Source organism: Brachyistius frenatus, unplaced genomic scaffold (assembly GCF_029030835.1).
Source record: "Brachyistius frenatus isolate BFR_SWC_R1_liver_20210118 unplaced genomic scaffold, ASM2903083v1 Contig_51, whole genome shotgun sequence".
Classification (NCBI taxonomy): domain Eukaryota; kingdom Metazoa; phylum Chordata; class Actinopteri; family Embiotocidae; genus Brachyistius; species Brachyistius frenatus.
Window position 1 is genome coordinate 596,751 of NW_027210650.1, and position 122,789 is coordinate 719,539.

The 122,789-nt window shown below is 44.3% G+C and overlaps 12 protein-coding genes and 1 pseudogene across 26 annotated transcripts; 8 read left to right on the forward strand and 5 right to left on the reverse strand.

Annotated features, from left to right (window-relative positions):
* Positions 1–2,064: 2,064 nt before the first annotated feature.
* stx4 (syntaxin 4) lies at positions 2,065–7,004 on the forward strand. The gene is made up of 10 exons (XM_069704548.1): positions 2,065–2,260; positions 2,616–2,720; positions 3,285–3,384; positions 3,467–3,541; positions 3,628–3,701; positions 3,817–3,925; positions 4,032–4,105; positions 4,475–4,612; positions 4,702–4,812; positions 5,578–7,004. Exons 1-10 carry the CDS (start codon positions 2,231–2,233, stop codon positions 5,653–5,655), a joined length of 894 nt encoding a protein of 297 aa, XP_069560649.1. The 5' UTR covers positions 2,065–2,230; the 3' UTR covers positions 5,656–7,004.
* Positions 7,005–7,717: 713 nt separating this feature from the next.
* Positions 7,718–38,049, reverse strand: srcap (Snf2-related CREBBP activator protein). Of its 4 annotated transcripts, none has more exons than XM_069704545.1 (34): positions 37,847–38,049; positions 36,184–36,260; positions 32,649–35,797; positions 31,161–31,415; positions 29,814–29,999; positions 29,534–29,674; positions 29,066–29,255; positions 27,874–28,043; positions 27,435–27,528; positions 27,220–27,309; positions 26,769–26,942; positions 26,431–26,657; positions 26,159–26,336; positions 25,860–25,996; positions 24,445–24,614; positions 22,557–22,886; positions 22,069–22,255; positions 21,801–21,970; positions 21,168–21,319; positions 20,830–21,045; positions 19,880–20,044; positions 18,910–19,020; positions 18,453–18,785; positions 18,111–18,292; positions 17,505–17,818; positions 17,215–17,417; positions 16,180–16,349; positions 15,879–16,075; positions 15,318–15,432; positions 14,712–14,837; positions 14,301–14,477; positions 14,123–14,206; positions 13,210–13,788; positions 7,718–13,167 (listed from the first exon to the last, which is right to left on the reverse strand). In XM_069704545.1, exons 3-34 carry the CDS (start codon positions 35,556–35,558, stop codon positions 9,091–9,093), a joined length of 12,810 nt encoding a protein of 4,269 aa, XP_069560646.1. In that variant the 5' UTR covers positions 35,559–35,797; positions 36,184–36,260; positions 37,847–38,049; the 3' UTR covers positions 7,718–9,090. The 4 variants fall into 4 exon arrangements, with proteins under 4 accessions (XP_069560646.1, XP_069560647.1, XP_069560648.1 ...); XM_069704546.1 differs by having other exon boundaries at positions 7,718–13,083; positions 13,168–13,788; XM_069704547.1 differs by having other exon boundaries at positions 7,718–13,788; positions 18,726–18,785.
* An 879-nt stretch (positions 38,050–38,928) lies between these two features.
* Positions 38,929–54,292, reverse strand: fbrs (fibrosin). Of its 5 annotated transcripts, none has more exons than XM_069704550.1 (18): positions 52,463–54,292; positions 50,110–50,283; positions 49,780–49,806; positions 49,653–49,682; positions 49,322–49,370; positions 47,997–48,357; positions 47,654–47,895; positions 47,071–47,315; positions 46,909–46,953; positions 46,644–46,742; positions 46,247–46,315; positions 45,986–46,024; positions 45,456–45,527; positions 45,184–45,337; positions 44,713–44,793; positions 44,013–44,096; positions 42,530–42,746; positions 38,929–42,005 (listed from the first exon to the last, which is right to left on the reverse strand). In XM_069704550.1, exons 1-18 carry the CDS (start codon positions 52,763–52,765, stop codon positions 40,427–40,429), a joined length of 3,870 nt encoding a protein of 1,289 aa, XP_069560651.1. In that variant the 5' UTR covers positions 52,766–54,292; the 3' UTR covers positions 38,929–40,426. The 5 variants fall into 5 exon arrangements, with proteins under 5 accessions (XP_069560651.1, XP_069560650.1, XP_069560653.1 ...); XM_069704549.1 differs by having other exon boundaries at positions 46,247–46,330; XM_069704552.1 differs by lacking the exon at positions 45,986–46,024.
* A 1,426-nt stretch (positions 54,293–55,718) lies between these two features.
* mrm1 (mitochondrial rRNA methyltransferase 1 homolog (S. cerevisiae)) lies at positions 55,719–57,473 on the reverse strand. Its single transcript, XM_069704554.1, has one exon. The coding sequence runs from the start codon at positions 57,273–57,275 to the stop codon at positions 56,094–56,096; it is 1,182 nt and encodes a 393-aa protein (XP_069560655.1). The 5' UTR covers positions 57,276–57,473; the 3' UTR covers positions 55,719–56,093.
* Positions 57,474–57,833: 360 nt separating this feature from the next.
* On the forward strand, positions 57,834–61,127 carry chmp2a (charged multivesicular body protein 2A). The gene is made up of 6 exons (XM_069704566.1): positions 57,834–57,968; positions 58,735–58,902; positions 59,056–59,235; positions 59,325–59,455; positions 59,939–60,000; positions 60,205–61,127. The coding sequence occupies exons 2-6, from the start codon at positions 58,735–58,737 to the stop codon at positions 60,324–60,326; spliced, it is 663 nt and encodes a 220-aa protein (XP_069560667.1). The 5' UTR covers positions 57,834–57,968; the 3' UTR covers positions 60,327–61,127.
* Positions 61,128–61,771: 644 nt separating this feature from the next.
* Positions 61,772–67,083, reverse strand: msl1b (MSL complex subunit 1b). 4 transcript variants are annotated; one of them, XM_069704562.1, is made up of 9 exons: positions 66,985–67,083; positions 65,769–66,334; positions 65,450–65,649; positions 64,937–65,298; positions 64,763–64,827; positions 64,586–64,653; positions 64,064–64,188; positions 63,897–63,969; positions 61,772–63,416 (listed from the first exon to the last, which is right to left on the reverse strand). In XM_069704562.1, exons 2-9 carry the CDS (start codon positions 66,189–66,191, stop codon positions 63,326–63,328), a joined length of 1,407 nt encoding a protein of 468 aa, XP_069560663.1. In that variant the 5' UTR covers positions 66,192–66,334; positions 66,985–67,083; the 3' UTR covers positions 61,772–63,325. The 4 variants fall into 4 exon arrangements, with proteins under 4 accessions (XP_069560663.1, XP_069560661.1, XP_069560662.1 ...); XM_069704560.1 differs by having other exon boundaries at positions 65,769–66,433; positions 66,985–67,059; XM_069704561.1 differs by lacking the exon at positions 66,985–67,083 and having other exon boundaries at positions 64,979–65,298; positions 65,769–66,749.
* On the forward strand, positions 66,878–74,386 carry snf8 (SNF8 subunit of ESCRT-II). Of its 3 annotated transcripts, none has more exons than XM_069704565.1 (9): positions 66,878–66,895; positions 68,353–68,410; positions 68,584–68,634; positions 68,870–69,008; positions 69,119–69,223; positions 69,431–69,503; positions 69,755–69,896; positions 70,280–70,354; positions 71,100–71,360. In XM_069704565.1, the coding sequence occupies exons 2-9, from the start codon at positions 68,357–68,359 to the stop codon at positions 71,235–71,237; spliced, it is 777 nt and encodes a 258-aa protein (XP_069560666.1). In that variant the 5' UTR covers positions 66,878–66,895; positions 68,353–68,356; the 3' UTR covers positions 71,238–71,360. The 3 variants fall into 3 exon arrangements, with proteins under 3 accessions (XP_069560666.1, XP_069560664.1, XP_069560665.1); XM_069704563.1 differs by lacking the exon at positions 66,878–66,895 and adding an exon at positions 74,351–74,386 and having other exon boundaries at positions 68,103–68,410; positions 71,100–71,281; XM_069704564.1 differs by lacking the exon at positions 66,878–66,895 and adding an exon at positions 68,103–68,253.
* On the reverse strand, positions 72,477–79,167 carry calcoco2 (calcium binding and coiled-coil domain 2). 3 transcript variants are annotated; one of them, XM_069704557.1, is made up of 15 exons: positions 79,065–79,167; positions 78,415–78,601; positions 78,207–78,309; positions 77,586–77,746; positions 76,542–76,655; positions 76,335–76,460; positions 76,164–76,253; positions 75,985–76,082; positions 75,570–75,639; positions 75,240–75,407; positions 74,915–75,145; positions 74,548–74,664; positions 74,335–74,470; positions 73,710–73,753; positions 72,477–73,033 (listed from the first exon to the last, which is right to left on the reverse strand). In XM_069704557.1, exons 1-15 carry the CDS (start codon positions 79,157–79,159, stop codon positions 72,872–72,874), a joined length of 1,902 nt encoding a protein of 633 aa, XP_069560658.1. In that variant the 5' UTR covers positions 79,160–79,167; the 3' UTR covers positions 72,477–72,871. The 3 variants fall into 3 exon arrangements, with proteins under 3 accessions (XP_069560658.1, XP_069560657.1, XP_069560659.1); XM_069704556.1 differs by having other exon boundaries at positions 73,707–73,753; XM_069704558.1 differs by having other exon boundaries at positions 73,707–73,753; positions 79,061–79,079.
* A 2,741-nt stretch (positions 79,168–81,908) lies between these two features.
* Positions 81,909–91,636, forward strand: ttll6 (tubulin tyrosine ligase-like family, member 6). The gene is made up of 17 exons (XM_069704687.1): positions 81,909–82,091; positions 84,203–84,268; positions 84,358–84,449; positions 84,694–84,732; positions 85,315–85,433; positions 85,796–85,926; positions 86,027–86,183; positions 86,270–86,413; positions 86,599–86,684; positions 86,768–86,993; positions 87,205–87,383; positions 87,568–87,756; positions 88,099–88,252; positions 88,588–88,869; positions 89,006–89,143; positions 89,999–90,155; positions 90,713–91,636. The coding sequence occupies exons 2-17, from the start codon at positions 84,204–84,206 to the stop codon at positions 90,967–90,969; spliced, it is 2,415 nt and encodes an 804-aa protein (XP_069560788.1). The 5' UTR covers positions 81,909–82,091; position 84,203; the 3' UTR covers positions 90,970–91,636.
* A 4,524-nt stretch (positions 91,637–96,160) lies between these two features.
* On the forward strand, positions 96,161–97,858 carry hoxb6b (homeobox B6b). The gene is made up of 2 exons (XM_069704690.1): positions 96,161–96,611; positions 97,578–97,858. The coding sequence occupies exons 1-2, from the start codon at positions 96,161–96,163 to the stop codon at positions 97,856–97,858; spliced, it is 732 nt and encodes a 243-aa protein (XP_069560791.1).
* A 1,342-nt stretch (positions 97,859–99,200) lies between these two features.
* Positions 99,201–100,527, forward strand: hoxb5b (homeobox B5b). The gene is made up of 3 exons (XM_069704688.1): positions 99,201–99,665; positions 99,704–99,821; positions 100,280–100,527. The coding sequence occupies exons 1-3, from the start codon at positions 99,201–99,203 to the stop codon at positions 100,525–100,527; spliced, it is 831 nt and encodes a 276-aa protein (XP_069560789.1).
* A 9,597-nt stretch (positions 100,528–110,124) lies between these two features.
* On the forward strand, positions 110,125–112,132 carry LOC138624462 (homeobox protein Hox-B3a-like; annotated as a pseudogene).
* A 1,392-nt stretch (positions 112,133–113,524) lies between these two features.
* Positions 113,525–118,181, forward strand: hoxb1b (homeobox B1b). The gene is made up of 6 exons (XM_069704452.1): positions 113,525–114,083; positions 114,331–114,656; positions 116,217–116,367; positions 117,624–117,646; positions 117,983–118,001; positions 118,120–118,181. Exons 1-6 carry the CDS (start codon positions 113,525–113,527, stop codon positions 118,179–118,181), a joined length of 1,140 nt encoding a protein of 379 aa, XP_069560553.1.
* The last annotated feature ends 4,608 nt before the right edge of the window (positions 118,182–122,789 follow it).

The following is a 122,789-nucleotide window of genomic DNA, read 5'->3' on the forward strand; positions in this document are numbered from 1 at the left end:
TTGTACATGTTGTTTATAAATCAACTACTTCTGAAAGACTTTTTGCGATACTAAAGTAGAGCAGGTACACGTGTATCCCAAAGGATTACTTTAAATACCATTGTCACTAAAGGAGTCAGAGAAAAAACACCTACAGTCAAATTGGGAAAAACTAAATTTAACAGTTTGCTATGAAATAAAATTACCAAGAAATTTAACAACGCAGGTGCTCGTGTCGAACAAGCCGCTGCACAGGAGAGATTTAATGTTGGTTAGCAGAGATTTATGAGCTGCAATAAACCCGTGACGTCACAGAACCCAAGGTGGGCATTCACAAAAAGAAAAATAAATTGTAGATCTGTTCAGATGATTCAGATCTGCTCCAGAATAATATCGTTTCTTCCCTGGTCCTCTCTACACCGTTCCACCAAGTTTCATGAAAATCAGCCGTAATTTTTTATTTTATTTTTATGTTTTTATTTCAAGCACTGATAAATGCCAAAATAAGGAGAAAGTAGTTGAAATTTTAACTTCTAGCCAAATGGTGGTCAAGACACATAATAATGACATAACTGAGCAATTTCCCTTGTTCCAATTTAACTGTTGGAGGAGGGAAAGCTGTCTGAAAACACATTTTATGCTGTCATGTAAACTTTAAAGATGTACTGGAACTCTAAAACCGCACAGAAATATGTTTACATAACAGTTAAATAAATAAAAACATAAAAAAATATCAACTTATATTGTCCATCAATAATAATAATTGTATAATGTTAACATAAATACATTTAAAATAAAAAATAATTGTAAAAAAAAAAAAAAAGGTGAAACGACGCCTCTGTAATAAAACTAGACACAAACTGGACAGTCTGGAAAAGGTGGTGGAGAGGAGGACGCTGATCAAACTATTGTCCATCTTGGATAATCCTGTCCACCCTCTCAACCACCTGCTGCAGGGACAGAGGAGGACTTTCTCTAACAGATTCCTCCAGCTCCGCTGTCACAAGGACAGATACAGGAGATCATTCCTGATACAGGAGATACAGGAGATCATTCCTGATACAGGAGATCATTCCTGATACAGGAGATCATTCCTGATGTCATTCCAGATACAGGAGATCATTCCAGATACAGGAGATCATTCCTGATACAGGAGATCATTCCTGATACAGGAGATCATTCCAGATACAGGAGATCATTCCTGATACAAGAGATCATTCCTGATACAGGAGATCATTCCTGATACAGGAGATCATTCCTGATACAGGAGATCATTCCAGATACAGGAGATCATTCCTGATACAGGAGATCATTCCAGATACAGGAGATCATTCCAGATACAGGAGATCATTCCAGATACAGGAGATCATTCCAGATACAGGAGATCATTCCTGATACAGGAGATCATTCCAGATACAGGAGATCATTCCAGATACAGGAGATCATTCCAGATACAGGAGATCATTCCTGATACAGGAGATCATTCCAGATACAGGAGATCATTCCTGATACAGGAGATCATTCCAGATACAGGAGATCATTCCTGATACAGGAGATCATTCCAGATACAGGAGATCATTCCTGATACAGGAGATCATTCCTGCCCACTGCCATAAGACTTTACAATAACTCACCTCTGGCAAAATCCATCACAGTACAATAACACTGTTGACTGTGTTTCTTGGTTGCTTGTATATTATATGTATATTATATATATAGATATATACTGTACCGTATGTATATATATATATATATATGTTGACTGTGTTTATTGGTTGTATATAATATATATAGATATTTAATGTACTGTATATATACTGTATGTACTGTGCATTTTATATTTTATATTTATATTTTATATTTTTATTGTTTTTCTATTATATTATTCTATTCTATTATTATTTTATTCTATTGTTTCTATTATTGCTCCTGTATGTATGCTGCTGTGGCGAAAAAATTTCCCCTCGGGGATTAATAAAGTATATACCTACCTACCTACCTGTAATACCACTTGTTGTCACGAGGGGCGCCAATGAGTCTCAGTTGAACGTGTCAGCCGCAGCAGCAGCAGCAGCAGCAGAAGAAGAGGCGCTGCTGTCGTTTCCTCGCTGAATGACAGCAGAGCGAAGTTTACAGGTTTTCACGGTTCGGCTTTGACTTGCCAGACTTCCGGCGTGGAGCCGCAGCGTTTCTGACTTCAGACTTTGCGCTTCGCTCTGAAAAAAGAAAAGAGAGAAAGAAAGAAAGAAAGATGCGGGACCGAACTCAAGAATTAGGAAACGTGAGTTTGAAAAGTTGACGGCTGAACGTTAGCCGCAGCGAGCTAACCTGCTAATGTGCCCAAGTTCGTTCCCGTTGAGTCGAGAAACGGCGTCTGACCTCCGGAGTCCGCTGGCAGCTCCGACCGGCAGCGGACATCCAGAAGAAGTCGATCAAATCAGCGTGTTTAAAGCTGCTTCGTGCCGTGAGAGCTAACTTTGAGCAGCGGTGTATTTTCCAGCTTCCGTTGAGGAGAGCAGGCCGGGCTGCAGGGCAGGGCTGCAGGACTCCTCCAACACAGCTCTGATTTCCTGTCTGTTTGTTTGTTTGTTTGTTTGTTCTTATGTGATGTTGTTTTTGATGAACCCGGCTTGCAGAACGCGGAGGCTTCAGATGAGGACGAGGAGCACAAAGCTCTGGTGATCAAACCTGGGACCTCCACAGCCAAAGAGGAGAAGGAGAATGACGCTTTCTTCAAAAAGGTGCATCAAATTGATCAGTCATCCTCCTCTAAGACGTTTATTTTAGGGCCAAAAGTAGCTTTGCAAACCATCCCAGGTGTGGACAGAGGACAGGGGACAGAGGTCAGGGGACAGAGGACATTTCTCAGGCTTCAAATCTGCTCTCTCAATGTGTTTTGTCAACATTTCACTTTCAGTTTCCGTCCAGCTGAGCTGCTCTGATGAAATCTCGCTGACATGTAAACTTTTTTTAAAGCTTCCAGCTTCTCCCAGAGTCAACATGTGCTCGTCTTTCTTAGTCCCATGTCATAATCCTTTTTTTTTGGATTATTAGGTTAAATAAAAGAAGTAATTTCTGTTCAGATTAGTGAAGTTAAAACTTCCCTTTTGGTTGCTGGTGTTGAACTGATGTCGTGGTTCACGGTGACCTTCATCTGCAAGGCCAGTTTATTTTCTGGAGAACATTTCAAAGCATTTCAAAGCGCTTCACGTCAAAACATCAGGGTTGTTCTGTTCAGAAAATGTCAAAAAACCTGTTGCAGCCTTTGAATCCTAAAACTTGAATGTTTTTTTTATCCTCTTCAGGTGCAAGAAATCCACGAGGGGATGCAGAGCCTGAAGGAGATCGTGTCGGAGCTGGAGAACAAGCAGAAGACGGTGCTGGGCGTGGCGCTGCCGGAGGACAGTACGTACGCTCGCTCGGCTTTACCGGTCAGTCGTACAGTAATAAACTCGAGTAGCTGATTGCTCATCTTCCTCCCATTCAGGTATGAAGAAAGACCTCCAAACCCTCCGAGAGGAGATCAAAACGTTGGTGACTCAGATCCAGAGGAAGCTGAAGAGTGGGTGTCTCTCAGCTGCTTTTTTTTTGTTGTTGATTTATTTTTCAAGTCACCTGAATTATAATAATGAATAACTTCATCCGCAGGTATTGAACCCAAGAAGAAGGAGGAGGAGGATGGAAAATATATTCCCATAATTGTTCGGATGCAGCGCACTCAGGTAGGTCCCCTTTTGATGTTTTTAAAGATTTTTAACTTCTAACATTTTATTTTTTTTGGAGTTTCTGAACTTCAGGTGTTCTAATATTTTGTTTTTTAAACGTGTCTCCGTGCAGCACAGCATCCTGTCCAAGGAGTTTGTGGAGCTGATGGGCCACTGCCACACCATCCAGTCGCAGTACAGAGAGCGCAACGTGGAGCGGATACAGAGGCAGCTGAAAATCAGTGAGAGGATTTTTTTATTTTTTATTTGATTTATCGGAGGAGATCCCAACAGTTTAGCGTCTTTCCTGCAACATTTCTCAAAAGCACTGATCTCCTCTGACTGCAGCCTGCACCAACGTGACGGAAGAAGATCTGGAGGCGATGCTGGATAGCGGCCAGACGGATGTTTTCACCCAGAACGTGAGTAAATTCGACGCGAACCGAAGGGAAAGGAGACGTGACTTCCTGCACGCCTCGGTGCTGGAAACCACAACGCTCAATATATCCGCTGCAGAAGAACATCTGCAGGTGTTTCTTCAAAGAGCATTTAGTCACTTTTTTTAAAAAGGTTTGAAGATGATGACAGATTTGCTCTGTTGTCGCCTCTCTGGCTGCTCAAACCGGACCAGAAGTTTGGTAAGAAAACGAGCCCGTAGACTAAACGTCTGTCGTCTCTCAGTAGTTGAAATGTAGTTAAAGAGTGCTGCTGGTGTTCGTGCAGCTTTTTAATAGATTTAAAACCCTGAAAACTCCCACGACTCACCTCCCCATGAATCTGCGGTCGTCCAGATCCTGATCGACGCCAAAGCCACGAAGCAGGCCCTGAACGAGATCGAGTCGCGGCACGACGAGATCATGAAGCTGGAGCGGAGCATCCGAGACCTGCACGACATGTTCCAGTACCTCGCCATGGAGGTGGAGGCTCAGGTGCGCCGCCGCCATCATCCACGCTCCTTTTATTTCGGGGCCCGGTTTGGTTTCCCGACGGAGCGTCTGACTTTCTTTCTGTCCTTCAGGGGGAGATGGTGGATCGGATCGAAAACAACATCAAGCAGTCTTCGGACTACGTGGAGAAAGCGAAGGACAACACGGAGAAGGCCGTCACGTATCATAAGAAAGCGCGCAAGGTACGTTGTGAAGAGGAGCGTTTAACTTACTGGAAAAACCTTCAGTGGACCCGTTCAACATCCGTCTCACGTTACATCATCTAGACCCTAATTACCCAATTAAATTGTTAAATTGGATTTGGACAGATTACACACAGATCAGCTGTAACATGAAGTACAACATCCCAGCAATAAATCATCATAAGGTTCTTTAGTCTGAGTGAAAGAGGTGTTGATTTCAAAACATTAGGAACAGGGATGCAAACATCATTTTCTTTGTTCTAAATCAGTTTAAAAAGCTGTTCAAGCAGCAGAAGAACGGGAACATGTAAAACCTCGGTAGGGCCAAAATATTAGGAACAACTTTCACTTTGTGTAAACCCATAAATCAGTCTCCAAAATGACAATTAAAATAAATCAGCATCTCTCTGTCTCTCTTTAACAGCTGAGCATTAAGAGGACTTCTCACTGGGCTGATTTCTGCCTCCAAAGCTAAATCCTAAAACATTTAAACTTTTTGTGCCGTTTCCTCGATGAAAAACAAAGTGTGTGTAAAGGTCTCAAAATGTCAAAAAATAAAAAAAATTAAAAAAAAAGGGAGCCGGTAAACACTCGCTGATCTCAGTCAAGTCCGACTTGTGCTGCACTGCAAAGTCTGTAAATGTTGACACTGGAAACGGGCCAAGCAGAACCCATTCTGCACCGGTAGAGACCGACGAGTTTCACTTGATTCTTTATGCACTAATTTTTTTTTTTTTTTAACCTTTTGTTCCTCTCCCTCTGCAGAAAAAAGTCTGGATTGCGATCTGTGTGGCCATCCTCATCCTCATCCTCGTCATCACGCTGGCCACCACCTTCAGCTAGTCGGTGCCGGGCAGCGAGAGGCCCGAAGCACTTAGTGGATCCGTGTAAATACGTCAGCCCCAAAGGAAGAACGGGTGAACTTAGTCAGCGGATTTTTGTCTATATATATTTTTTTTTTTATCTCGTGTCCCTCTCTAACCCACCTCGTCCACATAACGGGCCCCTTTGTGTGTTGTGGTGTTTCTCGTAGGAGATGTGCTCTCTGTTGTTTCAACTCAACAATCTCTCCTGCGGTTTCTCTTCCGCTCGAGGCAGCGCTGCAGTTTTTCTAATTTTTTTTTTGTCACTTTCTTCTTCTGCTAAAACGAACACCAGGATGACTTGTGAACTGTTAGGTCAGACGCTCCTTCCCCTCCTCCCCGTAAACGAAACAAAAAAGAGGAAATAAGTGACCTTGAGAGCGGCACATGACAGTATTGAACCCCCACACTGGCGCTGATCATTCTGTACTCAGGAAAACTGTGTTGGAGACGTAAAGAACAATTTGTTTTATAGAGTAGGGCTTTTCTTTTAGAGTAAAATAGACTAATATAATTGTACATAACCTCTATTGCTGGTGATTAAGATTTATGCAAATGATTTTTAAAACTTGAAACTTGTTTCAAACTGCCTACATGTAAGTGTAAATACAGATTTTTGTTTTTGTTTATTGGTGAAATAACGAGCCCCCTTTTTGAGTCTTTTTTTTAATTACTTTTTTCTCCAAAGGTCTCAGCACTGCAACAGGCCCAAGGTCCTTTCTTTTATTTTCTTTGTCCTACCAGTTTGTATTTATGATTTGAACATTGTGGAAGCTGCTACAAGAGAAGTTCTGCAACAACACATGATGAAATCTTTTTTTTTTTTCTCAAGTTTTCGAAACTTGTGCCTTCTCCTTCACATCAGGCTGAGAATGTGATGTTGTGCACTAACATTGTCAAGAAGGGATGGAGTGAGTTTGTATTGTTTGTGTGTGTCTGAAGTCACATCTGTAACGTTCCCGCGGGGCGCCCAGAGTCTTCGGCCGACGCCGCGACTCGTTTTTCTTCACTCGTTTGTCACGTCGTTGCGAAGCCTCCATCGGGATGTGTGGAGGAGTCCTGCAGCGGTCGACGCGTCAACCAACCAGGAATCACATTTACCACGAATATGACAAACGTGTGAAGAAAAATGAACCAGAACTGTGGAAGGAAGTCCGGTTCAAGTCTCCTTGATGAAGCAGGAAAAGGCTGCTTTAAAAAAAAAAAAAATCAAAGGCTGACAGGACAGCGCGGTGATTTTACTACTGTGTAACATTATGGCTGATGAATTTTGCATCACTCATTTATTTTAATATAGTTTTTAAAATAAAATACTTCCATGGTCTATGATTATTGTGTTTGTCTTTTGTGTCTAAAGCTGAAACCAGACTTTAAAAACAAAATATTCAGAGACCCAGGGTTTAAAAAGTGAAGCCAATAAAAGTGTAATACCACTGAGGACCACTAGGGGGCGGCTCCTACAGACTCCCATTGACAAAGCATCAACTTCTCATGAAATCTCAGTAAATGTTTTCCATAAATCATGATGGTGTCATCAGATAAATTCCTTCCTGATCAGTGTTCAGCCATGTTTGAGGACTTACCCGGTTTGATTGACAGGCCTCTGGTGCAGTCAGGTTACCAGTAGAGGTGGGCGGGGCGTCGTCAGCCTTTCCAGCTCCTCCAAATATGGTCAAAAAACATCACAGCAGGTCGCTGCCGATTTGGCTGAAGCACAAATAATTTTTGCATCCACCGAAGCAATTCAAAGTGACATAAAAAAAAAAAAATGTTAACTAATTTTTGGTCTTTTTATTCAACTGTAATTGTCTTAAATTTTCAAGTAAAACAATGTGGAATTACAAGGGATCAAAGGAATGCAACAAATAAAGAGACAAATCAAAAAGTGAGACATCAAAAAGTAAGACCATCACCATAAACCTACCCCCCCCAAAAAAAAAAAAAAAATCCCACCTCGACCCCCCCCCCCACCCAACCAAGTATCACCTGTGATCCAAACAGCTTCAACGAGTCCAAAAGGAAATCGACAATTTACAGTCATCTGGAACTGCACCAGTCATTTTATTCACGTTTTGTCCAAAGTATGTTTTTTTTTTTTTTTTTTTTTCCACATGAACGAAGAGCAATGACGTGATGGTGACAAAACAAGTCAGGTGAAAAATAAAACATTAATTTAGTATCATGGGGTACTTTTTCTTCATGTCTCGCAGAGGGAGGAGGGGGGGAGGAGGGGGCTGGATTTTTTTTTTTTTAAATGTATTTTTATTTGTTGTTTGTTTGTTTGTCTTTTCTTTTTCTTTCCTTCTTTTTTCCCAACACCCCTGCTTCAGGTGCTTCACAAGGCAATCTGAGGTTCAAAAACCATGTTTGGCCGGAGAGGCACTCTTAATTTCACGAACATTTAATCGCCCTTTCAGAATAAATACATGACAGAGTGGACCGCGACGCCTTCGGGAAGATTCGGAGACAAAAGACTTTGTTGACGTCTTGGAGATCATTTTCAGTTAATACATCTTTTGAACTGTAGAAATACATCGTCAGGTACCAGGAACCAATTAATCGACTCAAGTTGATGTACAAACGTGTCACTACACCACAATGTACTGAAAAAACACAAACAAATCTTGAGGGCCACGTCATCGGATGTGCAAAATGAGAAAACACAAGGCTGGATCTGAGATGAGTCCGATGAACAGAAACCGACATGAACGTGAAATGAAAGAGGGTTGGGTGGAGGGTGGGGTGGGGGGGGCCAAGCAAAGACAAGCTCCAGCATAGTGCAGCAGAGATCATCACATTGACAGATCTGTTCTCTTCCTGATACCCTGGAAGAAATAATAAAATATGCATAACTTATCGACTGACTACAAAGAAACCAGTCAGGACAAATTCTCAAAAACCAAACCGTCTAAACCCTCCGACGTACAATACAACTGGTCACCAGAAAGGTTTAAATGTCACAGATGACGTCTCGTGTTCGCGCCGAATAATCCCGTCCCGACACCGAGGCTCTGAGTGTTCCAGTCTTTAATGATTACAGTACATAATGTGAACTAACAACTTGCCTTTATTAGCCTCTTTGCACCCCTCCAGGTCCCCCTAGTGGTGAATTCATCCACTGCACCACCTCTCTCGTCTGTTCACGGACGCACCGCCACGGCGCCACTTATTTATAATTTTTTTTTTTACTGTCAGTCCGGCGTCCCTGAGCCTTCCCCCGGCTGTCAACAGCTCCAGTTAGAAAGGGAGAGGGCCCGAGAGGCAGGGAGGTCCCCGGCTTGCGCAGCACTCGGCTCCCTCGCTGTCCTCGGAGTGCAGACAAAGCAGGAGGTCGTGGCATGTTCTCGTCTTCGTACTCGGCGACGCTCTCGCTGCTGTGTTTTTTTTTTTCTCTCCTTTCCCTTTAGCACTCCGATCATGTCTTGTTGTGTCGTTGCTGACTGGAGGAGGAGGAGCAGGAGGAGGAGCGGGTGCTCGCGGCCGGCGACCGGGACTGAAGCGCCGCGAGCGCCGCGACGCTGCGCAGCACCCTGTCCGGCGTCCCCTCCGTCCCCGAACTGCTGGTCACCTCCTGCGAGAGCCTCAGGGACCTCCTGCTGTCCCTCCGGCTCTCCCACTGCTGGCCGTGCCTCTCTTTTTTGTCCCTGCTCTCCGAGCTGCGGTCCCTCTCGCGCTCGCTGCCGGAGGAGGCGGCCCGGGACCGCGAGCCTCTGCGCTCCGTGTTCTGGGAGCTGATGCTGCGAGTGCGCTGGCTGCTGTTGCTGCTGCTGCGGCTTCGGCTGCTGCGTCCGCCGCAGTCGCCCTCGCCGTCGCTGCTCATGCTGCTGCAGGCGCTGTGGCCCCGCGACGAAGACTGCGTCTCCCCCTCGCCTTCCTTCCCGCTCGACGACTTCCTGCCGCCCCGCTCCTTCTCCTCCGGTCTGCACCTCTTGTACTCCCCCTCTAGAGGAGGAACCAGGGAGCCGGGGCACTGTCTGGTGGAGCGGGCCGCGGAGCGGCTCGTCTGATTGGGCGTTGGAGGTTTGCTGCCTCCGCTTTTGTTATTAGTAAGAGTGATGGAGTTGCTCTGAGGGGACGCTGGTACATTTTTACTTTTAGGCTTTTGGTTCTTGTCGGAAGAGGAGGCGGTGGGAGTCCCGCAGGATTTGGCCGCCGAGTCTTTCCGAGTGGTGTGGCCGGGCGTGTCCACCCTGCCTTTCATTGCTAGAAGCTTGGCGGCTGCGTTGAGTGCCGAGCACCTTTTCCCCAGAACTTCGGGCTCGGGAGGCAGCGGGGGCAACGGGGGCAACGAGGGCAACGGGGGCAACGGGGGCAACGAAGGCAACGAGGGCAACGGGGGCAACGAGGGCGCACTGTTGGTCTGAGCTTTACTGTCCTGTGGAGGCTGAGGTCCTGCAGACTTCCTGGTCATCCGAACGGAAGACGTATCGCTGCCCGACTCTCCTCCGGTGGACGTGTTGGCGTTGTTCGACGCGTTTCTGTCCGAGCCGCGTCCAGGTTTCGATGCTTTCCTGTCCTTGCTGCTCGTTTCCGTCTCCTCGTCCTGCAGCCTGCGCTTGCTGGAGCGAGTCAGCCGGTGCTCCTTCCTGCTCTGGCTGCTGTCGGAGTCAGACGAGGAGGACGGAGACCTGGAGCGCCTCCTTCGAGAGGTGAGCTCCTTCTCGCCACCTTCCTCCTCCTTCCCCTCGTCCTCCCTCTCCTCCTTCCCCGTCTCCGAGGTGACGTCCACTCGCCTCCTCTTGGAGGGATGTCTGTTCTCGTAAGTCCTCTTGTGGTGAGCGTGGCGAGTGAGGGTCGATGTGGAGCACCCCGACGACGGCGATGAGGAGCGCGTCGACTCCTGGCTGCTCTGGCGACTGAGGGACCTTTTCTGGTTGGGAAATTTCTGATCTTCAGGAGTTTCCTCCTCCGCCTGCTGCTGCTGAGCTTCTTCTCTCGGCGGGGTGGCTGCGGTCTTTGTTTCTTCTCCATCTCCCGACTCTTTGGTCTCAGGGGAACTGTCCACCCTTTTTATTTCAGTCTCGCACTTGTCCTGCTTTTTGTCGTCCTCCTCCTTGCTCGCGTGTGCGTCGGCCTCCACAGCGTCTACTTCCATTTTCTCCGCCGGCTCCGAAGGCTGCCTCTCGGATGAAGCACCGGATGCGGTTACCGTGGCGTCCGCCTGAGCTGGTGCGGACACCTCTGCGGAGACACGTGTGGATGCAGCGTTTTGTGTGACGGACTCGGGAGGAGCCGTGGATGCTGCTGACATGGAGGCGGTTGCCGTGGTGATGGATATCTGGGTCGTCGCAGTGTTCGTGGTGGCGACGGTCTTTTCTGGGGGTGATGTGGTTGTGGTGACTGTCGGTGGAGCCGGTGTGGAAGTTGTTCCTGCAGGTGGGGTCTCGCCAGTGTTTTCTGCAGGTGTTTGTAGTTTGGAAGGAGGTGCAGCTACGGGTGTTGGAGGTGGTGACGTAGCTGAAGCGGTCTTTGCCTCAGCAGGTGTGGCAGCACTGGTCGATGTTGGAGGAGAGGGGATCGGACTCGGTGCAGCAGCGTGTGTCGCTGTGGTTTCCTGTTTCTCTGTTGTTTTGGTAGCCATCACATTAGTCCTCGCTTTAACTGGAGCGGGTGGAGCTGTATTTACTGCAGGTGGTGCGACCGTTGTTCCCGGTGGTGCTGCAGCAGTCTCGTCAGACACGGTCGGACTCGAGTTCACGATGCTGGTTTGCGTTGTTTTTACTGGAGGTGTCGTCGGGTTGGATTTGCTGGCTTCGACTGGTTTTACTGGAGTTGTCGTAGCTGTAGGTGTATCCGACGAGGTCGGTGTTGGTGAGGCTGTAGCTGGGATGGATGAGGTTGCCATGACATTCTGGGTGGCGGGTGAGGTTACAGTAGATGAGGTCTGCACTGAGTCCTTTACAGGAGTAGTTGTGGTTGTTGTGAGGGATTTCACTGTAGTGGCTGCTTTTGTTACTGTGGTAGTTGCTGGGGCAGGGTCTGTTGAGGGTGGAGCTGCTTCGACGGCCGTGCCGGATGACACAGAGGGTGGAGGAGGAAGAGGAGGAGGCGGAGTAACGGTGGCAACTGTGTTGGTTTTGGCAGATTCGGGTCTGGCAGTGGAGACTGAAGAGTTTGGCTCTGCAGCAGTTTCAGAAATTTTGGAAAGCAAAGGTGCTGGTTTCACGCACGGAGGAGGTGAAGGGGCGGAGCTGGCAGGTGGGGGCGTGGCAGTGACAGGGACAGTGGCACATGTGGACACAGAGACAGAGGATGCAAAAGTAACCTGGGTTTCCGATGCAGTGTCTGTATTTGGAGTGGAACCACAGGCTTGGGTGGAGGCAGCTACAGGCGGGGGGGAGGTCGGCTGGGGGGCAGCCGGTGCCTGGACTGAAGCAGAGACTGGTGTGGAAGCTGCTTCTGTGTTCGTCGGGGCCGAAGCCGCCGTTTTAGTGTTTGTTTCCTCAGCTTTGCTCGGCTGGGAGGTCTGACTCGTGTTGGAAACCGGCGTCTCCAACTGAGCTGTCGGCTCCGCGCTCGCGTCAGTTTTTGATGGATCGGAGTTCTGTCCTTCACCCTCCGGCGTGGTGGTGGAGTCTTTGCGGGGACGACCCCTCTTACGTTTGGGGGACACCGGGGGGTTTCCTTCCTCGCTGGGCGAGGTGGGCTGCGGCGACGGGGTCGCCGTGTTGTCGGACTCGGGCAGTCTCGGGGGAGTTTTCGGGGGCCGGCCCCGCTTTCTTTTCAAAGGCGTTACGAGAGAATTCACGCTGGACTCCGAAGAGAACGAAGCGGCGTCCTTGCCTGGTGTCGTGTCTGTTTTCTTGGACTGGTTCCCTCCTCTTCCTCGACCCAGATGCTGCTGCTGCTCTCCCAGCTGAGCAGCCATGCGGGATTCGGTCTCAAGCCGGCGTCGTACGGGAAGGTTTCTGAGCACGGGCATGTCAGGAGAGAGATGGGGAGGGGAATACGGAGGATAAGCTCTGACAGGCGGGGGGAGCACAGACGGACTCGGGGTGGAGTCCTGGTCCTGATGCGATTTGGTAACTTTAGTCTTGTTGTCAGGGCACGCTGATGTGTTGTCTTTGTTTGCGTCGTCAACGAATACAGCAGTGTTCTCCTCCACTGCCACCTCCTCTGAAGAACCTCCACATCCGGTGCCGCTTCCTCGCCGCCTCCTCCTCCTCGGCTCCTTCTCCTCCACCACCGTCACTAGCCTCCCGGGAAGCTTCCTCAACACTTTGGCTGAGGGGGAGTCTTCAACGAGGCCCCGCAGGACTTCACCGTCCGCCGACTGCCGCTTGCGAGGTGACCGGGAGCTGGTGGAGGGAGGAGACATGGTGCTGTCTTTACCGTCGTCCTCTTTTGTCTGACGGTCCGGCGGGCAGCTGGATCCTAACAATGACTCAGACACCTTGCTCTCCTTTTCCTTCTCCTTTTCCTTTTCCTTCTCCCCATCCTTCTCCTTCTCCCCATCCTTCTCCTTCTCCCCATCCTTCTCCTTCTCCCCAACCTTCTCCTTCTCCCCAACCTTCTCCTTCTCCTTCTCCCCAACCTTCTCCTTCTCCCCAACCTTCTCTCCCTCCTTCTCCTCTCGTACTGCTTTCGAGTTCCCGCTGTCAGTCTCTCCAGCACACTGCTGTTTCCCCCCGGAGGGAGAGCTGGTGGGAGAGGAAGGCACTGGACCGGGCAGGGAGCGGTTCGGTTGAGTCCTGGTCTTCATGGTCTGGTGATCTCTGGCGGGAGACGACGCTTTAGAAGATTTGGAGGAGTCCTGAAGCCGGGCTGAGGAGGAGGTTTTGTCTGAGCGGGACGGGGTGGTAGACACAGAACCAGTGTCTTTGGCGGCTCCTCGTCCTCTCAGACCGAAGCGGAGTCTTTCAGGCACTTCTCTCGGGGTCGTGGACTCGGGCTCAGCCTCGGGCGAAGCCCCACGGAGCCGGCCGCTGGTCCTCGTGGAGGTGACCATCTTGTCCTTGGGTTTACGGCCACGGCGGGCCGGAGCCGGCTGCGCGGGCTCAGCAGAGGCCGGTGTCGACAAAAAGTCGTCGTCGTCGTCGTCGGATGAAGCGTGGAGCTTGAGGCCCTCCTCCTTGGCCTGGTCCAGGCCCTTCCTGGCAGCCTCCACCTGCTCCTAAACACACGGAAGAGGAACCAGGTTTTACAGACACTTCACAGAACTTAAAACATTTTGCCACTTAAACATCTTCAGTACAACAAGAGCAAAACTAGAAGTAGGTTAATATGCTAATGACACATTTAAACCTGCATGGAACTTTGTAATACGTCATTGGTTTCCCGTCCCACAAGACATCATATTGCTTTCTCAATCTCAATTCTCAAAACCTGATAAAGACATCCACTAGTTGCAGTCTTGTGGTCCTTTTTTTACTCATTATTTGATTTAGAAAGCTGATTTGATGAGATAATTCTTATTTCAAATAAAACAATGAGAGGTGTGTTCTTACCTCCGCCTGCTTCAACTCCTCTTTGCAAACATCCTCTAATGAGGCTTCGAGGAAGTTCATGGCGTAGCGTTCGATGGGAGTGAGCTGAAGACAAGAAGAACATGAGTGATGTTGAGTTATTATTGTTATGCTATTATACAGATAAATAGATAAATTACAGAACAGCGTTTTTACTCACCTGCTCCACCAGAGCAGCTATTTCCTGCTCGGCCTTGGACAGCTCCTCCACCTCCTCCTGCTCGCCTCCGTCATCCAGCGGTATGTTCTCATTGAACTCCGCCAGCTCGGCCACCTGCTCCGCTTTGGCCTGAGAGGCCGCTACGATGTCCTCCTCATCCTCAGCTCGACACAGAGCCTGCGGGAATCAGGAGGATCGTTTCAACATAAAAAAAAATACAGCAATTTTTATGAGTCACTACTTTGAAGGAGACGGAGGGCAGATTTAAACCAGCTACTGTTTTTGGTGGTCATGTCTTGGAACCTTTTAATCCCACCTCTTATGTATGCTATCAAAGTATTTACCAAGGACACCATTCATTTTATTTCTACTTAAAAGTAGGCATTAAGTACAACACTAAATGAGTCTAACTTGTTCCAGGATGGTGGTGCTCTGTTTGTTAACGGATTCCTCCTCCTCCACTTGAGGCACCGACAGCTCCACCGCCACCTCTCTCTTCTCCCCTTCGTTCATATCAAACAGCTCTCGGATGGTTTGCTGAGGAACAAAGTGAAAACCAGACACCTTTAGCAAAGAAACAAAAACGGTTCTGTGTGCATGCGTGATGAAAAAAAAAAAAAAAAAAGCAAATGAGAGGCACTTGAACTCCTTAATGTCATTGTCACCGCGATGTACTCAAAAGGACCGACGCATCCATTAGAAAATGTTTTCACACTTCAAAAAGCACAAGCAGCATTCATAATAAAAAAAAAAAAAAAGAAGAAGAGAAAAAGGTAGATCTAAGGAAATGTAATTAAAGAGGGACGAGGGGGTTGGCCTGTGTCTGTGCAGTGAGAAAACATTTCTTCATGTGGTGCCAGTGATTGCAGTCAATTATGGCTCTCAGTCATCAAGCGCTCACCCACATGTTTGTGTCTGGAGAAGCCCGATGATTCAACAGCAACAAGCCAGTTATGAGAGGCAGCCAGAAAAACTCGAGAAGCTGAAGAGCATTTATTCTATAAAACAACAAGATACCTGTTTGAAGAAGGCAGTGGTGAAGTTTCCTCCTTCGATGGCCATATCTCCCAGCATCCTCTTCTGATTGGCTTTCTTCAAAATGTTCTCCTCCACTGTTCGCTCACTGATCAGCCTGAAGATCAACAAAAAATAAAAGACATGTTGAATTTACAGTTCCTCCAGGTGTTCTAATCATTTTGAGCAATAAATACCAAACTTTCTCCGTTTCTAGATTATCAAATGAGAAGATTTGTAGTTTTTGAAGTAAATGGAACATTTTACAGATAGTTTTAAATTGGATTTTGAGTTTTTCCTAGAAGTGGAGTGGATACTGGACTGTTTGGCAGATTTCATTTGAGCGTAAACAGATTTAAAATCATCTATCGGCATTGATTTTGTTAATCAACTGCAATGGAAAACAAATAAGCCAACTACTAAGAAACAGCAGGGCCTGAAAATGCTAAATTCATCCATACTGCAGAAACTCATTTAGACTGAAGGCCGGCTGTTGAGACACTACAGTGACTTCAATCTGACAAATTGCCCCTCTAAGTTACTTAAAGGGGAGAAAAGCGTCACCTGTAGATGTGGACGTCTCGGGTCTGGCCGATGCGGTGGCAGCGGTCCTGAGCCTGGGCGTCCATGGTGGGGTTCCAGTCGCTGTCGTAGAACACGACGGTGTCGGCGCCGGTCAGATTCACGCCGACGCCTCCGCTGCGAGTCGACAGAATGAAGCAGAAGATGCGTCGGTCTGCGTTGAAGCGCTCCATGAGGGACTGACGGGGAGAGTAAAGATGAGCGTCAGAACTTTTCTTTCCTGTATTCTGCCGTCATTTCTTTTTAATATAACGTTTTGTTTGTAAATCTGCTCGGCGCTCACCTGTCTCTGTTCCACGCGGGTGCTTCCGTCCAGACGGAGGTAGATGTGTCCGTGGTAGTTGAGGAACTGCTCCAGCACATCTAACATGCGCGTCATCTGGGTGAAGATCAGCACCCTGTGGCCTCCGGTCTTCAGCTTTCTCAGCAAAGTGTGGAGAGTCTGAAGCTTGCCTGCACACACACACATACAGGAGTACGAATCATTCATGAGGTGGAGAAGAACCTGGAGGAGCATGATGGAAAAAAAAGTTAGAAAAGTTATCAAGAGCATTTTTTAGCTACTATTGAGCGAAAGGTGAAAGCAGCCTTTTCCAAATGCATTATATTATGTTTTAGATTTAAAAATTGTAATGTATTTTTCTCATCAGAATTAACATTTTTCTATTCAAAGCTGCACAAAGAGAAATCAACTGAACAAAACAAGGCTGAAGGCACTTTAAAGGGTGATTGTGAGTCTGCTGTTGATGTGTAGACAAACAGTGAAACCTGTACTGACAGCTGCTGGTCTCGTCAACCAGGGATGAAAGAGCTCATCCATGATAGATGATGGACATCGTTCTTCTACAAAAACCTGCCAGTTTCAGTTTTGTAGTCAGCTTAGGTCAGCATTTCTTTGAGGTCTTGTCTACCTCCAGTCGAGAAGCGTGTTGTCGTACAATAACAAACAAAATCTGCGAGTTATCACGCAACATAGGCTGATTTTGCAGGCCCGGGGTGTCGCAGCCACTTATAATACTGCAGGTTTTTTTCTTCTCAAAGAGAGGAAGACACATAAAATCAAGCTCAGTTTCTGGCAGCTCACACGAGGTTTGTGCACGACATGACAAAGAGATACAGTACAAAACTTTTGCAGATTTCTGAGGAGCTGCTGGATAATAATCCGGAATAAAATATGTGAATGCAGGAGTTGTAATCATCAGATGTCCAGAAAGAAGACTCAAAGGTTTTTGTTGAATGTGTAAGTGAACAGCTGTTTGCTCTACAGGCCTGGTGTTGCAGGTTTTGTTTTCCTCGTTTTGTAGAACGATGAACTCACCGCAGTCGTACTGTATGAGCCTGAGGTCGGGGAACTGGGTCCTCATGTTGCACTGGATGCGGTGGAGGCTGCGAGTGAGCGGAGCGACTTGTGTCGCTAACAAGGAGGAGAAGATGGTCTGCTTGTGGCTCAGCGATGGAGGAGGATGGCAGCAGTGCATGGAGATCGGAGGAGCCTCCACTGGGGGAATCCCAAATGTAAACCTACAGGAACAGAGAGCGAGCTCATGAGACTTTCAGCCCCCTGAATTAAAGCTCTTGTAATACAAGAGAACTAATCAATGGCCCGACCTGTCTATGACGTCGTTGAGCAGCTGCAGCCGCTCCTCGATGCTGGAGATGGCCTCTCTCACAGCACGACTCTGAAACCAGTAGTCATACTTGTTCTGATGCTGTGCGAACAGACAGCTGCTGAGACCAGAGCGCCTCCACTCGCCCTCGGACTTTAGGGCGGCCGGTGACGGACGAGAACCGGGCAGAAAAGTCAGGAAGTCCAGGACCTCGTGGCCGTACGCGGGCTTTGCCCCGCAGTGTCGCTCGTTGACTTGAATGATGAAGTCCAGCCGGCTGTCACGCTGCTGCTTGTGGCTCTCTGCCAGCCACGACTGTTGAAGTAGAGGGACATAAACAAAACAGGAGAAGAGATGGAATACAGTTGACGATTAATTTTCATACAAAATAATGGCAATTTAATCGTCTTTTTTAGTCGATTTTATACCACGATTATAGTGTAAATCTAATAAGTTTATTAATACCCTTTACGGAGAGGAATGTTTGCAATTTAGCAACTAAATCCATGATGTTAATGTCAATAGATGCTCATCAAGGGTTAAGAAGAAGTTAAGCACCTCCAGCTGGTGGCGCTAATTCTCCACTCAGGAGGAACAAAGTGCTTACCATGTAGAAAGGAGAGCGAGGAGGTGGGCGGGGAACCCTCCTGGGTGGAGGGTGGGCTTTGGCAGCCAGACTGGGCCTCAACTTTGTGCTGACTGGTGTTTGACTGCTGCTGCCGCCACTAACGTCCCGAGCTGTCGCTGAGGACTTGGAGGCGGAGGACGAGGGGGTCACCTGAGCTGGAGCTGCAGAGAGGAAGGAAAGCACGGCGTGTTGTAAGAAACATGATTCTGTGGTACAAACAGCCATGGATCTGGTTCATGTCTGGACTGGCATCAAAATACTTCCCTGTGATAGCCTAAGCTTCTACACAGCACACATCACGAAAATATCTCACTATCTCACCTGGCTGCTCTGTGCTGGTGGGAGGAGGCTGCACTACTTTGAGGACAGGACGAGGGGGTTGGGGCTGGTTCAGGGAGGAACTAGGGTTTCTGGGAGGAGCTATGGTGTAGTGGGCGGTGGCGGGACCAGGGGTGCGCTGGGCGATTTGCAGTGGGGCGGTGTTCCTGACAGGGGTTGTGTTGGTGTGGGGGTGCAGGGAGGGGGATGCCGGAGGAGGGGCAACACGGGGGGAAGGGGCCACGGCCAGGGTGGGCACAGGCCCGCCCTCCTTGCCTGATGACTGACGCACAACGATCTTCACGACTCCGGGGCTGCTCACCATGGACGAGGGCACTGGAAGTAAAGACGGAGGACAGAAGGCAATCAGAGGACAAGCTTTCAACATTAGTAAACACTCCATCTGAGCTGTTTCTGTGTCTGTCCAGAGGCTGAACATGAAGAAGATGGAGGCAGATACCTTGAGGTGAGCCTGCAGGATGTGTGTTGGCGGCGCTCTGGACGGCCACGTGGGCCGGCTGGCTGATGAGGTGATGCTGCACCCCGCTGGACACCAGGTGCATCACGTTACCTGCAGAGTGAGAGTGAGTCAGACTCTCCCTTTCCCAAATTCTCCAGCAACCACATGATCAAACATAATCATTTGCAAAGACTTCAATTATTCCCTCATTAACAGATTAGATCTAAATAAACACACAGCAGCATAATTATAGGAAAAGAAATAATCCAGATTTGTTTGCATCATGCTGTGATAATTACTGTGTTCCAATTGAAGGATTGAGATCATTTCACAGCGCTTATTTTTCATATTTCTCAAACAAGCCACAACAACATCATTGCTTTCACTGTAAATGTCGTTAATTATAATGCGGTCCGGCTGCTTTGGTATTTTTGAGGTTCTGCAAAAACCTGGAGGCAAATATTAACTACAATCTGCACTTTGGCTTCAAAGAACATCCATAAATCAAGTCTCGACCCAATTTAAACTAACATCACTGTTCATACAGATAAATACATAACTACATTTCCCCAGTAAAAGTGTTTGCTTTGTGTGGTTAACTTTAATTTTGGTGTTCCTGTGTGTCAGAGAGTGTAAACACAGTGCAACCTTATTAGATGGTTTAAATAAAACCAAAATTGGGATATACATTTATCTAACCATCAAATGTTATAGAATCATTTCAATTTAAAGTGTAAAATCATCATGCAACATGGTAAACAAATAAATAAACAAATTAAAACATCAATGCTAAAGAAATGTAGCAGCCTCATCCTGCAGCAGCATAACTAAGGGGCGGTTCAGAGTCACCCGAGCCAGATTTATCAAAAGAGAAAGATAGACATATTGTTTTCAGATGGATAATTTAAAAAACAACGCTCCCGTCTTTGATTTTTTTTTTTTCCCCTCACAGTAAGCGAGTAGCACCAACCTTGTACTTGACGAGGGGAAGCTGCAGGGACTTGGTGGATCTGGGCTCCAGACAGAGTCAGCTTGTTGCCTTGCAGCTGGAAGGTGACGGGTTTACTGCCCTGACACGACGACACCGGTCGCCCCGCCAACGAGGCCAGCTGGGCAATGCTCACGACCTCACCGGCTACGAAAGGACAAGAGAAGACAAGACGTGGGTTACGAACAATATCACACTCAGTTTAATACAAACTCTGTCATTATATGTTTGAGTTGATCGTTTGTTGATGTCATCCATGTCTTAATAATCCGGAGATTTTTGTGCATAAAGTGTGAGAAGCAACTGTTTGCAGGAGTGTCGTTCTCCTCTTTCTGTCGTCTCATTTCATCATAATTTAAATTTTACTGAACACAAAAGCACAGAACTCCCCTTTGATGACGCAAAAAGCTGTCGTGTCTCCGTTTTTAAATGTTTCAGAAATCATGTTTTGCCTGTACTTTTGGCACGGTGGACAGGTCTAAATATATTACCCATGAGCCTCTGCTGCCGTTGCTACAAATGCCAGAGGAGTAAAATGTGAAAAATGAGGAGGAATAAATTTAAGATGCCACAGTCACAAAATTTAAAAGTTAAGTGATTTAAGCAGCAAATTATTTTCAATGTTTTGTTGGTTTCCAGCAGATTTGCACCTGTCACCTTGAATATTTGATGTACGCATGCCCGTACTTTTAACTTTTAAATCAAACAACCACATGTTTTGTGAAGCTGTTGTTGGATTAGTGAGTTTCATGGCAATCAAAGATGCAGAACTGCCCAAACTTTGTCATCTAACTTGTTCTATAGTAGAAATGAATGACATTCTTTTTCAACTCACTTCACAATCCTGCTGACTAACAAAATAAATAAAAGTTACCAACGTATTTAAGGAGATAACACTTCACTCTGCGTTCCTCAGAAAATAATGTACTTACAAGGCAACCTAGCCTGCATATCGGGGCTGAGCAGAACCCTCTGGGGCATGACGCTGCCCGGGTTTGGACTCGGGTGTGCCGGGATGCCGGCCGTGCAGGGAGCAGCGGGAGCCCGGACGGTCAGCACCGGCTTGGGAGCGTTGGATCTCACTGCAGTTTGAGCGGTCGGATGCAAACCCGGGCGTGGAGGCGGTGCCGTTGTCACCGAACACACCACTGAAATAAAAATGAAATGCATGCAGAGAAATGTGGGAATAATTAATGATTTGTAATTTCAGATCATATAATTTGAAGTATTTCTGCTCCCTGAGATCATGTTTTGGTTCCCTCCGACTTGCCTTGCTGAACTACGGGGGCAGGTGCAAGAGCGGAGGTGACCTCGGTGATTGTAGGAGGTTTGGGGGTCTGAGCTGCAGGAGGAACGGAGCAGGTTGGTTTGTTCATCAGCAGCACCGGTCGGTTATCACCTTTAGGAGGCGGCTGGAACATCCTAAAACAGACACATATGAAAGGTCAAACATTGCATGTTTAATATACTTATTTCATAAAACAAAGCATGTGGTTTCATCACCCTCTGATATGCACTAATTCCAGTTAAGCTTTTTCCAAATGGCTCCTTTCATGTTTAGGAACTGAAACAAAGGTTTTACCTCAGGGTTGATAATCTTTCTGCATTTTTTCCAGTACGACCTGGTTCACACTGCCCTCAGCTGTATTGGCAGATTGTAATTTTCATTGATTATGGGCAGTGTTGGAGCTGAACAACAACTTAACATTCACACAGAAGGAGAAAGTGTACACTGCAGTGTTTTGTCTTTTTCTTCCACAATGACAAAGAGTCCTAACTGGTGGTCGGCTCTCACTGTCTGACGTATTGACTTGTTAATCGAGCCGATGACAGACGCAGCAGTGTGTAACTGAGATTTTACTGACTGTGAAATCTGTGAGGTGTGCAGAGCTGCAGTGCGTACCTGTTGACCTTCATGCGGACCGGTCTGGGTCTCGGCGGAGGTTCTGGGGACTCCACGATCTCCTGGATTAATCGCCGGCTGACTTTGTGGCGCGGCAGGAAGACATCTGCCTGGTAACGGGACACGCGGCTTTCCAAGCCGACGAGGTCGAACATGGAAAGGTCGCAGCGCTGAGAGAGCAAAAACAAAACAAAACATGTTTCTCAGTACACGAGAATGAAATTGCTCTTTCGGCGTTTATTTTCTGAGCGTTTCTTTGAACACTCACCTTCATAGGGGAGACGTCCAGCGCGTCCTGCACCAGGGAGGCTGTGTGGAAAACAATGGGCTGCGTGATGAAGGGGGACTGGATGGGTCGAGGGTCGAACAGGTTGGGGTGGTTGCACACTTTGCGGAGCTGCATGAGGATGTTGATCACAGACATGAAGTGACCGCTGGCCAGCGTTTCCCTGGTCCTGTAAATCAGAGAAAAGCCAAGTGGATGATGTCAACAAGACAAGGAAATATTAATAATAATATTTGTGTGGGAAAAGAAATAAGATCGGGGTAAAAATAAAGCACGTGACTGCAGAAAATTGGGACTTGGAATAAAATACAAATGAGAACAAATGGAATTTCGTTTTTTATTCCTATCCATAAATTTGAATAAACTTTCCTAAACCAAACAACAAAGAAGAGCAAAAATTCCCTTTACACAATCAACCCCTGAGAATCGTTTAAATAATCAACACCTGTATTCTTCCTTTGATAACTTACGAGGCCTGCGCCATGAAGTCGTCGTAGAGGAACCGCTGTCTCTTGGAGAGGCGGCAGCGCACCACGTGCTCGTATTTCTTGGGCATCTGCTTCTCCACGTCGGCCTTGATCCTCCGCAGCAGGAACGGCCGGAGCACCTTGTGCAGCCTCTTCACCAGGCCCTCGTTGTACTCCTGGCTGCCCTCGATCATCCCCGTCAGCGGGTTGGAGAACCACTCTTTGAACTCGCGGTGTGACTGAAAGACGTGGGGCATGAGGAAGTGCATGAGGGACCAAAGCTCCATCAGGCTGTTCTGGAGGGGCGTTCCCGTCAGCAGCAGGCGCCGGTGGCTGTGATTGGTGGAGGAAGTTAGAGGGGAGGTTGAGATGAATAAGCCAGAGTTCATACTGTTAAGATTTCAGATTGATGAGGAAAGGAAAAGGAGCTCAGATAAATACGAATTTCAAAAGTGCTGCTGAAGACTCATTAAACGAGCTTTAATCAATTTTTGGCCGCAACAAGCTGTAAAGAAAACATTGATAGATTGCCACCTTATAAAGTTTATAGGGATATTTACACATTCTGCAAACAAACATTTATCTGGTGTCTTGTTTCTGTCCACCTGATTGAGTCACATATTTACTGTTGGTCTCCCATAACGCCTGAGGGAAATATCTCGGGTATGACACGCATGAGGTACGAAAGCTACCAAAATCAGGAAGTGTACCGCTGTTGAGGCTTTAACATCAACATTACTCTGCTTTCTGCCACAGATATTAAAAGACTTTCCTCTGCACCACCTGTCTCCTCGAAAATCTGCAAGAGGTTTGAAGGCAGGCGAGTGCATTCAGCGCCCTACGTGCACCCAGAACCAAACCAGTACAGGTTTGGGATGGGACATGATTTTCGAGTAGTCGAAAATCGACTAGTAAATGCGACTATTACAGACACCTGTTTGTAATGCGTTACTCCTGCCAGAAGGTGGCGATAATGCACCTAAAAGCTGTTTGCCAGCTTCTGAATATTCTACAAATAATCGAACAGTTCCAGGCCAATTCCGAAGTGATTTTGCTTGAAAATGGCCATCGCTCATACAGATTAATCGAACCTCGAGTGGAATCGCCCTCAGAGAATATCAATAACTGAAAGATTGTACCTAATACAGCTAATAAAAAATAATAAAAAAGTGAGCATCTCCTCGTGTACAAGCCACAGTGAGAAATCACCACCAGCTGGACCAGGCCACGGGCCAAATGATGACAAGTCGGTCTAATTACAGCCATTTTGGTAACAACAAATCGTTTCAGATGTGAAGATTAGCCTCATATTTACACACCACTGTGGCCCGAAGATAAATAAACAGTTTAGTGCGTTTATTGGGGATGCATTCAAAGTCAGACTGAGAGTGAATGACAGCATGTCTTCTGCAGCTGGATGACTTTTTGTGACAAGCAGCAGCCTGCAGATAAAACAGCGGTGTCCTTGAACATGTGCTTGGAAGCGTTTACAGAGACACGAGCCAAACCTGCTCGATACTTCCTGGTTTTGCTCATGACACCTTTTCAGGTTTTTACACCTACGAGCCTGATTTTCTAAAGGATTTAGGATTTTTATCTCTCTATGCTACGACGTGCATCAAATCTGTGCATTTTGTATATGAAAAACAAAAAAAGCTGCGTGCAGTACCAACATCTCAAAGGATCTTTATACCAGCATGTCTGCTCTGAATATAACAACTCTCTCGTTCAAAGTGCCGGGACAAAGAACAACAAGCATGTCTTCTGCGATGGTTATGGACAGCTCATGCAAGGCTCTCATATCTAAGCCTTAAATGACAACCTTAAGACATGAGACTGGGAACAATATTACTCGTTTAGCTCAATACAGTTTGCACCGGCTCCAGCTGACCTGTTGAAGTTCAGCAGGCTCTGCCAGCGCTGGGACTTGAAGTTCTTGATGTTTTGCGCCTCGTCGAGGATCAAATACCGCCAGGACTTGCGTCTGAAGGCCTGGTGATCCTGCAGCACCAGCTTGTAGGAGGTGATGCACACGTGGAAAGCATTCGGCTTCGTCCAGCCCTGAGAAAGGAAAAACAGTGAGGTTCTCATTTTCTTCAGTTTCTTTTCTTTCTTTTTTTTTGGAAATCAACTGTTACAATATGTCACATAAATTCGTTAAAAATCAGCCGTTGCTCTCTGGACGTTTGTTTTATTTTGCCAATGACAACGCACATTAATTAACATCAGTGTAAATGAGTCTGTGTTAGACAAACAGCTAGTTATCAGCTGCTGTCTCTTGGCCAGATGTTAAATTAGCCATTAAAACAATAATAAAACAATAGCATGAGAGGACAATGCAAAGCACTGATAAAAGACACAACTAAACGGACAATTAACGCAGGTAGTTAAAGCGTGACATGAAGCACCATTACATTAGAGATTGCAGAAGTGAAGCCAGAAGGAACACAATGTGACAAACACGGCGGCCGAGCAAATGAGAGCAGACGAGGCAAACGTGCTGCGACGGCGACCCCGTTCAGACACGACATCATCATTCGTTCTGTGTTAACTGATCACAAGTGGACAGCTCTGAGGAGTCTGTTCACACGTGGCATTATCATGCGTCTCAAGGGACCACTTGTGATCAGATCTCACTACGAATGAACAGGTACGTCATGTACACGGCAAGAGTCGAAGCAACAGGCGTTTAAGAAAATGGAACATCTGCAGCCTCATTATAATGCACCTTCTGTTAAACATTTACGATGTTTTGTAAACTGTCTAAACACTTGAGTTTTTAAATTCACAACGTGAACCATCAGACTCACTTCAAATTGAGATTATAGAAATGAGAGGGTCGGGCTCTGCGCTGGATAAATGAACTGTGCGAAGGGGCGGGGCTTTGTGGGTCTGATATGTGTCAGAAACTATAGAAAAAAAAAAAAAAAAACAGAGGACGCTGCGTTGAAACAAGCGTCAGGTAGACAGCCTGTGTTTTTATTCAGTAAACAGCTGCTTTACAGCCACCAGGGCAGTTTTCAGGGAATCTCTCCTACTTCGTGTACAGTTCAGTACACGTTTGCCTTCACACTACTAAAACGAGGCCATACGTGTTCCAGACAACCTCAAAATGTGGTCTGAGACGTGGTCCTAAGCTAAGTTAAGCCGTGATCGGATCACCCAGGATGCATGTAAAAGCCAGGTGTGCCCAGGCTGTGTATGACGGCAGGTCTGGCTGCTTTTTTAACACAGGTTTTAGTTTACATGCAAAAAGGACAATGAGCCAAATGCAGAAAAACCCTCCGGAACCAACAAACTCTTTACCTGTCTCTTTAGCTTTCTCTCCTTCTGGCTACCAAAGTAGGTGAGGATTTTAAACCCGGGACACCAGCGCTTCAGCTCCATCTCCCAGTTTAACATCACACTGGTGGGAACGATGATGAGGTGAGGGCCCCAGTTACCTAAACAACACACATATTGAGAAGTTATCAGCACTTGAACAGAAAAGGGATGTTTAACCGATGTATAAAATGTGAGTAACACTCCACAAACCATCACAATGAGCTGTAACGGCAGTGAAGTGCTGCATTTAGGTCTAAAGGCATAAAGAGCAAGTGTGATACCTTTCTCGCAGGCCAGATGAGCCAGCAGAGCGATAGTCTGGATGGTTTTGCCCAAACCCATCTCATCAGCCAGAATGCCATTCAGCTTTTTCTCATACATGGTGACCAACCAGTCAAGTCCGATGTGCTGGTATTCTCGTAACGTGCCGTGAAGCAGGAATGGGATGGGGGTCTTGACCTTTTGTTGGGAGAAAAGGTGAGAAAATTATAGTCCAGGCCTGCACAGGTTTTAGAAATGGCTTAAAATGAGGTTGTTAATCTTTATGACGGACCTTTGTGGTGGCCAAAGTGTAGCCTTTAGGCTGCAGGCTCTCTGCAGTAGCAGCGATATGGCTGATCTCTTTCTTTGGCCGCGAGCTGGAGGAAGGCGGGCTGTTGTCTCCCTCCTTCAGCAAAACCTCCATCCCCTCATCTCCACACCCGTCATCATCCTCTTCCTCCTCACTCTCCTCTTCCTCCTTTTCACTCTCCTCTTCTTCTGCGCTGTCTCCTGCTGAATCTGAAGATGAGACACGCAACGGTTTAATAAAGAAATTCAAGCTGCAAAACAGTGTTGAAAGAGTTTCCACAGTGGGAGCAGATTAACAATTCACATGAGATTATTTAATACCAGAGGAAGAAGTGTTGCTTTCCACATCACTCTCATCTTCTTCGGTCTCCACCTCCTCATCCCCAGACACCTCCGAGTCGGAGCTCGCTTTGGAGCCAGAAGCAGAAATGGCCTCGAAGTCTGAGGAGTACGCTCCTTTGTACTTCTCTAGCAGCTCCTCCATGCTCATATCGCCTGGAAGGGGAGCAGAAGACATCAGGCTTATTGCTGCTGCTGCTTTTATACAGAGCAGTGCTTGAAATGAATGAAAACCTCATGTAAATGTAAACAATACACGACTGCATTCAAAAGATGATTCAATAAATGTCGTGTGAAGCTTTTTAAGCCGATTCCTCTTTACAAATCGTCAGTAATTAAAGAAGCCCTTCAACTATTGAGGAACAACTTAGCAACATAAGCAACATTACTCTTTCTATTAGATGCATGAAAATGGAATACAAATAGCACCTACCCTCTTTGGCCAAGTCATCAAGCTCCTCTGCGTGATTTACATTTCCTTCTACCTTCTCCTGAGCCGCTATGGTGTCCTCCTCATCCTCAGCTGAAAAAAAAACCAGGGAGAAAGAACATAAATCATTGACATTAAACTAAGCAGGAAAAGGTTTTATTTCAGGCAATTCAGAGATAATATTGGTGGAGTGTTTTAGAGTGCACCAAAAGTCTTACCATCCTCTTCATTGGCAGTGAATTCCCCATCTTCCTCTTCCTCCTCTGCCGATGAAGAGCTTTCATCGGAGCATTCTTCATCCGAGACAGAGTCCTACGTATGAGAGATTACATTAAATGCAAACATTTGAGGTCAGAATCAAAAACAGACATATTGCAGTGTAATAAATGCTTTAAATTGACTGCCATTTACTCAGTTATGATTGTCCCATATTGTGAGATGTAATGAGGCATGAAAGGAAATACAGCTGAACAAATCCCAAGATAAATGTCATTATCTAAACAAATGATTTTGAAGAGGAAAATGGAGGTAAAAGTACGCTTAAAATCAGTCGGTGTGTAGAACACAAATCTAAAATGGCCGGTTTAAGTAGGAGATAGTTTCAAAGTTGACTTTTGTTGTGAAATGTTGGCGGTGCAGTCGGGTCTGAGGAGGTACCTGTGGCAGTTTGAGGTTGTTGAGGAGTTGGTCCAGGGGCAGCATGCCCTCCTCCTTCAGCAGCTCGATCTCCCTCCGACGGCTCTCGGCATCGTTGCCTTCCTGCTGCTCCTCCACCTCTATGGTCTCCTCATCATCCTCCTCTTCACACGGAGGCTCAAAGTCTCTGTCTGCATGAAGACGAGAAGTTTTAGTACAGAAAAAGACTGATAGCTATGGCTAAAAACACAATGAAATAAAAGTCTGACTTAATTAATCCTACACCTGCGAACAAATGCTTGAATGAGACATAATACTGATGTGATGATGTTAGTTTTGGTCGTTGCAGTCATGACAACTACGACATGTAGAAATGTAAGTCTTTCAAAATAAAAGTGAATCAGCAGAAATTCTGTTGCCTTCAAAATAAAAGCTTTTTTCCTTTTTTTTTTTTTTTTATTTAAACACAGATCTATGACCTGCTACAAAAGGCTCTCCGACGCAAAAGTAGGACCAATCAGTGGAGAACCATTGGTCTAGTTTATGTCTCATATTCAGATTAATATGAACTGAACTGCAAGCTTTCAGCTGCGTGTTTTAAAACCCCATTTTTTCAGTTTTAATAACAGGACTTTCTTGACGGCTAAGCAGACCATGTTTACACTTCAGCACCACAAAACCATGTCAAGTAATAAAATGACGTTGGGACGAGACTACTGATGTAAAGAAGAGAATCACTGCTAAGTGCGCTTAAACTTAATTTAATTGTTCACTGCCTCACTTTAGGAGTGAACCGTCACCGGTAACACGGGCAGCACACCGGTCTGACAGGTCTGACAAGTCTCGAGCCTGACACTTGCCAAGCAGCACCAGGTGCAGAAACCTGGAAGCTAAAACGCGATTCACTGCTCTGACACATGTTGGACTTCTCGTCATCGTAAATGAGAAGCCAGAGAACATTTGGAGTCAGGTAGTCGGAGGGGGAGATTTTCCACAGAAACACGAGAAGATTCTCTGAAAGATGCAGCGACCTTGACAGTGAAGGTCTTTGTTTCCGTGGAACATTGTACGTCTCCAAGAAGATTCAGTCATTGGTGTGTAGCTATGACAACGCACCCGTCTTCACCAATGAATCAGCTCCGAGAAACATCTCGGCTCTGTAACACGGCGACAGCGAGCGCTATTTATAAAGAAGCAGGAGGAAACTTCTCACCGTCCTCGTCAACAGCAGGAGGCAGAGATTTTTGTGGACTCGGGACGGGTTCGGTGGGCCTGCTGGGTGCCAGCGACTTGCTGAGGAGGTCCGAGTACTTCTCTGTCTGGCCGACGATGAAGTCCAGCTGGAGGTCCAAAGCCTTCTTCCGCTTCTCCTCCAGTCTGGACTGCTGCTTGTACTGCACCACCTTCACACACAAAAAGAAGACAAAACCACCACACTGAGCACTGGCCGAGTTGTACTTCATAATGTAAATAAAAAAACTAAAAACGTTGACAATACACACACGTCAGCAGTTGATAATGTCACTTGTTAAATTGGTATACATGTATTTCATTGTCTGAAAAGTGGATGTCGTTTTTGTTACAACACTAATCAAAACAGAAACGATGATTTTTCCAGACTCCGCAGATCAACACTGAAGCAGAATGTTTTGTTTGCTCGGTTTCGGGGATTCGTCTGTACCTTCTCCACGCTGCTCCAGAAAGCCCGCACCTCCTTTGCAATTGAGGAAGCAACTCTCCTGATTTTAGCGTGCTCGTCTCTTTTGGCTTTTTCCTCCTTCTGCCTCAGCTCCTCGTGGTGTCGCATCACCATTCGTACCACCTGGTAAACACACCATCGGAAGTACAGTCAAAATATAATGTAGCTAAAGAAAAATGTCAGCAGGTTAAAATGAAGGCCTTGATCTGTTTATCCAGCTAAAAGCTTCAGACTGTCTAAGTGAACTGTAAAAGCCTCCTACCTTTCTGGCCACCCCTCTCTTCCACCGCCGCTCCTGAGAGAAGTCGGCAGAGAGCCACTGCATCTCCTCACACAGGTAGTCCCATTGAACTTTGGGTCGGGGCGGCTCCGGCAGGCGGGTCAGACGCTTCGTTGACCAGAAGCCCTCCCGCTTCAGTGCCTGGGTTCGATGCTCGATGTCTGCTTCCTGCAGGTCACGGTGGACAAACCGGTCAGTAAAATAAAAAGGACTCTGTCAAACATTGATTTTTTTTTGTGTGTGTGTGAACATCACTCTCAAGCACGGCTGTTACTTTGTGGTTCAATTCCTTTAGAATCGTCTTTGAAGGATGAAAGTGGAGTTTTTTGGTGAATACTTTGTACGTCGTTTCAAGCTGACTGACATACTGCAGCAAACTTCACGAACGAAAGTAATGTTTAATTTTAGTCGACTTACACCTATGCTACATTTTGGATGACGATATCTGTCCACAGGTGCTCATTTGTGTTGCAGAAAGGCTGGTTTTTTACCATTATCACATTTTCATTTCATCGTTTTCATACAAGTAGGCCACTGAAAAATACTTCCAAATGAATAAACTTATTATTATTTGTTTTTATCAGACAGCCACACACCTTGCTCCGCTAAGCTCGGTTCTGTTTCATAACTACATGTCACTCCTCTCGGGAGGTGAGACTCCCACCCCCATCATGCAGGTTAATAGTACGAGTGGCAGCGGTGAGTGTCTTTAACACATAACCGCAACAACTTCACAGCAGAGCTCAACGTAGTTCTTCAGCATCATTCAGCAATCGAGCAAAGTCAAAGATTAAAGTCAAAGAGAAATCAGGGAAGCCTTTAAAACTGCCGGTTTATTTGTTTTTAAGCCAAGGTCTGATCTCTATCAAGGTTCAGATCTGAAATTTGAATTTGTTCTGATTATTGATTACCTTACATACTAAGGTGACCTATTCAAAGCATCAGGCATGTCGTTTCTTGACAAATCAATTAGCTGTTTGGTCTTTAAATGTCAGAAAAAAGGTGAAAAATGAGAGAATTTTAGATTAGAGATCAGATGTGAGCAAACTACAGTAATATGTTAGTTCATACTGAATATCTGAAGGCAAACTGTCATGCTGTCAACTGACATAAAATTATAACTCTTATTTTGCTGGATTCGTTTGTTCTCAAAATTATTAATAAAATATTTTGTTGAATTGTCAAGAATACCAGAAACATTGTGGTATTCTTTCAGGGCCAGAACTCAACATGTCTGACGGTCTAAACATCGATTCTCAGCTCAAGCAGCTCCACTTCGGTCAAATAAAAAATAAAAAAGGCTGAAACAGTGTCTTGGGTTGAACTCACATGCTTGGCCAGCTCCGCCATGTCCGTGTGCCGCTCCCCGCGGGGCCGCTGAGAGGAGCTCTGATCCGGTGGGGAGAAGGAGCTGTAGCTGGAGCCGGGAGACACGAACTTGCCGTGAGGCCCCCGGAGAGGCGAGGACTTCTCCCGTCGCGGCGTGGACCAATCGGTGGTGGCTGAGGGACCCTGGTACGAGGAGGTGGAGGGGGAGACGGGGGAAGAGTTCACGGTGACTCCATCCGCTATCCACTGCTGAACCTGGAAGTTTAGGAAGAAGGATGAAGAGGAAATTTCTTCTTTTTTTTTTTTTTTTTTTTTAAATAAACCCATGAAGGCAAAAGCATGATATTAACTAGGATTAAAGCCACATGCATGTGTTGGGTTTGAGAAAGAGGCAGATGAAGAGTTATAAACTGGACATCAGTCAGTCACTCATGAAACAGCCAACGGTTAATTGAATGCTTCGTTGTGTTAAAATCCTGCAGTGACAGAGAGGAGCTGATGAAGCTGAAGTGAGCCTGTCAGGACCAGTGCACCTTTCTGTCTGTGCTGCTCTGCCCATGCTGGAAAACACACATAGCTTAGCATGCAGTCCAACTTAAAAGAAATGAATCCCTACATAATAAAATAAAAATTTAAAATAAAAAAACACCGGCCACTCGCAGAATGACGATAGTCGTGGTGCGTTTGTGAGCAGCTGGGAAGCAGGAAAGTTTTAATTAGAAAGTGCACCCGAACACCTGTCGAACCCGGGACATCCAGCTCGGGAAAGTGGGAGATTTTTGGGAATTCTGAGAAGTAGATTTGAGGTCGCTTAATGTGGCGAAAGAAAAAAACGTACACGCTTCGAAAACAAGGTAAAATACTTGTTTATTGGCCGTGTTCATCAAAACGTGTAGAAATGTCAGGTACGACAAGTACTGCCATCCTTTGCTCCTTTTCGTTCCTGTGTTGTGGGACGTTCCCAAATGGAAACTTTCCAAATTCCCAGCTGCCTGAACCCAGGATAAAAGCATACCGGCATACCTGATCCTGGTGTGATAGCTAACACGGCTATTAATACGTCCTTTCAGGTCCAGTGTTGATTTAAAAGATCTCAAAATGCCTTCATCAACTGCACAACTACAAATACAACCTGTGACCTTACAACGGCTTTAGTGTGCCGATCGAAATATATCTTTCAGAGAAGAAATGATGAGCTTCGACTAAAACACTAAGATGCACCAGAAAATCCCGAATAAACTCCGTTTTTCCTCGTCTTAAATCACAAAGTGTTCGGACACAGATTTGACATTTCAGCTGTGTCCTTGTTTAGTGGAGTCTGACACAATTACCTCGACATTCAAGGACCAACTCTTTAGTACTACGAGGCTCAATGCTTCACTTGTCATGATGTAGAAACTCATTTTCAAATCTCCTTTTATTCACACTCCTCCTTTTCAGTCTTTAATAAAATGGATTTAATAAACAGATTTCTTTAAATGATGATACCTTGTGTGATGAGCAGGGCGTGGTCATCTCGCCCTCCGCTTTGTCGGCGTCCGGCTCTTCGTCGCTGCCCTCCTCTGGACTGCTCACCTGCCCCGAGGTGGCCTCCTGGACCTCGCTCTCCTCCTGCTCCATTTCCTCGCTCTCCTCCTCCGCGTAGAGGGAGTCGGGTTGGCTGACGGGGTCGTTTGAACTCGTGGACGCCCTCCCCCCCGACGCTGCGCGGGGCGTAGCGGGTGGGGTGACATCGGTAGGTGCGACGACGACGTCTCGAGACTCGGGGTCGGCTTCGTTCGTGGGAGTTTTGGTTACAGTTAAGGCCTCAGATTTGCTTGTTGGAGTTGCGGGGGTGACGGACGCGGTCCGGTCGGGTTGCGGAGCGACGTTCCCGCTCGCTGCGGCCCGCTGTAGTCGGACAGGAGCTGCCGCCGCTGACGTTTCGTTGCCGGAGCGCTGCGTCTGATCTGTCTGACTGTTAAGAGCCACGGACGCACACAAAGAGTCTGCGGCTGCCGAGAGAGTTCGGGGAAGGCACTCCTCGGACACCGTGCCAGGCCAAGAGCTGTGAGCATTGGCCAGCTTGCCGGCAGCACGCTGTTGCTTGGACACCTGTGCCAAAAGGGAGGGTGGGTGTTTCAGGAGAGCAGTTTCTCCCGGTTTAAGAAGGAGCAGCTTTGGATTTACAACACCAGAGGGGAGAGCGATGCAGACGGCCTCTGGTTTGGTTTCTGAGGACACACAAACATTCTGGGTACTCTGAGATGGAGTCTCTGTCAAAGCGGGAGTTTTTTTGGTCCCTTCGTGAGAAGAAACACAGACCTCAGGCTTTGTGGCACTTACAACAGTGACTCCTGGGGTCTGATTTAGGGAGGGCCGGTTTTCTATATGAGAAACGTGTACTGAAACAGCAACGGTGGACCGCGACCCCGCGCCTTCCTCAGTAACAGTAACCACTGGTGGTGGGAGAGATAACGACCCAGCTGTTGCTTCTGCTTCCTGTTTCGAAGGAATCGTTTGAGCAACAGCAGAATCATTCACCTGCGTTTGGTCTGAAACTTCTGCACAGACCTGTGAACAGTGCGTCCCAGTCGGTGCACCGGTGTCCGCCTTGTTAATGGCGAATGACTCGGATGTAACTGCAGCTACTAAACAAACGTCACTCGAGTGTGCCACTTCAACAGCTTGGCCAGCATCTAACACCAAACGCTGTCCGACGGCAGCCACTCTTGTGTTTTGTATGGACAAACTATGGGAATTATTGTTCGAGCAGGCCTGATTCACATCACTCGACGAAGGCAAGGGCTGCTGGGAAATAATGATGGTGCCGCTTTCATTAACTGTGCGAATAGATGTTTCCAGGTCCTCTTTGACGGTGTACTCGTCGGAGTTCTCGATCAACGCGTTGAATAAGTTCACCTCGTATCCCGGGGAGTGAGGCATCTGCACGCTGCTACTGGCGCAGACCGTTTCCTCGGCGACCTCCTCCACCAGGCCACAAAACTCGTACACTTCCACGGGCTGCGAGTCCAACTCCACGTCCGCCTGAACGCTTTCCTCGTACAGCTTTGGTTCCTCGGCAGGGAGTTCGGAGCCGAGCTCGTTGACGACGGCGGCCTCGCAGACGCTGCCGTCCTCTCGTTGCAGGAGGTAACTCTGATTCAGGTGCATGTTGGACCAGTCCCCGCTGATATGAGCCTCCTCCCTGACGACCACGATCTCCCGGGCGTCGGCGGAGTGGACGAGCTCGGCGATCAGCGACGTCTCCGGCGCGGGGGCTTGATCGGGGGTGTGAGGCGTCTCCGCTTTGACGACCTCCTCCGCCTGCAGCGAGACGACTACGCCCGTGTCGAACAGAGGGGACCCAGCAGAGGGCTTCGAGGAACTCTCCTGCGAGGAAGAGCACTCTGGCAGCATTGTGGAGTCAGATGAGGAGCCGGTGGTCGTGTCAGTTTGTTCCTGCCCCTCCACCTGCTCTCCTTCGTGGGGATCGCAGCTCTCCTTGTTGCTGCTGGACACCGAGCTTCCTTGTCCGGGGCAAGAGGGTAATCCAGGATGTGTTTCTCCTGCCTTCGGGCTCTCAAGTATTTCCGCTGAATGAGGTTGTGTGTCGACGAGCGTTTTAACGCGCTCAAAGGTCTCAACTGATTCCAAAGAATTCTCTTTCTGTATTTCTCTGGCATCGTTTGAGACCTCCTTGATAATTTTCGGTTGTGTTTCCGACAGGTCAGTTTGTTTAATCTCCCTGTTATGAGCTGCAGGTGGCGGGAGCGCAGACGATTTAGAGTCCTGGTCACCTCCTGCTTGCTCCGCAGCACCTGACGGAGGAATATGGCTGCTTTGATTTGCGTGGACAAGCTGATCCCCGTCGCACTGCTCCACAGCCACGTGCTCTGCGGCGTCTTGGACTTTAATACCAACACTTGATTGTGGGACAGAGGGAGATGAGGCTGTGAAACAGATTTGAGATTGGGGTAGTGGTAGAATATTTCCACCCGTGTGCTCTTTTCCACCCAGTTCGATATTTGTTCCAGTCTCTGGTTTATATTCCGAGGCGACGGACTGTTCCTCCTTTGTCCCCGCGACAACCACGTCTCCAGCACCTTCTCTCTGTGGCTGAATCTGGTTTGTCTGACTATTTGAGTGGCTTTCCTCTTTACCAGTTTGTGACCCGTATTGCAGCTCTTGCACTGTGCTGTCAATCTGTGAGGCGACAGGAGGACAAAGGGGAGCTGGAAGCCTTTGCATCTCAGCAGAGGAACTACAGTCCTCGGTGAGGGATGTCGGCGAGGATCTCGCAACTCCGACAGCTTCGGCAACACTCTCCTCAGCGAGGACTTCTTCTGAGACGATGTCCTTAGACTCGCTGCTGATGGGGAGAGTGTCACACAAGGCGGTTGGAGGGGCGTTCTCCATGCCAGGGAATGCTGAGTCGTTGCTCTCCGGCAATGGCACAGTGGACGGTTTGGTGAACGGAGGGACCGGGCGGGGGGCAGCTGCGACCGGCTGCTGGGCATGCCGAGGTGACTCCCCAGCCACATTGTGTGCAGCCTCGGGGTTGCCACCCAGCACATCCACAGCCGGAGAGGCGTGCTGCCGCACCGCCTCCTCCCCAGAGCTTCCTCCCTCTGTGCTGCCCCGGCTACACACTGCACCTGGAGGGGATACAGGTTGTTAGCAAGGTGTCTGGATGAAGTGGGTGATTTGCTCAAAGTTTAAAAATAAAATAAAAACAAAGACAGGAAAAAAAAAAATAGCTCAGCTCAAATAAAAAAGGAGGAAAGCTACAGAGTTGATATGGTATTGTGTTTTTTGTTTTATTAAAATAGAGGACATTGTATTTCCCTCGCCTACCAGCTGTCCAACTCCTGAGCTTACAAAAGACTCATGAGAATATGTGTTTTGTTTTGCTTTTAAAAGAAAATTGTCAACTAAATGCCAAAGGACAAAAGAAACTGCAGGAGCAAGTCATAACCAAATGTTGGATATAATAGAACAGTCAGATCTGATAAGGTGTGAGCACACAACAACAACTTCTCACCTGTCTGTGGTGTGAGACGCAGATCTTCTGTGCTTTCTACTTCCAGGATGCTGAAATTAAGGTCCCCTCCACATATTCTGAGGAAGCGAAGAGACAGAAACGGATTGTAACTTTATCATAGAAATTAAATGTGCAATTACACAATTAAACACACTAATGAAGCGCGCGCTACCGGTCTTGCCACACTGCACAGCAACTACGAGGATAATAAGTTATGCAGTGTGTTTTGCGAGCACACACACACACACACACACACACAAAAAACCCGATATGTTAGATATTCAATTAGTAAACAAAAATACCCACAATGTGTGGGACGCTGAGTAACATGTCACGTCACGAGAGCAGCAGCAAACACCCGGGTAGCCAGGCTAGCCAGCTGCTGCTAAGACCGTAGCCGGTGTGTGCGGCTGTGTTTGAGTGGGTTATCTTGCAGCAGCAATCAAAGAAAAGAAAAGACTCCTCGGAGCAGCACTGAACGAGCAGCCAGCTCCGAGTTGCATTTGCTGCAGTCGCCCACAGGAAGATGTTAGGGATCCTGCAGCACGCGCTCTCAAGCTAAAAGCCGGTGACCGAGCGCGCGGGCCCTCCAGTCATTCAATGTATGAGCTCGTAAAAAAAAAAAAAATGCATCGTGGCTCGTTGTCGCCACATGGATTTAAATTTGATTTTCTACCTTCCGGAATCATTTCTTTATTCAGCTGTGTGTGTGTGTGTGTGTGTGTGTGTGTGCACTGGCTGCGTGGATAAATGTGGAACATGAATCGACTTTCCATTTCTATCCGAGAGTGGCGATGATAACCACAAGGCTGGAAACCGTGGTACTCATAAAAATAAAATACATTTTTATTTTTTTTAAAAAGCCACCCGATTAAAAGAGGTTAACGCTGCCGGTTCGGCTGCTGTGGTTAGCCCGCTAGCTCCGGTTAGCTCGTACAATAACACCGGGGAAAGCCTGCCGCTAACGAGCCGAGCTGGAAGAGTTGGTCGGGTGCGTTTCATTTGATGCGCAGGCGCCCCATCCCACCCGCAGTTATGTAATGCTCCGGCTTCAAAGAAGCTCCGCTTCATGCCGAGACATTTGATAAGTTACTTCACGGGGAGACCAAAAAAAAAAAAAAACACACATCTGAAAAGTCGCATTAAAACCCGCTTCTGCATGCACGACAGTGGGGGGACAATCACTCGTGACGTCATGGCGTGGGGTCAAATCTCTCTCAAACCGAAAAATAAATTAGTAAATATTATTCCGTTTCGAGCTCCAATAACGAATACTTTTTACATAAATATGCAAAACAGCAAAAAAAAACTATTGTTATAAAGTTCCATATAAATTTTGCAATGATTATACGGGGGGCTCGGGGGGACCCGCACCGTCCAACGGCTGGCTCTTTAAAAGCGACAGTACGGAAATGAGGCTTCGACGGTGGTTTATTTGACCGTTTCGGTTGTAATTTGTTCCGTGCTACGGCTTTGCGTTTCGGCGTCCTATCTTTGTTCAGTGTGGCATCAGCAGAAGTCCTCAAGTCTGCTGAAAATACGCTACCGAGTGAAATGCAGTCCGATTGCGTCCTTTCGTCAGTCCGAGCCCCCCCTCGAGTCCCCCATTACTTCCTCCTTGCCCCCCTCCCTCTCAAGGCCGCCATCTTAAGTTCCCACCTACCTGAAATTTCCGACCAATTTTCTTTTACTAAATTCTCGTTGAAGGAGTCGTCATCCGCGTAAAATCGCACTCAATCCGTGATGCCAGTAATCCAAACTGTCTCCCGGTACCCAACGAGGTACCACTAGGTCTGTGGGAAGAAGTTAAAATACGGAGCGGGAGAGACTGGGTTTCGGCACAGAATGTAGCGGTCGCGGGGAGGAGACTTTACGCAGCGAAATGGTGGAGGTCCGCTGCTGCTGACAATGTACAGAACACAGGAAGTCTCGCGAGATGTTGTCAAGCGCGCCACTTGAAAATTTTGACATTTCTGATAGTTTTGCACGTTATTTACCGGCGTTGTTTAACGAGTACTACTAATCAGAAATATTTTACTTAGTCGACAGACGTTTGCTTGATAACATATTATAATGCGATTGGTTTACTCAGGGTTTTTCAAACGGCAAAAATTGTTAATGTGATCATGTCTTCCAAAACAAAAAAATGTTTGTGGTATTTTCGTTTCATCCTTGAGTGGTCAACAAAAAATAATTGTGCGACCAGTTATGCTTATTATACACATGTTTCTGGTAAATTTATGGTGAAAGAAAACTGATATTTGAGGCATGTTTGATAGGTGAGACTTCCTTGTTACTGATAAGCTGTCTATTTAAATGTAGGATTAATTATTTCCCTTTTGGTCTGGATCACATATTATAATAATCACAGGGGAATTTCAGGTGTCTGTCAGATTGTGTGTGAAGAAAGTAGCCGAGTTGAAATATGAAGTATAAAATGTTATTTAATGATAAGGCATTAACAATTAACTGGAAAAAAATATATATTTTCAACAAAACTGAAAAAAAGATCCCTGATACAGCTTCCATAAATGTGAATTGGTACTGGTTTTCTTCCAATAAACTGAATATTGAAATCCAAATATGTGAAACTGTGCTCTGGGGAATTGTGTTTTGTTATTTTCAGATAATTTACAGACCAAACTATGTATGGATTGAGAATAAAATAATCTTATCAACCTCTAATAAACTATTTATTTTTTACAAAAATTTGAAGATTCAGAACAAAAGACCCACACAACAGAGTAAACAACAATTCATTTAATAATTAATCTTTGTGGTCTCTAGGGGAGGGGTTTGAAAGGTATAAAATGGTCATATTAAAATAATCGACCCAGTCTTTTCCCTCTCAGGATACCCACTGTCTAGTTGTCTTTAGACACAAGTCCTTATATTTTTTTTTTTCAGTTCTTCAGCAGATGTCCCGCTTATCCATGTATATAACTTACTTTTGTTGATGAAACAACTCGACAGTTCAATGTACAAGGCTCCCATAGTCCCGAATGGATATAACACACAACCAATGACACACAGGCAAACCTCCCTCAGCATAATAGTCATAAGATGAGATCATTGAAGAGGCCAGAGGTTGCAAATGGATACAGCTTCATGTTCACGATTCATGAGCGTTCGCTGTGAAGCAAGCCTTTTGCTTTGTCTTTTGCATGATTTGAAACATATTACTACCTGGGGAGAGAGAGTACTGGTTGATACCCGAAACAATGACAAATAACATAACAGTGAATATATTTATTATTATAGAAGATAATTAATGTTAAGAATAATAATTACAAAGGCAATTTCTCTAGACTACTATAATCTGGTCCTGCTCATATAGTCAAGAGGAGACTGGGAAACAGTTACAGGAAGCTCTAAAATACTGTGTTCACTCACACAGTGTAGCACAGTTCATTTCGCCATTCATCCTTTGAAAACAAAAAACAAGCCAAAAAGAGGTTGAATCTCATTATGAGTGAAGCTCAAGGGTTTGGAGTTAGATTTTTGGGTAAAGCAGGAAACTGAGGTACGATGCTTCATGATCTGAATTAAATGGTGTCGTCTGTAATCTGTCTTTTCACAATGGGAAAAAAAAAAAGGGACACAAAAACAGAACAGAGAGCACCACTTTACCACTGTGTTTCTAGAAACCCTCATCCACAACACCTAAGCAGGGTTGATATAAGGACAGCAGGGCTTTATAATATCCCATAAGTTAACCAAGCTGAGGATGAATCCCCCCACCCTTCCCCCCCGGACGAGTCTTCGAGGAGTACGTCCCTCTGGAAGTCGTTTCCAATCCGCCCGGAAAAAAAGGCTTGCTAAAAAAGCGTGGATCATAATTCACCTGACAAATGGAAAAAAAAAAAAAAAAAAAAAAAAAAAAAAAAAAGCTCTCCTCTGCCTCTTCTTACAGCTTTCAAAACTGAGCGCTGTAGTTACCAACAGCCAGTATAAAATAAAAAATACACCAAGGATGCACAGAAACCATGTACCTTTAAATTGCACTGATAGAACCATTGGGCATATTCCAAGTCTTGCATTTGTCTCCCAACCGCCACCTCCAGCCAGTCACCGTCACCCTTTCTTGGAGCGGTGAGTGGGGGGAAGGGGGGGGGGGTGCACTGGTTTGGGTGTGTAACTGGAAGGGCAGGGTTTAGTAGTCTGCAAGAGGAAAAGGGGGCAGGTTGAGAGCAGCACAGTGATCCTGACATTTCCCTTAAACTCCACCAGTGTTGTCCCTGTACTATCTGGACTCTCCGTCTTTGTGGGCGCTGTACAGTGCCAGGTCACCTGGCCCGAGTCTAGAACCGCGGGGGGGCGTGGACGACCGGTTAGCCATGGACGGAATGAGTGGAGGCGGCGCCCCCATTGCCAGAGCTCCCACCAGGCCTGCAGGGGTCTTTGCCAGGATGCCATTGGGCACGTGGTGATGGGTGAGATGGCCGAGGCGGGAGTAGAGGCCGGCGTGGTGCTGGGCTCCGGGAGGGAGGGAGTGGGAGAGAAGGCCAGGGTGGAGCTGCTCCAGGTGAGCGGCAGTAGCAGCATGGGAGGGGCTTGAGAGGTGGGCGCCAGGAGGGAGGTGTGGGTGCATCCCAAAGTAGCGAGCCCGCTCAAAGTCTTCCCTCAGGATCTGGGCACGCTGCTCCTCGTCCATCAGCCCACCTCCTGGGGGTCCGAGATGATGGGGCCGGTCGAAGTGATGGGCCACCAGGGTGTACTCCGGGCGAACACCAGAGGAGGCATTCGAGGTAGAAGTCGGAGGGTGGTGAGGGTTGGCTGCCGCCGCCGCTGCAGCTACAGCCGCAGCCCTTTCTGCCTCGAGAAGGCGCTGGTGCTGGAGCAGCCGGGCCAGGTGGGGATCGGTTCGCAGAGCGAGGTGAGGGTCTGACCGAAGTGCCAAAGCCTCCCTGCGATGCTGATGTTGATGTTGCGCTGCAAGCTCCCTCCAGGGGTCCCAGGTGAAGCTGTGCGGACCTTGCGGTGGTCCTGGATGTGGACCGTGGTGGAAGCGCTCTCCCCCCGGACCCACTACAAACCCACCGCCTCCTGTGCTCCCCAGAAATGCTTCAATGGCCCTCGAGCGGTCCAGCAGGGAGAGGTGTTGGTGGGAAGAAGGGTTCGGAGTAGGCGGTGGGAGGGGAACACCGGGAGTGGGAGTCAGTGATAAAGAGGAAGAGGAAGGTGTGCCAGAGCTGTGGTGGTGTGGGTGGCTGTTGGGGCGGTCGAAGGTGTGGCTGGGTGCCGGGGGAGGATGGGTGATGGGGATGTGCTCCGGCTCCTCTTTCCGCTCCTCTTTCACTTTAACTGGCGGGAGGAGCAGAGGCGGTTTGGAGACGGGCGTCGTGGTCCGGTCAGACTTCTTGGCCTGAGACAAAGAAGTAACAGAGGTGGACGCTGCGGAGGAAGCGGGGTGGTTACCGTCTCTTTGGGAGTGTGAGGGTTCGCTGTGGTGGCCGTGTGCTGTCGGGCCCAGTGGGCGGGGGTAAAGGTCCATGGGAGACGGGGCCGAGCGGTTGGAGGGCGGGGGAGTAGTGAGGACAGAAGATGAGGAAGACCGCGGCCTGTCTCTGTCTGCTACTAAAGACGAAGAAACAAGAGGAGGCCCCCTCGAAGACACTGTCGACATTAGCCTCTTGTCCCCGTCTCGGTCTCGCTCGCGGTCTCTACTTAAGCTGCGCGTCAGGTCCTCGATCGGCCCTCCGCCCCCACCCAGGCTGCTGCTGTGGCCGTTGATGTGGGAGACCGGGGTGCTACTGCGGGCCTTGAAGGAGGGGGCGACTGGAGACATTCTCACAGGTTGTCGGCCATACAGCATATTGTCTCTGCAAAACATAATAGTCACGACAATTACATCACGCAAATACGCCGGTATTATAAAACACCCCTTGTCCAAAGTTCAGGCTGAGACACTGAAAGCAGCTTGAACATTTTTAATCTACACAGTCAAGTTAATTTTAATATTAAAGCAGGAGCCCTAAAATAGTAGTGCTTAAAACCACTCTTTCACGCACAGTATCTCCGGTAATAGCGCTCATTTCATTGCACTATAATATGGAAAGTTATCAGTGCTGATTACTTGACGTATATATACGTCAAAAAATTAATTTTGTTTCGTTATAAAATATTTTTAGATTTTAAATACAACCAGACTTTAGATTTTAGTAGATATATTAGAGGAAATGTCTGTTTTGTGTTTAGTAAAATATATCTTTTATTGTGGAATAAAATGTGAAATCTGAAATCCCATTATATTAGTACGTTATTGTAGTCATTAAATCGGGGTAAAAAACTAAATCTATTTGTTTCCATTTTAAAAGTCAGTTTTAAAGTCAGTCGAGTGTCATACCTGTCCTTTTCATCCTTGATGTGGGGGATGTCTCTCCTCTCTCCGTCCTTCCCTCGATCCCTCTCGTCCCTCTTGTCTGCCCCTTTAGCCCAGCTGGGGCCTGGGGGGAACCCGGATGGCCCACCGTGTAGACGGTTCCACGGGTCGTGATGGTTGGGGGTGGACAAGCCCCCAACCACACCGGCAGGTGAGTCTTTAGGGCCAAACACAGAGCTTGCTGCAGTCGAAAGAGACAAAAAAAACATATAGTGGTCAATGAGTAGAAGGAATACATGTTTTCACCTTTAACTTTTAAATTAATTATATTAAAAAACAGTTAATGCCGTCTTGTGGAAATAAAAATCACAGACTTTACATCAGGTTTGGTTGTTAGCATCTAATATTATCCTGAGCAGCATGATTATCAAGTAACAGTTCAAATTAGTGTACAAACACACGCAAGTGAAAAGTCAATTTCTTAATTCTTAACTTGTTCTTCAACAGCATGTACAAAGGTTGGTGTAGTTGTTAAAAAAAATTAAATTAAATAAAAAAAAAAAAAAAGGTTTAATCTGTGAAACCTATATTTGGACTGCTTCCAGGCATCATAGCAACTCAAATTAATGCATCCAACCTGGTACATCAATGAAAAAAGCCCAGCACAGCCAATCACAGCTTGTCTCAGAGCTGAGCTGTAGCACACAGGGAGCGGAGTACAGCGCAGACAGGTGAAGTGAAGCTAATTTTACTCTAACTGACAACAACGACGCTTGTTATGTTATTGTAACGACAACAATATAATTTATTTAAGGACATACGTCGACCACAAATATCAAACTAACAGGTACGGGACGGGTAGAGCGAGGGGAGATCGTCCACTGGATAATCGATGGCGGACGTTGTCGTTCTTTCAGATGTATAAAAAAAATATATGCTAAAATGAGTCACAGAATATACTCGGGTTATTGTTATCATCCCCGGAAACACTGGTTCCCCAGACAGTATTTTCCTTGCCAAGTCACAGAAACGAGACACCTCCCTGATAATTGAATCTATGTTTGTCATCGGTACAAAACAGCCAGGGTGAAGATTTACACCCGACTTGACTGAATCAAACTGATGAAGCCTTTTTTTTTTTTTTTTTTTCTTTCTTTAGCTTTGACTGCAGATTTTGTCCTCCTTTAAAGTGGAGTCATGTTTGGAAGGGATCAGTTCATGGTCAGTGTGGAGAAGAGGGGTTACTACTGTAACCAATGAGGGCGACGAAACAAACACAAGCGCTCACTGATTTAAGTGAGGGCAGTTTAGCCGGGATGCTGATGCAGAGAGCCGAGACCAAAAATGCAATCTGGCTCCCCCCTCACCCTCACCGAAGCAGCCACGTGTTGCTTTAACACTTCCAGTCTCAACGCCCATGTATGCTCAACATATGAGGACAGAATTACAGAACAGAACCAATCCTGTAAGCTTTGTGCTTCAGGAGCAGAGATACTGTCAGACTGACCCAGTGTCGGGCTGCCGAGCCCTCCGAAGGCACCAGAACCCAGAGCTCCCAGCGGGGTGAAGGGTGGGGATCGGCCATACGGATCTAAAACACAGACAAACATCAGGAGCACTGCGTGGATACACGCTTTCATGGCGTTACATAGTGCTGCTGGAGCGCACTGCGAAACTTTATTTGAAGTTCTCTCGATCCGGTTGAAACTGATTTACATTTTTAAAAGTATTCGAAAGGTCTAAACATCTCTAAAGTGTATGTCATTCAAGAGAGTCCATAAAAACAAGTCGAATGGTCAAAGTTCATGTTCAAATTTAAGGTGTATTTATTGAGTCACGATGCCAACTCAAAAGGCTCATTTTGATCCGCTACTGTTTGCCCCGTTAAAAAAAAAAAATCATTTTTTTTGCATTACACAATAACTCAAACACTATCAAATTAAAAGCCCTCTAGCATTTTAGTAAGAAGAAACCCATCATTTCTTAATAAGGCTATTATTGTGAAATACTGGCTCGACCTGTTTAGGGACTATAAATCTGACAATCACTCTGTAGATAAGTGATCAGAACAACCAAATAGCAGGAATATATTGGTAACTTCAATAAATGAAAGCAATGTTTAACTAATCTTATGTAAACTTGCCACCGCGAGTAAGAACATCACGCAACAAATATCACCCCGCCACTCGGTTTTGAACGCCTCTTACCCAAGTGTGCGTTCGGTGCCAGGAAGGAGGAGTGTGGCGCCGACGGAGAGATGAAAGGAGCTGAGGACGGATTGACTGCACCTGAGGGAGAGAAGTAGTAAAACAAAACAAAAAGTGTCATGAGTAATCCAATCAAGCGCGTCAAGCTACTCGCACACAGACCGACTCAGACAGCAATGAAACAAGAGCTGTCGAGCCTCGAGGGAGAGAGGACGGAATAAATGAAAAGACCAACAATGATCAACGGCAACTGATGAGTTCTTTGAAGACATCAATCACAAATATGAAAGCAGCGATATAATACTTTGACACAAAAGGAAATAAATAGCACTCACAACTATCTTATTTGTCATGTAGTATATCAGAAATGATCACAAACAAAAATAAACATTTTTAATTTCTCATACATAAATAAATAAATAAAATTCAGCCAGCTTTTCTGAAAGGAGACAAAGATGTTTAGGCGTGCACCTGCAGCTGAGAACAGACTGGGAGGTCTGGTCAGGTCGTGAGTGGGAGGCAGAGGTCCTCCCATGGGCCCCAGCTGGCCCAGTCCCCCGGATCCAGGAAAACGGGCCATTAGCTCATTACGGAAGTCCAGCTTGTGAGGATCAGCCTGCATCATCTAAAAAAAATGGGAAGGGACAGTCAACGTGGAGCCTAAAGGGGTCAAAACAGTTCCTATTTGAACATTCCTGTCTATCTACTTTCATCATGAATAGATTTCAGTAAGAAACACTTACCTTTACTTTTTTCTGATGGTTCAGAATCATCCAGGCCACATATACATGCATAGCACACCATTTTCCATGTTTCTGAACGGCACAAAAAATTCAGAATATTTTACTGTGTTATTCCATAAATCTTGCATGTACAGCTTTAAAGCCTTTGCACACAGAGTCAGATCTTCTTCCTGTAGTTCAGAAATATCTCATCTAGGCTCTACAAAAGATTAAGGTAGGGGGGGGGTTGCAGCTGGATATGGCTACTTGCTAGAGGCTCAGTGTACGTTTGAAAATATATAAGAAAAAAAAAAGCCAGTAAAAAATATGTATAAGAAGGGATGCAAGAAAAGAACAACCACGTATATTATACACAGGGTAATTTCTGGGTCTGAGATATCTAACGGTGTGCAAGGGCAGAGGATAGACCAGTAGCAGTCAAGATTACAAGTGAGATTAGTGCAAAGAGTGAGTGAAGCAGTGAGGCAGTAGAACAGGCTGAAGGTTTTAAGGAGCCAAGGGGATTCAGAAACATCTGTTTTTTTGCTTACATTACTGATTTTCAACGATGTCCCAAATGGATCAGTTAGCTACAAGAAGAACAGAAGTGTGAAACCACTTTCAATCAACACGGCTCACTCTTCATCAGGAGTAGTTTGTTTTGCACCCTTTACTGCACTGACTCCGCCTATGTTGCAGCACATCCTAGCCTAAACTGGCTATGCATCGTCAGCTATAGTTATATGGAAACAGAATAATGAAAGATGCAAACTTTAGGATGACACGTTTTGAAGCGAGCGCACCGTTCTTACCCTGGGGTCTTTGGGCTGCAGGTGGTGAGGCACAACCCCGAGTCGTGCTGTTAAATCAGGACCCGTTCCCTGAGGGACAAGAGGCTGTCACACACAGCACAACACAACACATGAGCCACAACCTACTGATCTGCAGGCCTGTAGCTGGCATTATTCTTTTCTGTTTCAGCGCCCATTTCTCATGTTTTTACTCTGGATAGAGATTCTGAAACCAGCTTCACAAAGGCAGATTGACTGCGAGTGCTTGTGACATTCTAATCGCTATCAAACATGGTTCCCATTTTCACGAGGAAAAAAGACATTGCACCAGGTAATACGAGACATCCTTCAGACAAAATGAAATCTAATGGGCGCCCAGGAATGAGAAACACAAAGACACAAGGAGAGTTTTTCTCACCTTTGGCTGAAATGCTCCTTGCAAGGAGCTGAAAGGCCCGGTGGGAGGAATCACAGGCTGAATGCTCGGCACTGAGGGCGGCGGGTATTGTGGGAAGAACTGACACACACACACACACACACACACACACACACACACACACACACACACAAGTTAACAGCCAGTAAACAGCTGAACAGGTTGATTAAATCACTTTAAATCTAGTGAATTTTTGAAAACCTAATATCTACTCTCAGACTTGTTGTTTCAACAGTAAGTTACTCACAGGGTGTCGGTACAGCCCGTCCATTTTGCCTGGATACTTATCAAACTGCAAGACAAAAAACAGTGGGTGGGTTAAAACATCTTAAAAACCTCAACATACTCCACATTCCAGCCACACTGGAATTTGTGGAAAAGTATGACCCAGATGTTCAGAGGATCTCACCAGAGGCGGTGCGGTGGCTGTGGGGTGCAGGAAGGGCGTGAAGTGTTGGTGCGTGTGCGTGTGTTGGTGCTGGTGGTTGTGCTGATGGAACTGGAAGGCCAGCGGCGGGATGCTCGGCTGGTTCTGTGATGTCCGGCCCGACGAGCCCGGTGTGGAGCCTGACGCCGAGGGGCCGCCGGGAGTGGAGCGGCCCGCTGTTGCTGCGTTGTTTTCGGCCCCGGGGACGCTGCGTCTGCCCTCGCGCTCTGAGGAAATCAAGAAGACGGGAGTATTAAGTTTTGAGCCGGGAATTCTTGATCGGAGGTGGAGGGTGTCGGAAATTAAGGACAGAAATAAAATGAATGAAAGTAAAACACGGTTTGTATCAAATTCATGACACAAATATGCAGCTTCTGCTTTATTTATCAACACAAACCTGCTGTGCTTATGTGATTAGATTTTAGATCATCAATATAGAACTTCCTCAAAACATCAGACAGCCCCCGGAGGAAGTCTGGGTCTGGTTTATTTTTGTCACGTGAGTCATTGTGTTCCCATGAACGACTGTAACAGCAGTGAAGTGCAGCGTTTCTGTCGACCGTACCTGCTGCTGCTGCTGCTGAGTGCCCGGGACCTTGTAGCAGCGGTGGAACTGGAGGCAGGCCGGGTGAGGACGTGAACAGGGCCCCGGCGCTGGCTCGGGACGGGGGTCGGAGGGGCCCTGAGGATCCTAAGCTCCTTGAGTAAGGCAGGGACACACTGGTGGAGGGAGTCGGGGGCCGCATGGAGGACGAGGAAGACGCAACAGATGAAGCAGAGGGTGGAGGTTTGACTGGGGTGCTGCTCCTGAGAGGAAAGGAAGAAAAAGAAAAAAAGTAGAACATTAAAAACCACGCACGAGACTCAAGTTCAAGTTCAACTTTCAATACGATGACCCGATGACCGACCTGTTGTTGATGTTGTTGTAGATGGAGTGGGATCGTCCAGCCAGAGTGAGGAAGGGCATGGGTTTGGAGAGTGGCGGGCTCCCGTTGTGGCGACTGCTGTTGCCGTTCATGGGGCTGGGCCGCGGCACCGCGCCTGAGGCCGTGACCGGGGAGTGAGATGGCAGGCAAGCGAAGGGGGCAGAAGAGGTAGAAGAAGAAACAGAATCCGGGAAGTGCAGCTCCAGGCTTTTCTCCTGACTTCGCTCCAGGCCGGACACTCGCGGGGTCACCATCAACCGCGAGACGCCGCCGCAACGGGCCGGCAGGGGTGGGCAGCTTTTGCCCACGGATGTGCCCATGTTTGAGGGGGCGGGATCCACAACTGAGGGGGTGGGGCAACAACAGTTAGCGTTTTGACTTTTACTGCACATCATAGGATGACAGGAGTGATACAGAGCTAAGGGTGAAAGACACCTTAGCTTGACATAAACCTGACGACATTTAGACCCAATGCAAAATTAAAGATGAATGTCGGGGCCAACAGTCACTTCATTAAGCGGACTGTATCAGCCAGATGTGACAGACGTACCTTAAATACTGTTTCTTTAAATCAATGCTATTACAAAGTTCAGTGTTTCCACAACATTCATTATTCCTTTTTATTGCACACCAAACTCTGGCCTGTTACCTCATATTAAAATATTCCCTTTGGAGTTTCCAACAGTAAGATACAATTTTTAATCTTTCAAGCTCCCTGCTACAAAAATTCCTAATCGTATCATTAATTAATCAATTAATGTTTAATTAAACAGACTTGGACACGCAGCAGAAAATGGATGGAAAGATTTAGTTTTTGCTTTAAAATAACACACAAAATGATGTGCGAATTGTAAGACACTTTAAAGAAACTAAAATCAGAGACCTTTACAAGACCTGCAGAAACGCTGTACCAGAAACTGGGCCGACCTGTGAAGACCTTTCATGTGACAGTGCGATAAAAGATTATATTTTTGTCCTTGTTTTTTTCCATCATATTTTTATCTGAAGCACAGAAACCCAATTCAGCCTGATTACCAAACAATTTAATTCCATTTAATGACCTTCCCTGTGTGCTGCATTCTTTTGTATCTGAACAGCAGCAGAGGACTGATTTAAACCAGCGCCACGACATCCCTTTGAATCCAAATGTAATGATAAAAGAATGAAAACAATCCTGGCTATTTAACCAATTTTTCTGTTAAGATCTAAATATAGCCTGGCAGCGCCGTATGACTGACACATCGTCTCGAGAATGTGAAGCAGCAGAACAAAACAAAACAAAAAATCATGTCATAAATTTCTCAAACCTTTACTAGTGCTGACTGTGAACACCGGATCCATGTCGTTGTCGGACGCCTGCATGGGTAAACAAAAGAAGGATTTTATTAGTGATACTCTGTTTTCAACAAAGGTCAAAACAAAAAATTCCTTACACCACATCAAAAGTGAAAATGTGAATCTGTTGTTGGAGCAGTGACTTATTAAAATTCTGAAAAGAAAATATGTTGTGTTGTCTGCTGTTTTTACTCCACATAATGACAACAAAGTTTGTGCAGAAACTATGACGATCGGTGTCGCAGCGTCTTCGTTACCTAATAAGAATAAATATTTATGAGATGACAAGTAAACAGTACACACCTTGTCTCCTGTATCACTCTCAGTGTCACACTGAAAGAAAATAGGGGAGAAAACATTCAGGTTTACATCTATTAGAATATTTATTTATATACATGAGCGTTACTACAATATTAGAAAAGAAACTTACAATATAGCCGGTTTCCAAAGGGTGACCCTAGAAAAAAATAATACATAATATTAGCTCCAGTGGCTTTCAGTTGAATTTCATAATTTACTGCGATTAAAAATGAGCCGTTTTGCTTGGTTGTAAAGATTCATCCTAAATGGCAGGCGTGAGTGTGAACAAGTTTTACTGGTTTATCTTCAATAGCAGGATCTAGAGCTCATTGGCACGACACAAATGACAACACAGTTATTTGATTCAGAATCAGCTCAACATCTAAGATGACAAGCTGAAGATAGAGATTCAACTAGAACATTAGAGCCCAAGCAGAGTCTCCATAACCTCCGTGTTCACCTCTATCTTCCGTCTCTTATTTCTGCTCTTCCAACAGCTGCTGGAGTAGCTGTGCGGGGGTCCTTCCTCCGGCTCCGACAGCGGCCCTCCGCCGTTCTCCTCCGGCCCTCTCTTCCCCTTGTTCCTCCTCCCCAGCATGTCAGTGCGCTGACTGGGCTTCAAAGAACAGTCCATCTGATAAGGAGGGGAATGAATTTTTTTTTTTAGTAAAATCTGTGTTTAAATGTCTACAAATAAGCACGAATACAAATGCCTGAGACCAATGGCAAGCCGCGTACTAATAAATGTCCTGACAGACCTCATTTATGTAGTTTTTTACTGAGTGATTGCAAAAATAGAAAGAATGATGTAATGCAATACAGCTTGCATGAAGCTATTACTTCAGCTGTTTGCGTGTAGACTCAATTATACGGTGTGTTTTCAGTGTAATTTGTGGCGGTGTTGTATCTGACCTCAAACTTTCAAAAGGGGTTTCTAATATTGTGTTCATTTATCAACAAAAATAAAATATGTCAAACAAAAAAATAAAATACTCTAGAGTTTAATTAACACATCTCAGACAGAAATCCACAATAGGTACTGAGATTCTCATCTTTCTGACTATTTATCTTCCCCACTTATTTCCCCCGGGGGGGTCAGAAGACAAATCTGAGGAGTAGTGAGATGATTAACACACTATCACACAAATTCATTATTGTTTTTGCTTTTCTCCAGTGACGTATTGTAAAGTGTTATATCTTGAGGCACTCGAAATTATTGCAATCAAATAAAAAAAAATTTTTTTTAAATGTCATCAAATTGCTAATAGCTCAGTCTCTGCTGAGGGGGTAAAAGCTAAAATGGTTGGTAATAGTTTGAAGAAAGTACTTCTTCAAAGCCTAGAAAAAGATGTTGTGGGGAAAAATCGTGAGTTCAGGGGATTGTTTGTATTTAGTGAAAAGATTCCCAATCAATAAAACAAGAGCAATGTAATAGTATCTGGAATTTTTCTGATGCCGTTACTACACGCTCCCCAATTACTTTTAAACCAAAACTTGTTTTAAATCCAGTTAGTTAAATGCTTAAAAATCTATAATTATTGCGCTATATCTGTTGTAGAAAAGATTTTAAATAAAAAAAATTTTTTTAAAAGCAATAGGTGCAGGTATATCAACACAAACGCAGGTCGTAACTCGTCCGTCCAACTGGTGAATGTGCTCATGTTTTATCTTTTGTCAGAGTAACTGCAGGCAGTTAGTTTCTCAAATACAGTCGAGCAGGAAATGAAAAACTTAAGGAACTTGATGCGCTCCACCAGTGGACGATGGGAGATTTCAGTTTGCTTTTTTTCAATCCTGAAATGGACTGGGTCATTTGACTGTAAAATCATGGTACTCGGGAGAGCAGTGGACCTGTACACGTGTGTGTGTGTGTGTGTGTGTGTGTGTGTGTAAATGGGCAGTTTTACGACATAACCTATTGACAAATAATTTGGTTTCCCATCCTGATGCGGACGTCCCAAGCGAAAGACATCACATCCATCCTGAACAGATTATTTTGTATTTAAGAGATGATTTCTCTGCAGCAGATTGCTGCCTCGCACCTCATGCGTGTCATCATGGGAGTCATTTTATACAAATATGAAAGTATGATGTATAAAGGAGCTCTAAATACACAGTGGGAACTCCCCTGATTTTAGACTTTAATTTCCTGCCCCGTCTCGATGGGCAGACAACTGACCCGAGTTATTAATAAAAACAAAAGTATGAGGTGAAGAGCCCTAATCCAAGTACTTTGACAACACCAGCACAGCTGCTAGGTAATACTCATTTAAACTAATTTATTTCTTCTCATGGATTCCTTTTTTTTTAAAATTTATTTATTTATTTTTTAAAAAAGCTATTCAGGAGCCCATCAGCACCTCTCGGAATTATAACATGAATAATTGAGGCCTCTCCAGAACCCATCAGAGGATGCCTTGGGGTTTGGGGTCGGCCTGAGTGGTTTGTTTTTCTCCCAGCAAGGAATGGCACCAGAGTTGAGGAGTTCAATGTGCAGCCTTTCACACCTCTGGCTGGGGGTGGTGGTGGTGGGGGGGCATGGTTTGACGTGATGGAGAGGGGTGAAGAGGACAAGGATTATAACAGTCATCTGGGTTTCAATCCCCACTGCTCTCTACACTCCACGATCAATTTAAATAAATTAAAAGGAAAGGGTTGAGCCAACTGCCTGCCACGCGATATTAAACAGTGATCAATCACTGGGCTTAATAACTAACGTGGGAATTAGATGCAATTTGATGACTGACAGCTGATGGAGGGTGTAAAAAAATGAAATAAATAACTAAATAACACGCCACATCCAAGATATTTACCTCAAGTGCTTCCAGGCTGATGAAGCTGGCGATAGAGAAGCCATCGATGATCTCCTCCTCGCAGGACACCGACTCTCTCTTCCTCCGACGCGGAGGCCTGTGTCTCCCAAAACCGGGCCGGCATTGTCTCCCACCGGGACCCAGGACACTGTTCGTCCCACAAGCCTCCCGATCGGAGCCCGAGGACAGGGATGTGGCCCGCTCCTCGGCCAGGTCCACTCTCCTCCGCCGCCGCTCCCTGTCGCGCTGTGAACGGGATCGTCGGCTCTGCCTGAATCCAGTGCTCCGGCTCGGGCCCTCCATGATCAATCGCCACCTCCTTTTGTAACTCCAGTGAGGACCAAAAGGCACTTTATTCAAGTCCCCCGGTCCGGCGGAAGGGCACCGAACCGCAAATAAACCACCACCACCACGCAGGCCCTGGCGAGGGAACCCCCCCCCTGTTAAAATGGCGTTAATGGAACCAGTGGCGATTATTTACCGTCCTCCGACAACAGTCTGCTGGCGTCAGCGCCTTTCTTTCGGCGAAATTTTAGAGTCATTTCAAATTAATTCTGAACACAAACTCGGATCCACATGGAGTTTTTAAAACATCCGGGACGCGAATGTCAGGACGCCGCCGGCTGCGTCTGGTAGCGGGCTAGCATGAGCTAGCTGCCGAGCCGTCCAGCCGATCACCACAGAAGTTATAACGCATGTAAACAACAAAAAAACAACCAAAAAAAACAACACAGGACACGTCCAGTTGTGTAACAGAACAAAGCGAGTCAACACCCGCCCGCGGGGCAGATTACTGGATTAAAATCACGCCAACCGTTGACACGACTCGAGACAATAAACTGTCAAATTATGTCCTTAATTTCTGCACACGATGACAATTTATAGAGAAAAAAGGGGAGAAAAGAGAGCTTAGTTAGCGAGGCCGGGAACACCCGACGTTTCTCCGGGCATGTCAACCATCTCACGGAAATGTTGACAGCTGCTGTCAAATTGACGCCCGATCCGAGGAGTTATAAAATAAATCAAAATAAAGAGTTTGATCCGTTTGAACCGCAGCGAGCCGACGGAGGTGTTGACCGACGAGCTCCCCGGCTAGCGCGGCTAGCGCGACGCGATTTACAGTCAAGACGTTCAAAAACACGAGAATAAAACTATATTCTGGAAACGTGCCCGGGAAAGGACCGACGAGCCGGGCAGCGGGCCGTGGAGCTGACGGAGACCCCCGCGGCCGACAGACCGACCTCCCCCCCCGGCCGAAGCGTTTAATGGCCGAAAGAAACGGTTCGATTCACATCAAAAGAAAGACGTAACGTTAGCATCGGGCTAGCTAGCGTCCACCGAGCCAGCTGTTCGCCTCAAACAATCATTTCTGATTTATTTTATTTTTTTAAAGGAAGCAGGAAGAATACAGAAGCTCTTTTTTTTAAACTATGAATCCGCCCGTAGAGTGATAATATCTCGCTTCTTCACACAACTCCGCTCATCATGAAAGAAGAAGGGAAAAAAAAAAAATCAAGGCCCCGTTTTTGAAAGCCTCGGTGTCGATTTCCATAAACGAGGGTGTCGGCCGAGCCCCCGCCGGGCTGGGCAGCTCCTTCATGCGAGCCTGTGTAATCCAATGTTTAGGAGAAGTTGGAGCCGCTCGCCGACGTTTCCGGTTCAAATGATTTCTTTTTTTTGGTTTTTTTTCTCACCGAATCCAGAGTGTGTTACGGAGAGAGGACCGGACGCGGCTCCGCTGCTGCCGGACCTCCTTTTCACAAGTTTACACTCAATCGGAAATTTATCGCGAAAATCGGGGAGACACAACCCTTGTCAGCCGTGCAAGTGCATTGTGTGCGCCAACTCTTCTTCCTCGGTCCTCGGGCTGGCTTGCACGCGAGCGCCGCTCGTGCCTACTGCCACCGTGTGGTCACGTCGGAGATGTCCAGATATCATTAAAAACAACAACAACAACAACAAATACACACAAAGACCTGTGCAGTGCAAGAAAATAAATTAACATTAAGTGTGTCTTAAGTGTCAAAAAGTATGTGGACACCCCCTTTATTTTTTCTTCTTCTCACAGTCTACGTGTCATCTGGATATTGATGGCACAATTCCTCAAATAATCACAGCAAGATTGCTTTTTTTTTCTTTTTTTTTTTCCATGTTAATTTGTATTATTAAATTTATTATATCTGGCCTGCATGTGTGCTTTTGGCTTGGGGTTATTTTCCAAGCGCAAAAGTTAAAAAAAATAGTTTTCCCACTTGAATGGGGAAAAATCCCTGCAACCAAAGGACATGTGGTTATGTGTCCACGTAACGCTGGCTATATAGTGTATACAACATGATGCATGGCGCATGCACAATGCAAACAATTTATAAATATTAAAGTCTGGTGTCTGCAGGTTAAGGCTCTTTCTGAAAGTAGTAGTAATAATAATTCCTTTATTTAGTCTCATTGGGACAAAGATGTCTGTTGCACCAGAAGAGCTGTATAGACATTTATTTTATTTTAATTTTTTTTTTTTACAGCAGACACTGACACGTCACAGCAGGAAAAAAAGCACAGGTGTATTAATAGCTGGATTCCACTTCAGGGAGGTCCTGCTGTCGTGCATGCTGGTTCATTGTCATGGCCTACTGGGGCACTAAATGGACGCGAGTTATCAGGAATGGTATTTATTCCACCTGCAACTTTTCACTGCTGTCAGAAGTCAAAAAGGTCTGCAATAAAAAAATTTTTTTTTAAAAAGGTCTGTACAGCTGCTAGGAAGAAAAATAAACACCTAGAGCAACAGAGCTAATTACAGACATTACTAGTTGGTTTCACATCCTCTATGGTGATGTAGCTCTTCACATATATTCATACTCTACATACGTGACAATCTAACCTGTTTCAAACCTTTTTTTTTTCAAAAAGTATAACCCCGATGGTGAAGTCATAAATTCTCAGAAACACTTGGCCTAAAACTGTCAAATTGTACAATATAGATCCCAAAAATCCACCTTTCATAGGCCTTTCATGGGTAATTTAAGTGAAATTGTAGGCCTCCAAATTCCCAGAAACAATACTGGACATGAGATTAGTGTCCTCAGAGGTAACCATGACGATAACATTGTGTGGTTATAAACACTCAAATCTGATATGATGATTCAAGTCTGACTTCATTAAAAATAGTAAAGGTCCAGTTATTCGGTTATCTTTATTTAACACAATATATCTGGCAGAAACTGCTCATTTGAAAGGACAAAGCTTGAGATACTCTATTTTTTTTTCTTGCTGCCAACAAATTTTAGACTTCTTTGATCCACTCGGCACTGACCCACCGGTTCCTACTGAAGACTTAAATCTTTGTTCTCATTAACAGCTGATCCCTGTAATTCTAACCAAATGTTATTGAAACAGGATGGGGACCATTTTTAGCTGCGGATTAATACACATTTAGTGCTCTATGGAGTATTTCTGGCAGCAGGAAAGTGTGTGTGGGATTAGAGCCAATGAATACAGTGTGTGTTTGATGGTAATGAATATTAATATCATTGAAGCCACTTCTGAGGATTTATTTACATCAACATGTGTTTCAGTTGATCATACGTGGCTACGTTTTCTTGTGTCTTTGGTCCAGCAGACATTATGGTGGTCATCATCTGGCCGACTTCCTGGAGGACAGTAGGGAGTATAGCAGGATGCCCGTCGCCACGGAGACGTTGAGAGACTCGATGCCGGGGAACAACTCCCCGCCGGCTGGGATGGTGAGCAGCATCTTGCACAGAGAGAGCAGCCCCGGGGACAGTCCCTCCCCCTCGCCGCCCATCAGCAACAACGTGGGTTTGGTCATTTTGAAGTCCGAACACCGGATGACGGGAATCTGGGACCCCTCTGCTTCGGCTCCCACCGTGCCGACCGCCTGCCAGCCCTGCGCTACCTTCGCCTTCAACACGTCCTCGAGGTTTTCGTACCCGTACACCCCGATCACCTCCATGACGCCCGAGCTGGCCTTGCTGACCACCGGAGACAGCGGACAGCTGTGGCGGAGGCTGCTGACGACTCTGTCCACGCCGAGGAAATAAGCCGAGCGCAGGATGGCGCCAAGGTTCATCGGGTCCTGGATTCTGTCTAGGACGAGCCACAGAGGGGCACCGCCGTCTCCTCTGTTGGGTGCAGACTTGTCGGTGAGGTAGGTCAGAGGACTGGCATGCAGACACACTCCTTGATGCACTCCCCCAGAAGACATCTTGTCCAGCTCCTTCTTGCTGATCCGCTGGACCTGTACTCCTCGCCGATGCGCCTCCTCACACACCTTCAACACGGAAACCCTGTGAGAGGCCTGGCCATCTTTTACAAACAGTTTACGGGACTTCCGTCGGCCTTGAGTGAGAGCCAAGAGACACGGGGCAACGCCAAAAATAACCTCAGACTTCTCTCCTTTGGAGTCCAGCCTTGAATTCTGTCTCCCCAGGCTCTCCCTCTCTGCAGGGTAATCCTCCAGACTCAGTTTCCTGAGTTCAGACGAGACTCTGGAGTCGTCTCCCCTCCTCTGATTCCACTTCTGCATCGGTGGGATCTCATTTTTCAAGGGTTTACGCTCACCATCCGGCCATCCTCCAGATCCAGCAGTCTTGTGTTGGACACTGGAGCTGTTTGACCCTCTGAGGCGTCTCCTCACTGCAGGCTTGAGGCTGCTGTCCTCTGAGTTCAGGAGAGTAGCTGTGAAATGGTAGGAAGCAACCTGAGATCCCACTCTTGAGACTGACACAGCTGTGCGCAATCTTCTACCCAACACATGCAGCAACTTGTGCTGATGCGCAACATTGGATACCCACATATTAAAATATGTCCAGAGGCACAAAGTCTGTCCCTGAGAAACTTGTCTCAGCAGCCTGAGAAGTCTGTTATTACGTAAAATTAATACATATGTCCTCAGAGTTCATTCACAATAAAGGTTAGTTATGTCCTACTTGCTGTAAGTTTTACCTTTGTTCTATCATCTTCCGTCACAGACATGTTTGTGGCCTTCACGCACATGTGCGACCCTGCTGCAAACAAGCAACCAATGTCATGACCGGATACCGAGACCATTTACCTACAAAATAAAATCACAAACCACTTAATCGTTGTCAAATTGAAGATGATTTAGTTTAAACATTGTAAAAGCAGGCCCATAATTTATACCAGAAGTATACAGTTTGCAATCGTGTGATTATATCAGAGAACTTTTTCAACCACTCAGTAATACAAAGTCACAGATTTAGTCACGATGGTTTTATTTTGAAAGTTCTTTTTACCGGGTGTTTTCTTTCCTGTGTTATTGGAGAACTCGATGCGTGTGACGCAACGCTAAAACTCAACGTCTCCTTCGGGCGTGCGTGTTTACGTCATTTCCCGGAAGTGAATCTCTCCCAACGCGGAAGCGTCGGAAAGAAAACAAATAATCGTTTAAATTTGTGTCGAACAGAAGTCGGAGAAGACGCCTGAAAAGCCTGGATCACCGCCTTGTTCCCGACGAGCCTGGTTCACGGTGAGAGGAACGGACTGTTCGTGGCTGCTGGTTCAAGTCTGAGTCGTCGTGGAAGATGTGCAGATGTTTTGAGAGGAGCTGAACGCGGCTGAAATAAGACTTCAGGCCTCTGGTCACATAACTAACCTAACCTAACCATAACTAACCTAACCTAACCTAACCATAACTAACTGCTGAGTAATAAAGTCCAAGCAACGGGGATGATTGACAGCAGCATCTGCAGGTTTTTACGTGTGAAAACTGTCACTGTTATAAACTTTTGAGGGGAAGGTGTCATTAGTGTGGTGGACAGAAAAGTTAAAAATATAAAATTCACTTCATCGACAGGATCCACAACTATTTAGAAGTTTAACTGATCAAATTAGTAATTTTTTTTTTAATAAATCAATGAAAGTTGGAAATGCAACACATTCTCAGGATTTTCTGCTTTTTTTTTTTTGTTATGGAAACGTAATTATTTTAATTCACGTTCAACTTGTTGATTATTGTTTTGATTGATTACAATACAGTTAAAAAAAAACACAGAGTTTACAGTCAGGTGCGTATGTGACATCTAAAGAATATCAGCTGATGAGTTGATGTACAAAACACACAAATACTGGATTTATTACAACGGCTCATAGAAAATGGAAAAAGAAAAAAAACAAACGTCCAGGGCCCAACTCAGGGTTTCATATTATATCCGACCCGAAAGCTTCAGTGATGATAATGATAATAATAATTTACTGTATCTGACATTGAGCTTTTTCTTTTTTCTTTCAACCAGATGGATTTCCTGTTTGGGAGGAGGAAGACTCCGGAGGAGATGCTGAGGCAGAACCAGCGGGCGCTCACCCGAGCCATGAGAGAACTGGACCGAGAGCGGATGAAACTGGAGCAGCAGGAGAAGAAGATCATCGCCGACATCAAGAAAATGGCCAAACAGGGACAAATGGTGAGAGACGGGAAAGCGAGGCGGACAGACAGATTGAACAGTCTGATTGCAGCCGGCAAATAGATTAAAACAATTAAAATAGTGCTCGTCAGGAGAGATTCTCTCGTTGAAGAAGAACAAGGCCGTGACGTGTTTGATTTTCGATCTCCGCAGGACGCCGTCAAGATCATGGCGAAGGATTTGGTCCGCACGCGACGCTACGTGAAGAAGTTCATCATGATGAAGGCCAACATCCAGGCGGTCAGTCTGAAGATCCAGACGCTCAAGTCCAACAACAGCATGGCGCAGGCCATGAAGGGCGTCACCAAGGCGATGGCCACCATGAACAGACAGGTCGGTCACCGAAAACACACGGCGGGATGGAAACAAACGATACGCCCGCTCCCGCTGACGCGTTTCCTTCCCTTCCTTCCTCCTCACAGCTGAAACTGCCTCAGATTCAGAAGATCATGATGGAGTTTGAGCGACAGAGCGAAATCATGGACATGAAGGAGGAGATGATGAACGACGCCATCGACGACGCCATGGGCGACGAGGACGACGAGGACGAGAGGTGAGGAACAAAAAACACTTTTACTTCAGAGCAAAACTTGTCTCTTCACATATGTTGACAACACGCCTGATCAAATGTTTTTGTTTTTTTAATACTCATCGTTAAATGGAAACAATCATAAAATCTTTGTTCCCCAATCTTCATTACTTTTGATTATAATATTTGCATACTTTAACTTAACGAAGGGTTTGAATGCAAGAACTTGCCATGGAGTATTTTTTACAGTGTGTATTAGTACTTTTACTGAAGTAAAGGAAGAACTGTGTTTAAGTTCCACAAATTATACTAAATTGCAGCTTTGATTTTTTTTTTTTTTTCCGGACTCCTTCCTTCATCATCCACGATTGTGACGCAAGAAATCCAACAGATGTTTAGTATTCGCTCTGACTTGCTCGTGTGTGTGTGTGTGTGTGTGTGTGTGTGTGTGTGTGTGTGTGTGTGTGTGTGTGTGTGTGTGTGTGTGTGTGTGTGTTTCTCGTGCAGCGACGCCATCGTGTCCCAGGTGCTGGACGAGCTCGGTCTCAATCTGTCCGACGAACTGTCGAGTAAGAAAAACTTTCCTCTTGTCTCCTGTGGATGTTTCTGTGTCACAGTTAGAAAAAAAAAAAAAACCTACCGCAGAAGACGTCGAATCTTCCAACTGCACCGTACTTATATTACGTATAAGTTTGTAATCCTGTATTTATGAATGAACTTTCATCCATCGTGCAGTGACAATAAAAGAATTCGTATTTCCGTGTTCGTTCCAGATCTGCCGAGCACCGGAGGGAGCCTGTCGGTGGCCGGCGGGAAGAAGGCGGACCCTCAGGCCGCCCTGGCCGACGCCGACGCCGACCTGGAGGAGCGTCTGAACCAGCTGCGGAGAGACTGAACGCGCCGTCACCGTGGCGACGGTGTTAATACAGATACAAAACATATTCCAATCTCTGTGTCTTTTTGAAGGTGTAAAGTGGCAGAGAGCGCCGGCTGTCTCTGGCACGCGGGCTGAGCTCTAAAAAGGTGTATAGCTTTTTTGTTTGAGGTGTTTTCATCTTAATGCGTGTATTATGTGTTTTATCAAGAAGAAAAACGAAAACGAAATCCTTCACAGATCGAGCAAATTCTTCTCATTTAAGACTTTGCCAAATGACATAAACTGTCCCGGTAAGGAACATTTATCTCTCAGTCTGTGTAAATAACCGCACGAGGATGAAGCATCACGTTTTAATCAACACTAATTACTAATTAATTGTTTAAAGGAACCCACAGGTGATATTTACAGGAGGAGAATTTTTTTTTATGGCTGACGTGTAGACATGTCAGCGCTTTTTGTACATCAGGCTGGTTTTGGTTGGTGTTCTTATCATCATCATAAAGATATGCAGTTTTAGCCCCTGATATTTTCATTATGTTTATTAGCGGGAGCGGTCGAGCTGAAGATGGTGTACAAAAAGTTTATAATGTCTAAATTCACTAACGGGATTCAGGGTTAGTTTACGATTATTATTTGACCAAGAAAAGGTTTGTTCAGCTGACCCTCCGCCGGCCGACAGGCTCTCCTGCCCGGCGACCGTTCATCACTGGAGTTCCTGAGATCAGCAGCAATTTTTTCACCAAAATATTAACAAGGAGTCGGTGGTGTGTTTTTTTGTTTTTCTTTAATCAATAAACATTTTTTCCAGATTGAAATAAACTGTTTGTGTGACAAGAATATTATTTTAACATTAGAAAAGTTAGTTTTTTTGCATCACTGAGTACAAAATTCTTCATCAAAAGTGTTTGTGATTATAGTTTTAAGAAATCTACATTTTTGAACATGTTCAATCCGACCGGTCACAACTCTGATTGTGTTTCTGGAAGGTAGAAAAGGTTTGTTGTTGGCAAAAATTCTACTTATAATTTAAATCTGCATTAGTGTCACATTACTCGTTTGAAAGGTCACATGACCGGATCAGTTTACTTCCTGCTTGAGCCTCTGGAGGAAGATGTAGAAGGTAAAAAATACCTTAATTACCAGATAGAACTGTCATATTCTGTTCATATATTTTTTTAAAGGGTGAACTACTGATATAATTTCATAATTATACTCCTACATGTATACAAGACGTGGAAAATTTACAGTCACCATTAAAAAAAAACATTTCTCATTTAACCGACATAAAATCAGTAAAGGCAGTAAAAAAGTCAAGGGAGAAATATTCCTATCCTCAAAATTGAGGAAAACTTTGGGATTAAATAATTAAACTCTCAGAAATCATAATTATTTGGTATAATCCGGCATTAAGACTGTTTCCTTACTCTCACTAAACCAAAAACAAACACGAGCAGATCTCCGTATCGTAGACATATTTATTTTTATTCCAAAAGAATTTTACTTTCAAAACTGTCAATTTGTCAACATACAATCATAGAACAATATTGAATGTACTCAACACTTCCAACATTAAATAATAAAAAAATAACAGCCATGTTTTATGTACATTTGTTTCTGAAAGCTATGTACAGAGAAAAAAAACAAAATCAACTTCTGTATTTTCCGAATCTCTGCCTCCGCCTCGCTCGCCCGGCAGTCGTAGAAGTGTTGGAAGCTGCAGCAAAAGCCGTCGGCGTCGTACGTCGAGTAGGTTGAGCGAACACACAAAATCAAAACACCACGATTGTGACCGAGATTTAACTCCGAGAGGGAGAGATTAACTGGCAGCGTGTTAAAGAGCATACCGGCGAACGTCGCTAGAACTACAGCTAGAAAAAGCTTATTTATTGTCTAAAAGCGGCTCCGACGCGCAAACAGAACTTCGCCTGGTATTTTACTGGATGTAAAGCGCTTTTGTTAAAAGTCTGGAAACACGAGATCAAAGCTGTACTTATTATCAGATGGCCCGTTGAGGAAGCTTGAACACGGCAGCCAAACGTCATGCGTTCAAGAACAATACTTTGAAGTTTTATTTGTCGCCCGATGAGCAGAGATTATTCTCCATTCTGGGGTGAAGCCATGCTACCATCTTTTTTTTTTTTTTTCTTTTCTTTTTTAAACAGCTGAATAAGAGTCCATGCAACTCACTTTAATTAAAAAAGAAAAAAAAGAAGAAAGGAACCAAACAGGGAACAGATCAACGCCCGTCTAATTTCCTTTTGTTTTTGAGAAGCAAACGACTAAATTTTCCTCGACATCGGATTGGCTCAAGAATTATTTTGTTTTTTTTGAATATATGGAATCATGCTGGCTCAAAACTCCTAATATCACACTTAACATTGATAAAATCGTATTGAAGTTATGTGCGAACGACAATATAGGTAACACACAGCATGATAGTCGGATTTTTTTCCCTTCCTCCCACTTAAGGAGGGAGGACAAGTGCGGTGAAACGAACCCCCGAGCATAAAAAGATGCATCTGTTTTGTTCGTGATGAAGAGTTCGAGCTCTATATTCAGGCAAAAATGGCGACAAATATCCCCCCGCCCCCCGACGTGTGTGCTGCGCTCAAGATTACAGCCCCCCCCCCCCTCCTCGGTTTGTCTTGTCGAACGACGATGCATAAAAAGTGACAAGAAACTTCTGGATGGTGCAGCAGCTCCGACAACATGTTACAGAACATGCATATAACTCTTGGTACATGTGTGATCAACGGCAGCTGCTGACATGGGAGGGAGGGGTGTGTGTGTGTGGGGGGGGGGTGCAGCCGTCTCCTCTGCAGGAGATCAGCTGCTCTGAGGGGGACGCGTTGAGGCCGGAGAGACTGAAAGCAACAGCAGTTATACACAGCGACTTGTGACACCCCCACCCCACCACCACCACCACCACCACCCAAACACCCCCCTCTCTCTCTCTCTAGACAAGACGGATGTGGCGTTTTTTCTTATCCGACTGTGGAGCAGCGTCTCTCCGCCGTTCACTTCCGACAGGTCCGGTGAGGCGTGTGTTTCTTGGGCACCTCGATGCGGCATCGGCTCCGTTCGTCCAGCCAGGGCAGCTCGAAGTTCCTGGAAACAGAGAGAGAGAGAGGGGAAAAAAAAAAAGGCATTAAAATGAGACTCTTATGTTAATTTATCACCAGTCGGCGTATCACAAACCTCAACAACAAATCTCCCTGACAGCTCCGCACCACTCCGATTCATTTTAAAAGGTAATTTCCTGTCTGTTATTTGCAGTCTTGACCTCCATAAGAATATCATTTAGTGATTTTCAGTATCAAACAGGTTTTTCTATGACCGCTCTGTATTTTCTTCCGCATCAAAAGGGGTCCAGGCGGACGTACGACAGGAGCTGAAGTCCAAACAGCACTTTTGCTTAATACTTAATAGAGTGTTTGGACACGTTCACAAAATATAAAATAGCACCAACATCTGATTTTATGATCAAAAAGAAAGTGGAAATCTGAATTTATACTCAATGAGAAATATAGATGTTCTTCTTGCAGTAACTTCAGTGTCCCAGCTCGCACACGATCCCTGCTAACTTACTGTTGTGTGAGTTTGGGGAGAGGCCGGCCGAACGCAACCACGGGCAGGAAGGGAGTGATCACGATAGTTTCAACTGCAAGAACATAAAACGATTTCAGTTAAAAAAAAAAATCTCTTGAATTTGAATTCAGGTTACTACTACGAGCTGCCGAACGAGGCAGACGTACCGTCTTCGGTGTCGGGGTAGAAGGACGACAGCTCTGGCTCGGTCTCCGGGACGGTTTTCTTCCTGTTCATGCGCTGCTGCAAACGCTGGAACATGCGCTGCTCCCTGATTCGCTGGATGTCCCATCTGAAAACACACAGGAGGTCAATTAAAACGTAACAGCACCTCCCTACAGAGTGAAACAGGGCCGGCGAGCCACGTGTTCACTTTAAAGCTGCGACAATGAACCCATCTTGATAATTGATTCTTTGTTTTGAGTCATTCTTAAATAAAATCTCTGATTCCAGCTTCTTGAATGTAAAAACATTTTGTTTTGTTTTTTTACACATTCTTACAAATATTATGGCCTTTAAATAGATATTTTCTGTTTAAAATTGACTGTTATATCTGGTAAAATGTCATTTTACACCTGTAAAATATCTTTAAATATGTGTAGACATCTTTAATGAAGCAAATTAGCTCTTGTGAGATCTCAAGAAGCAGGACGTGTAATAAAATCTGAAACCAGTTTTTTTTTTGGCACCTTTTCCTCCTCTTCTCATCCAACTCGAGCTTCATGTGGCGTTTCGAAAACGCTCCGTCATCCAGCGGCTTGATGGGAACACAAGTTCACACGTTTAATATGCGAGTTAAAATACTTTTAGGTATAAAGTGAGGTAACTTCAGAGGTATAATTTTCCCCACGTCAGATGCGTCTCACCTCGGGGGGGTTGAAGGAGGAGTCCTCGTCCAAGGGCTCGATATAATTTTCCCTCCAAGAAGGAACTACGCAGGGCGGGAAAAGAAGGAGGGACAGGAAGTCACTGATAGATCGCGGGTTCAGTATGCGTGGAGGATAAAGTGATTGAAAATATAGGATATAGGTTACGCTTACAAACAATCAGCATATCATGTACTACATGAGGAGTCCACTCACTGGCCACCTCTTCCTCCTTTTTTGGAGAAGTCTCCCGCAGAGGGGACAGAGGAGGTTGGTTCCAGCAACACAGATACATCTCTGTGGTCGACATGAAGGGCAGATCTTCCATCTGACAGCTCAGCTCGGGCTCCTCTTTGCACGGGAGCAAACTATCCCTCTCTGCCCCTGACCTCACGGCCATCGTTTTCTCCGGGGTCTCCTTACTGCGCAGCTCTCTTTGATTTGGAGAGCCGGGCTGCATTTCGGTCTTCTGGGGGCTGAGCTTGGCACTTTTACCCCGAGATTTCTGAGCTTTTGCATCTCCGAAGCAAGATTTCCTGTGAGCGCAAAAAGAAGAAAAAAATAAGAATGGAGGTGTATCGCTAGAAACTTGAGTTATGAACTTTGGAAGAAAAAAAAAAAAGAAGCTGAATAGAGCAGATTATATTTATGCCTTATGTGCTGTGTTTGCCGGTGTTTTTATTTGACCTTTTTTGACCTTTGCCGCCCCGACTGAAGTGGAGCGTGGTGGCCGGGTTGGCCTGTGCACTCTCCTCCATGTCCAGATCCCACATGTCCTCTTTGTCAGGGGTCCACGGCTCCAGCGGCTGGAAAAGGCGCTTGTCCCGGGGCGGGTCCTTCCTCGTGAGCTGGAGGCGACGCTCCATGCGCTCGATGCGTGCAAGCAGCTGCGAAAGAGGGAAAAACGAAAAAAAAAAAAAAAGTAATCTTAACGTGTTTTGTAGCATACCAAAAGAAAACGTTGTGTACGACAATAGTATTTGCTTAAGATATATATTTTACGTACTGTCTCCTTATCTGCTTTGAGCTCATCTATCTCCTTGTCCTTGGACTGCAGCTGCTGTTGCTGCTGCTCGATGAGGTCCAGTTGGAGGAGCAGAATCTGCCGGAGACAGTTGGCCTGCGTGTGGGGGTTGGCGGGCGTCTTCCTGATGTTCCTCCACTTGCCCTCAGACGAGAGTTCGATGGATGCGGTGCCGAGGACTCCGGGGATGACCCCCCCCTTGGCGCTGTCGTCGGCACCGGCGTCCTTCGGGTTGTTGTTCACGGCCATCTGAGGGTTATCCATGTTGTCAACTGAGAGGGGTTTACCTTTCACCGGGGTTCCCTCACCCCCCATCGGTCTGACGGGGGACAATATCCCCACAGTTTTATTGTCTCCTTGAACTGCTTCTGCAACCGTGGCAGCGAGGGCAACTTTGCTTGTCATGTAACTCCGGTCTAAGTCCTCTGACTCGCTCGGGATCTCGCCCCCTCGCACGTCTTGAACATCTGTACCGAGGTCGCAGGACTCCCTCTTGACGCTCGCAGGACGCGCGGCGGCGACCGCGTCGTCAGCGCCCTGCTTGAACCCTGTATGGGGAAACAGTGTGGACCTCAGAGTCATGGCGAACACAACCGCGTTTTCATCCTCATCCTAAACCGCAGCCACTTCAAGCGTGAACTTGGCAGCTGCAAAAACAAAGAACAATAATGACGTTTTGTCGAGTTATTGTTGTCCGTTTCAGCGCGTCTGGGAGCAAAAAGACACACATCTCCCCGCCCCTACTTTGGACAACCCGAAGACGAATAAAGTCTGCAGGATCCCGGGTCCCTTTCTGTCCCTGAAAGCGCTCGCCGGGTTTGAATATTCAAGCTAAGCGACATCAGCGCTGCTGTCCGGACACGGTGGCGCTAATTTGGGAAAGAGAGAAAAAAACAAGACAGTTTAGGAGAGGATTTGACTCGTAAAATGCGGCAGGGTGGACATTTTAGCGAGAGGGCTTCCAACAAGGACTCGGGAGTGGCTGTGTAGGACACTGGCAGCAGCCGTCTCCTCCATTTTGGGTCTCGCGAAATCATGAAAAACAATAACAGCTAGCTAGCCGGCTAACGTTAGCCGGCTCGTTGAGCCAACAGAAACGCAGCTCCGCGGTGAGTCGGGTGAAACGAGGCGTCGCGACGCTTATTGTTCGGACCTCACCTGTTTTTCAGCAGCATGCGTTTGTGTATTTTGCGCTTACCTCGACTACAATTCAAGTCCACCTGAAAGTGCCTTCATGTTCCCTCCTCAAGACTTGTTTTAAAGCGCCCACTACTGCGCATGCGTAATTTGTTGGCTGGCCATTTCTTGTTTTTTTTGGAGCGCGACACCGGAAGGGCGCCAGCAGGGGGCGCCACACGTCACCATGACGACGCGACCAAGTTGCACCGTCATTTTACTGCACTGACGGTACAATATGGTGGCGTCATTATGGAGCAGTTTCGCTTCGTCTTTATTAATTATTGACCTGTGGCAGAAAACCGACTTGGTGAATTTACACAGATGGTAATAAGACCAAAAAAAAATTAAAAAAAAAAAAAAAATCCTGCGAGAAACCTTTCCCCAATTTATCTAATAAAATGTTTAACTGCAGGGGGCGTGGTTTGGTGACGAAGCAGTGGTGACGTAGAGGGTACTTTTATTTAACCCCAAATGAATTAAAGCTGCTTCATTTAACTCCTCTACATTTGTTTAATTTGATTAACATTATTTACATCCAGCCGTTATAAATAGTGCTTTTCAGATTAGGATGATGCTCTCAAAACATACAGTACAATCATATTCTTATATATAAACTACCTATCAGTAGATCAAGTGGTTAAAATGAGCTCCAATTAGATCTCTTAATATTAAAGCACAAGTAGTGAAATCAAAATATAACAGAATAATTGAACACTCTGAAAAACAGCACTCTGCATATTGGTTTTATGTTTTTACACCCAAAAAAAATCAATCAAACAAACAAAAAATTGAATCTATAATGAAAGCAATCATTATTTGCAGCCATATAAATTACAACAGATGATAATTTTTTTGTGATAATTACCTATTTCAATTCAAGAAAGGACTGTTCCCATTTTAAACTAATTTAAAGCCTTTCAATAATAAAGAAAGAAAGGCTTTGAATTTGTCCACTCGGTTAAATAAACTGCAGTAAAGCTTGAGTCAAATATTTCAGGACCATCTTGAATTTTAACGTGGGTTTTTATAAATGTACTGGTGTACTGTCGCCGCCTGGACATCAGGGGGCGCTATAGAAAAAAAATCCCTTTTGATTTCGGTAACCGGAAATACATTTTTCCTCATTCTCAAAACGGAAGTAGATTGCTTGAACCCAAACATTTTGAGCTCCATCAGAAAATGTCACATTTCTTCCTGTAATTACTTTTAAGAGTTACAGCAGATTGCTGATGTAAAACCTGACATTACCGAAGAAGTGCGCGTCGAGGTGTAAAACGTTTGAGAACTGGTGAATGTCGGAAATTATTTTTCGTTACAGTTGTACGTCGCTGAAATAAACGCGTAGTTTATATTTTAGCGATATTTTTATTTTTGTACCAAACATCAGGAAGATGCATCGCAGAGGTGTTGGTGCCGGAGCTATCGCCAAAAAGAAGCTCGCAGAGGTGACGGAACTGTTATTGTGAATATTTGTGCTTTAAAAGTCATTAAAACATTTATTTAGGAAGGTTTTGTGTAAACTAACTGATGAATTCATACCTTTTTGTTCTATCATGTAAACACCGTGTGATTAATCTTAACCCTGTGTGATTTTTTTTTTTTTTAATTTTCCGTTTAGGCCAAATATAAAGAAAGAGGAACTGTAATGGCTGAGGACCAAATTGTCCAGGTGAGTTTCTGTCCTTCATGAAGAGCTGCATACAAGAAAATCAGCTCAAAGTGCTTCACAGCCAGATAATTACATGGTGTTTAACATAAAAACGAATATAAAGGAACATTTAAAAAATATATGCAGAAATGAGATGCGTAAGAAACCGATAAAATGCAAATAAATACTAAGCAATATGCATTTTAAAGGCATATGACTATTCACTTGAATGTTTACTGGGGTTTTTTCTTGCCAGATGTCAAAACAGTTGGAAACCTTTCAGTCCCACCTGGAGGAGTTCGCCAGCAAACACAAGCAAGAGATCCGCAAGAACCCGCAGTTCAGGGTCCAGTTTCAGGAGATGTGCGCCACCATCGGCGTCGACCCGCTCGCCTGTGAGAAGCGTTTGGAATATAATCTGTTATGCACGAACTGTTCCCTTTTTTTATTGTGTGTTTTCAAAGTGGAATAAAACTTTTAAGTTTCTTCCTTCTTTTTTCCACAGCCGGGAAAGGTTTCTGGTCCGAGATGCTCGGAGTCGGTGATTTCTACTACGAGCTTGGCGTGCAGATCATTGAAGTGTGCCTCGCCCTGAAACACAGAAATGGAGGTTTGTACTTTGGCTCTGATCTTTTGTATTTGATTGTTCAACGCTGTGCTTAGATTTCAAATGCCATCGCTAATATTTTGACAATATTTGGTGCACGTCAGCAGCAGGAAAGTGTAATAAATGAACTCATGAAACACGCAGCCTGATGTTGATATCAAGTTGTTTTTTTTAAATGGTTTGAAATCAATAAAACCGGTTTTCTTTCAGGGCTCATTACTCTGGATGAGCTCCATCAGAGAGTGCTGAAGGGCCGAGGGAAATACGCTCAGGACGTGAGCCAGTGAGTATCTCTGATCGGATACGTTGCGTTCGATGTGCAGTCAAAAAGCCCAGAATAAAACGCACCTCGATAATGTGCACGAAGTGGCGGGATGCAACGACCTTCGTGAGCAAGTATTTGAAGTCAAGTCCGTCTTCTCGACCTGAATGTGACACAACGGGCTTTAAAATTAATTATTTGAATCATTTCATCGTATCAGGTGTAAATTGTACGATTCTTCTGATGCCTATTCTGAATCTGTTGCTCCCCAGAGACGACCTGATGAGAGCCATAAAGAAGCTGAAGGTGATGGGGAACGGTTTTGGGATGATTCCTGTCGGTGGTTCTTACCTGGTGCAGTCGGTCCCCGCAGAGCTCAACATGGACCACACCGTGGTCCTCCAGCTGGCCGAGGTAACGCCGAGCTCGCGTGTTTTTACACCAAATTCAGGACGCGCGTTGTTTGTTGACTATTTTTTTTTATGTATACGTTTCCTTCTGATATCGTGAGATTCTCAGTACAGTTTGAGGTCTTTATATAACATTCGGTTGTGTAAATCTTCGTCGGTGTAAAGACATGCACTTCTTTTTATGAAAGCGATGGCATGTTTATATATAAATCATCAGTCAGCAGTCTGTCACTTTAACTTTGAAACTTAATCACCGGTCAAGTCTCCACCATGTTTTTTATGAAGACCACAGCAGAGTGATGAAACGGCACATTTGTCTGTCTGAAAAAGAGCTTTTATTCTGAAAAGAGAGTTAATGGCTGATGATGTCTGTTTGTTTGTTTGTAGAAAAAGGGATATGTTACAGTGAGTGAGATCAAGGACAGTCTGAAATGGGAGAAGGAACGAGCGGGTCACGTCCTGGTGAGTGAACATTAGCAAAAATTGTATTCAGTTATAAATTAGAAACATCTCAAATACATATGATTGCCTGCCGAAGGCATTTAAGTTACCTATTAAGTGTTTTTGCATCAGTTTGTGGGCTTTATAAACCTTTAATACTAAACTACAAGTGGTGTTGTTGCGACAGAAAAAAACTACTGCTGGTTACCGTAGTGACGAAGGTAGCTGTTACTTTAAGAAACTTTAAATATTTATCATATAATAAAAATGATAGCAAAGCAGCCCCAGAGGAGACTTGTGTTTTATCTGCACAGAAAACAACGACAAACACTTTAACAATGAAGAGAAAACTCCTCTTACTAACCTTCTCTGACAGTTTGTCATTTTTCAAGCAATAAATGCCAAATAATGTCTGATTTCAGCTTCTCAAATCAGAGAATTTTCACCTTTTTATTTGTCTTGTGTGACGATGTAATTGATGTTGTGTTTTGGACTTCTCTAAGAGTTTGTGATTGGCTGTTTTTCACTGTCTGTCACAGATTAAAAGCTTAATTGATTAATTAAAGTAGTTGCAACCATGATTTATTGTTCAATAATGCTGGGAAGTACTTAAAATGTGATATAACAACAAATAATCTTAATCCATATAGTCAGTTTTAATCATTCTTTTATATTTTTTGATGACCTTTGTGATGCAGATATTACCTTACATTCTGTTTGTGTCCTAAAAGTTCTGTATTTGTATAAAACACTCTGATGTTTCCAGGATCACCTGCTGAAAGAAGGCCTGGCCTGGTTGGACTCTCAAGCAGCTGGAGAATCTCAGTACTGGCTGCCCGCCCTCTTCTCCGAGCTCACGTCCCGCGATGTCACGCCGGAGGAGGCCAATCAGATGACGCCGTAGGAACATGGGCGGCGAGCCGTGTGACGGTGTCAAGAGACATGTTGGTAAACAAACCGGGACGTGCCGGGAAGGAGGCTCACGTGGTGAACTCGCTCTGAGATCTGTTTCTGGACACGAGGAGGAAATAACTTTCCAACCGGGACAGTTAAGATAATTAGAGAGCCACTGAGAGCAGCTCGAGTTCAGATCCCACTACAGAGGTGGAGTTGGTGGTGTCACTTTATGGGGAGGGGGTGGGAGGTTGTTAAATGTACAAAACATAAACAGTAAAAATTTCATGTATAAATATCAATCTTTGAAGAAAAAGTCTATTTCAGCTGTTTGTACGTTTTTTTTTATTGTTCAGCAGAATCATTTAAATGCAAATAAAATTGAACAAATCATTGAAATTAATTGACTGATTACATTGCGCAACATTTTACATAATTAGAAACTCGATTAAGCGCCAAAAGAAATCTGGTTACAGTAGATCAGAATTAGATTCTCTGATAAAGTGCAAAGCTGTTCTGTTAATAAATCATTATGGCTAATATATTAACTTTTTAAATTATGTCCTTTGTTTTTAATTATAAATCCATTTACTTGAAGGACAATATCACTTAAAATTTTTAACCCATTTACAACAAACGTGTTAACTTCACTGCTGACTGTTTTCCAAAGTGTCCCTTAAGTTTAATAAAATGGTTTGTTCATTAACTGATCCTATAGTTTCCAGGGGTCAAGGGTCAAGGGATGTCAGGCAATTTCATCATCTTCTGGGCCCAAATCATGGAAAATCAGGGAATTTAGTTTGCATGTTTCAATTTTAGTGGCCTTTTATCACAATGTAATATTTTCCATGTATGTAGCTGCAACGTTAGTTTTTGTCAGTGTGTATATTCGGCATCATTAGTGGTCACAGACAGAAATAAAAAATGTAGCTTATTCGGTCGCGAGCTAATTACTGTTATTGTTAGATCAATTATTTTCCTCTGCAACAAAATTAGTTATTTCAATATCGGCTCAAAGAGAAGCACGTACGGCCGGGTTTTAACAGAAATGTTGCTGTTTGTCTGTTCAGGGCAGTTTGACTTTTAGTGGGAACCCGGTTGAATGGACGTCATGTTGAAAGTCAGGACTGTTGTGAGTGACCTGAGCTAAAGAGTTGATGATTGACACCACCTGCTAAACACACACATGCAATCTGTGTGTCTGTGCTGGATTTTTGCCAGTGATTTAAAAAAACAGAAGAGTTGTTTGTTTGTTTTTTTGCTTGCTGGGACTTTGTTAAAGCCGGTTGCTGCGATAAATTCAGTTTCTTTTGTTAAATCCAAACATTTTTTTTTTTTATCTTCTGGGGTGTTGACAGAGAAACTCTGGAGCTATCGTAACAAACATAACATTTCAAAACAATCTGCTCTTTTATCGTCGCTGAGATTAAATGTCATTCGACCAAAATAAACGAGGACTGGATGTTCGCCGTGACGGCGAGCCGGTTTCAGCTCCTGTAATGGACACTTTGAAGCTTTAATCCTTCTGGAGAACAGTCAACATTGATGCAAAGTGAAGGTGTGTGTGTGTGTGTGTGAGTGAGTGAGTGAGACAGATTTGTTTTTTTTTTGTCAAGACATTCAGTTGTGAACCGCTCTCTCTGCTCACATCTCGTGGCTGTAGACGTGATCCCCGAACACCGTCTGCTCCAGGTGGTCGCAGATCATCGAGCACACCGGACACACCTGGTGGCTGAGCTCGTGCAGTTTCAGCTCACGGCGGGTGATGCCGGGGAAGCCCTCATTGCAGAGATTGCACACCAGCGACTGCAATGGCGGGAGGGTGGGATTTGAGAGATAGCATTTTATTTACAAAAGGTCTAAAGTATTTTTTTGCTAGCCTGCAGTCGCCTGAAATCTTAATTATAAAACATTTTTATATGTGATTTGAGGGGAACACCAGCTGGAAAATCAGAACTTCTTTTGTTCCCGACCTGTAATGTAGCTTATTTGATCATTTTCAAATATTCGTAACACCGTTACACCCCTGCAAACAGGTTTTTAATGCCAGATTCTGATGCTTTGTCTGCTCGTGGCAGCAGAAATGGAGATGTGACATTTTCCTTGTTTTCTGCTGCCCTGTTCTGGTGAGTCTGTAACCTCGGCATCCTTCTTCCTGTCAGTCTGTCCATTCCCCTTCTGACCTCTTTCCCTCACAGAAGTGCTCCTTGCTGTATTGTTGTTTTTTTTCCCTCTCTACAGTTTCTGAACCCCTTAAGTCACATTTCTGAACCTCTTCACCATGTCTGCATGCTTGTTGGTGATTGGCCGATTCGATTTTAGCATCCACACAAGCAGGTGTAGCTGATAAAGTGGCCGCTGACTGGAAGGATTAAAGTATAAAACACTGACAGATGACCAGCTCACAGGTGTTTTGGATTGTACTGATGTGTGTGATGAGACAGCAGAGGTTTAATTCTATAATAATCATGAGACTCACCTCCTCCTCCTCCTCCTCCTCCTCCTCCTGTGTCTCTGTCAGGCTCGCTGCAAGGAAAAGGAAAATCGGTTAGCACCAGATATTATATAGTTTATTGGTTGTTTAGTCTGAGGCTGCAGCAAAGTGTTGTTTTATCACCGATTTATCTGTTTATTATTTACAGCGTTCGACCAACAACTCAAAGTAAAATGACTGTTTTTGTCAATGGAGTCTGGTGCCTTTTGAAGACACCACAAATGGATATAAAGACTCACTTCCTTACTGGGAAAGTAAAGAATGTAAAGTGGGGAAAATATCCCAAATATAGCCTACACTTAAATTGATCTTAATTCTTTTTAATTAGCTGTGTCTTTTTAGGTAAATAAAATATATTTCCTCCTGACCCCGTCCACATTAAGACATAGTTTATTCTCCATGGCAGTGCAGCTTCTTTAAATAATACACTAACAAATACACATTTAATACCACCACACTTAAAGAAAAAAAATCTAAAGTGTTTCTTTAAAGTTAAATCTGTATAAGCAGTGCGGCAAAAACTTTTAGGGGTAAACGAAATTTGTATCCTCTCGCAGGTTGTTTTCTCTGGAAAAATAAAGTTTCCTTTGCAATTAGTCAACATGTTTCTCACCGATGCGTTCGTACAGGTGCTCGTCCTGCCCGGTCGTCTCCCGCTGCTCGTCAGGCTGCTCGTGCAGGGAGTCAGCAGAAGCCAAGTGGATGTTCGAATAAACTCTCCGCGTCCCCTCCAACTCTCCTCGGAGTCTCTGATGGAACAAACGCGGGCGAGGTGAGTAACACCGCAACACGTGCCGGGTGACGACGGGCGTTCGTGTTCACGTACCTGGTTTTCTCTCGCCAGCTCTTCCTCCTCTTTTTTCGCCAGCGTGATCAGCTGCTCATTCTCTTCGAGCTTGATGTCCTTATCAGCCATCAGTTCAACCAACTCTTTGAACTGCAGCTGAAAAACGAAAAGGAAACGAGCCGCAGGTTTTAGAAGGCAAAGCTGACGACACGCGATCTGGCCAGAAATATATGGACACCAAACATTTCAGTGTGTGTGATTACCACAGTAGCTTGATATCATCATTGCATCCCGAAGTATTTAGACTTGGCAGCAAAGAAAAACAACAACAACAACATACCAAACATGTCCACATACGTTTGGCGACATACTAAATGCAAACCGAGCTGCAGGTGCCTCAGTTCACCTCGTATTTGCTGCTTTTCTGCTGCTCCTGCTCAAACATCATGACCACGCTCTTCAGCTGCTCCCGGCTTTCTTCCAGCTCTCGCTCCAGAAACGCTCCACATCTCGTGGTCCTCCCGGACACCTCCATCTGGGCCGACAGCTTCGCCTGAGTGTCCTGCAGCTTCGCCTGAGCGTCCTGCAGCTTCGCCTGAGCGTCCTGCAGCTGCCGGACCAGAGTCTCACACTGCACCTGAAGGGAGGGGGGGGAGGGGGGGGGAGGCGTCATCGTGAAGCTGTGCTGCCTCGGTCTGAAATGCTTTTTTCTTTTTTGTAACAATCCCTACCTTTAGGTTGTCATCTGAAGAGTCCTGCAGCATCTCCTGCCGCGACAGCCGCTCCCGTAGCTGCTGGTTCTCCGTCTTCACGTTGTCCAGGCTGTGCGAGAGGCTCTGGAACCTCTGCAGCTCCGCAGCCTGCCGCTCCGTCTTCGCCTCGCTGCTCTGAAGGTCCACCTGCCGCAGGTAAAGCACGCAAACCGCTGATGTTTAATATGGCTCGTATTTGACTTTCTGAGCAGTTTGCACGCTTATGTGTATATCTGAACTCAAAGGATGAGGCTATTTTTTATAGGTTTTATAGAATAAATCAAATCGTGACACGTTAAGCAGTCTCACCTGTAGAAGCTGGATGTTGTCTCTTGTTTTCAACAGTTCCCGTTCTCCTTCTCTGAGTTTAGCATTAAGCCTACAATGCACGGATGCCAGAAAACATTATTAATTATATGCATTATTCAACATATTTCCCCCCCACAGGGAATTACGGTAATTAATTCAACAGATGTTTTCAATTTTTTTTTCACCTCGACTTGCGATTCTTTCTAATTCTCGCAGTTTTATGGCACAAAAATCACTTAAAACTCCACAAATTACATGACAACTTAATTTTTTAAAGAAAATCTGCTGCAAAATGAAGCGTTTTTGATCTAAACAATTACAACAACAACAAAAACTCAGCGAAAATCCTGGAGGCACTAAAAATATTTGAATGGTAAAAAAAGAAAATGGATAGAAAAGTTGAGGCTTGACTCACCTGTTAATCTCCTCACTCTGGACATCAACCTTCCCCCTCAACTCCTTGCACTCTTCTTTCAGCTGGTTGATCTTCTTCACAGCTCGATTGTACTTCTCCTGGAGAGATTTAACAAACGAGGATGAGCACAGGAAGTGGTCGAAGTAACGTTTAGAGCCTTTCAATGAAACCGTCTTCACCTCGTTTGGTTTCGGCGCAGCGTCTGAATTCAAGCTTTGATTTTTTTGCTGTATCTCCATCTGCTTCGTCATCTGGACCACCAGCTCCCCCTGGTAGGAAAGTCAGTTAGGTTTTTTTCACACTGATGATGCAGCGCCGAGTTTTTCAGCACACGTGAACTGAGAACAAACCTTTAAGCGGTCGTTTTCTTGCACCTGCACCTGCACGTTGCTCTGTAAGTTTTTACACTGTTCCTTGAGTTGATCCATTTCTCGGAGCAGCTGCGTCCGTTCCACCTTTCCCCGTTCACTCTGCTCCTGCACACGTCAAATTGCACCGCGTCAGCTATCAAAGTTCATTTCACTTATTGCTCTAGTGACAAAACAGGATAAACTCGCCTTCAGGCCGGCGGCTTCTTGCAGGGAGCTCTTCAAGGTTTTGTTTTCGTCTCTCATCAGATCCAGTTCTCTCTGGAGTTCAGATTTCTCTTGATCGCTCTGATCGACTTTGTCCTGAGTTCAACGGAATACATTGAGTCAATAAAAAGCTTTATTTACTTTTTATTTGCTTATCTGCTTTTTGTCAGTGGTGGAAGAAGCACAAGTTAAAGTCCTGAGTTTCTTTTTTTTTTACTTTAAATGAACATAAAGTAAAAGTATGCATCAGGCAGAACGGCCCTTTTCTGAACAATATTTGTGGTAAGACTTCACAATAAGAGTACATTAATTAGCCTTAATTAAGGATATAATAATCATTAACTAAAAGTTAATTACTTATGGTTAAATTATCATTTATTAAGGGTTTTATGTTAACAAAGTATCAATTTATGCCTTAATTAATAGTAATTAAGACCCTTAATAAATGATTCTAGACACAATAGTTAAGTGCTTAATTAAATTGTCATTAATGCTTATTACTGTAGTAATGAACACACTTAGTAAATTATTATTTAACCACGAGTTTACTGTTAGTTAAAGCTTCTTAGGGCCTTAACTAAGGTTATTTAATGTACCTTCATTGTAAAGTGTGACCATGTTTACTATAATGCCATAATAATTGGCTGGGTAGGATGTGTAGTAACATACAATAGTACATGATAATGAATTTGTTGCTTATATTATTAATCTGAATCTATAAAAAAACAAACAAAAAAAAAAACAAGGAAAACTGTGGTGGAAGTAGAACATTTTAAAATAAAATTGGATTGAAAATCCTCTCAGTCATTAAAGTCTTGAATAAATCACAGATGTTCAGATATTAACAGTATAAATATTGACATTCATAACTTATTTTTACTCTTTTTACAGTCAAGACAACTTGAATCTTGAGATGAAAATTTAAACTATACTTAAAATGCAGAAATCGGGTAAATGTACTTCCCACCACTCAGCTCTCAAATTAATCCAAATTTAACATGCTTCTTCTGTGTTGCGTTCAGGTACCTGCGTCGTAATGACCATAAGGTCATCAGCCAGGCTGCCCTCCAGGCTTTGCTCCGCCGTGTTTCTGAAGCAGAAGGGAGTGCTGGCTCCTCGCACCTGACCCGACCTGTCCACGTAGCAGAACTGGTAGAACTCGATCTCATCTTTAGGAAGGTAATAATCTGATGGCACAGAGACATTAATCACAGCTCTGCAACTTCAACATTTTCCTGGCTTTGCTGTGAAAAACATGATACTTTCACATCTTTGGAGCCTAAATTCAAACTACACAGAGGCTATATCTTGTGAGGACAGCTCATTAAAAGATATTACTTCACTGTAGGAGGGAAAGTCTGGAAAACAGCTGGTCTAAAAGGCTGCGAAGGTGTAAATATCTGGACTTTAAGCGTCTAAAAACTGTCCTCCACGTGCCAAAAATTTAATCAAGGTGACAGAAAAATAAATCTTACACTGTGGTTTTTGCATACAGGATTTAAATACATCACTCTGTGCAGATCCATTCAGATGTCAAAACAAATTTAAAAATTAAAACTGTTTACACATAAAACAGGAAGAAGAGTGTACATGACAAACATGACAAACCACTTTTCACCCTGCAGTGAAAGTGAAACTATTTCTCACCCATGAAAACAGCCTGCTTCTTCACTGACTGTTGCCCTTCCACATCAACACAAGGCTCCACCCACACAAAGGTATGATAATCCTTTGTTGTGCTCCATCCAACCTGGACATGGGAAAAAAAAAGAAGAAGTTAAAACTAAAGAGAATTCACCACTCAGAAATCAAATATATTTATATTAAAAAATAAAAATAAAAGGTTCTCCCCCACCTTAAAAATGCCCACCCAGTCCCTGGAGCTGGGCTGGAAGGCGGCAGAGAGGGTGTAGCAGACGGTGACGGGGGTTGAAGGCGGGTAGGAGTAAGGGATGTCGACGAACACCACCTGGGAGAAGGTGCTCGCGGCGGGGTCAGCTGCTGCTGCTGCCTCGGTAGGGGCCTCCATGCTGAGCTGCAGTCTGCCAAGAGGGGAGAAGACATATCAATGCTGATGATGAAACCACATTTCAGGGGTCAGACTGGGGACAACAGGTGTCCGACCGGTGTCATGACAGAAAGCAGCACCTCTGTTTTTATAGTCTTCTTTCTTCATGTTGTTGTTGTTTGTGCGCACTTAACATATTGACTTCACTCGTTTCCAGATTGAGTACGAATCCGTAATTAACTCAGTCTATTTCTCACAAGCTGAAAACACAAAATACTCTATCTTAAAAAAAAAAAATCACTTTTAAAACTTTTAAAGTTAGCAGGCTCAAGAAATGAAAACACAGTAGGAGAAAGCGAAAGTAAGAAAGCCTAACAGACCCCACCCGGAACATGACAGGTTTAGTCTAATACACAATAATGTTTTAAAGACAAAGTCTCCTTAAGACCTAAAATAATGATGAAAAGGCCTAAAAAAACCACATTAAACTTACATACCTGCTGTCAGTCGTCGCAGCACCGAGGTCCACCCTGTCCCACCCTGTCCACCGCTCAGTCACGCTCTGTGCTGCTTTCAGGTGCTCCTCGGACATATGTAACTCCAAGCACGTAAATACGACATTACGCTCGGCTGCGTAAAAAGGTATCATGTAGGCAACTGGATTTAATCATTACATTTAAACAATCTATTTTTTTTTTCCAAAGAAAGGCTTTTAAATATACATTTTAATTTCCCTGAATCAACACTCTTTGTAGTTGTTTTTTTTATTATCTACATTGCTTAAAACTATACAACTTTTTTTTTATATATATAGTGTAAGAATAAATACGAACATTTAGTGGAGCCACAGGCCTTAAATGAAAATAACAAAACTGTAGGTTAACAAGATACCAGCAAAAAAAAAAAAAAAAAAAGACTTTTAACCTTTCATTGATTAGTTCATTTTCATAATGTAGATAAATTTTGATTTCACTTTGGTCTTTCTGCGCCAAAGTAATTATGTCGCTCTATTTTCTATTTTCTATTTTCTATTTTCTATTTTCTATGAAGGCATCTTGCGCAGTTCTGTGTAAACATAACAGCTGCATCATGGGAAATGTAGTCCAACTTAAACAACGTCTTCCTTCCGCTTTCCTGCAGTGTGAGATAGAAACACAAGAGGGAGCCAAACTCTTTCACCTTGTACAACTCATCTGGGTCGGTAGTTATGGCTTCATTTACATCCCCTCTTATTTGAATGTTGTTCAGTCTAAATTCCAGTGTTATATGAATTTTATTTTATTTCTTCTTTCCAAGCAAGACATTTCCAAACAGAATTTGGGACCTTTATAATTAAACTTTAGTCTTTTTTATTTATCTCCTCGATATAAAACACCTAAACTGAACATTCGCACCTGCTGACGCATCTTTTGTCATCGCTGAGCCGACAACCAATCAGAGCCTCGGACTCTCACACCCCGGCCTGTGATTGGCTGCTCTTTAAACGGGCTCGGCAGGGACGCGCGTGTGATTCGGCCGCTCGAGTTCATTCATGTTTACATTCGCGGGTTTCAGCTCCTCTGTGCGTCCAGCCGAGACCACGACAGCAGCGGTTCACGCGGCTGCTCGGTTCGCTGTTACTCACCGGGAACAGACGGACACACGTTTTTCTAACGGTAACGTCACGTTTTCGACTCTATTTAACAGCCGTTTTTTTGTTTTTGTTTTTTAAAGTCGACCGTTGAAGTCAGTTGCTAACGGGAGTTAGCGGCAAAAAGGGCGCTCTCGCTTGGGGAGAGGACGGCATTCTGTTGCCACGGCAACGGCGAGGGACAGACAGCCGATGCGCGGTTCGTTCAGGTTGTTTTCCTCGATGTTTCATTGATTTGTTGAGAAATTGTTCGACTTAAACCTTCAAACTGTGTCGTTTATTCAGAAACACGAGGCGTTGATCAGTGAACATCTACAAAAAGATTACAAAGAGATTTAAATTAACTATAAAGAGAGTAAAAAAAAAATTTTTTTAGAAAGACGTGCAAACAGAAAACCACAGAAAAGAAACTCGAAATGAGCACAAGGAGATGCAGAACAATATCTTGAAAAGACTTTAAAAAAAGGACCACAAACACATGCAACAAGACTAGAAAGAGATGCAAACAGATCACCAAGAAACGGAATCAACCAAAAACAGGTTGAAAATTAAAACAAATAGATTCAAATGGACTTAAAAGAGACAAAATAACTGCAGAGAAACAAAGGGACTATGAAGAAGATGCAAAACGACTGCAAGGAGACATGAACCCCAGCAGGGCCATTTGTGATCATGTTTTGTTGACTTAAATCTGGAGGTCTTGCTCCTGTGTTGGCCACCAGAGACCCATCCTCTCAGTCCATCCCTAATTTATTTTTAAATGTCAGTTACCTTTCAGAGTATAACTCAGAATTTTAGTTTTAATGGCTTTGATATTACACCAAGTTGTACTTTATTTAGTACTTACTTCCTCCAAACTAAACCAACCACCCCCCCCCCCCAAAAAAAAAACAGTTCTCATTTCCTTTATTGTTGAATAAAACTCCCCATTCCCTCATTTATTATCACCCTGTAAAACGACACCATCGTCGCATCACGTCGTAATCCCCCTGCACTTCAGAGAGGCCTCCTTTCCCCCAAAACACAAACCAAACACCTGCAACCTGCAGCCATGAGTCCTCAGATCAGCTGACCGGAAGCTCAGCCGGTGATCTTTGAAAGCGTCACAACAAAGACAGGACACAGATAAGTGCGCGTGGGAGGGTGCACGATGTCAGCTGATGATTATTTAATGTCGATTGATTGATTGATTAATCAAGCAGTCTGTTCAGCGCCACCTCGGAGCCTCCGCCAGATTTTGCGCACCATCCTTTCACCTTGCTCATCACCGGGGGGGCTCGTATCGTCTGATTGATAGCTCGTTAGCTGCCATGGCAACCAGGAAACAAAAGCCACCTGTTCGCCTGCTTCCTGCCCCCCCCCCCCCCGTGCGCACGGTTTGACCGGCACTTTCCCCTTGAATTTGAACTCGGGGCCAAGAAGATGGACGTCCAGCCTGTTCTCTTCTAACACACGTGGTGCCGCCAGATTTAAATTGAACAAGTCGACGCGCTGAAAAGCCCCTTCTCCCGTTTCAGTGAGCAAATATCGGGGATTATCCTCCTCCACTTGCTCCCTGCCGAGGTCCGCTGCTCATCGTCTCTCCGCCGCGTCAGGACGGAGGGGGATCGGGTGTTTTGTCCCCGCGGTTTATAATTGGTCACCGGATCCGGTGCTCGAGCGTGTAAGTCAATATGTAACGGTACAAATCTGCTCCGGTCTCCCGCAGACTCCGGAGGCAGGCGGTGCACGGACCGGGGATGCTGCCCAGCGGTCTGTCGGCTGAAGAGTGTGACGGCATCTTAAAAGGCTCTTGAGGGGAAAAAAACAACAACAAGATTTTCCGAAGAGGTGCCGGCCGAGGCGGCATCTTCCCGACACCGCTGTCCTCACAGATGTAGGCTCAACGGCGCAGGTGAGTGACAGGTGGTTCTCGGTCCCAGTCTTGGTGAAGTGCAGTTTTTGAGAGGTGTTTCTGACTTCTTTTTTTTTTCTCCATCACATTCATATCAACAACTGGAGAATAAATACCAGATTCACTTCAACACAAACCTCCAAAACAATCGTGTTCAATCAACATTTCTCTAAAACAAAAAAAACTGCAAAACAAATTTCTTGAGAGGATTTGTTGCACTTGAACTGATCAGTTTCAGCTGCTTTTAGTAAGTGAATTACAGCTTAAAACCAAAGTGACAATTAGTTGGTGCTCAGTAGAAGATTTAGCTGATAGTGATTTTGACACTAATGTAAAAATAGAGAACATTTGTGTGCTCGTTCCTCCCAAATGTGCAAAGATTTGCTTTATTTATTATTAAGATCATTACAAATTAAATACTTTAGAGTTTTTGCACTATTATATAACTAATTTAACCTAATTTTGCCTCATGTAAATAGAAAAATGTGATGTATGCTGTATTAATTATCAGGATGTCTTTTACTAAGTAACTAAGAGAGTGTTTCGTACTGCAGGACATTAGATGATCGTTAGTGTCGAGATGTAGTCTGAAATCCCGAGTATTACGTGGTGACAATTAAAGTCTTTTATTTTATTTATTTTTACTCGAGCTGGTCATTGTTTGTTGAGCTCGGCCAACACAAAAGGTGTCGTTCATGTAACGGCTGCTGGGAGAGCCTCGTGGAGAAATCCTTCGCGGGGCTGTAACCGTATCCGGGCTGAGGTCAGCGGGGCGGCTCGGCTCAGTGTAAAGCTCACAGTTCAGGGCCAGGATTATCCAGATCATTGGATCAGAATACAGTCACCGAGCACCGCAGCCTCCCGCCGTGTACCAGGGATGTCCCTCCTTAATGCCACCGGCACCAGTGTTCTGTTCACCGTCGGTCCTCCCGGACTTCACCTGACCGCACCTTCACCTGCAAGACACCAGATAGGACGCAGAGGGCGAGCAGCTGAGACGCTGCCGCGCGACGGTTGTCGCCCACACGGGCTCAGGTCAAGAGTGCAGGCAGACGTTCACGGGAGGAGAACCAAACTCCTCATGCGTTTTAGATTTTCAGTCCCCGTGAGGAGCACCGTGTCAGCCGGTCCACCGCCACGGTCCAGACTAAAATACCTCCACAACCATTAGAGGCATTAAACTTTCATATCTGACGGAGGACGGATCCTAATAACTTTTCACCTGGTGTCATCATCATGTCTGAATTTTAGATTTCGTCCAGTCTACCTGCTGCATTCCTTTCAGCTTCACTTCTGTGTTCAATGCCCCCCCCCTCCCCCCTGTTTAAATACAGTCTTATGGTCACATATATTGTGACCGTTAGCGTAAGATGGTCTTCATTTTTGTGAACTAAACACTAAAACAACACACAAGGATGTCGGACACGCGTATAGAATCACACACCAGCTTTAGTCATCTTATTTCAGAATCTGCTCCTTCCCTGATTGAAGGGATGTTTCATCACCTCAGTGTGGTCACGTGTTAAAAATGCTTTTAGCATAGAGAGTCTGCTGTCAGGTGGGATGATGTATCGGTGATTCTACTAAAGCCATCATAAAAGAACCAATCAGCTGAGATATTTTTAGTGTATCGTTCACCTCGCTGACACACTTTTTTAAAAAATTTTTTTTATCAACATTTATAAAAAGAAATTAAAAAAAGTGTTACTCTGTTTGTGGATATTGTTCCTGCAGTGCTTGGTGTTGGGATTAATCCCCCTCCCTGCTGCCGCTGTCGTTGTGTTACCAACTATTTGTATCCGTCCTGCCACAATAACTCTTGAATGCCGGTGTGTGAGAGCGTGCTGACAGCCAGAGCACTCACCTGATGAGAGAAATGGAAACGGAAACATGATTCCGCGCGCGCACTTACAGCATGTACTTTGTTCTGTTTGATTGAATTTCAATGTGAGGCTGTGCTTTGCATCCCATTAAAAACAGAGCCATGGAAATGAGTAAATGAGTGCCGGAACAATGGAAACGGTACCATTCGTTGTTTGGTTTGTTTTGCTGTTTGCAGTTGCTTACGAGATCAGACGAGCTCATTTGTCTCCGTTTTTGTGCTCGTTCAGGATGGGTCTACCTGCGGACAGCCCAGACAGGAAGGATGATGCACGGGAATACGAGCAGCAGGGAGAGGGAGGGGAAGACGGAGGGGGAGAGGCGGGAGAGGGAGGAGAGGGGGAAGAGGGGGAGAGGGAGGAGAGGGAGGAGAGGGGGAAGAGGGAGGAGAGGGGGGCGAGAGCCCGACCCCGACGGAAGCCTGCAGCCGCACGCCGCTGCCCATCCACAACAAGAAGAGGAGGAAAAACAAGAAGAGGTACTTTGCTGCTGGAGCTCCTCCATTTGTACTTCCACAGTTATTCTCCCATCGCAGGTGTATTAACCGCTGAGCACCCCGACAGTTATGGTTCTCTTAACTCGTCCTGGAGGCTCTTAGATTTTCCGTTTTCTCACTTCTCCCCATGGCTCGGCAGAGAAAGATGAGGCATATAAAAGACATTTGTAGGACCGTGCAGCAAAGCAGATGTCTGTCCCTCTTTCTGTCTCTTCTCTTTCAGATGACTGTGGATCAACCTCACCAGCTGCAAATATGAAAGTGGTAGGTTAACCTGAATTATTCTTGCGAGAAAAAGACTGAGCAAACATTTGTATAAAATCATCTGGACAACCCCGCACACATGACTGTTGTAATTATTTTGGCCCTATTGCGGTGATAGACAAAACATGGCTTCCAGCTTTTTGGCAACAGTTTGTGTTACAACATGGTAAAGTCCCTGTAGAAATGTCACCTCTGGGGTCAATTTAAACACCCACTATGCAACCTGAAATCACGAAAAGGCCTGTAATATTACCCGCCACTGGAGGGCGGCGTGCCAGTGTCACACTGGAAAACAAAAATGCGTGAAAAAAAGACGTGGTTTAGTTTAGGGGGGAAAAAAACAACAGAGACAAACCCCACACATCACCTGAAGTGACCTTGTGTCATTTTTCTCACGCAAAGGTGGCACCAGGCACCACAAAGACACGCTGCCCTCTAGTGGCGGGTGTATTACACGCTGAGTGAGGCCGAACGTTAATAATCCGTTTGTGCCTGAATGGGAGCAAATGTCTTCTGCCGGATTCAGCGTCCAGGGGAAAGTCTGAAACGTGTAAAAGAGGTTTAACGTTTGATTTGTGTCAGTGCGGCGAGCTGCTCGTAGATACGGCCTCAGAGAGGCGGCGGAGGGCGACGACTGGACTCTGTTTTGGACCGACTTCTCCGTGTCTCTGGACCGCGTCAAGGACATGAAGCGCTACCAGGTACGAGACACAAACACCATCGCTGCCCTCCTCAGAAAAGATAGGCCGGAACTAAAGTTCAGTTTTACAAATTAAATGTCTAATTGTATTTGTGCCACAGGAAACATTTCAAGCTGTGATTTTCTCCTCAACATGCTAAATATGATTTTTTTTTTAAATACATATTTTTATAGAGATTATGAGATTTCTTTCAACTCAGGCTTTTAATTGTAATCTAACGAGGTAATTCACTTATTATTACAGCTATTGTTATAACCAACATACCTCAATCTTTTCTTTTAAGATGAGTGAGACGGAGACATCAGTATTGTGATACCTCACCTTCATGGTTACAGTCCCTGTAAACACACTTGTCTTTTCAGAAAATAAACCATTTCCCCGGGATGAGTGAGATCTGCCGCAAAGATCTGCTGGCGAGGAACATGAACCGCATGCTCAAGCTGTTCCCCAAAGACTACAACATCTTCCCCCAGACGTGGTGCCTCCCCGCAGAGTCAGTTTAAACTCTCCACTCTGATTACTATTATTTTTTTTCTTTAACTTTTTTTTTTTTCCCCAGTGAGTCTCGTGTCTCATGTGATCATGCTTTGCAGCTACAGTGACTTCCAAGCTTACACCAGGGCCAAAAAAAGCAAGACATACATCTGTAAGCCAGACACCGGTTGCCAAGGCAAAGGTATCTTCATCACCAAATCCATTAAAGACATTCCACCCGGAGAGCACATGATCTGCCAGGTTTACATCTCCAGGGTGAGGACGTGTTAAACAGCACATACAGCAGCTGCACAGAAACACACAGTTTGAGGTCTAAACGTTTTTTTTAATCACATCCGCAGCCGTTGATAATCGACGGATACAAGTTCGACCTGCGTATCTACGTGCTGGTGACGTCATGTGACCCATTCAGCATATTCATGTTCAAGGAGGGACTGGCTCGCTTCTGCACCAGGAAGTACAACGAACCGACACACGGCAACATGGTAGGAACTTCTGTGTTCTTCATAATGTCCACGATGAGAATGAACAATATATTGATTCTGATTAAAAAAAAAAAAAAAAATTTTTTTTTTTTTTTTAAAAAGTCTAACACTGGCCGACTTGCTGTTTCTATGAACATGAAGAACATGACAGTTAAACAAACCTGACCTTGTCTCTCTAACGTTAGGAGGATGTGTGCATGCATCTCACCAACTACTCCATCAACAAGAACAGCGTCAACTTTGTCCGCGATGAGGGCACCGGCAGCAAACGGTAAACCCACACTGCTGATGTGATAATGCTCTTAAAAAAAATAATAAAAAAAGCGTATTTATTATCGTTCTTTTGTCCTCCAGAAAGCTGTCCACCCTGAACAAACTCCTGGAGTCCATCGGCTGTCACACGGAGAAGATGTGGAGCGACATCGAGGACATGATCATAAAGACTCTGATCTCCGCTCACCCCATCCTCAAGCACAACTACCACACGTGCTTCCCCAACCACACCACGGGCAGCGCCTGCTTCGAGATCCTGGGCTTCGACGTGCTGCTGGACCACCGGCTCAGACCCTGGGTGCTGGAGGTGAGACACCACCACACCTCAGTCACATATCAACCACAGATATGCACATCGTTCACAGATGACAGAAATGTACTAAATCAGGTTTATGTTTCAGTTCATCATGAGGCTTAAGGAGCTCAAATGTTCATGAAGGGATCTTTGATTTTTTTTTTTTTTTTTTTTTGCCTCGGCATCTAAATCAGTCAATATGTTTGTGTGTGTTCGTGCCCAGGTGAATCACTCCCCGAGTTTTACCACCGACTCGCAGTTGGACCGCGAGGTGAAGGACGCGATGCTGTACGACACGCTGGTTCTCATCAACCTCGGCGCCTGCGACCGTCGGAAGATCACCAAAGACGAGAGACGCAGGGTGAAGGACAGGCTGCAGCAGAAATGCTCCAGAGAGGCCAGGTAGGCTGAAGATTAATCTTGTGTAGGTTTTTTTTTGTTTTCAAGGTCACACACACACACACACACACACACACACACACACACACACACACACACACACACACACACACACACACACACACACACACACACACACACACACACACTCGGCCCCGTGTTACTGTGTGTGTTTTCTCCCCTCCAGGTCGGAGGAGCTGCGTCAGTGCCAGGCCGCCACGGTGGAGCAGATGGGGAGGTACGAGGCCAAACACCTGGGAGGCTTCAGGAGGATCTATCCCAGAGAGGGAGGGGAGAAATACGACAAGTACTTCAAACACAGCAGCTCGCTCTTCCAGGAGACCGCCGCGTCCAAGGCCAGGGAGGAGTGTGCCAGGTACCCACGGCGCGCTGCCGACACACCCGGCGCAGCTCGGTGGAGAGCGGGAGCTGTTAGTGATGCACAGAGAGTAAAAACCTCCTTCTAAAGCAGAGTAGAGGAGGAAAATAAAAAGAGCAGGAGAAAGGGGATTTTAATTAGCTTAATTTTGTACATAAATGCAGATTTAGATTATAATAAACATCTTTATTTACGTGGCACCTTTTTAAAATAAAGGTACACAGACCTTCACAAAGTAAAACAATTATCAGCCATTTAAAAAAAAAAATCCTTCAAAATACCCTGAGAATGAAACATTAATAATGATACGCAAACAGCGTAACGTGTTTGTATTTACAGGCAGCAGCTGCAGGAGCTGCGTCTGAAGCAGGAGCAGAAGGAGCGGGACCTGCGGGCAGGCCGGAGGAGGGACCTGCAGGGGGAGACGGCGGGGGAGAGGTTCAAACCACGAGTATCCACACAACCGTCAGTGTCCAGCTGTGACCCGCAACGGGTGAGGCAGTCCTGAAAGATGCAGTGGCCACATGGAGCCACAAGAGGGAGACACACGGCTTCACCCCGTGACAAATGGCTCATCTTCTCACTGACCTCTTATCCATGTCCACACAGCCAGTGCAAATTAGCTGGAATAATATTCCTCCAGATGATTTTTATTTAATGCCTCTCATTTTGAATTAAAGTATCTTTTATTGTCCAGACAGGACATACAAATGCTGTAATCGAGGTTATTCGGTGACAGTAACTGCTGGTGTTGTAAATGCACGTCGGCAGATATACGGTGAGGCAATAAAAACAAATTGAATCAAATGTCTACCCGTGTCTCCGCAGCTCCCTCTGTCCAGCGTGTCGGGGGACCCGGAGGCTGCAGAGGTCCGACAGGAGGAGCAAGGGGAGGATGGGGAGTGGGAGTGGGAGGAGTGGGAGGCAGGCATGGAGGAGCAGGAGAGGGTCAGTGCTCTGCTCCAGAGGAAGAAGCTTCTGCAGGACCTGGGGGTGGTGGAGCAGATCCAGCAGCTGCTGCAGGGCCGGGCGGAGGGAGGGGAAGTCGTGCAGGACGCCTGCGTCCAGCAGCACAGTAGGCAGGCTCATCACGGGCAGCAGCTGACCAAGGTAAGACCCCACTACAGGTATCACAGCCTGCTCGTAAAACAAACCGCTCTCAGTGTTTCTAACTCGATTTCTGTTGTTGATTAAATGAGAATAATTCAGCCTCCAGTCACTGTGCTGCTCTGTTTTTATATTTCAGTTGGATTTATTGACACAGTTTTCTCAAAGGACGCAGCAGCAGCAGCAGCAACAGCAGCAGCAGCGGCAGCAGCGGCGGCAGCAGCAGCAGCAGCAGCAGCGGCAGCAGCAGCATCTCTGCTCTCAGATCTCTCATCAGGTACCTGCAGAGAAACAGGACAATGCATCTCCACTCAAAATGATCCAGTACATTCTGCCCTGATCTGCTTTAATTAAGGAAATGAGTCATTTAGGAAGCTCCGCCCCTTTAAAAAATAATTTAAAAATAATCAGTTACTTCTGCAATTTTCATAGAAAATGAAAGAAAAAAAAAGAACATTTTCTATGATTGTTTTGCAGTTTCACACTTTTAGAACTGCAAATAATTTTTTTTATTAATCTGTCAATTTATTACATGTTAAGAAATTTAGAAAAACTGTCATTTCAGATTCCATACATGTCTAAAAGACATTTAAAAAATTTTTTTTTTTTTTGCACGAGTAGCCTTAACCCTTTTGAAAAATTACTGAAATCAATTATTGTTTATCAAAATAGTTGATTTAATTTTTTTGTTTAATCAGCATTTCAATTAATTGATTTGTTTTTGCATTTCTGCTTGGAACACCTCATAGTTTTTCAAGTTCTGCACTGGATTATGAGTCAGTGAAATATTCTCCCAGGATCAAATCTCTGCCTGTTGCAGCTCCATCAGCTGAACGCTGCAGATTTGATGGCTTTAATATCTGAAAGTGAAGAAATTAAAATGCAAGTTTAAAGCTGGCTCAGAGATTCAGCAGCTGCTCGAATGTATAAACAATAAAAAATAATTGTCAGAAACGAATGAAAATGTTTCAACACTTGGTTTTTCTTTCTTTCTTTTTTTTTTTTTTTTTTTTTTTTTTTTTTTGTATAAGCTCATTGTCATTTCGGAACACTCAGGCCGTTCAGAGATAATTTGCAGTGCTGAATAATCATTATGACTCAGAATTAAAAGGAGCTCATTTCATTACTGCAGCAGCTTCACTCCCACATGACACAGCAGCGACTGCTGAGGCCCGCCGTCGACCGGAGGAGCCACAACGAGACCTCCTGCCTGCAGCTTGAGCCCGAGAGCCGCAGCAGGCCTGCAGAGACACGGAGGACCGTCAGCACCCAGCAGAGGCCCTGGCCAGGTAGACTCACCTCAGGAGGGGGACTCAGGAAAGTTAGTCTTCGGAGGGGATTGTTTTTAAACCTTAAATAATATCATATTACAAGCTCCTCACAGCTTTCGTTCAGTATTCAGCCTCTAAATGGCTCATTTGTTTAATGTTTTTATTCCTGTTTATTCTAAAAAAAATAAATATAGCAGCAGGGAAATGTGTAAATGCATTTTGAATCACAAAAATTACACTACACGGCAAAAAGGAGGGAAATGACTCTTAAAACGTATTATTTCACTTTAAAAATATAAAAAGTAGTTATTTATTGTGCTCACCATTGTATCATCCTCACCTACAACAAAAACGTACTTATTTATAGTTAAATAATTAGTCTGTACTCTCAATTTAGACCAAATCATTTTCTCATTATTGTTCTCTGTATAGTTTTAGAATAGTCTCCAGAGAGTACCAGTTTATAAAAATGTAATTAAAACCAACAGAAAACCTTCTGGACCGTCGTTCCATGTTTGTTTATGAATTTAAAGAGAGATGTCTCAGGTTTCATATGGTCTCTTCCTGTTTTGCAGCCAGCAGCTCTCTGGCTGTCAGGCCGGACAGCAGGACCAGGTCCCACACGGACGCCCGGCCCCGTCCCGGCGGCGTCCCCGTCACAAACCACGTCCCCAAAGGAGGCCTGCGCTGCTCCCACCCGCCCTGCGCCCCCGCGGCCCTGCAGAGCCTGCTGGTCATCTCCACCCGCGCCCCGCTGGTCAGGAGGCCTAGCTTCTCTCACATCCTCCGCGACTCCTCCCGCAGAGCCTCCGAGCACGGGACCGGGACGTGAGGCGCAGGACCGCCGACACCCGGAGAGTCCACATATTAAACGGTTCCTCGCACGCGCACGTGCGCACACGCACACACACACACACACACACACACACACACACACACACACACACACACACACACACACACACACAGAGCAGCAGCAGCACTCGAGGAGAAATGGAGGTATAAACTGTGAAATACGGAACCACACTGTGCCCATGATGAACGTCACGTTTTTTGTACCTGCAGTCACACGCTGAGCTCCAGCACTGCACAAACAACATGATGGCTTTTTAACTTCTTTTTTTTTTTTTTTTTCTACTGACTGTGTGCTCAGACTGAATCATTTCCTCTGAGGATGAATGATCTCAAACAAACCTCACCTCTGGTGCCAAAATAAAAACAGACAGGCCTGAAATAACACGTGTGAATCACATCTGCACATTTCCTCTGAAAAAAAAAAAGAACAAGAATCTAATGAACTCAGATTTTTTTTTTTATATTAACAGAAACGGACTCAATGAACCGAATTTAATTTAATTAACATTCAATTCAGTTATAAACCCATTAAACAGAGGGGGATTAAAAATATAAGCCTGCTGCTTCTCATCTCAAGGAAACTTGTTTTATGCAGTCAAGTATTGAAAACAACTTTATTTGCACTGATGATCAATAAAATCTCTTTTTTTTAGGTGATTTAGTTTCATTACATTGATTGAATTCTCAGATTCTTCACAATTTTTAATCATATTCCTTTATTTCTCTTTTCTAACTATTTCTTTTTTTAAGGGTATTAAAACAAATATGATTTTTTTCTTTCATATTATTACATGTTCTGCTTAGTTATGAAATAATGTTGGAGAAATGTGTGTGGTTTCATGTTAACGTTAAGAGGCCGTAAAGTTTTACAGCGTCTCTGCATCCGGTTTCTTTGTTTTGGTGGAAAACTGAAAAAAACAACAAGTACAAAACAACTCCCATTACTTTAAAATATTTGGCCAGTAGTTTAAAATCTGAATAAATTCATTATTGATATTGATTTATTTTATTTTTTTGGTATCGTGCCATAGGAAGAGAAGAGAATTAAATTACAGTATAAACGAAAAAGCTCATAAAACCAAATTTGATGAAGAGATTTGTGCGCAAACCTGCAGGCTTCTCTGAACCTCACAGGCCCACAGAGAAATATTACTTATTTATAACTTATATTAGTCTTTTATTACTTTTAATTTAGGAATGATTATTAAAACATGGGCCTAAATGGAGGAGAAGCCTGTTGTCTCTTCTGTCTGACATTTTTTAGACTTTTATTTTATGATTCCTAATTTTTATTTGTTGTTTTTCAAAGTAGCATTTAAAAAAAATAATTTAAAAAAACCCACCAGTTTGTTGGAGTTTGAGTTTCTTGGAGGGAAAACAAAAATCAAAGCGGAGGAAGAATGTTCAGGAATTTATGGTTTTATTGCGTCTATAAATGTCGGAAGACATCCGTGCGCCAACTGAAAAGACGGTTTTTAAACAAACCTGAGCGGAAACAAGAAGATGGAAGCAATAATAAAAAGGAGAATCGAGGGGGTTAATTTATCCGGAGAACCTGAACAGAAAAATACGATTTTTCAAGGTTTTTTTTTAACCTTAAAATCTCCCTCAGGACTCCATCTTTGGCCAAATTCATCCGCAGTGACTGAAGGAATTCCTCCCCAAATTTGAGACATAATAATAGTCTTTAAAGCAAAAAAATTGTATGCCTGAAATCTTATTATTTTACCAAAATGAGAGCCTTAATAGTCCGCGTTTGAGGTTTAGAGATCACACGATTTATTTTTGCTGAAAGTGGAACATATTTCTCATCAGCTTCAGGAATTTGAAGCCAAAAAAAACAAAAAACAAAACTGATTCCCAAAACCCTTAATTAACTGATAACCACATGCAGCTGTGATTAGAGAACAATAAGAATCTGTACGAACCTTTTGACAAACCTGCAGGCTGCAACAGAACCGAGCTCACCAACCGTCTTTTAACATTTCCCACATCCTCGCACTTTCCTTTTCATCCGCCGTCAAACTCCAAACATCTCAGGCTTTGGAGAAAATAAAGATGGCGATGAGAAAGCGCGTCTAAAGCACAAAAACGGCTGCTGTTTATGAAAATTTACAACTTTGCCGTGGAAGTTTACGACTCGCGCGGCTCGGGGATTGGTCGCTGGCGGTCATGTGGACAGCAGGAATGGGAACTTATTTCCCATGAGGTTATATTGCAGCTGCTGTTTTCCACCGCTCGTTCACTTAACAGTTAGTAACACAAGCCTTTTTGTTGTTGTCTGGGACTCTTTGTATATGCAACACGCGTGTGGAGGTTGATGTGCGAGGCTGGCCTGCTTCTTCTATACGTGCGTGTAATCTTTCCAAAAGTGGGGCGATGGGGAGCCAAGTCCGTGCGCGCGACGCCGTCTCTCGCCGTCGTGCGCCATGATAATGTGGCTTGTACTTGTGTGGCTGAAAATGAGGGATCTCCACACTCCTGGATGGAGGGATTACTTTCATGAAATCACTTAAACAAAGTGGGGGATTTGGTGGTGGTGGTGGTGGTGGTGGGAACGGCGTTGACAGGAAACGAGAGGGGCTCGTGCGGAGTTGGCACCCACACTGGAAATGATGGATTATCAACAAAGGTAAGGGCACCATGTTTCTAATATAGCAGATCAACTCAGCCCTGCTGGTGCAGCGGCACTGTTGTGGCTGAGCTGTCACTGCAGGCCTGCTGTTTATATTTCTGGAAATGAGAAGATCTGTCTCTAAGAAATATCCAAAAGGTGCTGCGTCTTATTATTTTTTTTTCTAGTCTTACGCTGTTTGTGCTATTCACAACCAGTTGCTGCGCCCTCTGTTTAACCCCTGAGATGCTGCAGCGCCTTAAAAAGCGCCCACAGACCAAAACATTTCACCTAAAAATGAGTGTAAATACGCGCGTGGTCCGAGTTCTAGAGGCCTGGAGAGGACTGAGGATGTTATATAATCCGGCGACTGCAGGCCAGACAGGCTTAATAATGATGATGATGGTAATGATGATGGTCATAGAGGGGCCTACGCTACTGCTTAACGAAGGTTTTTCTTAAAAAATCTGCTAAATCTCTACCACCTTTACTCTGCCTATAGGTTACATTCTTTTTAGTTATTTTTTATTATTTATTGTTGGACTTTTATTCTGAAAAACGTGCCAGATTTCGTTTATGCGCAGTGCTGTCGCCTCATTCCGCCTTTTCGCCTTTTCTTTCTTCCACATTTCTAACATTTCCTTACAAATATATCCTCTTGTAAATCCCATGTTTGATTTTAAAGAACTATGGAGTCAATATTCTCCACATTTCGCCTTTTTATTTGTTTATTTTCTGCTTGTGGCGCCTCTGCGGCGTTTTTTCTGTGTCTTGTTTGATCCGACGGTTTTATAGCGTCATAATGTGACATAAAAACATGCGACCGTGTTTGTGTCAGTGCAGAGCGATATTCACTGTTTCCAAATGTGCAGCAGCTGTCATCAGGCTGCAGGAGTTGCGGCCTGGTTGAGAGGCGCCCTTCAAGATTAAAATTCATATTTTTGTTTTAAATTAAAACCTAGAGACTTAAATGGAAATGTTTTAGAAACAAATGATCCAAAATAAAAGTCTTTGCTAGATGAACAAAGTGGATTTAATGCAAAACACCAAAAGTGAAAATAGGATTATTCTAAACGAATATGGTGCAAATATTCAACAATGTTTTTTGCGTAATTCTTTCAAAAACACTTACAAATTTGATATGCATGTTATCTTAACAATATAATACACTTATTTCATTATTTTTTATTACATTTTCTATTTAAAATTTCAACTTTGCTGAAGGTAAACGCCAATTTAATTCACTGAATTTGCCTAGTTAATAAAAAAAAACTAATGACTATGATTTATTTATAACAAATATAGATTTTAACGTTTAATTAAAAGGGATATACATTTTCCCTGTACATTTTGCATGTAATGTATTATTAACTAGTCTTTATAAATGCTTTAACTTCTACATCAGACACCAAATTTTTGGATTATTAATTATAAAAGTCAATTGATTGATCTCGTGAATGTGATATTAGCTCCTAACGTTAATTGATCTGCTTAATTATTCCTAAATAACGATTTTATTGGGACAATAGCTCATGACGCATGTGGCAGGACGGCAAATACCTGACACTTATCCCCACCTCTACCTTCATACTTACTGTTACTTACCAACTGTGAAGTCATTGTCCACTTGATCACGGTGCGTTCAGGTGATGATGATGATGATGATGGTGATGGTGATGATGATGTTCTGCGTGCAAGCGCGTGCCCTCCCTGAGTGCTGCTCTCTGCGGGTCTTCGTGGACTTCAGTCAGAGGTGGTGATCAATCAGGAGTCAGGATGAGCTCACACCTTTGAAGAGGGAAACATTTGCGTTACTGACGCATCAGCACGTGCACATTCGGAGGCTTTCTGGCAGTTGTATTGAGAAAAGAGGATTTGATTGGTGTTTGTCAGCTGTAGATTGTTTGTTGAGATGGAAGTGGAGGTTGTAGAGGACGAGGAAGACGCAGAGATGGCTGTTTGAGTTTGTGCCTAACTGGAAAATGTTTGGCATTGCTTTGTTTTTGCTTTTTGAACTGTGTGTGTGTGTGTGTGTGTGTGTGTGTGTGTGTGTGTGTGTGTGTGTGTGTGTGTGTGTGTGTGTGTGTGTGTGTGTGTGTGTGTGTGTGTGAGAGAGAGAGAGAAAAGGAGAGTTTGTGCGAGCTTGTTTTGCATTTGCATAAAACAAAATCATGTGTTTCTTCATATACAGCTTGTATGTGTAGAATGCTGCTTTAAAAAAAGGTATATAGATGTTTCTCCGAGTCGTAGCATCTCTGTGAGTGTGTGCGTGACCGTGCGTAAAGACCGACAAGCTCGAGCGCTTCATTTCGATTCACCGGGGACTCCTGCGCGCAACAAGAGCCCCCCATGGGTGCAATAGTGCAAGCACAGACGGCCGTGATTGGCCAGCGGTTGATCAGATGGTACACTTCCCCTCTGTATTCAGTGGCACCTCACAACCCCCCCTTTCAGCAAAAACCAAATCTCCGATAAAGTAATGGCAAAACCACTTGGACTATAAAAGACAACAAATCATATTCCTCCGGAGTATATACACCCCGTTGTCCACCCAATGAGTTCCTATTTTGTTAACTCAACTTTTCCCGTGTCTCTACCGGGAGGACAGGACTCTCTCCTGGGTCAGATACCGCTCTATTCCTCGGGATACACCGATCCGTTAAGACACTACTCCAACGCGGCCACATATGGAGCAGCCAACATGCAGGAGAAGGTTTACCCGGCGTCCTACTACCAGCAGACGGGCGCAGCGGCCGCGGCCATCTACGGCCGGGCCGGCGGCGCAGCGCCCTGCGACTACAACCCGGTCGGTACTTTCTACAAGGACGCGGAGGGCTCGTGCGCTTTCTCGAGCCGCGAGGACCAGCCGCTGTTCGTCACTCAGGAGCACCAGCAGCGCAAAGCGGAGTGCCCGGAGCAAACTGTCAGCATGAGCAGCAGCATCGACGACAAGTCGTCCACTCTGATCTACCCGTGGATGCAGAGGATGAACGCCTGCTCCGCCGGTGAGTACCACAGTTGCATGTTTCACTGTGTTGTTGTGACGCTGCCCGGAGGTGCAGGAGAGCATGAAGTGATTCTCACAGGCAGAGACAAGGCGACCTGTCAGTCAACTGTGGAATATTTCATCAGCTCAGCGTTTATAAACACAAATCCACATCAAATAATGAGATGATTCCATTAATTTGTGCTCGTAGAGATTACGCACGGGGATCTTCGTGCGCCTTCAGGGCTTTTGGCTACTACATCATCATCACATACATACACGACCGCACGCGCACACACAGCAGCCCACGCACGGGCTGGGCCTACATGAGCCGAGCTTCAACTTAAAGTTCTGATTCCGTGTCACATGGCCTTTTTTCAGATTTTTACAGAAACACTATGAGCAGCGATTTAAAAATGGAAACACAAAAATCGGTCTCACTGTAAATTGAAAACAAAACACGCAGAGGTTGCGCAGACTCCTTCTGACTACACACTCCTATTCTGTGTTGGAACAGTATGTGGATGCCACATTTTGTACATTTAAAGGCTACATCCTACTTTAATGACATTGTTTTAATTCTTTATAAGGTGCGTCATTGGCACGCGTAATTAAGGGATGTTATTGGGAAATGTAGTGATAGAATATGTTATTAAAAATTAATATAAGATAGTGGGAGCCACCCTGAGATGTATGCGTAACCATAGCAAGGCTGGAAAAGGAATTTTATGGGATAAAATGTTTAACGTATGTGTAGATATAACAGCAAAGTTAATTATTTTCTACTTTTTACGCACAAAGCTAAAATTTGTATGTTAAAAAACAACGAATCATCACTTTATTGTATTTTTCCAGATACACCACTTCAGATTTTGAGTGCACTTTCAGGTAGATTTTTCTTTTACACTTTAAAAAAAAATTCACTCCAGACAAACATTTAATCATTAACCGATGGGATTCCCCCTTTTTTTTTTTTTGATTGCAGGCCCGTTTGGCAGCAGTGGCCGCAGGGGCCGACAGACCTACACCCGCTACCAGACTCTGGAGCTGGAGAAGGAGTTCCACTTTAACCGCTACCTGACCAGGAGGCGGCGGATAGAGATCTCCCACGCCCTGTGCCTGACGGAGAGACAGATCAAAATCTGGTTTCAGAACCGCAGGATGAAGTGGAAAAAGGAGAACAAACTCCTGAACCCTTCAAAGACGCCCGAGGAGGAGGAGGAGGAGCAGCAGCAGCAGCAGCAGCAGGCGGAGAAGAAGAGCTAAAAGGACACTGAAACAAAGGCATGTGTGTGTGTGTGTGTGTGTGTGTGTGTGTGTGTGTGTGTGTGTGTGTGTGTGTGTGTGTGTGTGTGTGTGTGTGTGTGTGTGTGTGTGTGTGTGTGTGTGTGTGTGTGTGTGTGTTTATGTGCACACTCAAACCCCCCAAAATAAAACGATGTATTATTTCTTTGTAGATATAAAGTGCTGCAAATCCCATGTTAGAGACGTGTAGAGTGACTTTCTTTCAGCATCTGCACGGTAACTATGTCCGCATTAGGTTTAAAATCAGGTCCTCCTCTGTTTGTCCTTGTGCTCGTGTGTGTTTTTTTTAGGGGACTATGCAAAAATCCGCCAAAATGTACATAATTTTTGTGTGTTTTAGTTTTCGACGATGTTGTTACCTCATGATCGTAGGTCTACTGAGTTTTATTTTGGACCCTCGTGGCATTTAAAAGTGTTTTTTGTTGTTGTTGTTGTTGTTGTTTTCGTCCTTTTCCTGTTCCATCCTGTGGTGTAGTTGCTCTGTGATAGTCTATAGGCTTGTTGTTTACAGCTGTGCCATCAACCACTTAAATTTGTACAGATAAGGAAATGTTCCATGTTATTTATTGTTGTTCACCCGTGTTCAATGCACATCTGGATATTGTGTGCAATATTTTGTTTAGGAAATTGTACATAGAAAATAAAGGCTTTTTGATGTATATTGGAAAATCTGGTGGTGTCATTTCTGCACAAAAGAAAATTATAATTATTTCTAGTCTCAATTTAATATTATTAATAATATCACAGGCGTCTATGTTGCTTCTAAACTCACAAAAAGCCCATAAATTCACATAAACTCCGTGTAAACGTTGAAATAATCTCCGGTTTGACACTCTGCAGGATAAACTGACAACAGTGGGGCTGATAAGTCTCCGTTATGTGTTACCTGAGCCTTTTGTGGCCTACATTATCAGCGTGTTACATAAATGATGGATGACTCCGGGGGCCTGACAGGCTCGTCCCGCCGGAGCAGTACCACCTCTGTCCGCAAGATGGCGCCCTCTGCCTGCGCGGCTCTCGGGGCGCAGCGGGGAGGCACCATTGACTGGAGCCTAACGACCATTATTTCGTCATCATTTGTAACCATGGAGCATGAATTACCTCTTGAAGTCATCAGTGAGGATTTACGACTGGTCAACAAAGGCACGTGATTCCCGAACGCTCTCCCATATTTGGCCGCATACCTGGCAAAGTACAGTAGGGCTTCATTGCTTATAATTCATGATTGCATCCATAAATCGTGCAAGCACACAGGATTATAGCGACAAAGATCTACAAATCGAGGCTTTAAAAATCCAAGCAAATGAGCTCTTACTTTGTAAACTCGTTCTCAGGGCGCTATCCAAATGGCTCCGACTATCAGTTACTAAATTATGGGACTAACGGCGCTGTGAACGGCTCCTTCAGAGACCCTGGCACCATGCACTCCGGGTCTTTCGGCTACAACTACAATGGCATGGACCTAACCGTGAACCGCACCAACACCGGCAGCCACTTCGGGGCCGTGAGAGAGGATGCCCGGGGATTCGGGCCGGACGCCCGCTACAGACAGACGCCCAACTGCTCGCTCTCCTCTCCAGATCCGGTGCCGCCGTCGTGCGCCACGGCCGGCCGGGAGCAGCTGGAACTAAAAAGCCCCTCTCCTCCCTCTGACCGGAGCGCGACCTCGGGCGGCAACAGCCTCAACAAAAGCAACAGCGCCCATTTCACGGAGATAGAGGACGCCACCGTCGCCTCCGAGACCGAGGACGGTGCGCACAGCAGCGGCGTCGCCAGCTCGGCACCTCGGCGCAGCAGCAGCAGCAGCAGCAGCAGCAGCAGCAGCAGCACCAGGAACCCAACGCCACCTCCTCCACTCCCTCATCAAACGATTGCCAAACGCCACAAATATTCCCGTGGATGCGGAAACTGCACATAAGCCATGGTATATTTACACGTCTAATAATATTTTGTTTTGAAGGATGTCACGCTGCCGGTGTGTCATAAATCTGTCAGGTGTTGCATGAGTGAGCAGGCTGGTGTGGATGACTGGACCGGGGCGGTGTTTGTGAAGTCGTGGTGGGGTTGTTTTGCTCTTTGGTTGGGGTTAAACTGCAATCTGGAGAGAGTTTGGTGGATTTCATGTGAGGCCAGAGTGTGCGAGGCTTTGGCTGTGCATGGGCGCGAGCTCGAGACGAGAAAAAAAGGGGGGCAAAAACAAGAACCGCGGCTGCGTCTGTGTTGTGATGTGTCCGTGTTGGTTTGCATGCTTCCCTCCCTGCATCATGTCATGCTGTGTTACACGTAATCCTACTGGTGCAAGCCGAAACCAAGAAAAAGAAAGTCAAAGTAGTTGTTGCGCTGCAGTTGCTAATTCTTTCTGGATTTTCTGTAAAATTGTAGATATGACTGGACCTGATGGGAAAAGGGCCCGAACCGCGTACACCCGCTACCAGACGCTAGAGCTGGAGAAAGAGTTTCACTTCAATAGGTACCTAACCAGACGGCGGAGGATAGAGATAGCCCACGCCCTGTGTCTTTCCGAAAGACAGATCAAAATCTGGTTTCAGAACCGCAGGATGAAGTGGAAGAAGGACAATAAACTGAAAAGCATGAGTCTTGTAACAGGAGGCAGCGCCTTCCACAACTGAATAACTTTTTTTTGTTTTGTGTGTGTGTGCGTGTGCGTGCGTGCGTGTGCGTGTGTGTGTGTGTGTGTGTGTGTGTGTGTGTGTGTGTGGTGTGTGGGGGAGAGAGTAAAAAAAATGATAATAAAATTTAAAAAAAGAAAAAAAAAGAAATCCATGAGTACTGTAAAGCTATTGAAAGCGCAGCACCTTCCAGCATGCTATATTGTGATAGAAGAAGAAGTATTCTGTGGTCTTAAGATGCCATTTTTTAGTTTCCCTGTTGTTGTTCTATTGATACCTTAGATGTCCTTTAAAAAAACACAAAAAAAACAAAGTTAAGATGTAAATATTACTTGGGGGTATTTGTCCATGCTCTTTGCTCTCTCTTCTCTTCTCTTCTCTTCTCTCTCTCTCTTGAAGGTGTTTCAACTTGAGCTCTTTATTGTAACTTCTTGACGGTCTAACAGGAGTAAATTCAATGTACAGTTAAAAAATAAAAACAAAGAAAGATAAAAAAATAAATAAAAAAAAACCTAACTTAAAAAAACAAGTTTCCAAACCATATGCTGCTCTCCATTGAATGTAATGTATTCCGGGGCCATCCGAAGCGCTTTAGTGTAACTTTTACTGCTATTTTTGATGGTTAACTTGTGGCCAATTAAGATCCATAAACTTTCATAAACAAGCCAATGTGTAGCTCTAGGATATTTTGTGCATCTATTATTATTATTATTATTATTATTATTATTATTGTTTAGGACTAATTATGAGCAATGCAAATGTATTCAACCTGTCAATGTGATAAATTTTTAGTGCAAAGGGTTCTTCATGTGGATTATAGGCAGTGATGTGAGCTTTTTTTTTTTTTTTTTTTTTCGCCAATAAGCTTTTTGTATTTGTAAGTGAACTCATAGCGCTTGAAAATAAAAGTTTCTCTCAATTGCTTCGAGCTTGTCTCCACTGAATTATCAACGCTTGCTCTTACGCACCAAAGTTTGGAGCTTCGCCACAAACTTCTTCTAAATTAAGACTCGCTGATGATTAACCTGTGAAACTTCTCCAAATGTCACACAAAACAACACGATTTCAGCCCAGTTTTTGGGGTTTTTTTTGGTTGAGTTTTTAAGAACTTACCTGTTCTGCTCTGACCTCCCTGCAGCGAGACGCGCGTTTAGCCCCCAAAAAACATGTTGCTGATCAAAAAAAAAAAAAAAAAAATCCTTCTTAAAAAAACAACAACACAAAACAAAAAACAGAAAGAATGCCTTTACAGGGATATAGGCAAGGCTGAAGTTGGTAAAAAAATCCCTCCTTACCAAAGATTGTATAGGCCTATATTACTTACAGACTGTGAAAAGTCACGTGAGGTCCATAAAGTTGGTTTTATGGTTTTGGGGAGTAGACAATGTACTATATAATTCACAACCTTGAATGAAAGTGACGGCTTAACTGCGTGGATGGGACTGGAAAGGCTGGACTGAGGAAGGAAGTGGTGTCCAGCCATGTTTGGTTACTTTAAGATGCTGAAAAGCTTGAAGTGCTTGTTTCCTTTAAAACACTCTGGCTGCTAAATTTTTATTCTTAAATGATACTTTGAATATCAGAGGTTTTTTTAAGTGCAGATTTTTAGTCTTAAAATAAGGCTGTTTACACTTCTACAATTTAGGATCAAAGTCAGATTTTTCACAAATGTTTCCCCACTAATTATTTGTCACTTTTAATATTCTATACAACAAAATATTAAAACTTGTTATTGTTTTTTTTTTTTTTTTTTTTTTTAAATGAGTTCACAAATATTTGCTTCACATATCTTTTTTTTTTTTTTATTTTTTTTTTTAATTTTTTTTAAAGAACAGAGAGAAATCTAACTCTTTTTCCAAAACACCAAATTGTTTTTAGAGGAGAAATAAAAAATCTCTTTCAGGCTAATAAGAGGCTTTATGGAGCTGCCATGAAAACGAACTTGAGCGAGGCCCTGCAGTGATTTATCCAAATCTGTCAAGTCACCGAGCGGCCAAAGGTGAAGTCTCGGACATCTCCGAGCTGGACACACGCAGGCTTCACTGCTCCTGCATAAAGAAATCACCCCCCCCCCCCCCCCCCCCACACACACACACATTTTTTGTTTTTAAGTGCATTGTCTGCAGGCCACTAATAAAACATAATGAAATTATCTGCGAGGAATCTAAAGGTTTGCGCGAGACTTCGTGCAATATTTTCAAAGTCTTATTCTCGTTTTCAGGTAGAAAAGTTAAAAAGCAGTCGTGTGGGCTATATGGGTCCCAGACATTTTCCACATATTCATAACTATTAAGTGGCAATTTAACCAGCGTAATGAGTATTGCATATTGATAGGGGTAATCTGTACCCGGATCTCATGCATAATTCATTGCGGCGGGGATCATCGCCGGGTCAGGAGACGATAGACTGCAGCCGCAGATGCGTCAGGAGGAAGCGCGCTGCTGCCAGACTTTGCACTGTCACCGCTGAGGAGGGAAAAAAAAAAAAAGTCAGGAGAGAACAGACTCGTGTGCTTTAATTTCTCCACTAATTTTAACGTTGAGTGTAAATCACTGGCAAAAAAACAAGCCGCGTAAATGTTTGCAACAAAATTAAGATATGTGGTGCAGGAAATGCAGAAAGCTTAAAGCATCCACGACCTTTATTTTGAATTCAATATGGGTTCTATTTTTTTTTTTTTTTTTTTAAGAATAACATCTATTTCCTGCTGCAGCTTCAGTTAAAACCCAGTTAATCCAAATAATACACGGTTATATATCAGCTTTAATAGTTAATGTACACAAGAGAACTGTATTTATTTTCCATTTACAGCCATTTTAAATCATCCTACCTCTCACATTAAATCTAATGCAGTCCCATTAATTTTAATAATATTGATGAAATACATGTAACATATATGGAGAGGCTGGTTTATCGTGTCATGGATGCCCAACATCTGGCAGCCTGTGTGGGTTGAGTTCACCTCTGCTGCAGCTGGTTTGTATGTTGGAGGTGTTTGTAATGCAGCTGCTCCGCCAGCAGAGGGCGCCTCAGACCGGCCCGCCAGATGATGGATGAGGCTGTTATTTTTTTCTGCTCATCATTGGAGGCATGGAGGTTACAGAGCAGGACGGAAAAAAAGAAAGGCGAGCTTGTTTATGAGTTCTCTCTTTAGGTTTGGGCAGGTTGAGTAGGAGGACCGTAATCAGACTGAGCTGCTGTTTCTTTTCACTTTATTATTCATCTTTAATCACCAATGGAGGACATTTATGTTTCTGCTTAAAAAAAAGTCCTCTTTCTAATGTCTACACTTCTCAGATTGTTTTGTTTAAATAACTTTTTGAGCCAAAAAAGAAGTTCAATTATTCAAAATTTCATAAAATTAGAAAAAAAAAAGAGAAAAGTTACATATTATATAAATTATTGTCAAAGTGACCGCACACTTATTTTGTGACCCTCTGGATGGCCCTGACCCTTATGTTTGAAACCACTAGACAGTTGTATATGATGTATTTAAAACTTTTAATACAGTTTGATACAAATAATTTATTCCTTATAGGCTACTATGGATTTCTAGGATTTTGAAAGGCAGAATTTATACTTGTAATCGAATATTTTTTCTTTTTGGTAGTCATATTTTTACATAGTAAATAAAAGATCTGATCTAAGTTTCCAAAGTAAAACTTTATTTATACAATTTAAACTTACTAAAGGACTTACTTTCAACTAATCAACTTATCAATGGTTAATAAATCATTCATTATTGCTTTATAAATACCTTGTAAACCATGAATAATTCTGGGTTTGCAGATTGTAGAAACTTCTTTTGACTCCTTATAAAATCGGAGAGATTATTTTTAGAAAAGTGCTGCAGACGTTCTGGACACAAAATCCGTTCATGAAAAACGTATTAACATTTATATCGGCAGACTTGCTGAAACTCTTTATTAATGACTAATTAACATTCATAGCTTCCGATTTAAATCTTCAAGACACCGAGTACGACTCTTGTCTTTACAAGCTGTTGAAATGCGGCCCGTTTTCACATTTATTGCGACCTCTAGTGGCCATAGTAGTTATGACGCGAGCAGAACAGGAAGTCAGTTGAAGAAGTATAAAGAGGGACAAAGTTCGTACAGGATTTTCGCCCGATTAACCGTTGAGTCATGTACCCCAAAAAAATAAATAAAAATAGTCATCTTTTTCATATTTTATCTTATACACGATAGCTAGTTTACATATTGTAGGCCACGTAACATACAAAAAATAAATTACGTAACAAACATACTTAGCCTATTTTAACCACGATTTTTTTTCCTAAACGTAACCAAACTGCCACCGTGTCACAACCTTAATTACGAGTTTTTTTTTAAATTAGTTGTTACCATGACAACAAAGATGCCTGTCCATCCTGTAGAGGGCGCTGAAAACACTCCGACACATCCTAGTTGGAAATAGAAGTATTTAGACTTTTCTGTAGGAGAACTGTTTCGTCTTTATCATAATGTTATAATTTATAAGCGCAGACTTTGTCCTTAAAAACTTTTAATAATGATTTACTAACATTTTAACCGTCAACTCTAAATATTAAACCTTTTATTAAGGATTTATTTACATGCAAAAGTGCAAATTTTAAGCATTAAAAACTTTATTAATTGTCTTTCTAAATATCAGACTTGGTGATTAAAACAATTTATGACTTATTGACATTTATAACTGAAGATCTGGTGATTAAAACTCTTTATTAATTATTTATTTAAAATTCATAACTGAACACTTGATGTATTAAACACTTCACTAATGATTTATTATCATTTATAACTGAACACCTGGTGATTAAAACTTTTTATTAATAATTCATTAAGTCTCATAACTGAACACTTAATGTGTTAAACTCTTCATTAATGATTGTGTGACATTTGTAATATTAGATTTTACGACTTATAACAAAATGAGAGTTGAAAACACGTTCAATATTAAATAAAAAGGGACAAACTCCGTTTTTCCCAACCTGGAAATACAACGTAAAGCCTTATAACTGATGTGTGTGATTTGTTAATAACTAATAAGCCTCTAATATGAACACTTTATAAAGGGTGTCTGATTAGAAATTGTACTTTTAACCTAATTTACACAAATGTCCACAGTGCCAGAGTTCAGGAGACGCGCAGCCCGACGACCTGTCATCTATATATACCCTGTAGATCCGAGTTTGTGTAAATATAGCAGCAGCCACAAATTCGCTTCTTGGGGAGTATGTAGGTGATGACGCTTCACCTCCAGGAGGAGAAAAACAAACCACGATTTCTTTTGTATATCTGTGCAACACGAGCTCCATATGTCTGATGTTTTCTGGGCCTCTGTGGATCAGAAGCTCTTCTTCTGTGGAAGTTTTGGTGCGTTTCTCTTTTCTTTTTCTTCCCTTTTCAGCTGCACATTGTTGGAGAATATGACATCTGGGAAAAGTTGCAGGACGAGTTTTCAATGTGGGCATTGTTCGCCACGTCATTTATCACGTCTCCTTTTCACTGCCACTGTCTGCTGCTGCTGCTGCTGCTGCTGAGGCCGAGGAGGAGTGTTTTAGTTTGGAGGGGAAACGTGAGGAGGACCTCGACAAACAGCTCCGGCAGACTGGACTGCACCGGACTGATGAGACCACAGAGAAAAAAGTAAGTCTAACAAAGTTTTATTTTATCACTACAAGTTTGATTTGAGTGAATATCAGCATTTATAATAAATACGTGGTTTATAATGCACTTTAATTCGGATAAAAGCAGATATGAAGACGTTTTAAGTGTTTATTAATTTGCATTGTTTCCTATCAAGACCTTTTATATTGTTTATCCTCCTCTGAGGAGATGTTGACAATTAATGAACACTTATATCTGCTGTTTATGTTTATTTACGGTTTATAAATATCAAATTAGTAAGCTTGTTCATGGTTTTTCCACTAAAAACTAAACTTATTTTCTTTGTTAATTTATTTGTATATTGGTGTATTTATTGGCTTGCTCGTGCTGTCTGAGGGAAATCAAGCTGCTGCCACTGTTGATCCAAACTGTCTCTGAATTAATTCAGAGCAATAAATCCACTCCTCTACGGACACGTGGGTCCTGCAGCTAATTGACAAGAGAGGCTGCAGCAGGGTGGTGGAGGAGGAGGAGGAGGGAGGAGGAGGAGGAGGGAGGAGGAGGAAGGAGGTGGATGCCTGTCCGTCACAGATCGGACAGGCAGCCTGAAGAGTAAGGGAGTGATGGGACGTATAAAGTGCAGCTCGGGGATGACGTCACGTGTAAATGACATAAATGCAGTCTACCGGGATCAAACGTGGGTTCATATTTATGCTGCACGTCTTTATTCAGCTTTTTTTTTTTTTTTTTTACAGATTATTTCAGGTAATTTACTGACCGGAAGTTCCCAGTTTACCTGAGTGTCCTCCAGTCCTGTATTTAAGTATTTCCATTTTCTGCTACTTCACTTCATTACAGAGGCACTTTTCATTCCACTACATTTATTTAATCGCTCTGCAGATTAATAATACAAGATATATACTGTGTATATATATTTATATTAGGTTATGTTAAAACTGTATTGATCCCTGGGTGGAAATTCACAAGCAGCAATGTGGTACAAAGTAATTAGAAAAAGTCCCATCATTAGCTGCAACATTAAAGTCGTTCATGCACTTGAACGCATCAATAACAACAATAGTGTTATTATGGGGCATTCTGCATGATGAGAACTTTTACTTTTGGTCCTTTTGATGCCACTTTTGTACTTAATTTTGAATGCAGGACAGAATAAAACTGGCATCCTTACTGATTGTGAAAGACAAAATATTAGAAACACAGCAGATCTATTAAAAGTCTTTGCTCAAAGGCCCACTTACTGGAAATTTCCAGAGCTTTTAGCCACATCTCGTGGGATTTCTCAGCAGTCAGCTCATCTGTCCTCCTGCTGAGAATTTATAGAGAACAACAACTGTTCCAACAAAAACTGATCTGCACAGTTGCATTGCTGTTGCATTGGACTGCATGCATGTGTGCCTAATAAACTGGCAGCTAAGTCTAAAAGCAGCCATGTTTTTGAAGCTATTAAGACATTAAACTTAATTTCTGCTGCAGCTTTTTAATAAAACTCTTTTTTTTTTTTTTTTTTTTTAACCCAACACAGATGTGATATTTGGATTTTTATGCATCACAGATCAAAGACACTCATTTGCATTAATTGCTTAGCTTTAGTTAAATATTACCTTCACGTGCCAATCAAAGCGATCGAGCAAAACGTGAAGATGAGAGATCAAAGCACCGCCAATCGATGCACCGCAGCGGGTCTGGTCGTCATGTGTTCCTGCAAGGCCTCGTGACTGTACCAACATCTGCACGAGTCTGTCTTGATCACTCATTTAAAATTATATTTAAAAAAACGCCTCTGTGAGTGTGTGTGTGTGTGTGTGTGTGTGTGTGTGTGTGTGTGTGTGTGTGTGTGTGTGTGTGTGTGTGTGTGTGTGTGTGTGTGTGGAGACCCGCGGACTAAACACTGATGGTTCTCTGTGTGTCTGAGTGATTGATGGCTTCTCTGGCATCGCTCCTACACGGGATGTTTGAATTTATTGTTACAGAGCTGGACGTCTTCCCAGGACTGTTTAAACAGAGCCGAGACCTGCACCCCACCCCCACCACACACACACACACACACACACACACACACACACACACACACACACACACACACACACACACACACACACACACACACACACACACACACACACACACACACACACACACACACGCCTGTTCATATAAGTGTGTAAGTGTAATTTCAGTGCATGAAAAAGCGCCTTGAAATTAAAACCGTTTTAGAGACGTCTTATTCTTTAACAGCCCCCCGCCCCCCGCCCCCCCCCCCCGTCCATCCACTTAAAATGGAGTTCAGTGCCAAAAAATACTGCAGCTTTCCCCCTCGCCCTCCTGCTCAGCCACCTCCATGTTGTTAGATTTTCATTCTGCTCTAATTGCCACTAAGACGTGCAGGAAGTCAATTTGTGCGCACAGAAAGGCGTCAAAAAAAAAAAAAAAATCCCCCTTTCTTATCTTTTATCGCGTGGGCTATTACCATATATGAAACTGAGTTTGCATGATCAGCAGAAAAGGCTTTTCTTTTTCTCACACACACACACACACACACACACACACACACACACACACACACACACACACACACACACACACACACACACACACACACACACACACACACACACACACACACACACATGCAAGATATGCAGGGCGGTCTGAGCTGCAGAAACACTGTCCACTCTCTGCTTCACCATCACACCGAGAGAGAGCCGCGTCCTCTGCGGGGATTATTCTAATCTGGGAGGTTGTTGTTGTTTTTGTTCCTCCTTATTCTTCCAGAAAAAAAAGGTGAGAGGAGCCGGTTTGTTTGTTTCCGTGAGGATTGTTTGCAGCGCGGAATGAATGTGGGTTGTGAAGGTAAGGCAGCCGAGCTGCTGTGCCGCGGACTGGGTTATGTGTCTTTATGATTTACGAGCCTGACTCCAGCCGCGGTTCAACCAGAGTTCATAAAGCTGCATGCCTCCAGACTTCTCCTCTCTCTCTCTCTCTCTCTCTCTGTGTGTGTGTGTGTGTGTGTGTGTGTGTGTGTGTGTGTGTGTGTGTGTGTGTGTGTGTGTGTGTTTTCTCTCCTCGTCTTTAAAACTGTCTGCTTCATAATTTTTTGTTCTGTTTCATCTCGGAACAATGAAATTTAACTCGTATTTAATGGCTGAAAAAAGATGGATTTTTGTTTTCCAGCCCGTAAAGCAGCTGCAGCACACAACAGACTTTAGTATAATTTTTTTTGCGTTTGATGGATGAGTTTTCAAGCAGATTGTGATATAACATTTAATTTTGTTTCTCTGGAAAATGTTAAAGACAGGTCCATCCATTTGCTGAGCACAAGGCTGCTATTTATTAAGAGGCACGTAGGCCTAATGGGATTTCAGGAAACACCACTGAAGACAGAATAAAAACACTCTTATTTTTAGATATATTTTTTTTAACGTGCTTGTCTTTATTTAATCTGTATTTATATCTGTAAATTCACATTATTCATGTTGCCTTTATGTTTTTTTCCCCCCTGAAGCAAACAAAAGACGGCCTCCAAAAAAATACTCTGGTTTTATAACCTGAAAACATCACATGGTGTTTGTCTGTGCAGATTGTGTTATTTTCATGAAGGAAGGACAACATTTAAAACAAATTAAATGAGTGATGTTTTAGGTCAGTAACCTCTGCATTAATTGTGAAGAGTAAACAATAAGAAGATAATATATTTTCTGCTCAGATTTTGCAGTATTGTCGTATTTTTTCCCCCTAAACTCTTCATCTTGCGTCGCCTCTCTACTCTGGAGAGGCTTTGCTATTCATGTCAACAAACTATTGAGTTGATAAGATGGATCATTTGGTCTCCTCCCTGATTCCTTCTCCGTCTTCTTTCCCCCCTGCATCCTCTCAGGCCAGAAGCCCTCGGCTCTCTGGAAACCTGCCATGTGACATTTGGCTGCCTGAGCTCCGCCAGAAGGTCAAAGGGGGCCCCGGTGCACATTTCATGGAAATGCAGAAAAGCGGCAACACCACCACCACCACCACGACTTCTTCACCGAGTCTCTGGATGGTGTCAGCGGTGGGTTCGGGTGCGCTCACCAGGCACAAACGCACCAACAACTGGCGTGTGAAGTGGACACGTTTGAGCGCGTGTTCCCCCGCAGGTCAAAGCAGCAAAACCCCAAGTGTACCATGAGCAAAAAGATCTTCCCCTGGATGAAAGAGTCCAGACACTCCAACCAGAAACCGGGCAAGAGAGTCGCAGGTCTGTATGACACAAAAGACGAGGCAGTAATAGATTTTAAATTATTATTATGATTTTTTTCTGTCTTTAACGAGTTAATTTCAGATCTTATATTGCCTCCTTTTCAGGGTCAAAGGTCAGTTAATTCAGCAGCAGTCAGGCATGTGAGGGAGAAGGCCTTGGTTCAGGTTTTAGGCTCACAGCAAGTAATTGAAATAAAATAATAACTTGAAACAACAATAACATTTATTTACATTTATCAGGTTTAACAAAACTTCACAGAAAATAATATTTAAATAAATATATAAAAACTTTTTTTGGAAGAATAGAAGCTCAAAGTAAAAATACAAATATCATTTAAAGCAGAAATGTAGATTATAATAATATTTTTTTAGTAAAACACTGATATGAATGCTCCTCTTCATTGAAACCATAATGCACCCATTGTAAGAATTCCTTGTAATAATTTGTCCATTTAAGTTTATTTATGACCTGAGTTCACAAGTTTATCTCAGACGGCTTTATAATTTACTGATAATCACAAAAACACAAGGAAAAAAACCAAACCAAAAATCTGTCTTAAAAATGAAATGATCCAGTTTGGTCTGATCATCTGAAAAACTGAAATCAAAATGTGCAACACAAACCTAAAGTATTTAAACTGAGTCTCTTAAACTGAACTCTTTTCCCATCAGCCCACAGGTACTTCAGATCTTTCAACACAGTCACCCTCCAACTAACTTTACACATGCTGGTGTTCATCTTCTCTTTTAGCTTCTCGGTTTCTCCACCTGTCTCTCCATGGGTTGTTGTTGTTTGTTTGTATCCTTTATTGACTATTCATTTATTTTATTCATTTTTTAAAAATTATTAGTGTAACTCTTATTTCCAAGGTAGGTTTGCTCTTGCCATGTTTAATATCTTAGGGGAGTAAAATACCACGAACACAGTCAGTTTATGAGACAAAACTGGCAGTAAACTAGGTGCAGATTCATGATTAAAAAAATGATTGAGGACGGTCTTGAACTTTCAAAGAGAATTAAATGTAAAAACATTACAAATAAAGAAAGAACAAGAGACTGAAACCTCCACTTTCACTCAGTTACATGCTCAACACCTCTTTTCCCTCCATGTTTGCCTCCACAGACTGCACCGTCAACGAGAAGTGTCTAAGCTCGACCCAGGCCTCCAAGCGGACGCGCACCGCGTACACAAGTGCGCAACTGGTAGAGCTGGAGAAGGAGTTCCACTTCAGCCGCTACCTGTGCAAGCCGCGGCGCGTGGAGATGGCCAACCTGCTCAACCTCCACGAGAGGCAAATCAAGATCTGGTTCCAGAACCGGCGGATGAAGCAGAAGAAGGACGAAAGAGTGCAGGGCCTCACTTCAACCACCACCACCACCGCTGCCTCCTCCTCCTGCTCTCCCCCGTCCTCCCCCTCCGCCCCGGGCAGCCCCACTCTGTCGAGCCTGGGTTACGTCCATCTGGGCGGTGATTACCAGCCGGCCTCCCCTCCGCTCAAGTCGCGCAGCAGCAGCAGCAGCAGCAGCAGCAGCAGCAGCAGTCCCAGCCGACGTACCGGGTAGAATACTCCAAATACCCAGAGTTCACGCACGGCCCGCAGTTTGACGTGCAGTACAACGCGCACAGCACCGCACACACACCAAACACAAGCCTGGGAGGAAGTGACCTGAACGGATCATATTTCTCACAGAGCTGCTCTCCTCAGGACAGAATCATGCAGGCTCCTAAACTGACTCATCTGTAACAGACAATAAGTTAATTCTACGACTGAAGGGGGAAGCACATCACTGATCTGTCTCATTACAAAGCATTATTTATTTATTTATTTATTTATTGTCAGACTAATTAATCTAAATATTAGTCTAGATTTATTTGTTTTTGGTCATATTTATTCATTTTCTCGGTTTAATTTTTACGCATGGGCCACTTCTAACTTTAAACACTGTAAGTCAGCCATGTGTATCTTAAATTAAAGATATTATCTGTTGGAGTTCAGGCACTATAAATACAAAGCAATTTGTTAAGATTTCATCGAAGCAGATATGATATAAAGACTAAAATACTCCTTTTAAGACAAGACAACTGCAATGCAGCCAGAACATTGCGTAAAACAAGCAAATCTTTAAAGCTTAATTAGCACTTGAGGTTTAAACATCACATTAACTCTTACTTAATCACCTGGCCCGTTCAGATGATTGTGGGTTTTATAGGTTCTGGAAGATTTTACATTATAGTCTCAGTGTCGTTAACTCTCAAGTAGGAGAAAAAAAAAAGGGAAAAAAAGAGTCTATATGGTTCCTAAACGTGTCTTTTGTTCTTTTCTGGGCAAAATGGGCCAAACAAGCTGTCAATCCTTAAAAAGAGGCATGATGGATCACTGAAGTCACTGCGCTGCCTTTTTTTTTTTTGTCTGTCTGATTCAGAGTCTGACTGCAGGATTCATGCTGTTTAAAGACAATAAATATTTTGGTAGGAAGTCAAACACCTTCTGATCAAACTAGATATTTAATTTGAAATGTACTTCGTGTTTTATTTTATTTTAAGAATTTACGTAAATTGTTAAAGCAGCACAGAGGCCATAAATGAACAAAGATGAACAAATTTAAATGGAAAAATGAATGCTAAGACTTTTATTTGTATTACTTTAAGACCTGCAGTGGCATGAAGGTGTGTTTACAACAATCATTTACTTTACATTTACTTTGAAGTCAGTATTAATGCACGATTACTTTTTATTTGTAGGTCAATTACATGCAATATTATTATTATGTGTCCCATGTCATTATGTTTTTTTTAATTTGTCATCCATTGGTCATCTGTAGCTCTCCTACCTCTGCAGCCTGAAAACGTGTCCTTATGTTTGTGTTCTTATCAGATGGATGAGCGCCTTTGATTGAAGCATTTGTCATGTAAATGCGAGCCGTTTGATGGACGAGCCAGCAGACTTGACAGAGTGCTGTAGGTCTTCTTCCATTGGCGTGCAGCGGGTCACATGGTGTGTCAGGAAGGTGATATGAGGGTGGAAGGCAGTTTTACAGCTTTGACATACTACCTAGAAGGTTAGGGCAAAGGGAGCACCGATTAATGACTGCTCGGTCTTGATCCGTTGTGAGCAAACAACAGGCCCAGGTTCAGGATGAACTCCTACTTAGATTACCCCGTCTGCAACCGGGGGGCAAATATTTTCAGTGCCAAGGGCGGATACCACAATTTGAGCCATGGATACATGTCGTCCAACGCGTGCGCAACAAGTGATAGTTACGCACCGGACGGTCGTTTAGTGGCTCCAACTTCTGCGCCTCACCAGACTCCGAGCCTCCCTCTGCACCACCAGACACACGTCAACTTGGACCTACAGTTTACAGCACCTGGGAGCTCCATGTACGGGTCACCTCCGGAATACGGACATCACCAGTACGGCCTCGCTCCCGAGCAGGACCGGGGCTTTATTCACACGCAGGTTTCACCCCTGGGAACAAACATGGCTCCCTACACCGGGGACAGCTGTGGGCCTGGAGTTGCATCGGGCAGCCAGTATCTGCAGTTTGGCAACGGGGATCAGAGGCAGCAAGAATATTCAGAGAGTATTTACACACGGTTACCGAGCCAGTGCAAGGAGAAGGATCTGGAGCACGTGGAGGAAACTTCGAAAACTTTCGACTGGATGAAAGTGAAGAGGAACCCTCCTAAAACAGGTTTGTTCTCCCTGTGACAGATGTGGAAATGAGATTTAAGAGGAACAATTTAGAGAACCCACGAGACACGTAAAGAGTGCGTAAATATCCTGCGTAAAACCAAATCCAGCTGATGTTTTGAAAATGATTTGGCAGCTAATGTTTTGTGTATTTTTCTATTCACTCCTACATTTTTCATTCACATCTTACGTCAGCTCCATGAGTCCCATGTTTCTCCTCCATCATCGATTCATCCATGTCTCCACAGCCGTTCTGTCGGAATTCGGGGTCCCCGGTCAGCACAACGTGATCCGCACCAACTTCACCACCAAGCAGCTGACCGAGCTGGAGAAGGAGTTCCATTTCAACAAGTACCTGACGCGGGCGCGGCGGGTGGAGGTGGCGGCCAGTCTGGAGCTCAACGAGACGCAGGTGAAGATCTGGTTCCAGAACCGCAGGATGAAGCAGAAGAAGCGGGAGAAACTAGGCTGCGTTCTGGGCAGCAGCAACAACAACAACAACAACAACAACAGCAACAGCAGCAGTAGCAAGGCACCTGTGGAGAAACTCACCGGCTCTGACGCCTCTCCAAATGTAAAGGGAGAAAAACTGTGATGGGACTTTTAAAACTTGAGGAGGCCCACGCAGTTTCTCACATCTTCCTTCAAGTTGAACCATTCCAGAAAAAAAAACAATACTGTGAAAATTGCTTGTGGACTTGTGAAGTACAGTGCACAGGATAGGCTGTCTGTTTGTGCTTATAGTGCATTAATTTCTGAACTGGATGCTAAAAAAAAACTTTAAAAAAAAAAAAGAAAGTTTTTTCATCCATTCTTTGTAATCTTATCATATGTCCATGTTGTGTTTTGTGTTGGAGCACTGATGTTCTCAGTGTCATTGTTTGCACTATTTATTTACAGGGTATTTTCCGACAATTGTTGAGATAATTTAGCTGAATAAAGAATAAAATTTAAAGAGCGTTGTATTTGTTGTGTATTTAGAAAAGGAAAAGCTGACGCACCACATACAGTCAATTCAAACTTAAAATTTTGGTACAGAATTTGTTTCCTCTGATGGTGTGAAATTAATTGTTTGTGTGACAATAAAAGCTTCTTTTCTATATATTGACTTCTATTAATAGTCTCATCAAAGTCCCCTTGCATAATGTGACAAGAGGAATCTTTCAGAACACTTGGGGTGGGACTCTGTGACCTTTTCACCTCGAAATACCTCCAGGGGCTCTAAACATGACAACAAACTCCATGGATCCCGGTGTCACCCTTGATTTGTTACCCAAATTCTGCCGGGCTACAGCTGACGGGTCGCAACAGAAGTCCATTCGTATTTTACTTGATTTAAGTCGCACGCTACTTTCAAAAGTTCCCCATTAAAAACAGAAGAAGTGAGTTGGAAGATTTAACATCTCAGTGCTCATTCTGGCTTTCAGCTGAGTACTTGCCGGACCTGACCACCTAGTTTCTTGTGATGGTGAAGGGGGCAGCAGTTTCAATATTTGCACTGAGTGTTAGGTTCGCACACACAGTTTCTGCCCCAACAGCACTGGCCTGTTGGTGCCATTCCCCCCCCCCCCAAAAGCTGAGGTTCACACAGAGTTCAGGCACAAATGAATGCAGAGTCAATCTGTCAAGACACCAGAGACGCTCGGAGAAGTAAACTCTGCCGCTCTTATTCTTTAGTTTTTTTTTTTTTTTTTTGCCGGTATTGCTTTTAATATTGAGACTAATAAGGTTTTAGGACATTAATGTTCCAGATTGTGCAAACTTTAATCTCTTCAAGGCCTCTTCCATACATGTTTTTAGGGAAATGGAAATCAGCAACCATTTAGAAATATATCTGCACGAGTACGCAGTTCTCTCACAACTATATTAAAAATTAATACAGCTCTACGAAAAGAAGTTACAGTTGAAATAGCATACAGCCCATTACTGTAAATTAGAAAAGGAGCTGAGAGAGATTTGTTGTCATGCACGAGCCAAAAGCCTCCTCTCTTCGGGATGAGTCACAAGGCCAAGGACTGGCGAGGCGACGATCGATAAGGTGAATGTGACAGATTCAACAACAAAAAAAGGGGGACGGTGCAGAAAACAAGTGTGGGACTTCATTTCGGAGGTGAGATTCCTGCCATCTCCGCAGGTAATACCTCAGCGCTCCCAGCGGGCTCTCCATCTGGAGGTGTCAGAGTCGGCGCTGCAGCCCAACGCCGCGGAGACAGATGTTCAGGCTGGGGGAGAGGAAGAGGATGTTTTTCACCTTCGGATCAGCTCGTTGCCTTCTGCCGGAGAATGTAGGGCAAAGAGAGGAGTGATGAATACGAAGGGACGGGAGAGAGAGGATCCCATTATGGGCACAAATATGATCAAAAACTGCACTTGAATGCACAAACATAAGCCGCCTCTTTCTGTTCGGATATCATTACACATCTTTAGCCGGTCCGCCCCCCCGCCCCCCCTCTGCACTTTGTTTGAGGTCAACCCAGTGCTGTTTGTACCCCATGCTGCTGGCAGTTGTTGCAGGCTCTTTTACAAGTCTATTGCCAGGCTCACTTCCTTGGTTTTCTACCAGTTCCTCTGTCGCATGTCACTCTGCAGGGACCCCAGGCTTCAAAGGACAACTAGATACAGTATTCATGGCGTAACGGGGGGTTGGTCATCTCAGAGAGAGAGATACGCCACAGAGGAGTCATTTTTATTGGCAGATATCAACCTCGGCTCCTTAGGATAACACCATTTATCTGTGACACGTATGGGGACGTATATTCGAAGTGTTGGCACGAGATAAATGGAAGATATTTCCATCAAACCGAGCGATATTTCAGTTTGGTTTGTTGACATCCTAATAATATATTTATAAAGAGTCACCAATCACACTTTGTCAAGGATAGAATAATTAAATCATGCTGTTATTTCCATTATTAGATGGGTTATTTTTACGTCATTAAAATGGAGACATTCATTTAATGTCTGACCAATGAAAAAAAGAACTTGAAATGGGTCTATTTGATCGAAAAAGAAGCTGCAAAATTGTGAGTCTGTCGAAAGGAGATTAATAGGCAAAATTGAGCAAAATAAATAATCATTTCATTAAAAGTATAAATTCCAATCGTTTGCAGGTCATAACGTCTTTGTCAAAAAATGAGAGTAAGTGGAGGTCTTTGGGTTTCAGGCTGTTTGTCGGACAAAACAAGACATGAGAAATTATAGCGAGCTTTTTTTTCCAGACGTGACATCTTCTGCATGTCTGTCCGAACTGGAAGAAGAGGGACGCCTCCTCTGAGGCTTCTTCCTGGGTAGACGGCATCCTGGAGATTAAAGTGTTATTCCAGATGCAAACCGCAGCGGGTTTTAAGGTAACAAACTGGACAACGCATTAATAAATCCAAACATATTTTATATTAATAATGAGTCAAATATACTTTTAACACTTCTTAACAGGGTGAAAGAGTGTTTAAAATTAATAAAAGCCACAAATTCGGTTGATTTTTTTTTATACCAATATTAACAAAATTGTACATAATTTTTGTGTTGTTTTTGTTGGTTGCAGCTTTGTGGAGAGATGCTGCCGAGGTATGAACGACACACTCTCTTCCTCCTTTGTTGTGCCACGGAGGCTCTTTATAATCCGGCCCAGGAGATTCTTGACAACCACCACCCCCCCACATCCGAGTCAGGCTCTATTGGATCTGGAAGTGCCGGCCGACCTGAAGCTCCCGTCTCCCGGGTCTCTCCCCCCTCCACCACCCTCCCCTCCCTCTACGACTGCATCCTTTCCCCGCTCCATCAGCATAGTAACTGAGAGAGACAAGTGACTTGGCCAGGGTTAACGTCTTAATACTCCCTGGGATTGCCTCCAGGATCCAAATGGCTACCCCTAATAGTTTTCCTCCTCTGTGTGCCTGTCAGACCGCCATGACTATATGCCGTAAGAAAAACAAGAGCAGCTGAGAGGCAGAGTAACGAAGCAGCACGTCGAAATAATGAGGGGTGGTGAGGAAGAGTGGTGTGAAGACGCGGGTCTTAAAAAGCGACGCCCGTTACAGCCACCGGCTACTGCCGCGTCCTGGCGCCCCCGGTGCTTTACATGGAGAGCCTGTACGCTTGAAAATGAAAGCAACTCCTTCCTTTTGGAGCCCAGGAGGAGGAGGAGGAGGGGTAGGGGGGCAGAACTCAATCAGTGTCACGTCACATGGTTCAAAGCGGCCAATTCGACGCTGCCAGGAGGCTGAGAAATGCAAGGTGACAGTTCATTTTACCAGTGACAGTGTGTCGGTCTCGCTTGCTGGTTCCCCAGTCAATTCCCAGCGAGCAGTGAAGGTTGAGTGTTGCTGGAGACAGACAGCAGCTACCCTCCTCCTCCTCCTCCTCTTCCTCCTCATCCTCCTCCTTCCTCACCACCACCGCTCTCTCATCGACCCCGCTCTGCTTTGTATTCCAATTAACTGGACAGAGGGAGAGGCGGCGGTGTGCAGGATCACAAGCAAAAAAGGCAGAGACATTCTCCTGGCGTCCTTCCCAGTCTCTCAATCCCACTTCCATCAATAGTGCTGCATGTGCTTCCCCTTCTCTCTCTCTCACCCCCCCCCCTTTTCCTCTCTTCTTCTCGGCTTATGACAAGGGCCAGTTGTTCCAGGGGGGTGGAGGGTCGGTGGGGGGGGGGGGGTAATTCATAGATTCTTCTTTAACAACTGCCTCTAGGGACAATGTCTGCAGTAATGAAAAATAGGTCCCTCTCACACATTCATACATCACATGTAATAGAGGTGTGCAATCAGTCAGTCGAGTCAACGCGCTGCCTGCTGGAGCTGCTATCCTTAACAGACACCTCAAATAATGCTGAATTAATATTTTGAAATGGCTCATATATCCTAACATAATACAATTTGAATGATTTTTCTATTCAACGCTCTCAGGGGCTCTCATTGATTCGAGTACAAGCTGAGGTAACTCTCCGAGTGAGTCAATGCGAAGGCTGACTGGAGGTTGTGGATTTAAGCGCAACACATTTTGCTCCTCTGCCTTTTGTGTCCTTGATCTATCATCACTTCTTCTTTCTTTTTACTTGTTCTACCGCCACCAAAGCCCCTCACCCCCACCCCAACCCCCGGCCCCATTATGTTGACATGTGTTTGAGCAATGGGTGGGTTGGGAATACAATGATTCTGAGGAAATCCGAAAAGTAAACTACCTCTTTTTATCTCCTCGAGCAACACAAACATTTACAACAGATTCTTGAGAATCGGGCCAAACACCTTGTTGTTATCAAGGAGTTTGAATGAATGCGCTGTTTAAATTGGGGCAACATTGGAGCACCGACTTGAGATGTTTGCTTTTGTAAAAAGGTGACAGAGTGATTTATGCTTCTACTTTAAAATGAATTATAATACTATATCCTGAAACTCCTCTGACGAATTTTTTTTTCAGGATTTTTGAAGAATTTTTAAACCGGCATTTTCCATTTCTGACATAAAGATAAAGTCAGATTTTGAAAGACAGGCGGCGGATGTTTCACTGTTTGCCACTCTCGGCACTGCGAAAGGGATCCTGGCACACGCACACACACACACACACACACACACACACACACACACACACACACACACACACACACACACACACACACACACACACACACACACACACACACACACACACACCCTTCATGCCTGAGGATCCTCCCGACTCTCTCTCCTGGCTCTATCAGATCAGAGAGAGCCGCTGTCCCTCCCCACGCCGCAATGCAAATGAAAAGGAATGCGCTGATAAAAGGCCAGATCTTAGAGATGAGAGGGCAGAAGGAGGACAGAGGCAGCAAATGCTAAAGGGGAGAGGAGGAGAGGGGAGGGGAGGGAGGAGGGGAGAGAGAGAGAGACAGAGAGAGAGAGCCTCTTGGGGAGATGAGAGGAGGCCGAGGAGTCAGTGTTGGTAGTAGTGGCAGATCATAGCCTTGCTCCCCCTCAGCGGCGTTTGATACAGGGCTTTTGTCGCTCTTTCAGCGCTGCATTGTTGGGTGGTGTAATCCCAGTCGGATTACAAAGGGCTTCCCTTTTCATATGGGGCCGACCCAGCAGGCAGGTGGCTGTCTCTGTGGAGCTGTCAAGGGGAGGGAACCTTCTTTTCCAGGGGAGGGGACCCCAGTTCCTCTCACCTTCACAGGGGCCTTTTTTGTTTTGTTTGTTTTTTGTGCTGGGAGGACAGTCAGGCGCAGGTCAACGTGGGGACAATCCCGACACGGGGATTCAACTCGCTCTGACCCCGGGGCTTCCTGTAGGGAGGGAGACCATCAAGAGACAAGCAATCACAGAAATACTAAAAAATATGCAAAATATGATATGATATGTTGCCCAAAAATAAAACAATAAATTGGTTTTCTGTGTGCAGAATTGTGCATTTAAACAGCCTTTAAAAATTAAAAAAAAACAAAACAATTCATTATCAGTAGCAAGTCAAAAATGTTGCGTGAAATAAATTATAATATTAGTCCAACAACACTGGATGGATATCTGCTGATTTCTGTCGATGTGAGCAGTGTCTGACGGAGCTTTGATGGCTTCCCCTGTAGTGTTTCAGTAATACAGGATCAATAAGGCGATAGCGAGGCCCACCACCATTCCTATCAGTAATGCTGCTGCCTCCACTGCGTCTCCTACACATGTCAATTAAGTGTGTGTAAAAGCCCAGTGAAGTCCATCCCATTGCTTGTTCCCCCTCTCCTGGTAATCTGAACCATTCATCCACAACCTGTCAGATGGACTGAGGGACCGATTTAGTGATGCTGCATTCACGTGTTGTCAGAAATATCCGAATCGGTTTTTCAGCTTGAATCAAAGACCCGTGAAGATTTAAACAACGAAACTGAAAAAAATAATTCTTGAAGATAATGTTTGACAAATTGATTTATCCCCACTGTATGTTGTCAACCGTAGCTAAAAAAACCAACAACAACTATTTTCTTATCTTTAAACACTGGATTTCTATTTTTATTGTTACTATTTCCTCTGAAACTTCAATTTAACAGCTTTTAAAAAATGCACTTGAAGGCAACATTTGCACACAAAAACCGAAAAAGATTAAAATAAAATAAAACATAAAAAAATAAAAAACAGATTCTTACCTGTGTTATAAATGTTAAGGAAAAACGTGGGTTTCTTATATTATAATAATAATAATTAAAAAAAGTCTTATCAGATTTACGATTTTGCAACGTCATCATCCGAAACAACGGACGAAGTGAACGCAACGTTAAAGTCGCAGATAAACGTAGCTCGTGTACAAACTACTAAAACCACGTTTTAAACTGATATCCACCTTTATTGTGACAGTAGGTGAGTAAATATACCAACTTAGTCCGAGAACTGTTGACAAGAGGTGCTAATTTATATATTTTTTCCCCCCCATAACGGTTAGGCTAATTAGACGTAGCATGATAGCTTAGCAGCGTCCTCGGGAAGGCCGTGTGACGTCATCCATGTTAGCCGAGCAGTGACGCAGAAATAAAACAATAAACAGACAGGTGAGTAAAATGTGACTTCCAGCGAGGAATAAAAACTAACAAATATACCCGTACCCTCGTTAATAAGTTTACATTTAACTACTCTTAATTAGCTCAAATAGATGGAGGTTACAGCGCTGGTGTGAATAAACATTACTTTTACTGCATGAGAAAATATATAAATATATTTAGTGGCATGACTGACTAACCAGGATAATGTTTGAACCATTATTTATAATAATTAACAGTAGATATGAGTGTAAGCTATTAATTCAACCACCCTTAATATAGTCAACAAGCTGTACAGGTGGCATTATGGAAAAATGATGACCTTCTTTGGCCAATTACTTCTCCAACCTGCTAATAAGCTATTGTTTATTTTACTACAGCACTGCCACACGCAGTAGTAGTTTTAATGATTTAATTTTGAATGATATAGTGCCACAGACAAAACAATTAACCCGCCAAGTGTGTCTTGTTTTGTCTGGTCAACATTTCACAAACCAAACATATATTATATATTTTTTTATCACGTGTGACAAAGAAAAATATAAAAATCCTCATATTTGAGAAGCTGAAACCATCAAACATTTTAAAATGTCCCTTTGAGGGATTAATAAAGTACCTATCAAAATGTTTGGATTTTTTTTTTTGGCCTAAAAATGATTATTTGATTGTTAAATTCGCAAACTAATGTTCTGTCCATTGAGTAATGGACGAATAGCTGCAGCTCTTGTTGACTCCTGTGCAGAATAACGTCTGGTATGCCGGCCTGCTTTCTGTCTCTCTCCTGACTTGAGTTTGGTCTTAGGTTTTCTCCCCTGTTTGCGCTGCAGGGCTCATGACCTCAGGGTGTGAAATAGCACCGTTCAATTGAAGAGTCTTCTTGGGAAATCCCATTCTGCTGACTATTACTTTTTTTTTTTTTTTTTTCTTCTTCCCCATAATGTGGTCTTTTATTGATCCCTGTGGGGAAATTGTTAGGTCTTGACACTTTGCAGGGAGGTCAGGCTGCGAAAGATCAGCAGCATGGCAGCTCCTCCTGTTCAAGGACACTTCAACAGGCTAGGAAGCCTGCAGGCCGTTTAGCTCGAAGGTATGATTAAGGAGAATTTGGCATGATTTACACCTCTCCTAAATGTTATATAACAAGGAAGACCTGACAGCAGGATACTAACATGCCTGTTATCTAGGTGAATATCCAATTATATACAAGAGAAA

What these genes read in the sequence shown, in the direction of transcription:
- msl1b (XM_069704560.1), bottom strand. Translation starts at nt 66,368, where the DNA reads ATGACTCTGAGGTCCACACTGTTTCCCCATACAGGGTTCAAGCAGGGC. An exon ending in CTACCCCGACACCGAAGACG is followed by an intron (nt 63,970 to 64,063) that starts GTACGTCTGCCT and finishes ATGTTCTTGCAG; the next exon opens with TTGAAACTATCGTGATCACT. An exon ending in CTCCCCAAACTCACACAACA is followed by an intron (nt 63,417 to 63,896) that starts GTAAGTTAGCAG and finishes CTCTGTTTCCAG; the next exon opens with GAACTTCGAGCTGCCCTGGC.
- mrm1 (XM_069704554.1), bottom strand. Translation starts at nt 57,275, where the DNA reads ATGTGGGTATCCAATGTTGCGCATCAGCACAAGTTGCTGCATGTGTTG.
- hoxb5b (XM_069704688.1), top strand. Translation starts at nt 99,201, where the DNA reads ATGAGCTCTTACTTTGTAAACTCGTTCTCAGGGCGCTATCCAAATGGC. An exon ending in ACGGTGCGCACAGCAGCGGC is followed by an intron (nt 99,666 to 99,703) that starts GTCGCCAGCTCG and finishes CAGCAGCAGCAG; the next exon opens with CAGCAGCAGCAGCAGCAGCA. An exon ending in GAAACTGCACATAAGCCATG is followed by an intron (nt 99,822 to 100,279) that starts GTATATTTACAC and finishes GTAAAATTGTAG; the next exon opens with ATATGACTGGACCTGATGGG.
- calcoco2 (XM_069704556.1), bottom strand. Translation starts at nt 79,159, where the DNA reads ATGTCCGAGGAGCACCTGAAAGCAGCACAGAGCGTGACTGAGCGGTGG. An exon ending in CAGAGTGAGGAGATTAACAG is followed by an intron (nt 75,640 to 75,984) that starts GTGAGTCAAGCC and finishes CGTGCATTGTAG; the next exon opens with GCTTAATGCTAAACTCAGAG. An exon ending in CTTCAGATGACAACCTAAAG is followed by an intron (nt 75,146 to 75,239) that starts GTAGGGATTGTT and finishes CCCTCCCTTCAG; the next exon opens with GTGCAGTGTGAGACTCTGGT.
- stx4 (XM_069704548.1), top strand. Translation starts at nt 2,231, where the DNA reads ATGCGGGACCGAACTCAAGAATTAGGAAAC. An exon ending in ACAGAGGCAGCTGAAAATCA is followed by an intron (nt 3,926 to 4,031) that starts GTGAGAGGATTT and finishes CTCTGACTGCAG; the next exon opens with CCTGCACCAACGTGACGGAA. An exon ending in CGGATGTTTTCACCCAGAAC is followed by an intron (nt 4,106 to 4,474) that starts GTGAGTAAATTC and finishes GCGGTCGTCCAG; the next exon opens with ATCCTGATCGACGCCAAAGC.
- ttll6 (XM_069704687.1), top strand. Translation starts at nt 84,204, where the DNA reads ATGGGTCTACCTGCGGACAGCCCAGACAGGAAGGATGATGCACGGGAA. An exon ending in GAGGGCACCGGCAGCAAACG is followed by an intron (nt 86,685 to 86,767) that starts GTAAACCCACAC and finishes TTTGTCCTCCAG; the next exon opens with AAAGCTGTCCACCCTGAACA. An exon ending in CCAGCAGAGGCCCTGGCCAG is followed by an intron (nt 90,156 to 90,712) that starts GTAGACTCACCT and finishes CCTGTTTTGCAG; the next exon opens with CCAGCAGCTCTCTGGCTGTC.
- hoxb6b (XM_069704690.1), top strand. Translation starts at nt 96,161, where the DNA reads ATGAGTTCCTATTTTGTTAACTCAACTTTTCCCGTGTCTCTACCGGGA. An exon ending in GATGAACGCCTGCTCCGCCG is followed by an intron (nt 96,612 to 97,577) that starts GTGAGTACCACA and finishes TTTTGATTGCAG; the next exon opens with GCCCGTTTGGCAGCAGTGGC.
- srcap (XM_069704544.1), bottom strand. Translation starts at nt 35,558, where the DNA reads ATGGAGAACGCCCCTCCAACCGCCTTGTGTGACACTCTCCCCATCAGC. An exon ending in TCCTGCTGTTGACGAGGACG is followed by an intron (nt 28,044 to 29,065) that starts GTGAGAAGTTTC and finishes GTCTTCATGCAG; the next exon opens with ACAGAGACTTTGAGCCTCCG. An exon ending in ACACTTTGGCCACCACAAAG is followed by an intron (nt 26,337 to 26,430) that starts GTCCGTCATAAA and finishes TCCCAACAAAAG; the next exon opens with GTCAAGACCCCCATCCCATT.
- chmp2a (XM_069704566.1), top strand. Translation starts at nt 58,735, where the DNA reads ATGGATTTCCTGTTTGGGAGGAGGAAGACTCCGGAGGAGATGCTGAGG. An exon ending in GAGGACGACGAGGACGAGAG is followed by an intron (nt 59,456 to 59,938) that starts GTGAGGAACAAA and finishes TTTCTCGTGCAG; the next exon opens with CGACGCCATCGTGTCCCAGG. An exon ending in TCTGTCCGACGAACTGTCGA is followed by an intron (nt 60,001 to 60,204) that starts GTAAGAAAAACT and finishes TGTTCGTTCCAG; the next exon opens with ATCTGCCGAGCACCGGAGGG.
- hoxb1b (XM_069704452.1), top strand. Translation starts at nt 113,525, where the DNA reads ATGAACTCCTACTTAGATTACCCCGTCTGCAACCGGGGGGCAAATATT. An exon ending in GAGGAACCCTCCTAAAACAG is followed by an intron (nt 114,084 to 114,330) that starts GTTTGTTCTCCC and finishes ATGTCTCCACAG; the next exon opens with CCGTTCTGTCGGAATTCGGG. An exon ending in GCTCTGACGCCTCTCCAAAT is followed by an intron (nt 114,657 to 116,216) that starts GTAAAGGGAGAA and finishes CCATCTCCGCAG; the next exon opens with GTAATACCTCAGCGCTCCCA.
- fbrs (XM_069704549.1), bottom strand. Translation starts at nt 52,765, where the DNA reads ATGGAGGGCCCGAGCCGGAGCACTGGATTCAGGCAGAGCCGACGATCC. An exon ending in CTTTGGAAACCGGCTATATT is followed by an intron (nt 49,683 to 49,779) that starts GTAAGTTTCTTT and finishes ATTTTCTTTCAG; the next exon opens with TGTGACACTGAGAGTGATAC. An exon ending in CATCGTTGAAAATCAGTAAT is followed by an intron (nt 45,528 to 45,985) that starts GTAAGCAAAAAA and finishes TGTGCCGTTCAG; the next exon opens with AAACATGGAAAATGGTGTGC.
- snf8 (XM_069704565.1), top strand. Translation starts at nt 68,357, where the DNA reads ATGCATCGCAGAGGTGTTGGTGCCGGAGCTATCGCCAAAAAGAAGCTC. An exon ending in CTGAGGACCAAATTGTCCAG is followed by an intron (nt 68,635 to 68,869) that starts GTGAGTTTCTGT and finishes TTTTCTTGCCAG; the next exon opens with ATGTCAAAACAGTTGGAAAC. An exon ending in CGGCGTCGACCCGCTCGCCT is followed by an intron (nt 69,009 to 69,118) that starts GTGAGAAGCGTT and finishes TTTTTTCCACAG; the next exon opens with CCGGGAAAGGTTTCTGGTCC.